Source organism: Xyrauchen texanus, chromosome 45, assembly GCF_025860055.1.
Source record: "Xyrauchen texanus isolate HMW12.3.18 chromosome 45, RBS_HiC_50CHRs, whole genome shotgun sequence".
Classification (NCBI taxonomy): Eukaryota; Metazoa; Chordata; class Actinopteri; order Cypriniformes; family Catostomidae; genus Xyrauchen; species Xyrauchen texanus.
Window position 1 is genome coordinate 155,541 of NC_068320.1, and position 144,179 is coordinate 299,719.

The 144,179-nt window shown below is 40.7% G+C and overlaps 2 protein-coding genes, 3 non-coding genes and 2 pseudogenes across 5 annotated transcripts in view; 3 read left to right on the forward strand and 4 right to left on the reverse strand.

Moving 5' to 3' along the window:
* The window catches only part of LOC127637870 (U2 spliceosomal RNA), a 191-nt gene extending 119 nt beyond the window's left edge, over positions 1–72 (reverse strand). The window contains exon 1 of the small nuclear RNA XR_007969807.1: positions 1–72. This exon is cut by the window's left edge and continues 119 nt beyond it. This is a non-coding gene — a small nuclear RNA (U2 spliceosomal RNA).
* A 5,496-nt stretch (positions 73–5,568) lies between these two features.
* LOC127637855 (U1 spliceosomal RNA) lies at positions 5,569–5,732 on the reverse strand. Its single transcript, XR_007969794.1, has one exon. It is a non-coding gene; the product is annotated as a U1 spliceosomal RNA (small nuclear RNA).
* A 52-nt stretch (positions 5,733–5,784) lies between these two features.
* LOC127637832 (uncharacterized) lies at positions 5,785–5,901 on the reverse strand (annotated as a pseudogene).
* A 3,718-nt stretch (positions 5,902–9,619) lies between these two features.
* LOC127637851 (U1 spliceosomal RNA) lies at positions 9,620–9,783 on the forward strand. Its single transcript, XR_007969790.1, has one exon. It is a non-coding gene; the product is annotated as a U1 spliceosomal RNA (small nuclear RNA).
* A 23,766-nt stretch (positions 9,784–33,549) lies between these two features.
* On the forward strand, positions 33,550–33,725 carry LOC127637835 (uncharacterized; annotated as a pseudogene).
* A 7,434-nt stretch (positions 33,726–41,159) lies between these two features.
* On the reverse strand, positions 41,160–111,111 carry ptprr (protein tyrosine phosphatase receptor type R). Its single transcript, XM_052118072.1, has 13 exons — positions 110,913–111,111; positions 109,853–110,130; positions 93,362–93,505; positions 85,935–86,045; positions 69,465–69,820; positions 66,771–66,960; positions 62,457–62,541; positions 56,360–56,439; positions 56,031–56,168; positions 55,841–55,951; positions 53,071–53,228; positions 46,296–46,409; positions 41,160–42,991 (listed from the first exon to the last, which is right to left on the reverse strand). Exons 1-13 carry the CDS (start codon positions 110,968–110,970, stop codon positions 42,898–42,900), a joined length of 1,917 nt encoding a protein of 638 aa, XP_051974032.1. The 5' UTR covers positions 110,971–111,111; the 3' UTR covers positions 41,160–42,897.
* Positions 111,112–134,721: 23,610 nt separating this feature from the next.
* Positions 134,722–144,179, forward strand: part of LOC127637177 (ras-related protein Rab-21-like) — a 16,611-nt gene continuing 7,153 nt past the window's right edge. The window contains exons 1-3 of the mRNA XM_052118107.1: positions 134,722–135,037; positions 136,622–136,681; positions 140,038–140,145. Of these exons, the coding sequence (XP_051974067.1) occupies positions 134,906–135,037; positions 136,622–136,681; positions 140,038–140,145 (300 nt within the window). The 5' untranslated portion in view covers positions 134,722–134,905. The remainder of the gene's footprint in view (positions 135,038–136,621; positions 136,682–140,037; positions 140,146–144,179) is intronic.

The following is a 144,179-nucleotide window of genomic DNA, read 5'->3' on the forward strand; positions in this document are numbered from 1 at the left end:
GGGACGTATCAGATATTAAACTGATAAGAACAGATACTACACTTGATCTTAGCCAAAAGGCCGAGAAGCGATGCCGTAATTACTCTGTGAGAGGACGGCCGGAAACGGAAAAGCGAGATGAGGTCACGGTGAGAGCGTCAAAGGTCACAAACTATCAAGCAGACATGGACGGTTTGACCAGTGTGGGACCAAACAAAATGGACCATGCCACTCCATGATGCAATATCAGCGTGCAACACTTTTCAGCGTAACAAGCAAAGCATTGTTCCCACCAAAAAACGATCAAATGATACTTTATTGATGTCTTTCTCTCAGCTCGAAGGCCGCTGGAGTGCCGTTGGCCGAAACCCCGTGTGGAGGCCAAACTGATCTTTCTACTCACATTTGAACATTTGGGATTTATGTTTTCTTCTGCTATGTTTTTGTGTGCCCTTCGCAATGTTATATTACACATTGGCTTTTCGTGTAAAAGGGAACAATGTGTATGCATTGTCAATGTGTGCCCAACCAACGCTGACACCACACCTAGCTTTGTTTCTATTGGCGCTTTTCCATTACCAGTACCAGCTCGCCTCGGCTTGCCTCAACTCGGCTCCCTTTTCGCTCTGTTTTCCATTGCAGACAGTACCGCCACAAATAGTACCCGGTCGTCATAGCGACGCCGCAGGAAACTGCCGTGACTTAATCTTATGCGCGACACACATATCCGCTACCCACACACACAGGACAATGGAGGAAATCGAGTGTATGCTGTTTTTGATCCTCGGGATGTGGCTGTTTCTCACAGCAAGAAGACAAACGTTGTTTCATGAGAGGCTGAGGGCAGTAAAACGAAACACTGCTGAAAAAAACAGGAGAGTTTGGGAATTACTACAGAGTTCAGACTACGAGACGAATCCGGTTGTTCAAAGCCGACGCAAGAGGGTAAGTTATGCTAACATGGCTAACGTTTGCATATGTGTAAATACTATACTATATGCAAAGTATTTAATCAACTTTATAGCTACCAGTATTACGTACTAAAATGTGCATGGTTTATGTGTTTCAGATCCGTTTAGCTTTGCAAAGTCGCCGCGGCAGACCGTCTTTTTGGGCTTTCAACCGAGCTACCGAGTGGTGGGATGTTATTGTTCCTGGTTTCACAAACGCGCAGTGGGTTCAGAACTTCAGAATGTCGGAAGAAACATTCATATATTTGTACAACAAACTGCGTCCAGTGATGGAGAGACAAGACACAAGCTTCCGCAAGTGTGTTCCTCTAAAGAAGAGAGTGGCCATCGCACTATGGAAGCTTGCAACCGGTTCAGAGTACAGAACTATCGGCCATCTTTTCGGAGTAAGCATAACAACTGTTTGCCGGTGTGTTCAAGAGTTCACTGCTGCTGCAGAAACGTTGTTGGTTCCCGAACAAATCCGTTACCCAGACCAGGAGAAGTTTGAAGAAATGGCTGCCTACATTGAGAACAGATGGGGGCTCCCGCAGTGTGTTGGTGCTATTGATGGATCACACATACCCATTTTGGCACCACAGGAGTACCACTGTGACTATTTCAACCGTAAAGGCTGGCACTCCATCGTCCTTCAAGGTGTTGTAGATGGAAAAGGACTGTTCTGGAACGTGTTTGCAGGACTGCCTGGCAGCTTGCATGATGCTCGTGTTTTAAGACTGTCCACATTGTGGGAGTTGGCCAGCCGTGGCAACCACTTTCCAACTTACACCAGGAATATTGGTGGGGTGAATGTTGGCTGCTACATCCTGGGAGATTCTGCCTATCCCCTGCAGAACTGGCTCCTAAAGCCATTCACTGACACTGGACGGCTGACAGTAGAACAGCAGATCTACAACAAGAAAATATGTCGAGCACGGGTAGTGGTTGAAAACACTTTTGGTAGACTGAAGGGAAGGTGGCGTTGCCTCATGAAAAGAAATGACTGTGATGTTACAATTGTGAAATCTATGATTCTTACTTGCTGTGCTTTGCATAACCTTTGTGAGAGTCACGGAGAGGACTATGACAATGACTGGGATGCACCTGCAGCAGCAGAGCCTGTGGTGCCAGTGGCACAGGGTGTTGAGGAGGAGGGCAGAGATGTACGAGAGGGTCTGATGCGTTATTTTAATTGCTAAATAAATACATTATCATTAAATATGTTGTCTCTGCTGTTTTTCATTAAAGGTTATCACAGTGTACAATCTGAAAATACTTGTTCAAACCCTTGTAAAAAGCAAACCATCCAAAAAAACACTGTTTGTAATAAGTTTCAAAAAGGTTTTATTTAAACACGCATACAAATAGAAAAAAATATAATATTAATATAAATTCACACATCCAACTATATACATATGTTACATGTAGTGCAAACATTAAATTAAAATAAACAAAGGGGTTTCAGTCCAGGGGCGGTGGAACAGCATCCCGCACGGTTCAGTGCCTGGACAAGCTGGCTCAGGGTTCCCAGAAAGGCCTGGTTGAAGGACGACATTGCAGCAATCTCCTCTCTCCTTAAAGCCGCTCGAGTTCTCGGGCATGTGCTGCATCATCGAGTGCCATCTGTAAATGGCGCTCCGCTGTGCCCGGTTCAACTCCAGCTGCTCGACATCCGATGTCTGCATCTCCCTCAGGACAGTCAGATGCTCCTGTTCCCTCTTTCGTTTCCTCCGTCCTGGCCAAAAAATAATTACAATGAATGAGTTATAAAGAAAAACGGACCAGTCACGTTTCATTCAAAGGTTGTGTGTGTTTTAAATTGTTCACATGTATTATCATTACAGCTGCTACACAAAAAAGACAAGCCCACAACTTACTATTACTTATATAGTATATGTAACGACTTAACATCTGAGCCCAACTATTTTAGTAAATGTCAACATTAAAATACTATGTGTACAGTATAGGTGTACACTGTGTACGTCTGGAAAGTTATAAAAATACTGAACAGGTATATTAATGAATCCTGTATTCCCATAACTGGGAATGCTTCCTGTTGTTATGCAAGTAAGTTTACGTTATTGAGTTATTGATACGATTAATGACATATTAATAAGTGTGTATGGATTCACAGACAACAGGCTAGAAGGGTTTACTTTTTCTCAATTATACTATCCGGTTGCCGGTGTCGACGCTGCTGCGGGTCTCGGTGTCGACGCTACTGATCTTGTTGGTGTCGATGGTGCTGCTGGTTCTGGTGCCAACGTGGCATCAGTGGGTGTCACTGAACCATTCTCCCTCGTCGAAAATGAATCTTAGATAGAAAGATCATACAAAAGTCAACACAATACGAAAATAGCAATGGCAGAGTTAGCAGCTAGCTAGAGGTAGCAGCAATTGTTATCTGCGACACAAGTTTACAGTCTTCGTTGTTATAAGTGAGCTTCAGCTTTTCAAAAGCCAGCCTACAGAAAACATAACTCTCGAGCTGAGTGCGCCTACAGAATTAATGTAATGTAAACTTAAAACACTTACCATCCTCCATCAGCGACTCCAACAAACTGGTGGCCGAGTCAAGTCCACCCTCCCCCGTTGCTCGCCGGTCTATGGCCGTAGATACCGTCCATCTGTTCATACCACTTCCAGCTTTTTCGGTTTGAACCACTGCGGCCGTTGTGGTCCTTTACAGCTCTGTAGTCACTTTTCAGTTTTTTTAACTTTTCCCTACATTGCTGGAAAGTCCTGTTGTAGCCATGTGTGGACAGCAGTTCGGAGATTTCTCGATAAACTTTTTCGTTCCTCGTTGCCCCATCAAGCTCTCGCTGGATCCTTTCTTCGGCAACCAAACAAAGAAAAGTCTGCACCTCCTCGTTTGACCATGGCGTATTCTTCCGAGTTGCCATAATAATAGTTGTGTAGGCTATATCTGTGTTTACTTTTTAAACTATTTAAAAATGGCGGGGTTATTCTGGCTACTCCGTCTGGCGCGCGCAATGATGACGCAGTGAATAGTGACGATTCTCTCTGACCAATCAGCAGTCGGCATTGTTTTTACGTCACATTTTAGTATCACCTCAGCCCGCTCAGAACCTCGCCGGAGGTGGTACGAAAAAAAGTACCCGAAAGCAGGTACAGGTACAACTTTTACACAGTGGAAAACCAAACAAAGTCGAGTTGAGTTGAGCCGAGGTGAACTGGTACTGTGTAGTGGAAAAGCGCCATAAGTCTCAGTGAAGGACGCTGAAGTCTCTTGTTTCAGAGTAGCTAATCAAACGCGGGGGGCCAGACAGACCTTTTTATTCTCTTATGAACGCAAATCGTGGCTTTTTTTCTTTTCTTTTCTTTTTCGGATCCATTGGGTCCAAAGTTTAACTTTGGCTCTGTACTTTTAATAATTCAGGCTAATCTCTCTTTTCTCTTACACTGAACAGTGAGCTTGAAGTGAAGACGAAATCCTTTGTGAGCAAGTAGGAAATCCTGCGTGTTTAGGTGATGGCGTCCACTTCAGTAGCAGATACGGTTCTTTATTTCTATCTCTGTCGGATCGCTGAACGCCAAATTTCCTTTGTCTTAGTTTGATACAGCGCTTCATTTCTATTTGTGAGCTCGGAGGATGCCGTGTGGTCTTTGTCTTAGTTTGATACAGCGCAAGAAAATTCAACTTGTGTAACAGAAATTCCAGTTTCAAAGTTCAGAAAAATAGGAGTCTGCGCTAAGAGATATTTAACATTTAATCTATACTGTTTTCACATTATTCATGAAAATATGTCATCGGTGGTAAACCATTTAGTTCCTGTTACATATATTTATTGAAATACTTAGTGGTATAGAGTTTGTGATGGAATTGACAGCAAATTAGAAAATTCTTCTTTTAAGAGAATTTGTCATTAATGTTGTCGACACTTGCATTATTCAGTTAAACAAAATTCAGTCATAAAATAATCAACCAAAGTCGAGTTGCCCTTTATGAATAATAATAATAATAATGACAATATGTTAAATAACTGTTTTACCCTCAGCTTTAATGGGAAAAGCTGAACTGATTATAAATGCTTTCTTTTTTATTTGTATTTTTATTTTGGAAATATCCCTTTCACATGTAAGCACATCCTGGCGTTTAGTTTTTTTTTAACCCAGTATTTATATGTCCATCTTCTGTTTCCTCCCTGTGCTTTCATATAATTGTTAATTGACTGAATTTTCCACTATTCTTAACATCAGTAAGATTGGAGGGAAAGCAGAATCCGTTGTCAGCATGTCTTTCTTCATCTTGTGGGGTTTTTAAAGATAGCATCATTGAACTTTAACGTGTATGTTTCTTACGTTGAAATGATCAGTGACAACGCAAGGCTTTCTTTTCAACGGAGGGACATGCATACGAATGCTACAATATTTAAACGTGTTTTTGAAGTGTTCACGTTTCTATAGATGGAGATGCAAATGAGAAATAAACAGGACCATTGCTTAGGATTCAAAATATTGTATAAAAGAAAGCGAGTCTTTCAACATTGTTTAATGCTGTCTTAAAATCTAAACAGTGCAAAATGAATGATCAGGTTGGCGTTTATGGGAAGCACCTCAATTGAGAGCACGTACGACAAACACAACAGAGATAGTTTTCTTTTTTTAAACGAATGACCAGGGGAGAGCGCGGACGCAGTCTCCCACTACCAGAAATTATGCAGTCGAGATTCCCACATTTGGGGAATTCGCAAGGGTCAGCACAACCGAAGTGCAATGGCCGAGCCTCACCCTGGGTGAACCACCTTCATGATCATAGTGTCTCCCCTACCAGGTAAGTATAAGTGCAAGGGTTTTGGGGCAGAGGGCCCATTCTCCTCTTTACCATTCATACCAACGTTGTCCTCATACACAAACAAATCATCCACAACTCCTAGTGCATGAATATCAGATATTAAACTGATAAGAACAGATACTACACTTGATCTTAGCCAAAAGGGCGAGAAGCGATGCCGTAATCACTCTGTGAGAGGACGGCCGGAAACGGAAAAGCGAGATGAGGTCACGGTGAGAGCGTCAAAGGTCACAAACTATCAAGCAGACATGGACGGTTTGACCAGTGCAGGACCAAACAAAATGGACCATGCCACTCCACGATGCAATATCAGCGTGCAACACTTTTCAGTGTAACAAGCTGTTAGAAATGAAAGTCTTCTAAACGATAGCAGTGCCTTTTCTCTCCGTCTTTTATTGAGTCGTGAATGAATCAATACAAAGTAATGAAACCAACATTGGGGAGCAAAGTATGCATCTCCCCTTCTCCTGGATAACATACAAATATATATAACAATACTGAAGGGAGTTCACATCTCTAAACCAATAGAAATAGACATTACCTCATAGATAACAATTCCATATGGTGAAGGCTCCAAGTTCCATGGTAGCCTCTCCATACACAATCGTACAAAGTACACGCAGACACAATGTATAGACACAGAGAAAGAGAGAGAGAGAGAGAGAGCTCCATGCTAACATAAAACAGATGTTTGATAATGTATTCAGAATGGAATGTCTCAACTCAGCATTTTCCTCTTGGACAGAGCTGAGATGTAGACCTATTTCTAACAGTGCCCCCTTTGATAATGACAGTTATAATATAACAATTATCACATTACATTATTCTCAGCATGTCCATTATTACAGAATAATACATGAAACATATTTCAATCAAACATTTCTTCCAAAGTCATTAGTACTTGATAGTTCTGTTTGCTAAGGAATATTTGAGAGAATACAAAAGTATTCATAGAACGATAAATCAACATCCTAATGAATGGAATAATACAGCAAACAATAAATGAAAGAATTAACAGTATAACTCCAATTGGTATTAAAGAAGATACAAGTAATTGTTTCCAACTTGTAATCCAATGTCCAAACCCACAATCTATCATTCATTTGTCTTCTCTGTAATTCATCAGCAATTTTTGTCATATTATTTATACCATCAGCTATGATATGACCATCTTCATCATTTTCTGGTATATATGTACAAACATAACAGTCACTCTTTTGCATTAGTAATTGTAACAAACATAGGCCAAATAATAACATAAGTAGAATGCATATAGCAATCGATATAATGGAAGACATCCAGGGTGCGAACCACCCAAACACATTGGAAAATGTCCCCATATTCCCTGACGTTATCAGCTAATTCCTTATTCAACTTATCTATTTCCTTTCATACCTTCATGAATTCACCATCATCATCATCAATGTGACCCAGGATGTATGTATAGCATTTATCACCAAATATTTTACATATTCCTACTCCATCTTTAGCCAAGAATGAATCCAAACATTTAATATTTTACATTTACATTTAAATGTAAATGTAAATGTAAATTTAATACCTCTTGGCTGTCCAACACTGTCTAGATATACTTCAGGGTCACTTGAGGCATCACATTCTATGTACCTTCGTTTCCGGGTGTTTACCCGTACCTTCATAACAAAAACATCTTCCTTTAACATCACCATAAAACATAAACCATCATACATTATTTCTAGGAATTAGAATTACACTTGTGACTCCTTGCTGTTGTGTTGATACTGAACAGGCATATGCAAGCATGAACACCTGCCATATGCAGAGTGTCAGTAGGAATGTTTTCATGTTGACTGTTCCGGGTCCCTCCTCAGGTCCTCCTAATTCAAAGATTCCGGTTGGGCACTGGCGCTGCGTGTTCAGCTCCTCCAGTGCTTTCACCGTTCACCTTGAATCAGTAAGGCCCTCCTCTGGAGCAAGCTTCAAGCAGCTTGCGTGGATCCACTGTGGTTCACCTAACTTCGTTGGTTTCAGATACTTCAACAGAACCTGCTGATTCGGAACAAATGGATGAGTAGGACTTTCTGCAGGCAGAGGGAGAGAGAGAAAAACATCACCATTTATGCCATTTAACCCTCTGGGGTCGGCAAACGCGCCGGCGCGTTTTGCTGGATATTTTCGTCATTACAGCAGAAACAACTTAAAATACTCCGTCATTTTTGGGTATACAGATAAGTGTAAGACATCATTAGAGACTATAAAGGGTCTACTTTTATTTGTGTACACTCACAATAACAACAAAATCATGTGTTTTTGTAAAATAAAGAAAATTAAAAGGTTGAGCTTTCAGCAGTCTCTTGTCTCCACGAGCATATTTCAGAAACACGTCACAAAAATAAACTGAAACTCTGCTAATTATTTTCACTCAAATATGAAACATATGTCTAAAGAAAGCTTAAAATGTCTACTTTTAAATAAAACTATTCCAATTTAAAACAAATATTCTCCTGCAATGCAATCTGTTTGAAACAAAGCAATGTACAGTTTTTACCGGTCCATCTCATTATCTGTAATGTGATCCCACCCACCAGCAGAGCGCGCCATTCATACGCTAATGTGCCGAGACTATCAATGCAAATGTACACGCCCCCTACTCTGAGGTAAACACTTTTCATTCATTTTTCTGCGCGTTTGCAATGACACGGCCAGAAAGCTCCAGGATATTATGGAAGATTTAACATTTTCCTCAGAAGAAGAGCAGGACCCGTAGAGCAGCAATGTTTGTATTTTGAAGAGAGACTTGATCCAGCTGAGGTTACGATTTCAGACGAGTAAGTCATTTAGTTTTCATTAGTTGACATGCTATATTATATATACATGTACATGTAAATTGTATGCTGTATGATATAAATATGATGTGTAATATGATATAAAAATAATATGAATGTTTAGATTAGTTTATTTATCTAGTGTTTAAAATGCCTCATTATCACCAACAAAGCTGCATGCAAATATGTGTTCAGGTTAAATTAGTAAAATACACTTTAAATATTCCCATATTAGAAAATCAGAATGATTATAAATCAGCTTTGATCACAAATTGCATTTTACAATATATTTAAATAGAAAACTGTTCTTTTAAATTGTAAAAAGAGTTCAGAATAGCAATATTGTTTCAGTATTTTGCATCAAATAAATCCAGTCTTGGTGAGCAGAAGAGATTTCTTTTAATGGTAGTGTAGGTCTAAAATTAAGTAAAGTTTTATGTAAAGAAAATATATAGTCAGATTACTTCTTTTAACTTAAAACTTGATTTTGATCATTAAGTCTCCTCACATTAATTCTCTCTCTGTCACATTCCTCATTGATGGGCCCAGAGGAGTGGTCTTTGTGTCACATCAATGTGAATCTCATCAATATTTATGATAGTTCACGCCTCCACGCATATTGCCATTCAACACTAAAATTGTCACACAAAAGTTAAATGACTATATTGTTTTGTATGAATGAGTGATCAGGATGATTTTCTCATCATTTTATAGCAAAAACTCTAGGCTACAAGATCCAGTTCTCAAAGTATTTGAGAAATGTTTAGTATGTGTTATATGGCCTTATTTCAGTGACTTAAAATTTTTGTTTTTTCAAAAACCACGCATAAACATTATTTTCTCAAAAATACAAACATGTACACACATGTTGCTCACATATTATTGTAGCCCAGTTTGTGCTGAATACAGTGTTATCAGACTTTAGCCATTAGTATGTTTTTAAGCAACTGAAAAAAGCACAAATGTCAAGGCATGTCAAAACTTCTCCAGGGCCCAAAATACCCTCAGACCAACGTTGGTATGAATGGTAAAGAGGAGAATGGGCCCTCTGCCCCAAAACCCTTGCACTTATACTTACCTGGTAGGGGAGACACTATGATCATGAAGGTGGTTCACCAAGGGTGAGGCTCGGCCATTGCACTTCGGTTGTGCTGACCCTTGCGAATTCCCCAAATGTGGGAATCTCGACTGCATAATTTCTGGTAGTGGGGGACTGCGTCCGCGCTCTCCCCTGGTCATTCGTTTAAAAAAAGAAAACTATCTCTGTTGTGTTTGTCGGGCGTGCTCTCAATTGAGGTGTTTCCCATAAACGCCAACCTGATCATTCGTTTTGCACTGTTTAGATTTTAAGACAGCATTAAACAATGTTGAAAGACTCGCTTTCTTTTATACAATATTTTGAATCCTAAGCAATGGTCCTGTTTATTTCTCATTTGCATCTCCATCTATAGAAACGTGAACACGTTCAAAAACACGTTTAAATATTGTAACATTCGTATGCATGTCCCTCCGTTGAAAAGAAAGCCTTGCGTTGTCACTGATCATTTCAACGTAAGAAACATACACGTTAAAGTTCAATGATGCTATCTTTAAAAACCCCACAAGATGAAGGAAGACATGCTGACAACGGATTCTGCTTTCCCTCCAATTTTACTGATGTTAAGTTTAGTGGAAAATTCAGTCAATTAACAATTATATGATAGCACAGGGAGGAAACAGAAGATGGACATATAAATACTGGGTTAAAAAAAAAAATCTAAACGCCAGGATGTGCTTACATGTGAAAGGGATATTTCCAAAAAAAAATACAAATAAAAAAATAAGCATTTATAATCAGTTCAGCTTTTCCCATTAAAGCTGAGGGTAAAACAGTTATTTAACATATTGTCATTATTATTATTATTATTCATAAAGGGCAACTCGACTTTGGTTGATTATTTTATGACTGATTTTTGTTTAACAAATAATGCAAGTGTCGACAACACTAATGACAAATTCTCTTAAAAGAAGAATTTTCTAATTTGCTGTCAATTCCATCACAAACTCTATACCACTAAGTATTTCAATAAATATATGTAACAGGAACTAAATGGTTTACCACCGATGACATATTTTCATGAATAATGTGAAAACAGTATAGATTAAATGTTAAATATCTCTTAGAGCAGACTCCTATTTTTCTGAACTTTGAAACTGGAATTTCTGTTACACAAGTTGAATTTTCTTGCGCTGTATCAAACTAAGACAAAGACCACACGGCATCCTCCGAGCTCACAAATAGAAATGAAGCGCTGTATCAAACTAAGACAAAGGAAATATGGCGTTCAGTGATCCGACAGAGATAGAAATAAAGAACCGTATCTGCTACTGAAGTGGACGCCATCACCTAAACACGCAGGATTTCCTACGTGCTCACAAAGGATTTCGTCTTCACTTCAAGCTCACTGTTCAGTGTAAGAGAAAAGTGAGATTAGCCTGAATTATTAAAAGTACAGAGCCAAAGTTAAACTTTGGACCCAATGGATCCGAAAAAGAAAAGAAAAGAAAAAGAGCCACGATTTGCGTTAATAAGAGAATAAAAAGGTCTGTCTGGCCCCCGCGTTTGATTAGCTACTCTGAAACAAGAGACTTTAGCGTCCTTCACTGAGACATAGAAACAAAGCTAGGTGTGGTGTCAGCGTTGGTTGGGCACACATTGACAATGCATACACATTGTTCCCTTTTACACGAAAAGCCAATGGGTAATATAACATTGCAAAGGGCACACAAAAACATAGCAGAAGATAACATAAATCCCAAATGTTCAAATGTGAGTAGAAAGATCAGTTTGGCCTCCACACGGGGTTTCGGCCAACGGCACTCCAGCGGCAACCCTCTGATTTTTGTATACCTGATCACTCTACTTGAACATTGTTATCGAATCAGATCCTCAGTCATCTCAGACATAGTTTAAAGCATCACTCTCGTCACTCTCATAATCATCACATTTGTGTGTCTCATCTATTGGATAAACAGTCAGTTTTACTGCTTTTATGGACATCCCAGCCCTGTCCAATCTCTGTACTGAGTTGGAAATACATCTCATAATGCATGGCAAGCAGAACAGAATCAGAATTCCTAACACTACATTTGGCAAAACAGTTTGAGTCTGAATGTGTACCACGGTCTCGAACGATCCAACTTGTCTAGTGATTGCAGCTCTTTGCAATGATCAATGTCTCTGGTTGTGGCTGCATAAATAGCTTTATTCTGTACACCGGCCTTATCACTCCTCCTGAGTGACCTTGCTCTTGCACCTGGTGTTTGGGCTCGATCTTGGAACTTGTTGAACTTGTTGTTGTTGTTGCTGAGGCTCCTCCTCCTGTTGCCCTTCCGATATGGGCGGAACTCTCCTGCAGTGGTTGGCGTGCACCCACGTAGCTCTCTCTCCGACCTTCACCGCCATGTGTGTTGTCAGCAAGACTTGGTACGGTCCTCGCCACCGTTTCGCCCTCCAGTTCTTCCTTCTCAGGTCACGAATTACCACGTAATCCCCCGGCCTGATCTTATGCAGGAACGTCTCAGCAACTCTTCCCTGGGCAGCTTTGACCTGCACAGAAATCTTGGATAACAGACACGACATTTCTTTGCAGTAATTCAACATCTCATTTTCACACACATCCGTTGATGGCAGCCTGCGTTTTCCCCCCTCTATTCCCATGAATGGTGGTCTACCAAAGAGAATTTCGAATGGGCTCAAATTTGTTTTTACTCTCTTTCTCATTCTCATGTACATTAACACAGTTGGGAGTGCTTTCACCCATCAGAGTCCGGTTTCCTCACAACACTTTGCCAATTTGTTCTTTACCATTTGGTTCTCACGCTCCACAGCACCTCCGCTGGCGGCTCGATAGGCACAATGTGTTCTCATATCAATTCCTAAGAACTGACCCACCTGCTTGATTGCCTCATTGACAAAATGTGTTCCATTGTCAGAACTGATTTTTCTTGGAATTTCCCATCTCGGAACAATCGCTGTCAGCAGAGCCTTGGCTACTGCTACCGCGTCTTGTTTAGGTTGGGAAAGCCTCGACCCATTTGGACCACATGTCGACCATTACCAGGCAATATTTCTGCTTCCCACAAGGGGTTAATTCAATGAAATCCATCATTAATTACTCGAACGGCCCTTCTGGGGCTGGCTGGGATACCAGCTGTGTTTTAACGCCTCGTGCCACATTGTGTGTATTACAAATAACACATCTTTTGCAAAAATTCTCAGCGAATATTGTGAAGCCCTTGGTAAACCACAATTCTTTCATTTGTGCAATCATTCCCCCTTTTGACACATGATCTAAACCATGCGTCAATTTAGCATAATGTTGAAAGAAATGTTTGGGTAAACAGGGCGTTCCATCAACTGATGTCCACACTCCATCTACAAGGCTGCAGCCTGACACCTTCCAAGTGTTTTTCTCAGCTTCTGTGGAAAAATACTGCATGCTCTGTAAACAAGGAGAAATGTCGAAGTTAATGTCAACTTGTGCGCAAGTGGCGCTTTTACTAGTATCTTTAGTCTGATCCGCTGCCGCTGCTTTTGCAGCCATATCAGCTCTGCCGTTTCCTGTTGAAATGAAACCTTTATCATTAGTATGCGCTGCGCACTTACAAATCGCAATTTTGTCTGGCAAAAGAATGGCCTCGAGGAGGTCCGATACTAGAGATGCGTTTAGTATCGGGCGCCCATCTGATTTCAAACATTTTCTGTGCTTCCACAAAGCACCAAAGTCATGCGTGACTCCAAAAGCATAATGCGAGTCTGTGTAAATCGTCACACATTTATCCGTCATCAGTTTACATGCTTCAGTCAGCGTGACTAGTTCAGCTGCCTGCGCAGAATAATGTGATGGTAATTTGCCAGACATCAGAAGTTTCAAATTCAGTCGTTACTGCATAACCAACTTTATTCTGTCCCGTTTGTTGATCTTTTGACGCAGACCCATCAACAAACAGGACATTGTCACAATTATCCAAAGGTATGTCTAAAAGGTCTGGACATGGTGTGCACACCTGTTCGAGCGCTGACAGACAACAATGATGTTCCTCGCCATCCTCCTGTGTGGGCAAAAGGGTGGCAGGATTCAAAGTTGTGCATCTTTTCACAGTTATGTTTGGCATGTCCAATAAAATTGTATGATACCTCCGCCATCGGGCTGTAGACAAATGTGACGTTCTCTGCTCTTGCAAAATCATGGAGACTGCATGTGGAACCATTAAAGTTAAATCAGAATATCCCACAAACTCTCTGGAGGCCATCACAGCCAGCTCAGCTGCTGCCACTGCCCTGAGGCAATGCGGAAGTCCTGCAGCTACAGCATCGAGTTTCGTTGAAAAATAGGCCACAGGTCGCAGTCTGTCACCATGAGTCTGCAAGAGATCAGAAGTCTTAAAATTATTCTTTTCATCGACCATCTGTACAAACGGGTGGTTTATGACAGGAAGGCCCAACGTTGGAGCCATAGCCAATTGCACTTTCATGTTATCAAATGCTTCCTCAGCCCCACTTGTCCAAACAAGTGTGTCACATGCCCTCAGCCCTTTCCCTGTCGTTAGGGCTCGCAAGGGCTGTTCAAAAATGGCATAATTAGGAATGAACATACGGCAGTAAGCGCACATCCCCAAAAATGACAGCATTTGTTTCTTAGTAACTGGTTTTGGCACCTCTTTTATGGCCCGCACCCGTTTCTCAGACAGTGCTTTGCTATTTGGTTTGATAACATGCCCCAGGAATGTCACTTCCTGTTTCACAAACTGCAGCTTTGAAAGACTGACTTTGTGCCCCTCCTGCTCCAAATGCTTCAGGAGAGTCACAGTGTCAGAAATGCAGGTAGTTTTATCTTTGGCACAAATTAATAAATCATCAACATATTGTAATAAAGCCGTTCCAGCCATCAAAGTCAGAGGCTCAATACTTCTCCGAAGGGCCTTGTTATAAATAGTTGGGGATTCACAGTATCCCTGACACAATCTTGTAAATGTATAGCCTCTATTATTGAAATCAAACACAAACCAAAACTGGCTTTTCTCTTCCACTGGGACGCTAAAGAATGCATTAGCCAAATCCACCACAGTGAAATACGTAGCATCTTGCAGAATTTGTGACAAAATAGTATAAGGGTTTGGCACTTGTGCTGCCCTGGCAATAACAGCTGAATATACAGCCTGTAAATCCTGCACAAATCGCCACTCTGTTGGCTGACCCTTATCTCTGATCTTTTTTACAGGGAAAATTGGTGTGCGTACTGGTGAATCATTGCATGGTATAATTATTCCCTCCTTCAACAGAGAATCAAATACTGGCATTATGCCCTGCAATGCCTCACGTTTGAGGGGATATTGCGCCTGACACGGTTTGTAATCAGATTTTGGGGTGATTACAACCAGCTCGCATCCCTTTATCGAGTTGTGTTTTGCCCACAATTTTGAAGGTATTTCTGCCAGAGAAATATCAATTTCTGACGCAGAAATATCCCCCACCCCCATCATTGTTCACGGTAGCAGTTACAGTTCTCAAAACCCGCACATTAAAATCACAGTTTGATTTAAATGCGCCAACACTTTTGCTCTGTGCTATGTCTGTATCAATTTTAACCCTGTGACTGTTTGCAGTCTGTAGCCTGCAAACTGTCATTCACAAAAAGCCCCAATTCTGCCCACTGCTTATTCGTGCTCTTGGACACAGATAAATGAGGAACACTATGTCCCGCCATGAAATAACACTGCAATTGTTTTTCATTCAAACACGCATACAACACACACACATTTTCTGTCCAGAATATCGTGTCAAATTTCACACTTTCATTCTTCACTCCACTAAACCAGGTTTCTTCATAGTGTGAATCACGCTCGTTTACGACATGTGACGTACAATGCATTCTATCAGGCGTCATAAACTCTGTGTTGACTGGTGTTATTCGATCTTTAGCCAATTTCAAAATCATCTCTGCCCAATCAACATCTTTTATCTGCCATTTGTAAGCCCACTGTGGCTCAAATTTAGAACATGTAATTTGTGGCGCTTCCTCAATGCCGATTCCGGAGAAATCGGCACAGAGGATAAAATTTAATTCACACATTAAATCTCTGGCCATTAGTGGCGTGGGACAATTGGCCGACCAGAGAAACTCGTGTTTCAGAGTTCGACCTCCCTCCGTCTCACACTCTAAGGGCTCGGTGAATTGTTCAGAGATCATATGGCCTGAAGCTGAAGTGCTTTCATACACCTTTCCTGTCATTTTCGGCACACATGGCAAGTCACATGGTCGTAAAGTGCTAATTGAAGCTCCCGAATCGACCAGAAAGTTAATTACTACTCCCTCGACTATCATTGGGTATTTTGGCATTTGAGAAAACCCTGTGCTTTTGTACATTTTCAAACATTCATCGGAAACACTGCTCAAGATTTCATCATTCGCAACATTGCTCAAAACACACAAAGATTAGCAGAATGTAAATTAGTGTATGTGTTTGTGTTGTGTTTGCAAGTTAGTAATAAATGGTCACTTCCCTGTCTTGTGGTCAGCCACTGATCGCCCCGAACCAGACCCTCTCCGTCCTGCTCTCCGTTCCTCTCGTTTCAATCCGACTTCAGATTCGGGCACGCAGTGCTCCAATGCCTCCCTTGCACACTCTGCATACGGTACAGTCTCTGACCATATGGTCGTTTGTAGCGCACACATAGCACTGCCATTTCCTTCCATCACCTCTTCCTCTCGCCTTTTGTTGAGTTTAAGGCTTGTTTGTTTTACGTTGCACAACTGCCATTGTGAGTGGTTTTCGGTCTTTATTTTCCTGCAGTTGATCTTCGGCGTGTATAGCGTGCATCAGGGCTGAAGTTAAGCGCCCGTTCTTCCACTCTACGTAACTTGCCTTCATTCCTCTTGAAATTTCTGGTCTCAGTCCTTTTAGAAAATAACTTAGCAGAAGTCTTTCCCATGTACTTGGTTGATTCCCTCTGTCCTCCTCCCTTTCTTCTTCGCTGCCTATGGCAGCGGGCGCTGAGGATTCTACCGCGGCCTGTTGTACTGGCGGTGATGGTACTCGTGGGAATTCTTGCGCTTGTATCGCTTGCGCTGCTGCTTCTGCCGCTGCTTCTGCCGCTGCTCGCGCTCTTCTCGCTTCTAGTTCTGCTCATGCTGCTAATCGTGCTGCTTCTTGTGCTGCCGCTTGTGTATCTCTTCGGATCGGAGAGCAGTCGAGATCGTGGTCCAGTTTCAGGGCTTTCAGCTCCGCCACGGGGTAGTGATGGTTATATGCCGGCGGTGCCGAGACAATCTCGTTTACATTTTGGAAAACACAAACACGTGGTTTATTAGTAGCATTATGCTCTGGTGGAGCTGTTTTTTCCACACATCCTCATTCATTCCTTTGCTTAATTCATTCATCATTTGCTTTCGTTCTCTTCTGTCGGCTTCCTCAATCCAACAATCTATAGTCTGCTCACATTCTTTACACACATGACGAAAACAACCGCAACAACTCTGTTTCTTTTCACTGCTTTTTTTTTTACTGACTTTTTTCACAACATTCAGTCTTATTTTGCTCCGTGTTCCTTCTTCAGGAAAATCATGATAGTTGATCAACTTTTCTATATCCAGCATACATTTATGTCCATAATTCTTTTTCATTTGACCGAAAACTGGTGTGTAAAAATTATCTAGTTTACTGTTAGATGACCCCATATTGGCTGATATCTATCTCTCCTGGATTTTCCTTCGACACACGTCTAATAATCTGTCAAATGTCTTCAACAGATCCGATTTTGTCACCTCAAATCGGCAAGGGTAGCAAATATGCTCTGTAATTACAGTTTACTCAAAAATCTTTCCGTGAGCTCTTTCCAGCGCTCGATTGATTCTGGTTCACCTAATTAAGCAGGTGTGGCTCTTCCGTCCACTTTTTACAAGCTAGTTTTTCGGCATAAAATTGACTTGACTTCCTCAGGTTACAATTTCCCCCTCGAAAAACCTTCTATGCCCGTACCAAAGAGATAGTTCCAGCCACTATGGTTCACTCACAGTCATATCAAATTACACCACCCAAAATAAAATAATTTTACTGTCTTACCGAGATGCTTTTACTGCCACCGGGTTCTTTCTGATCTCAGTCGAGTCACTCCTGGCCCTGAAAGCAGTTTGGCTCTTCTCTCTCAATTTTCGAGGTAAGACCAGAAGCCTGGTGCTGCTGGGATGATCAGTCGTCAAATCCGTTGTCTTCAGAAACAGAAGAAACTGCCGTGAGATCCCAACTTCATAATTAAACAAAGAGCATCACAGGATAAGAGACATCAGGATCCAAATTATATTTTAAAAGATAGATTATTCTTTTAAAATAGGTTTGTTCACAAAAATATTGCGACAGCTTCCTCACAACAGGAACAAAAACCTAACTCACACAGAAAACACATGGCCTACTTATACCCCCCTGTCTTCAAAGTCCCTTCTTCTGTAATTTTCCACTCATCCCAGTAAAACCAGATTTAGCTGGTTTTAGAAATACAAATGGTTCTTCTAAGCCCCCTGGGTTTTACTGTCCTTACATCTGTGAGGTCATCAAAAGGCTATATAAACGCTATCTTTTCCTGAAGACAGTGGCCCCCCTGGGCTTTACCGAGTTTTACACCTGTGAAACTCAACAAAAGGCTTTTTTCTGATCATCTGTTTCACTGTGTGTGTCTTTGTTCCTGCCAGGTGAATAGGAAAATACCAGAGGAGAGAAACACATGATTGAATCGAAAGAAAATCCACATAATGTCTTAAGAAAGTGAATAAGAAAGAAAGTAAAATATAACTTTTTCCACAACAGACCACATGTCAACCATCACCAGGCAGTATTTCGGTTTCCTACAAGGGGTTAACTCGATGAAATCCATCATCAGATACTCAAAAGGCGTGGTTGGTTGAGATACTATAGGTGTTTTTATCCCTCTTGCCATGTTATGTGTGTTACAAATGACACATCTTTTGCAAACATTTTCAGCAAATATCGTGAAACCCTTTGTAAACCACAATTTTTTCATTTGCACAACCATCCCCTCTTTTGATACATGGTCTAACCCATGTATCAACTTTCCATAATGAGGAAAGAAGTGTTTGGATAAACAAGGCATGCCATCACAGCTCATCCACACATTCTCCTTAAAGCTACAGCCAGCCGCCTTCCACTTGATTTTCTCCTAGCCTGTGGAAAAAGTTTGCATGCTCTAAACAAGAAATGTTGAGGTTATTGTCAGATATCAAAGCACACGTAGTCTCTTTTGTCTCCATCGCTGCCGCGGCCTTCGCTGCCGCGTCTGCTCGTGCGTTTCCTGTTGAGACTGAACTGTTATCTTTAGTGTGCGCTGCGCATTTGCAAATCGCGACCTTGTCTGGTAAAAGAATGGCCTCCAAAAGCTCAGACACAAGAGATGCATTTAATATTGGACGACCATCTGACTTCAAAAATTTTCTGTGCTTCCATAAAGCACCAAAATCGTGTGTTACCCCAAAGGCATAACACGAATCTGTGTAAATTGTCACACATTTGTCTGCCATAAGTTTACATGCTTCTGTTAAAGCAACCAGTTCAGCTGCCTGAGCTGAATAATTTGATGGCAGTTTGCCAGATGTCACGTCCTCAAATTCAGTGGTTATCACATAACCAACCTTATTCTTTCCTGTTTGTGGATCTTTGGAAGCCGACCCATCCACAAAGAGGATATTGTCACAATGGTCTAATGGCGTGTCTAATAGATCTGGACGCGGTGTGCACACCTGTTTAAGTGCTGACAGACAACAGTGATGTCCCTCACCATCCTCCTCTGTGGGGAGGAGTGTGGCAGGATTCAAAGTTGTGCATCTTTTAACAGTTATGTTTGGCATGTCCAATAGAATTGTGTGGTACCTCAGCCATCGGGCTGTAGATAAATGTTCTTGCAAAATCATGGAAACTGCGTGTGGAACCATCAAAGTTAAATCAGAATACCCCACAAATTCCCTGGATGCCAGTACTGTCAGTTCAGCAGCCACCACAGCCCTCAAACAGTGTGGTAGACCTGCTGCTACTGCATCGAGTTTGGTTGAAAAATATGCCACAGGTCACAGTCTGTCTCCATGCGTCTGCAAAAGAACAGAAGTCATAAACCCATTTTTCTCATCAACCATCTGAACAAACGGTTTGTTTACATCTGGCAGACACAAAGTGGGAGCCAGAGCCATTTGCACTTTCATGTTAGCAAATGCCTCTTCGGCTTCGCTCGTCCAAACAAGCTTGTCACATGACCTCAGCCCTTTCCTTGTCATCAGGGCTCGCAAAGGCTGTTCAAGAATGGCATAATTAGGAATAAATTTACGACAATAAGCACACATTCCTAAAAATGACAATAATTGTTTTTTCGGAATTGGTTTTGGCACATATTTTATGGCCTGTACACGTTTGTCACAGATGGATTTACTGTTTGGTCTGATAACATGTCCCAAAAACTTTATTTCCTGTTTCACAAACTGCAATTTTGAAAGACTGACTTTGTGTCCCTCCTGTTCCAGGTGCTTCAAAAGGGACACAGAGTCAGCCACACACGTAGCTTCATCGCATGCACAGATCAACAAATCATCCACATACTGTACTTCAATCTCAAAATCACATTTTGATATAAATGTTTCACTTCTGCACTAATCTGTTGCTTTTATGCATTCTCTCACAAAGGGGCCCAAATCTGCCCACAGCTGCTCTTTGGCCTTGGCCGCTGATTAGGGTGGCAGTGTTCCCTGCTATCAAATAGAACTGCATTTGTTTTTCTGTCAGGCAAGCTGAGAGCGCACACACATTTTCTGTCCAGAAAATCTCATCAAATTTCACAGTCTCATTTTCTACCCTGTTAAACCACCCCTCCTCATATTGTGGTTCTCGTTCAATTACGACATGTGACGTGCAATGCAATTGGTCAGGCGTCATATTTTCTGTGTTAAATGACATTGTTCGATCTTTTGCCAGTTTCAAGATCATTTTTGCCCAATCATAATTTTTCACACACCATTCAAATGCCCACTGCGGTTCAAATTTAGAACAACATATTTGTGGTTCTTCCTCGATGCTAATTCCAAAGGAAGTAAGGGTCAAACTCAATTCACACATTAAATCTCTGGCCATTAGAGGTACCGGACAAGCTGGTGAACACAAAAATCCATGTTTAAATGTCCTCCCCCTTCTCCGACTCACACTCTAAGGGCTCTGTGAATTTTTTTTTTTCAGAAACCAAATGGCCCTAGGCCAAAGTGCTCTTTATGCACTGAACCTGTCAATTTTGGGACACATGGCAAGTCACATGGTCGTATCGTAGAATGGCCAGCCCCAGAATCTACCAAAAAATGTACTAATGTCCCCTCAACTAACAGAGAACAGAACACCGTTTTAAAGGTAAGTTATACTTTTACTATTTATATCTGTGTTTTAAGTATTTATTTAGGAATTTATTGTGTGTTAGGGTTTTAAAGAAAGTTTTTTCTTTTGTAAGCTGTTGGTGCCTCCACCATGTCGGCTGCTCGTGCCGGCGTGCGGAAGCACCACAGTTTTTATTTAAAACCAAAGAGGATGGGTCCCTCATGGAAATGTCCAGACTGGACTTTTCCAGGAAACTCATCCAAAAAACACTTGGGTTTTCTGGTGCAGATATAAATTGCCTGCTGACTCTGCCTTTGAATCGTGGGTTTGATGTGAGCTTTAAGACTGCTGCTACTCTGACAATTTCAAAACGAGACCAGAAAACATTAAAAGCCATGTTCAAGGTGGAGAAACTGACTGACAATTCTATGAAAATAGTAGTTGTCAGGATGTTTAATGAAACTGTGAACAGAGAGGATATTTCTGTATGGTTGGCAAGATATTGCTCTGTGCGAGGACAGCCAGTCAAAGTATTAGACGAAGATGGCATCTGGAACTGCGCTTGGAGAGTGCCCATAAAACAGTGGGCTATTCCAAGCGGTTTCCAGGGCCTGAATCATATACCCTCCATGATTGTTCTGGGAGAAAACAGAGGTTACATTCACTATCAAGGAATGCCCAAATTGTGCGGCAAATGTGGCCAAAATGGACATCTCGCTGAGGCATGCCAGGAAACGGTATGCGGTAAGTGTAAAGAAATTGGACATAGTTTTGAAGAATGTACCAATGGCAGAAAGTGCAATCTCTGTGGTGAATTTACCCATCTTACAGAGATTGCCCCAAATCTTTTGCCAACAAGTTAAAAATGAGGAGGTGGAGGGAAATTCAAATCCCCGGATAGCCTCAGGGATTGGCCGAAAGGATATGGGCGGGGCGACCAAGGAGGCAGAGTCAGAGGTAACAGGTGAACGGGGAGAGGTGACCACACCAGTTGGAACCCCAGTTGGAAAAAATTTGTGGAGAGGAGGTTACGGAGAAAATTGAGGACAAAGAAGAGATGGAAGGAGGATCACAAGGAACGGCCACCTCTTCCCAAGAAACCATATCTGAACTGGAAATGGAGGAGAGTGAAGCAGATAATAGTGGAACAGACTCAATAGCTTCTCTCCCTAATGCTCAGTTGCAAAAGAGGCCTGCGGGATCCCCTCTGTTTGAAACAGAGTAAAAAAAGCTGAGGGCTTCACATCGACCTGGGAGTCTGAGTATGGATGAGCAGGATCATGTGTTGCCCTCTTGGTCCCCAAATGAGGTGTCCTTTTTGCAAATAAAGCTAAGATCATCATCGCCAAAAGAGCCGCGGGGACACCCCTCTGCGGCCCTGGAGGCCTTGGCCTCGTGCTCCTCTGGTCTCAACACATGTGAGATCAATGAGGATCACGTGACACAGGAAATTTTATGATTTTAATATGAATCTGTAGTCTTTTAAAAGTTTTGTCAAGTCTCATGCCTTTTCTTTTAACCATACTGCTTATGGCCCTCACAATCTCAACCATCAGTGTGAGAAGTGTGAGGTCACACATACGAGCACAGAGTGTTCTAACCATTTTAAAAACTTTTTTATTGCAAGAGTGTGCTGTACCTTTTTTACCCCAGTATAAGAAGTGGGAAGAGATGTGGACCCCTGGCCCCTCAATATGGAGTGGATCCAACTCAAACAAAAATGATGGAGTTGCAATTTTAATAAATAATCCTCACATCTTGGTGAAGGACATCACAGTGGTGAAAGACGGATGGGCCATTTTAGCAAAATTGACTTTTTTAGACAATGTTTTCAATGTATATGGTTTTACAGGGAAAAATGAAAGGTATGAGCTTTTAGAAGATCTGCAGCCCCACATGCTAGGTAGGGCTCCCCTAGTGGTAACAGGGGATTTTAATTGTGTTTTATCTGAAATGGACAGGAAAAAGGTAGGGGAAGATTTTAAAACAGATAAAACCTAAATTTTACTGCTAAGTTTAGTTAAAGATTTTAAATTAGTGGACTGTTTTAAGACTTTGCATCCTAGGGAGGAGGGCTTCACCTGGGTCAGTAGTGATGGTACCAGAGCCTCCCGCATTGACTATGTTTTTACATGTGACTGCCCGCCAATGGATGCTACATTGACTCCCCTGTACTTCTCAGATCACGTAATGCTATCGTGCACTCTTTCAATAACGTTGGGTGTGACGGTAAGAGGGGGGATCTGGAAGCTAAACTGCTCTCTGTTACAGGATGAGTAGATAGTTAAAGAATACAGGGAGCAGTTCAGCCAGTGGCAGACCCTCCAGGACTTTTTTGATTCACATGTACTGTGATGGGAGATAGTAAAAGATAGGACGAGAGGGTTTTTTAGACAGAAGGTAAAAGAGAAGAAAAATAGGGAAAGGAGGTGCATGAGGGGGCTGCAGAAAAGGCTGCAGAGGTATTTTAATCTTTTAAAGGATGGGTTCGATTTTAATGAAGAAATTAAAGAGGTCAAAAAGGAAATGTCATTTCTAGCTGAAGTTCAAAGCAACCCTTGCAAGGAGTAAAGAACAAGAAATTGAAGAAGGGGAAAAATGCACCTGGTACTTTTTTAAGAAAATAATGACATGGGGATGGGCAATCACAAATGTAAAAGTAAGAGGGAGGGAGAAAAAAAAACGAGGGGGATTTTAGAGGGTTTTTTTTATGATGAACTTTATAGAAAAAAAATCATATGTGATGACACTCTATATGACGTTTTAAGTTTTTTAGAAAAAAAGGTTGACAACAAAGGGCTGCTTTTATCACAAGATTTTGAAATTCCAGAGTTAGAGAAAGCGCTTAAAAGTTTTAAACTGGGGAAGTCCCCAGGAATGGATGGGCTGTCCCTAGAGTTTTATCTGACTTTCTGGGATGTTTTAGCTCCTGACTTACTGATGCTTTTTACAGAGTTTGAGACCTATGACAGACATCCTGACAGCTTTAGAATAGGGATAGTTTTGCTACTACACAAAAAAGGACGGACCTCAAAACTGGTGACCGATTACGCTTTAAAATTTTGACCGTAAGCTTTTTATCAAAATGTATCTATAAGTATGTCTACGATTTTAGAGGACGTAATTCACCTGGATCAAGCTTGCGCCATGCCCGGGAGGAATATCACAGACAGCCTAGTGCTGATTAGAGATGCCATCTGTTACGTGATAGACAGAAATATTCGGCTAGCAGTTCTAAATTTTAGACATCTCCATCTGTAGAAACGGAATCCTCCCGCAAATAGCTAATCGGGGAATACAGGTTAAAGTGCAATTGATACGGTTCCGATCTGGGGTGTGGATACAAGGCGCTGTTGTAACAACATTTGCATGTCCCTCCATTGAAAAGAAAACCTTGCATTGTCACTTATCATTTCAACGTGGGAAACGTACACGTTAAAGTTCAATGTTGCTATCTTTAACAACCCCACAAGATGAAGGAGGACATGCTGACAACAGATTCTGCTTTCCCTCCAATCTTACTGATGTTAAGTTTAGTGGAAAATTCAGTCAATTAACACTTATATGAAAGCACAGGGAGGAAACAGATGTTGGACATATGAATACTGGGTGAAAAAAAAAAAAAAAAAACGCCAGGATGTGTGCAGGGACATTCTCCAAAAAAAAAAAAAAAATGTTTTAATCATTTCAGTTTTTCCCATAAAAGCTGAGGGTAAAACAGTTATTTAACATCTTGTCATTATTATTATTATTCATAAAGGGCAACTCAACTTTGGTTGATTATTTTATAACTGAATTTTGTTTAACAAATAATGCGAGTGTCGACAACACTAATGACAAATTCTCTTAAAAGAAGAATTTTCTAATTTGCTGTCAATTCCATCACAAAATCTATACCACTAAATATTTCAATAAATATATGTAACAGGAACTAAATGGTTTACCACCAATGACATATTTTCATGAATAATGTGAAAACTGTATAGATTAAATGTTAAATATCTCTTAGAGCAGACTCCTATTTATCTGAACTTTGAAACTGGAATTTCTGTTACACAAGTTGAATTTTCTTGCGCTGTATCAAACTAAGACAAAGACCACACGGCATCCTCCGAGCTCACAAATAGAAATGAAGCGCTGTATCAAACTAAGACGAAGGAAATTTGGCGTTCAGCGATCCGACAGAGATAGAAATAAAGAACCGTATCTGCTACTGAAGTGGACGCCATCACCTAAACACGCAGGATTTCCTACGTGCTCACAAAGGATTTCGTCTTCCCTTCAAGCTCACTGTTCAGTATAAGAGAAAAGTGAGATTAGCCTCACTTATTAAAAGAACAGAGCCGAAGTTAAACTTTGGACGCAATGAATCCGAAAAATAAAATAAAAAAAGCCACGATTTGCGTTCATAAGGGAATAAAAAGGTCTGTTCGGCCCCCACATTTGATTAGCTACTCTGAAACAAGAGACCTCAGTGTCCTTCACTGAGAGATTGAAACAAAGCTAGGTGTGGTATCAGCGTTGGTTTGTTACACATTGACAATGCTTACACATTTTTCCCTTTTACATGGAAAGGCAACGGGTAATATAACATTGTGAAGGGCACACAAAAACATCGAAGAAGAAAACATAAATCCCAAATATTCAAACGTGAGTAGAAAAATAGTTTTGGCTTCAGAATGTGGTTTCAAGTAAAGGTACAATGACACGTCAGTGGCTGTTGAGCTAAGACACATAAAGGAGGCGCCTTATAGTCTCAGCGTTTCATATGGACACGATAACCTCAACATTCCGGAGTACATGTTGGCAATGGATTCAGTTTTCTCTCCAAGCCAACTGATGTGACATTTAAGAGAAATGAAAGTTAAGCCCCACTAATTAAAAAGTACAGAGCCGAAATAAATCAACAGGCCTAAATGGATCCGTGAAAGCCATGATTTGCATTCAAATGTGAATAAAATAGTTCAGCCTCCTCGTTTGATTACGTTGAAACAAAGAGACCTCTGTCCTTCATCGAGACATTGGGTGGGGGTGTGTACACGTTGACAATGTTTATACTTCTTACCCCTTTTATATGGAAAGTGAAGTGCAATATACGGCATGACAACACCAAGGACAAATAATGAATCCCATATGTTCAAAGGTGAGTAGAAAGATCAGTTTGGCCTCCACACGTGGTTTCGGCCAACGGCACTCCAGCGGCCTTCGAGCTGAGAGAAAGACAACAATAATGTATCATTTGAGCATTTGTTGGGGGGAACACTGCTTTGCTTGTTCCGCTGAAAAGTGTTGCACGCTGATATTGCATCGTGGAGTGGTATGGTCCATTTAGTTTGGTCCCGCACTGGTCAAACCGTCCATGTCTGCTTGATTGTTTGTGACCTTTAAAGGGCACCTATTATGGAATTTTGAAAATTACCTTTCATGTAGTGTGTAACATAGATTTATGTGAACAAAAACATCCTGCAAAGTTTTATATATGAAAGTTCACCGTAAAAAAAGTTATTGTCTCTCAAAAGTAGGAGTCGACTCTGAGTCAATGTAATGAATCGTTTTTCCAACGAGTCATTTTCCTTTTCGTTGTGACGTCAAGACGAAAAATTATCAAATTGGCCGCGCCCACTCATTGCGCGCAGACACCAGGGAAAACTTGAAAACATCATGTCGACAACAAGACGCTGTGTTCTGAAGTGCATATCAAAAGCGACCTTTTTTTCACTGCCCAGGGACGAGCATGTGAAGAATCAGTGGCTAGAGTTTATATACTATACCACACAAGTATAGCCCGAACCTTGTGCTGTGTTCGCGTCATTTTAATGACGATTGCTTTACGAACATGAATGCTTTCAAATGTGGATTCGCGAGCCGGTTGATACTGAAGGAAGGTTCAGAACCAAGTTTATTTGGATCAGCTTCCTCCTCCGAATCACAACCTGTAAGTATTATTAATAATTGTTGCTTTTATGTGTTTTTTAGCATGCTTAATAAGTATTTGAGTGTGTTGTGTAAGTTACGCTCAGCGCAGCTTCTAGGTCTCCAATGTCAATTTTTTTGAAATATGTGAAATGTTTGTCGATGTTATTGGAGTTGTCATAAAGAATAGAGCAATAACTTGTAGTAATGCAGTGCTTTACCAATATGTTTATGCGTTGGGCTAACGCAAACAATAACTGATTGGGTGTTTACCACCGAACTTTGAGCTATGATCGCTAACATAAATCAACTCAAATTCCTTCTCTGATTTTGATTTTTTTACTACAAAGCGGTGATGGGCATTCTGTTTCCGACAATCTCTGCACAGAGATGACCCAATCACAACTGACTGGGTCATCTGACCAATCACCGCAGATTAGCGTCACGCAAAGGAGGTACATTTGGTTTTGCTGGTTTTAAAGCTTAGGACTCGTTTTTCTTCAGGGAAAACATTTTTCTTCGTCGTTTTTTAAATTTATTTATTTGTTTATCTCTATTTATAGACCTTGTTTTAGAAGGCTGTGGGTGCCTTCACATGTCAGCTGCCCGTGCTGGCGTGTGGAGGCTCCATACCGTTTGTTTAAATTTTGTAGAAGTAAATGGGAAGCTCCTGGGGATGTCTCGTCTCGATTTCTCCAGGAAGCTGATCCAAAAAACTCTGGGTTTTAATGCAATGGATTTTAATTGTTTAATTACTCTGCCCCTGAACAAAGGTTTTGATTTAAGTTTTAAGAATGCTTCCTTGTTGAATGGTTTTTCTCAATAATTTGAGGTTTTTATGGCCCAGTTGTCCATGTTCACTGTAGAAAAGATTTCTGATAATTCACTTAAAACTGTGATTGTTAGAATGTTCAATGAAACAGTGAGTGGAGATGATATTTGTGTCTGGCTGGGCAGATTTTGCACGGTACGTGGCCATAGTGGTTGATGAAAATGGCATTTGGAACTTCTCTTGGCGTATTCCTATCAAACAATGGGAAGACGCTGAGGGCTTCCAGGGCCTGAAACATCTTCCCTCTATGATTGTGTTGGGAGAAAACCGAGGCTACATCCACTATCAGGGGATGCCTAAATTATGTAGGAAGTGTTGGAAATTTGGGCATCTGGCTGAAACCTGCCAAGAAATTGTTTGTGAAGTGTAGAGAAATTGGTCACATTTTTGAAGAATGTACCAGTGGCAGACGGTGTAATCTTTGTGGAGAGACCAATCTCCTCTACAGAGATTGCCCAAAGTTTTTGCCATCATACTGAAAAGTAGACCCCCCCCCCACAGATGTAGCAAACAGGAGAACAAAGGGAGGAGGCGGTTCCTGAGGTTTGGGCGGGAAATTCTAATTCCCAGCCAGCCTCAGGGATTTGGCAAATTGGAGGAAATGGAGTAGCAAAAGGGGCAGAGTTTTATTTTGTTTTAACAGAGGAAGTCACCTCCCAAAGAAAATGTAGAGGTAGAGGAGGGAGAGGTTGAAACGACTTTCTCTTTAGTCACCGTGCCTGAGGTGAGTTTTGAGTCCAGTAGGAGTGAAACGGATTACTCTCTCCCGAATGCTCAGGTGCAAAAAAGGCCGGCTGAAATCTCTGTCTAAAACATAGGAGAAAAAGCAGAGGGCAACTCATCGGCCAGATAGTTCCTTTATGGAAGAGCTGGACAGTATGTGGCCCCAAGAATCCCCAAATGATCTTGGTCCAAGATTGCGGCGCGGTAGCATGCAGCGGCCGCTCCGATTCCAAAATGGTGCTATTTTTGTTAAATAACACGACTTTTGCGGCATATGGACATCGGAGCAACCGGTGTTCGTGTTTACCATTGCCAGACACTGCTCAAATATAGGATTCATGCAACAACCAAGCTACATGATGACCTGCAGGAGGCACTACACAAACTCTGCTTGCTGCGGAGACCAGGCCTCCAGTCCTCGGCGTCGCCTGATACTGGTGGCTGGGGGAGAGGACGTTGTAAGTGGTGTGTGTGGAAGCGTGGTAAGAGGGTGGGGGTCCATGCTAGGCTAAAAATAAACCCTAGCCGGCCGGCTCTCCCGTCTATCATGCTCTCAAATGTTTGCTCCCTGGACAATAAACTGGAATACATCTGACTCCGGCAGGCTATGCAACGTGAGTTTAGAGACTGCTGCATCTTTTTTTTCATGGAGACGTGGCTCAGCGACAGAGTTCCGGACGCCGCGCGGGCTCGCCTTGTTTCGTGCTGACAGAAATGCAGCTCTGTGCGGTGACTCACGGTGGTGGCTTGTGTGTCTACATCAACACGGAATGGTGCAAAATCTCCTATGCTAGTCTCTAGCTACTGCTCATCGCTGGTGGAGCTTGTGGCCGTTGCATTTACCAAGGGAATTCACCACTGTTATCATAACCGAAGTTTACATTCACCCCAGCGCTAATGCTAAGGAAGTGCTCTGTGAACTGTATGGGGCTATGAGCGAACTGCAGAATGCTCACCCTGATGGACTGTTTATTGTCGCCAGAGAATTCAACCATGTGAATCTCAAGACAGTGCTCCCTAAATTCCATCAGTATGTGTACTTTGCAACGCACTTGATCTTGTTTACACAAACATCCCAGTCGCATACCGGACGGAGCCCCGCCCCCACCTCGGCTACTCGGACCACATCTCTGTTATGCTAATTCCAGCATACAGAATGCTCGTCAGATGCTCGAAACCGCTTCAGAAGCAGGTGAAAACCTGGCCAGCAGGAGCCATCTCTGCTCTTCAAGACTGTTTTGAGTGTACTGACTGGCAAATGTTCAGGGAGGCTGCAACATATGGCGACTCTACCAACTTGGAGGAATACACAGCATCAGTGACCAGCTACATCAGCAAGTGCATTGATGATGTCACTTTCTCCAAGACCATCACCACACGCTCCAACCAGAAGCTGTGGATGAATGCGGAGGTGCGCGCGCTGCTGAGGACCCAAGACTCCGCCTTCAGAGCAGGCGACAAGGCAGCCCTAAGAACAGCAAGGGCCAAACAGTCCAGGGCCATCAGAGTGGCAAAGCGCGCACACGCTCAGAGAATCCACAGTCACTTCCAGGACAGCATTGACACGTGGCACATGTGGCAGGGCATCCAGGCCATCTCCAACTACAGGACAACATCAGTTGCCTGTGACAAAGATGCCTCCCTTCCAGATGCGCTGAATGACTTCTACGCTCGGTTTGAAGTGCAGAACGATGTGGTGGCGAGGAAGACCACCCCTCCTCCCAATGACCAGGTGCCCTGTCTTACCACGGCTGATGTGAGGAAAACTCTACGTAGAGTCAACCCACGGAAGGCTGCTGGACCAGACAACATTCCTGGCAGAGTGCTCAGAGGATGTGCAGACCAGCTGGTAGATGTTCTTACAGACATCTTCAACATCTCTCTGAGCAGTGCCGTCGGTCCAACGTGCTTCAAGGCCACCACCATCGTCCCCATGCCAAAGAAGTCTTCAGTGTCCTGCCTCAATGACTACCGTCCCGTCGCACTCACACCCATCATCATGAAGTGCTTTGAGAGGCTCGTCATGAGGCACATTAAGACCCAGCTGCCCCTCTCATTAGACCCACTGCAGTTTGCGTATCGTCCAAACCGTTCAACAGACGATGCCATCACCACCACCCTCCATCTGGCCCTCACCCACCTAGATAAAAAGGACTCATACGAATACTGTTCATAGACTTCAGCTCAACATTCAACACAATCATTCCCCAGCACCTGATTAGAAAGCTGAACCTACTGGGCCTGGACACCTCCCTATGCAACTGGATCCTGGACTTCCTGACTGGGAGACCTCAGTCAATCTGGATTGGGAACAGCATCTCCACCACCACCACACTTAGCACTGGGGCCCCCCAGGGCTGTGTGCTCAGTCCACTTCTGTTCACTCTGCTGACTCACGACTGTGCAGCAATGCACAGCTCGAATCACATCATCAAGTTCGCCGATGACACGACCGTGGTGGGTCTCATCAGCAAGAACGACGAGTCAGCATACAGAGAGGAGGTGCAGCGGCTAACGGACTGGTGTAGAGCCAACAACCTGTCTCTGAATGTCGACAAAACAAAAGAGATGGTTGTTGACTTTAGGAGAGCACAGAGTGACCACTCTCCGCTGAACATCGACGGCTCCTCTGTGGAGATCGACAAGAGCACCAAATTCCTTGGTGTTCACCTGGCAGAGAACCTCACCTGGTCCCCCAACACCAGCTCTATTACCAAGAAAGACTAGCAGCATCTCTACTTTTTTGAAGGCTGTGGAAAGCAAATCTCCCACCCCCCATCCTCACTACATTCTATAGAGGGACTATTGAGGGCATCCTGAGCAGCTGCATCACTGCCTGGTTTGGGACTTGCACCGTTTCGGACCACAAAGCCCTGCAGAGGATAGTGAGGACAGCTGAGATGATCATCGGGGTCTCTCTTCCCTCCATCAAAGACATTTACAAAAAACACTGTATCCGCAAAGCAACCAGCATTGTGGACGACCCCACACACCCCTCACACAAACTCTTCAAACTCCTGCCATCTGGCAAGAGGTACCGAAGCATTCAGCACTCACGGCCAGACTGTATAACAGCTTCTTCCCCCAAGCCATCAGACTTTTGACCATGTCTCGCACCAGTACCTGCTTCAGGTACTGCAAAAAATGGGGTTTCCTGGGAGGTTTATAGCTTGGGTGGGACTGCTGTACAATAGTTTGGTCAGCAAAATTATTGTAAATGGGCATCTATCTAAGGCAGTGAATATCTGCAGTGGTGTCTGCAGTCCTCTCTTGTATGTGGCATGCATTGAGCTATTGGCACAGATCTTGAGATAGGACAAATGGCTTAAATGTCTGGACATTCTGGGGACAGGAGTACTGACAGCGACCTGCGTCTTATATATGGATGATGTGACCCTTTTAGCCACGGACGTTTTATCAGTAAATAGAGCAATGGACTTGACTGAATGGTACGGTCCGGCCTCGGGCGCTAAACTGAATAGGAGAAAGTCTGAGGCCCAGCTCTTCGGGCCGTGGAGGGGCGTAAACATAGGCACTAGACACTAGGCGGACTAGACACTTAAGATTTTAGGTGTTAAATTTGACAAAGAGGGAGGTGGATGTGACAATTGGACTGACTTGTTAGGTTATGTTAGAAAAAAACTGGGGTTTTGGGGACCAAGACAGTTGACAATAGAAGGCAAAGTTAAATTTTTTTAAAGCAGTTCTCTTAAACTTGCTTTTATTGGTTTGTTCTTTTTTTAGCCCTACAAGAAACTTTCTTTCAGACCTGGAGAGGGTGGTGTTTTACTTTGTTTGGGGATCCAAGTGGGAACGCTTGAAGAGGGAGGTCATGAAGAAAAGGCCAGAAAATGGAGGGAAAGGCCTCCCAGATCCCCACCTGTTTTTAGCCAGCCACTTCATCGCCCTTCACATCAGCTATGCGGTGACCCCATCCAGAGAGAACCAGACTGCAGCCATGACCAGATTCTGGATGGGGTCTTCAAATCTCTGAAAGTTTTTAAAAACAGATTTGAAAACTCCAGTGTCTTTTAACCTTCCTAAAGAGCACAGTTTTATAAAAAAGTAAAAAAAAACTTTTAGAACAACAAGATGTCACCATTTTAACTAACCACAAGTCTCTTGTCTCTTTTGTTCAGGACCGGGAACCTGTGAGTCCAGTTTTAGGCCTCACACTTGACGAAGCCAAACAAGTTTGGAAAAACGCTGCCCACCCCGCTCTCCAGAACTGGCACAAGGACCTGCCATGGATGGTAGCCCATGAGGTCCTCCCGGTCAGGGCGGTTATGCACTCCAGAGGCACGGCCAAGATCCCAGTCTGCCCTCGTCCTGGGTGCAGTGCCCCAGAGACCGTACTACATCTGCTCTGGGAGTGCGGCGCAGCACGGGACCTGTTGGCCACGACTGGCCCCTTGCATTTACCGTGCCTGCCAGTAGGTTAGGGTTCAGGTGGGTTACAAGCTCGCCATCCTTGGTGTAGCCCAGGGCTTGAAGGACAGCCCAGCACAAAAATTCACCTCACTCTGGCTCACTTTCAACGTAATCAAGGATGCCATCTGGACCACAAGAAACCTGCTGGTGGGGAAACACGTAACGGTCCCCCTCCAAGCGAGCGAGCAAATGGCAACATAAATGCTGAAGGGGTACCTGGAGCTGTTATTCGGACAGGGGGCCGGGGTCACACAGAAGAGGTCCCGGCCGCCACCGTACTTGGCCGCCCGTAGATGCACCCTCACCATCACCGGCTACGGAAACATTGGGCCAGCGGGCCGGAGGAGAGGGGATCTCCTCTGGGCCCCTGAAGCGGTGGCCCAAGTGCCTGATCTGGAGACTAGGGTGATGGCCCACATGTTAAGGACTCAATCCTGGTCTTGAACAAGAGATAGCATTTTATATTGGCACACTTTATTTTAATTATTTATAATTTTATTTTACTACATTAGTTTTAACACACAATTAGAAAATATGGACTTTTAAGCACAACATAAAATAATTTTAAAGTTTTAAGGTTTTCCTAAATGATTAGTCTTAATACATTTTTTTTTCTTATGTCAAAACTATAGGAAGTTGTGTTTCTTGTGCTTCTAAATAATTAAACAAATTGTGTGAAAAAATGTGGATGTCAAAAAGAACAATAAAACTTTTTGAAAGAAAGAAAAAATCTGTTCTTGTCAGTTTAATATCTGATACGTCCCCTATCCGGGGACCATATATTAAATAGATTTTTTGGGCCTGAGAGATGGAAGCGGGGCTTGCTCCGTCCACTCCACGTTATCGACTTGGTATTTGTTGCCGCTTTCGGGGATAAAAATTAGTTATGAAAGGCAGGGATCTTTGTTCATTAATTCAATAAGCGTCTGAGAGCAGGTGGGCAAATGATGAATCTTAACTTTAGCTCTTGTTCAGGTGTGTGATTGCGTGCCCGTGAACGGACCGCTGACTCGTGAGCCGAGACCGAATGGTATAGTGCTGTTATCGTTCACTCCTGAGCCCACAAACAGTCACAAGGCAGAGAACTAAAACACAGACTTGGTAGCCTTAAAATTTTGAATACAAAGTTGGTGTACACGCCTGTCTAATTGCAAAGCACAGTCACATACTATGAGTTGTGGATAATTTGTTTGTGTATGAGGACAACATTGGTATGAATGGTAAAGAGGAGAATGGTTCATTGGTGTTGGCAGATTAGTTGGGCTTAACTTACATTTCCCTTAAATGTTACATCAGTAGGCTTGGAGAGAAAACAGAATCGATTGCCAACACGTACTCTGACAATGTGTAAGCATTGTCAAAGCATGCCCAATGCTACACCTACCTTTGTTTCAATCTCTCAGTGAAGGACGCTGAGGTCACTTTTTTCAGAGTAATCAAACGCGGGTGCCAAACAGACCTTTTTATTCTCATATAAACGCAAATCGTGGCTTTTTTTTTTGGATCCATTGGGTCAAAGTTTAACTTTGAATCTGTACTTTTAATAAGTGATGCTAATCTCACTTTTCTCTTACACTGAACTGTGAGCATAGAGGGAAGACAAAATCCATTGCGAGCACGTAGGTAATCCAACGTGTTTAGGTGAAGGCGTCCACTTCAATAGCAGATATGGTTCTTTATTTCTATCTCTCTCGGATCGGTGAGCGCCAAAGTTTCTTTGTCTCAGTTTGATACAGAGCTTCATTTCTATTTCTGAGCTCGGAGAATGCCGTGTGGTCTTTGTCTTAGTTTGATACAGTGCAAGAAAATTCAACTTGTGTAACAGAACTATACACAATAATCTATAATTTTCTTTTACAGTATAATAACATCATATTGATTACATTCATTTGTGTACACATAATATTGATTAATTCTTTTTAGAAAATACACCATACAAGCAGGCTAATCTAGCACCCGCGCACTCTGCTTATTCGGCCATTATGTGGTTTGAAGTTGTCCTGCTGGAAAATGCAGGAATGTACCTGGAAAAGACGGTGCTGTATGGCAGTATATGCTGCTCCAAAATATGTACACATTTGTCTGCATTAATGGTGTGCTCACAAATGTGCAAGAGTACCTATGCCATGGGTACTGACACACCCCTGGCCCATGCAGACACTGACTTTTGGACCTGACTGAGAACACGACGGCTGTGTTTTTCAAAAACTATTTGAAATGTGGAATCATCGGACCAAAAAACAGCAGCACTTCTGGACAGTGTTGATGTATGGCTTCTGCTTTGCATAGTAAAGTCATAGCTTGCATCTGTGGATGCAGCAGCGAGTGGTGCTGGTAAACAAAGTTTTACTAAAGTAATCCCAAGCCCATGTTCATGATATCCATTACAGATGTATTATGTTTTTTAAGACATTGACGTCTGAGGGATCAGAGATTACGCGCATTCAGGAGTAGTTTTCATCTTGCACTTTACGTTATTTAAACTCGTGAAATTGTTATTAGTCTTAAATTGCCCGTCTCAACTTTTCTGGAGTTCAATCATCTGATTTGAAAATACTGTACATTTAAAAAAATCTATCTATCTATCATGTTTTAATTGTAATTTTAAATTGTTTGCTAACTGATTTTTTGACATTATTTATTGCAAAAAATATGTATATCTAAAGATTATATTGTAATGAAGTTATTTACCATTTTATTTATCCATAAACCGGCTTTTAAATTAACAAATGTAATTCATGGCATTAGGTGATAAGATAGTTTAAGTAGATTTTAATGTGAGCACAGTCAAAATAAATGAAGAACATTACATTTTGCATTCATTACACATCACAATTGTTTAAAAAGCCTCTAAATTAATGTAGGGCAAATGAGGACATAAATTAGTTTAAAATACTGCATGTTTCCCCATAATTATTCAAAGCATAAATTACCAACTGTTACCAACAAACAACAATTTGTCATGGTTCCAGAATTTGTGCCAGCTCATACTGTTGTTTGTTTTTCTCCCTCCCTCGTGTCTCACAGGTGGAGCTGGCACGCGATCAGCATTTCCATGGGAATGGTGATCAATCTCGGGAAGATGCTGATCACAGCAATGATTTACTCGCCCTTTACCATCTGCTTCACGCTGATTGCACTCCCTACTTATTCCTTGTGTGTCATCTCGTTATTTGCTTGTTTATTGTTCACTGTCATGTTAACTGTGCTCTCTTGTGTAGTTGGAGCATGCTCGTGTGTCTGTTGGTTGCCCATCTGTAGAGGTGTGGTTACCCTTCTGGTTGCCGTCACACTCGCCACTTCTGTGCCCAGTTCATGTGGAGGAGGATTCCTCAGTCTCTGCCCGCGTCTCAGGGACTATATCATCTGGGCTTTGCTTTGCAACACACCAGCTTCAACGGACTCTCTTTGGATTGATCCTGACTTCCACAAAGCACACACTTATCATAAGAACACACTCTTCACTAGCCCATTGTGGCTCGCTTGATCTCAGCCTTCTGCAGCCTGCTCCAGGTGCACCTTATCTTGACAGTGAGAACTTTGTTAATAAAACTATTGCATTGTCATCTCTGCTTTTGTGTCCTTTGTCCCCTCTGTGACACTATTGAACCATGACCTTGCCACAAGTTTGTCATGATGGACTGGCACCACTCCAAAGTTACGATGTGGCAACAAATACAGAAATGTAACTTTTCCAGTTGTCACAACATAATCAGTTACATTGCCACAACTAAAGTTTGGTCATCAAATGACGATGTATTTAAGAAATGGACACATAATTTGGCAAGCTGGAATTAAAAAATAGCTGAATGTGCTGCTGCTTTTCTCAAACTTTGCAATGCAATTGTAATATGCAATTGTATATGAAACAAGAATTAAAATACAAGCAATATAAATATGTCCACACAGTATCAATTAAAAGTAAGCATAAAATAAAAGAGAGCAGAGTAGTACAGTGGAATGTAGAGCCAGAGGTGGAGTGTGGAGAGTGTCAGGGTGGGCCTTGTTGATAAGGCAAGTCGCGGATGGGAAGAAACTGTTCTTGTGGTGTGAGGTTTTTGTCCTGATGGACCTCAGCCTTCTGCCAGAGGGGAGTGACTCAAAGAAATTGTGGCCAGGGTGGGAGAGATCAGCCACAATCTTTCCAGCACCCTTCAGGGTCCTGGAGGCGTACAGGTCCTGGAGCGGCGGCAGATTGCAGCCAATCACCTTCTCTGCAGACAGGATGACACGCTGCAGTCTACCCTTGTCCTTGGCAGTGGTAGCAGCGTACCAGATAGTGATGGAGGAAGTGAGGATGGACTCGATGATAGCTGTGTAGAAGTGCACCATCATTGACTTTGGCAGGTTTCATTTCTTCAGCTGCTGCAGGAAGTATATCCTCTGTTGTGCTTTCTTGATTAGGGCGCTGATGTTCAGCTCTCACTTGAGGTCCTGGGAGATGATAGTTCCCAGGAAGCGGAAAGACTCCACAGTGTCAAGGGTGATGGGGGCAGGTGCAGATGAGGCTGAGTTCTTCCTGAAGTTCACAACCATCTCCACTGTCTTTAGAGCGTTGAGCTCAAGGTTGTTTTGGTAGCACCAGGTCACCAGGTGGTCAACCTCCCACCTGTAGGCGGACTCGTCACCATCAGAGATGAGTCCGATGAGGGAGGTGTTGTCCGCAAACTTCAGAAGCTTGACGGACTGGTGACTGGAGGTGCAACTGTTAGTGTACAGGGAGAAGAGCAGAGGAGAAAGAACGCAGCCCTGGGGGGATAATAATATTTTTTTATTAAATGCAAAGAAATTGCATACATTTAAGTGAAAGCTGTGGGTATTGACCCCATCATTTTTGTATTGTAATTTTCTGCCTCAGAGAATGCAATGAAACTTATCTAAGTTTAAAATAGACATACAGTAAATCTGTAAGCTAAAAACACAAACGAGGATTCAATAATTAGGCCTGTTGCCATTATTTGAGCTGTCTGATATTTCAATCTGGTATATGGCATATACAGCCATGGCCCATGAATTTTAAGTCTAGGCCTTCAGTGCAGTTCATGCCATTAAGAAAACAGTTTAATAATGAATAAGACAGCTTATGCCCATCATATATTATGTGGCAGTCAACTAATAATACCAATTGACAATTTAAAAACACTTCCACGCACGAACGCCAGAACTAAGGAGGTCTAATACCTAGTAAAGTCTCTCTATTAATATTTGCAATTTAAATTTTGGTACTCCGTTTCTTTTCAAAACTTGATCTGACACTGAATGCTCAAGCAGCCTAATTTACACTTTAAAAACTCCTGATGTTGCTATAACAATACAAAAAGCACTTACCAATTTACTTGAAATGAAAATCAGTCCTCCTTTCCTGTTTAATTAATCAATCACACGATCATGCAGAACATCTCAGGTTTGTAAATCCATAAGGATCTCTTTCTCAATGGCAATAACAGCAGTGATGACAGCCGACTCAGCGAGATCTCGCACTCTTTGCTTTCAAATTACATTACATTCAAATTGCTTTAGAACACTACACCACTTGAAAAAAATTCAAGACAGGCTCAGGAAGGAACTGAGACACAATTTCTTTTTTCACCATTTTTTTTTTCTTCCACCTTTGTTCAGGGCTTCCATACAATGAGAATGAAAGGATGAAAAAATATGTATTTATTAGGCATGTTATGCCAGCAGAGAAGACATTGCTGGCCCTGAGAAATTGCCACTGGCCATATAAGAACAAATACAATTAGAGTTCATTTAGCATTTAAATCCACACGTGTTTAAAACATGCTACATACATGAACACTGTCATTTTTGCCATATTGTGTTTACTGTATATAATTGACATTTCTATATCAATAAGAACATTTATGAAAACTTTCAGCATGCCATTTTCAGAGTCGTAGCCTACTGTATTTGCACTTGCAATTGCACTTCAAATTCTAATCACATTTTATTACACAACTAATGGGGATTTTAAGTGAATGTTAGGGATTCTTTGTATAAATGTGGGTTTTGTATCTCATTCTCAGCACACAGGGTGACGATGTTCAGTAACAAATAAAAAAGAATAGGCAAGTGAGATCACACTGAGATCACACCTATTTATGTGTCCGTCTGCGCTGTTTTATAAATTATTTCCATGTAAACGTGTGCTAGATAGATGACTTTGACGGCTTGTTTGTGTTTTTAGCCGCCATATCAAGGTAAAAGAACTTAAAGTGTTAAACGTCTCGAGTTGAGACACATACGTTTTGATCCATTTTTGTGCAAAAACAAATGCATTCAAGCATGTAACATGATTTCTAACACTGCGCTGAAATTTCAAAGAAATATTTTTAATATTATCTAATATACAGGACTATCATACTTAGACATACATAACATGTGCGAGAAGTTGACAAAAGAGGGATCCCTTCTAGAGATCCTAAAGGAACTGAGAGTTGGGAATCGTTCAACAATAAAGCTTGGGTGCCCTCTGTTGGACATTTCTTGTAATTGCCACTCAGAACAGGGTTAGACATATAGCGTTGATTTTCTAATATTTTTACATTTCAGTTGAAATTATTTATATATTTTATTTATATAATAAATATATTATTTAATAATTTAATAAATCAGTGGTTAAGGCTCTGGGTTACAGACTGAAAGGTAGGTGGTTCAAGCCTCAGTACTGCCAAGATACCACTGTTGGGCCCTTGATCCTATCTGCTCCAGGGGCGCTGTTTCATGGCTGACACTGCGCTCTGACCCCAGCTTAGTTGGGATATGTTATTCCAATTTTTTACATTATTTTATCACGTCGCCATGGCAACACCGTTCATATATAAAAAATTATTTAGCAATTTAGCATCGTCAATGTCTTGGTCACCCACATAATGTCACCCACATTAGGTACCTGTTACAGGAAATCCCGGGGAGGAGTACTTCAAATTCCAGAGCATGCATTTTTTAAACAATCCAAAATGGCCAACTTCCTGTTGGGTAGAATTTATGACTGTCAGCACAACAGTTGTCCTGTTTGATGAGATCTATTTGTGTGCAAATCTTGGTGTTGGTCGCTCAAAAGGGATATGCTACAGAGCCCCCCGAACATGCAACATGCGGCCCGTGGCTCGTTTATTGTAAAAGCGTTTTTTTTCTCCATTGGATATTTTAGTTAACTTGCATTGGGGCGTAACGCGTCTCCACAAGCGTTAAACATGCTCAGGGTTGCGTTTAATTTAGCAGGTAAACTTTCTCAGTGATTTAATTAAATATAAAAGTAGATCTCAGCATCACTGACATGCGACCAAAAGCAAGCCAGAGACGAATATGTAAATGTATTTTATATTTGTGCAATTTAGAAATGTTGAAGTCCCTTCGCATCTGTATGTTAATCGAACACTTGCAGTAATCATTTATCATAGTCATGCAGTCTGTGTTATTTAGTTGTGTGCTGAAAGTCAAATCATGACCCTTTTAGCATGTAAACATGTAATGTTTTAGAAAAAAATAAGTAAACACGCCCGCGTTGGCCAAACATTAATAGTTCTGTACATTTTTATTTTTTTAATTAAAACAGACCCCTGATGTAGAGATTGTTAAATGTAATAATTAATTAACAGGGAAGTAGAGATGGCAAAATAAATGTATAAGCTCAACCTTTATTCAGTTTTTTAATGCCTGATAGAAAATATCTATCTTTGTAGAGCAATACAATACTTTAGGTAATTGCAGAATAGTCCCATAAGTCACAGATACAGTTCAGAAAATTGAGTACACAACTAGTTCTGGGCTTAAAAGATACAAAAACCAAATCAATGCGTAACATTGTATCTCAAAAGGAATACAATGTGCCCCCCCATGCACTACTTAAAGCCCGATGTGCTTGGGCCCTAATTTACTTGTACTGAACATGACTTCAGTATTCTACAGTACTTGTATTGAAAATAAAATATTATAATCTATTCTATATGCAGGTTTTGGTAAGAAACAACCTGAAATGTAAGTCATTTTTAAGACTCTTGTCTCTGTTTCTTGCATGTTTATGATCACTATGAGAATCTCGCAAGCCACTGTAAATGTTTAAAAGACTTGGAATATGTTGCATGAGACAACTGATTTAGAATCCTCCTATATTTATTAGCTTGACTGCACAGTAAATATGGTTGGTGCAAAACAAATGTTGCCCAACACCCAGGTAACCCCAACTCTCAAGCATGATGGTGGTGGTAGCAGCTTTATACTCTGTTGGTTTTCAGCTGGTGAAAATATTGTAAGCATTAAATGAAATAAACATGGTATTAAATATATGACAATGCAATTTTTTTTTACATCTTTATTTATTGGCAGTAATGAGCATTAGTCAAAATGATAGATTCTGTACTTTGCTGACTGAGCAACATTTACCTTATTTATTTGCAAAAACACTTCATCACATGACAGGTCTCAGAAACAGAATAAGCAGATTTGAAGAAACATGTAAACATGAGAGAATATGGCTTTAGGTCACAGTTTTACATTGGCTATAGGTCAGAAGTAAGATTATAAATGCAACTGGAAAGCACTGTCTGTGTAGCACTAACAAAGTATTATGGTTTATAGGGACAGAGTTATGCATCTACGTATACATCTCATTACACAAGTTTAACAACTGTAGTGTAATCACAGTATTATCAACAAAAAAAGTCCAGACCATCAATATAGGCTGCTTCCTGTATACTGCAACCCTTCCTGACTGAGGCATCTATACGAGCAGAATGCAGATTATAATATTATTATTGTGCACAGTTTATTTACAATATTCACATTAATAATCAATAAGCGTAAATATGAAAACATGTCACAGACTGCCTAACATTAAGCCCACATAGTGGAAGATATATAGCATAACAGTGCACACTGACAATAACCAACATTTATGAAAGTATTAAGTAATAAAAATCATAATAATAAATACAACAGAACAAAAATTTGAGAAATTCCCCCTTATATTTGATCCCCTAAAATAATAAACAGTTGTAGTTTTAGCAGCAAGACCCTTGTGGTGCAATATGAACCTCCACACTACAACTAGTATATGCATTCAGGGAACATACTGACATATTAGAATTATAAATTGTCTAGGACAATTGCAATTACACTTGTAGATGAAAAAGAAAACTCCAACATTTATGAATTTCTCCCAAATGTGTTGTTTTGGTGTTGATGTTATTAGAGACGGGAATCGGACGGAATTGAACAATTCTGGCTCCTAAAACGACTCCATTGAATGATTCCCAATAGTTTCTTAATGATTCAATTTGCACTTTAAGTTAATGAACGGTCTTCGTATAATTTTGTGGCACAAAGTCTCTCTAAGTCATCACATTTGATTAAGGCTGTGAACTCACAACTCTGCAAAGACATCATTTATTTTGCTGTGGCGCTGTAGAGTTAATATGTAAAGAATATTTTCCATTGATAGTGGCACAGGAAATCTGAGTCTTTAATTACTGTGTTTAAGAACCATTACCCTAACCAAACAGCATTCAAATCAGCCCTGCGTTATTATCCTACAGGTGAATACTATTAAAAATGATTAAATTGTCCAAAAATACTATTACTACCACACACAGAATATATATACCTGATTTATACATCAGTATTAAAACAACTCAATATATGCCCAGCAAATCGGATAAAAACGATTAGAACCAAAAGTATTATTAGAGTCATCTCTATGCTGTATCTACGATATTACGACACTTTGATAGTCTTTAACACTAATGGCAAAACCATTTGAAATGCATGAAACTCACAAACGTCACAAAGGCTTTTGAACGTTTTTGATAGGAATTACATTTGATTACAGTTACACTTGCTGCTGCCAACAGCGGCTTTCCGACAACACTGAAGGCGTCGATGTTGCAACCGTTGCTTCATATGCAAACAACACAAATCCATGAAGATCCATCTTCAGAAACATTATTTGCCTTCATCTCTATTGATTCAGAAATCTCATGGAAATAACAGATCTCTTGAGACGTGCTCTTGGTTAAACTGCTATAAGAACTGAAGCTCCTCTTGGCTTAAAGTTCATTGTCCTCGATCTGCAGGAAGGCGACTCTCAAACAGACTCAGCGCATGGTGCACAAATTCATACTGTTCCTCAGTCTGGATCATGCCACCCCTGTGAAACACACACACACAGACACATTAGACTTCTTTCATATCCATTAATTTATTTATTTGGCAAGTGGTCTTGGAACAAGCGGTACAATGACTAGTCAATGACTAGTTCTTATTTAAAAAATAAACAACTCTGACGCAAACCCTCTTATGCTATTCTGTCATTTTTTGACTGAAATACATTTAAAAATGGTTTCCTTTATCTGAGCAGTACAAGACTTTGTGACTTTTCCTCAATTTTCCATTTGAGTATAGGCTTGATTCGATAAGTCTAAGTGGTTGAAAAAAATAAAAAATCGACACCTTTGGTATTTGCGGTCAAAATGTTCGACCATTGCAAATGACTGGAAAAGACCAAAAAACAGAGCAATTACAAGGCATGATAACACACATACAATGCAGAACACAGACAGACAGACCGAGGGAGAGACAGGGCATCAGTAAGTGGAGCTCTACAGCCATCTTTTGGTCACTGTTGTCATTACAAGCCATCTGTTGTTTTCCAGCTGATGACAATAATCTTACACACACACACATCTAAAATACATTTTTATTATTATAAAGTTTCAATTGATAAGTTTACTTGAATTCTTCTGTTCTACACTCTAATAAAATGTTCTGAATTTTGCAGTTCATTACTGTTTCTTTCATGACATTATAATGTATTTAATTTGAGTTATTACATTTGCATTACATGTTCAACCATTATTCGGCCATTATTATATCCACTAGGAAAGGTCCCGGTTCTCCCTATGGCCAGTCCATCCTTGCTTCAAATAAATTATAAAATGCTAAACTTTGACAAATACAAGTTTGATAATGTTTAAATATATATCAAAATGCATATCTTGTGATAAAATGTAAAAATGAGGTACAACACAGAGACTACACAGTAGGTGGCGACAGTCATCTACTGGCGCTACTGACATGGCATAGTTTTCAAGTCATGTTATTTATATTTTGTTCACCAGTTGGCAGCAATCTGTCTCTAATTTATGACACATTCTCATATTTTCTTAATATTTGAACTTATAGAAATGTTTTTTTAATGAGTTCATTCGTAAATATGGTCAAATGTTTAAAGGGGTCATGAAATGGAGAATCCAAATTTCCTTGATATTTAGACATATAAGTGGCAACTGTACTATAAAAACATACTGTACATTTCAGATCTCAAAACTTCCTCCTCAGTCTAAAAAGAGCATTTATAGTAGCCACCCTGTTGAAATGTCTTCTTTTGAAATCTGTGTTTGTGATGTCACGAGACATTGCTCATTTGTATTAACACATTCCACAACATGTGTCATCGCACCCTTAGCCCCACCCACTGGGGTGCAGACCAGGCAGAGAAAGAGAGCAGGCTTGTGTGGCTAACTATTCCTAACATAACACCAAAGGGAACCCATCTGGCTATTTTGAATTATTTTTGTATATGAACATGAACTAAACAGACTCTTTGACCGCTACCATATATACGCTTTTAAAAGACACAGTGTCAAGTTACAACTCTGAAAGAGAGAAGCAAATCTCTCATTCAGCTGCTGCCTCTTGTTTATTTGAGCACAAACGCACCATGGACACGTTCTTTCGCCCAGCTGAGCTATTTTTAATTGTTGGTGTATTTAAACATAGAATGTCTTTGACGAAAGATGTCTTCAACCATTTCGGTGTGTTTGGCGTGTTTCCGTCTCAGTGCACCTAAATTATGTGCATCATTTCACCGTTCTTTGGATTATGTATGTGTGGTTATTTTCGGCTCATGTCAGCATGTGTTACTTGCGAACAGACAAAATGAGATTCAAGCTTTGCAAAGGAACTGTTATTGAAGAAAAGTCATGACCGTTTGATTGTTTATGGTGCTGAGTGATAACAGTTGTACTTGAGATGAACAGTTTGATATATTCAAATGCAATGTGTTGGATGTGTATTATGTGGAAACCCTGCAATTTTGTTTTATAATGTCGAGGTTCATTCTCATCCGATTGAGTTTGCTGAATTTGAGGGGCTGCAAGATGTTAGCCAGTTTACATTGAAGTTTTAAGGAGGTGCTTTGGCCAAAACAGAGCGTTTCAGACAGAGGGCCAAAAACAGGATGGAAAATGATCATATATAAATAAATTATGACTGTTTATAACATTATCGTTGGACCTCAGGGAAGATAGTAAAATTAATAAAATTTGTACATCATGACCCCTTTAAATTTACATCAAAATCGCATAAAATCCCAAAAGAAATGCATACATTTATTGTTTTTCTTCAGGGAAGAAGAAATGGTATCATTATCATCATCATCATAAAAAAAAAAGACTTTCCGGTCAAAAATGACAGTGGATGCCGAAGGAAGGTGCCGTATTTCAATACTGTAGGAGGTGAAATTCAGCTGTTCGGCAATTTCTTACATCTCACATAATAATATCATTTATACGAAATATGTTTCCATCAATATTTTATGTCAATTTGCTTATTTATTAGGCAAGCAGTCTTGCAATGAGCTGGACAATGAGCAGTGATATTGTCATTTTCACAATGTAACCACCAACAGAAATGTGACACAAATTAAGGTGGAATAATAAAACACGAAACAACATTGGATTGGCTTTTCAGATCTTAAAGGATTTAAAACCGACCCAGAGTTGGAGTTTATCTTGGTGGACAGGTAAGATATTTTATTGGACTGATAGTTAGTCAGGTAGCACTCTTAGCATGGTAGAAAGATAGCATTAGCCACTCTAATGGGGCATTTTATAATGGATTGTGGTACTGCAGTGGTTTCAAATTTATTTTCGAGGAAGGAAGGACAATGGAATTGTTTTTTACTTTTATGTTGGTAACAATGCCAATCTCTAAGCTAGTTTTTACCTTGTAGCAATTAATAATAGTTTCCGCCGTTTGATTTGATCTGATATGACTAGCAATCGTCATGTCTAATGTCATGGTTACACCGGCACTCTTCAAACCATAAGATTCATCCAGGCAGAAGAGCAGAGTTGAAGCACGTAATTACAAAACAATGTTCCTCTGCAAGTAACTTGCAGTTTTAGGCTTTAACCGCTAGAGTACCAAAAGTTACATAGTGTAGCTTTAAGGATTATGCAGTATATATGGTAAGTACATTTGTGGCATTACGTTAACTTCTTTGTACAGATGGTCAAATTTCTGTGTTCATTCGAAGCAAAAAAGATGCTCTTTGGAACTTTCCTAAATCATGTTGGAATAAAATGCATCATCAGGACCTTACATTCATGCCACACATCCCCGGTAGTACTCTGTATGTAAAACTAATTGTAAAACTTTACTTATTTTACCTGTCTGTTCTCAGTTGGCACACAATTCCCAGCACATCCACAACTCCCTCCAATTGCAGCTGACGACAGCCAATCGTTGTGGCAATGAAACACCCTGTCCGACCAATTCCAGCACTAAAAACACAAGTTCAGTGTGAAGTTTGACAGTACTTCAATCACTTTTTTAAGTGTTGTGACTGAATTGAGAGGTTGTTCACAATATCCGATCGGCAATGTTTCTCCTACATTTTCTTGGGAGGAATAAAAACAGACACAAATAAGTTAATTGTTGTCATCCAGTAAGAATATAGAGCTATACAATGAATGGACTGTATAGCTCAGATAATTTTTCAAAAACATTTGAGCTCTCTGACTTTTCATTGCTGACTTTGATATCTTGGCAAATCTAAGCATAGAGTGAGACATTGTTGAGACCTCTTCTAATACTCTAGAAGAGACATGTAACGTCTCGGTTACTAACGTAACCTCCGTTCCCTGATGGAGGGAACGAGACGTTGTGTCGCTGAGCTGACACTAGGGGTCGCTCCTGCGGAGCACGGCCATCTCTGATTTTGAGAAAAGGCCAATGAGATTTGGCTTGTGGAATTTGCATGCCACTCCCCCGGACATATGGGTATAAAAGGAGTGATGCTGCAAATACACATCAGGTATCACACTGAGGAGCCGAGCCAAAGACCCAGCGCTTTCAGCGGATGGTTCAGTATTGTGGCTAGCGGGAACACAACGTCTCGTTCCCTCCATCAGGGAACGGAGGTTACGTCAGTAACCGAGACGTTCCCCGTCTGTCACTCAGTCAACGTTGTGTCGCTGAGTTGACATTAGTGGTCCCATGGAAAACGCCACAGAGCTGAACCGAGTTACGCAGACAAGCGGTGCGAGACGGGCAAACCTCTGTGTGCCTCGTAGCCAGCGCAGCAAGCCGTCGCATAACTACCCCCAACACACTGGCAGGCATGAAGCGGTCCCCTGCACCTAGGGGGAACAGCTAACTGCTCAGAAGTATAAGGACTGGCTGGCCCAGCTGGGGCCTTCTCTCTATTTTTCTCCCCGTAAAAGGAACGCAATCGTTCGGCTGGGGGCCAAATATAAATGGTCCAAGCTGGGGGGTGTTCCTCCAAAGAGGAGGACACTGCGGAGACCACACCCGGCCCCAAGAGGGGGGGGGGGGTTTAGGTGGAATACACACACGGTCTTACCGGCTAGCAGCGGAAGCACATCGTGTGGAATGGCGCCGTGGTAGACCCTACCCAAAGGTGGGGAGGGGTTACTACAAACACGGCGACCCAGGGCAGAGGACCCTCTGTCCAAGGAAGACGCAGTTTGCCGGTAGGGAAACCATTTTGCGGGATATACATCACACGGGGTTGCCGAAGGGGGCAACCAGCACATGTGGAGCACTTACCTCAGTACGGGGGCCTAGTGACACCCGTACCGGGGCGGCAGTGAGCCTCTCTGAAGACTCAACGGCCGCTAGGCTAGGGAGGAAGAACGTCCAGGGTTCACACTTCCTGCGAACGCAACTGGGGAAAAGAGCGCACGTCTTCACCTCATGGGAGGGGAAAGGTGCTATGCACAAGCGATACACCCGGCCAGCTGAACCGAACTTACCTGTTTGTGTCACCTGATAACACATGGGACGAAACTGGCTCAACCCTGAGGTTATAGATCCTCGCAAAGGTGTTAGGTGTTGCCCAACCCGCGGCTCTGCATATGTCTGCTAGAGAGGCACCATGGGACAACGCCCATGAAGCCGCAACGCCCCTGGTAGAATGGGCTTGTAGGCCAGCAGGGGGCGGCACGTGCTGGGCGTGGTATGCCATCGTGATGGCATCGACGACCCAGTGGGCGATCCTCTGTTTGGAGGCAGCGCTTCCCTTCCGCTGTCCGCCAAAGCAAACAAAGAGCTGCTCGGAGCTTCTAAAGCTCTACGTGCAGTCCAAGTAGATGCGAAGAGCACGCACCGGACACAGCAACGTAAAGGTTGGGTCTGCCTCCTCCAGGGGCAGCGCTTGCAGGTTCACCACTTGATCCCTAAAGGGGGTCGTGGTAGCCTTGGGCACATAGCCCGGTCGGGGTCTCAGGATGACGTGAGAGTAAGCCGGACCGAAATCTAGGCACAGTTCGCTAACAGAGAACGCCTGCAGGTCCCCTACCCTCTTGATGGAGGTGAGCGGCCGTCAGGAGGGCGGTCTTCAGAGAGAGCGCCTTTAGCTCTGCTGACTCAAGGGGCTCAAAGGGAGCTCCCCGAAGGACCACGGAGAGGTCCCACGAGGGAACGAGGTGCGGCCTGGGGGGGTTTAACCTCCTCGCGCCCCTCAGGAACCTGATGATCAAATCGTGCTTCCCTAAATACTTACCTTCCACTGCATCGTGATGTGCCGATATAGCGGCTACATACACCTTCAAGGTGGAGGGGGACAGCCGTCCCTCCAACCTTTCCTGCAGAAAGGAATGCACTGATCCAACTGCGCATCTCTGGGGGTCTTCACCATGGGAAGAACACCACTGAGAAAACAGACGCCACTTCAGGCCGTAAAGACGCCTCGTTGAGGGGGCTCTCGCCTTAGTGATCGTGTCTACCACCGCGGGTGGTAGGCCACCTAAGTCTACCGTGTCCCGTCCAAGGGCCAGACATGGAGATTCCAGAGGTCTGGTCGCGGGTGCCAGATGGTGCCCTGACCCTGAGAAAGAAGGTCCTTCCTCGGGGAATTCGGCTGGGGGCTGTCGCGAGGAGCGTGAGGTCCGAGAACCAGATCCGGGAGGGCCAATAAGGGGCCACTAAGAGGACCTGCTCCCTGTCCTCCCTGACTTTGCACAACGTCTGTGCAAGTAGGCTCACTGGGGGAAATGCATACTTGCGAAGCCCCGGGGGCCAGCTGTGTGCCAAGGCATCTGTGCCGAGGGGGGCCTCGGCCAGAGAGTACCAGAGTGGGCAATGGGAGGATTCCGGGGAAGCGAACAGGTCTGCCTGCGCTTGGCTGAATTGACTCCAGATCAGCTGAACCACGTGGGGGTGGAGCCTCCACTCTCCCCTGGATGTAACCTGCCGCAACAGCGCGTCCGCTGTGCTGTTGAGGTAACCTGGGATGTGAGTGGCCCGCAGCGACTTGAGTCGGTGCTGACTCCAAAGGAGGAGACGGCGGGCAAGTTGTGACAAGCAGCGTGAGCGTAGACCGCCTTGGCGGTTGATATACACCACCGCGGCTGTGTTGTCCGTCCGGAGCAACACATGCTTGCCACGGATCAACGGCAAAAGCCTCCTCAGTGCAAGTAGTACTGCCAGCAACTCGAGGCAGTTCATGTGTCAATGCAGTTGCGGGCCCGTCCAAGGGCCGCGACTGAGTGCCCGCTGCACATGGCACCCCAGCCCCGTTGGGAGGCATCTGTCGTGACCACGACGTGCCTGGAGACCTGGCCTAGGGGAACTCCTGCCCGTAAGAACGCTAGATCTGACCAGGGGCTGAGAGAGCGGCAACACGTCTGCGTGACGAGGACGCGGTGTGTGCCGTGGCGCCATGCTCGTCTCTCGACTCGGGTCTGAAGCCAGTGCTGGAGTGGTCTCATATGCATCAGCCCAAGTGGTGTAACCGTGGCTGATGATGCCATATGCCCCAGGAGCCTCTGAAAGGATTTCAGTGGGACCAACGTGTTCCGTCTGAACGTACGCAGACAGGTCAGCACTGACTGTGTGCGCTCGCTGGTGAGGCGCGCCAACATTGAGACCGAGTCCAACTCCATACCGAGAAAAGAGATGCTCTGAACCGGGACAAGCTTGCTCTTTTCCCAGTTGACCCGAAGCCCCAAGCGGCTGAGGTGCCTGAGCACCAAGTCCCTGTGAGCACACAACATGTCTCGCGAGTGAGCTAAGATTAGCCAGTCCTCGAGATAGTTGAGGATGCGGACGCCCGCTTCCCTCAGTGGGGTAAGGGCTGCCTCTGCGACCTTCGTGAATGTGCGAGGGGACAGGGACAGGCTGAAGGCGAGGACTTTGTACTGATATGCCTGACCCTCGAAGGCAAACCGGAGAAAGGGTCTGTGCCGAAGAAGGATCGAGACATGAAAGTACGCGTCCTTCAGGTCTACCGCCGCGAACCAATCCAGATGCTGGACGCTCGCTAGAATGCGTCTCTGTGTAAGCATCTTGAACGGGAGTCTGTGCAGAGCCCGGTTCAGAACTCGCAGGTCGAGGATTGGCCACAACCTGCCGCCTTTTTTGGGTACGATGAAGTAGGGGCTGTAAAACCCCTTCTTCATCTCGGCTGGAGGGACAGGCTCTAGCACGCAAGGCAGCGGCGTTCTCGCCTCTCACCGTAGTGGGGCGGACGCCGTTGAACCTGGGCGGGAGCCTGGCAAACTGAATCGCATAGCCGAGTCGGACTGTCCTGATCAACCAACGCGACGGGTTGGGGAGCGTGAGCCACGCCCCCAAACTCCGAGCGAGAGGGACCAAGGGGACTATAGCGTCAGACGTACCGGCAGGTGGGGCCTCGCGACGGGGCGGAGCCCGGGGTGCTGAGTCTAGGGACATCGAAGCACTTACCTGGCTCCTTGTGACCGCTCCCGGAACAGCCTGGGACGGGGGAGGAAGAATTTCGTCCTCGTGGCCCGCGGAGACCGTCTGCTCGGGGGCGGGGTTGTGCCGCGGCTGGACGCGTGGAAGCGGAAGACCCGGTTCCAGGGCGCTGTACCTGCCAAAGAGAAACGGTGGCCGGCAGTCATGATAACGACGGCTGGGGAGACCGGAAGTGGAGCCCGGGGGCTGAGGAAACTGCTCTTTTTTTGAAAATGTGGGTACCGCAGCACGTTGGGCGTGCGGTGAAATTAATTTCAAAAGGAAATAAGGATTCTCCACCCGCCCCTCCGGCGGGGGAGGGAGTGGTCTGCTTACCAGCTCCCGAAGTGCAGTTCCCTGAGTCCCAGGGCTGCCCGTCTCAGGGGCGCTTCGAAGCCTTCTTAGGGTTCTTGGCGGCCGGCCGTGAGGCGGGGGGCGTCGCTGTCCTGCAGGTAGCTCCGCGCTGAGGCCGGCCCCGAGGGGCGGGCTGTGGTGGGGCTGGTGTTGGTACAGCAGGGGGACGCGCTGGGCAACGAGCAGACGGGTGCGGGGCCTGTAGCTCCGCCTGGGCAGGATGTGCTGTATAGCTTCCGTCTGCCTCCTTACCGTTGTGAACTGCTGGGCGAAGTCTCCAACGGTGTTGCCAAACAGCCCAACCTGGGAGATGGGGGCGTCAAGGAAACCTCTCGTGACTCGACCAGGTTGAGCCATAGGTGGCGCTCCTGGACCACCAAGGTGGACATCGCCTGCCCGAGAGCCCGCGCCGTGACCATCGTTGCCCGGAGGGCGAAGTCGGTCGCCGAATGCAGCTCCTGCATTAGACCCGGGTCAGGACTACCCTTGTGTAGTTCTCTAAGTGCCTTGGCTTGGTGCACCTGCAGGAGTGCCATGGCATGTAAGGCGGAGGTGGCGTGTCCAGCAGCGCTGTAGGCTTTAGCCGTCAGAGACGACGTCAGCCTACAGGCCCTGGACGGAAGCGTCGGGCGGTTCCGCCAGGTGGAGGCGTTTTGCGGGCATAAGTGCACCGCGACCGCTTGGTCCACCTGGGGAATCGCCGTGTAGCCCCTTGCCGCCCCGCCGTCGAGGGTAATGAGAGCGGAGGAGCTTACCGCTTGTGTGCGGGCAGTGAAAGGCGCGCGCCCCGAGCGCGTAAGCTCCTCATGCACCTCCGGGAAGAAAGGAACGGGGGCGGAGCGTGGCGGTACGCGGCGCTCCGGCCCCAGGAACCAATCGTCGAGCCGCGAGGGTTCGCGGCTGCCGCACCCGAGGGTGGGAGCTCAGTGGAGTCTTCAGCGTCAGACATGACAAACCCGCTCTCCGATGCCGCGATCGAAATCTCATCGTCGTCAGGCGAGTGCGAGGGGCGACCGCAGCGTAGCCATGGGCATGCTCTCGCAGTGAGAGCATGAACCATCCACGAACGCTGACTCTGCGTGAGTGGAACCCAGGCACAAGAGGCAGCGATCGTGGCCATCAGACGGGGAGAGAGAACGACCGCAACCAGGAAACACACACAAACGGAAAGACATCTTGAAAAAGACGCTTCACCGTTTGTGCCACTCTTTTAATGTTTTTTTTTTATTTTTTATATATATATATGTATACGAGAGTACAAATGTTTATATAAACGAAGTTATTCACTCCGTAACTCTTTTATCAGCTGCTGAAACGCCCAGGGGTGTATGCTCAGCACAACGTAGTATGCTGAGGGGAGGACCGCTGGAAAGCGCCGTAAAGCCAACAGCTTGCAGAGATGAATGGAACAGCAGAGGAATTCAGCTCTATGACTGCTCTCTCGGCTCCGAAAAAGATATCTGATGTGTATTTGCAGCGTCACTCCTTTTATACCCGCATGTCCGGGGGAGTGGCATGCAAATTCCACACGCCAATTCTCATTGGCCTTTTCTCAAAATCAGAGATGGCCGTGCTCCGCAGGAGCGACCCCTAGTGTCAACTCAGCGACACAACGTCGACTGAGTGACAGACGGGGAACTGCTTTTTCTCAGGAGAAACCTCCGAGACGCAGGAGACTTCAGCAAAATCGCTGTTTGCTCTCCATTTAATCTCATTGCTGTTTAGAAGAAACAAATGAGAAATTAATGAGATCTCATTTGTGTTTATTCTTTGTTATGGATGCATTGTTTGTTTATCACTGTGCCACTTAATTTCCCCTCTGGGATAATGTCTGTCTGAATATCCATTTATGCTGGTATGTTCTTGTACCTGCAGTGAACAATAACTGGTCCAGAGGATGTTGAAGTTTTCCTGTCCTCCTCAACATCATTCACTAACTGCAGCAGGGGTCCGGCACTCTCTGGGGTCTTATGATCTGGCCATGAGGTGTACCAGTAGTGCTGGACTTTACGACTCTGGCCTCCATGCTAAGGAAATAAAAACAACAGAATCATATGCAAAATGATTTGATAAAAGTATTTGAAACTCTGATGAAAAGACAAAGATACAAGACTTTAAGACTGTATACTTAACAACTTTAATGAGGGAAATAACTACAATTGTCACATAATTGGCATTATCGTCCCGTGTCTGTCTTGTGTTTCATTGTCTGTCTTTGTGTGAGCACATGGTTTTGGTTGTATTCCCTGCCGTGCGCTCTTCGGCCTGTCTTGTTTCATGTCAGGAGCATGGTGACTGGATCCTTACTTCCTGTCTGATTCTGTTTCGGTCTGTGTCGGGATCCAGATACTCCTGCCCCATGTCTGTCTTATACTGACGTGGGTACATCGCACATATGTCATCTTGGCAGCATCTTTTGCGAACACAGGTTCGCGCTCACGTTGCGCGCCCAGGTCACGAGCTGTCTTCATGTTGTTATGAGGTTCGGTCACTTCGGTCTAAGGTGTCGGGTGTGTGTGTGGCTGAACTTTTGCACAGGTGTCCTGTCCTGTTTTTGTCATCTCTTGCATGCATCGCGTGGCGTTTTCCTCGTGATGTACACTCAAGTTTTGTTTAGTGTGAGAATATGGGCATATATTGCCTCATTGACTTGGCGTTGTGTGCTCATGCCATTCGGGTGTATCGCCACGTGTCTCTCTTTCTTACGTATGCCCCGCCTCCTTGTTTGCGTATTATTAGTTAATTTGCCTCACATGTCCCATTAACCCATTTGATTTCTCTCCCTATTTTAGCCTCCTTGTATGTGCTGTTCAGTGCCAGTTCACCTTGTTTGCTCCCCTATGTCAGTCCTGTTGTGTCCCATCTCGGTCCAGTCAGTCCTGTGCCCCATTCTCCTCTGCCGCAACCTTGTCTGTTTCCCCTACAGGGTAGTTTATCTTTGTTTTTCCCCCTTGTGGGAGATTCTGTTGGATTTAGCCTTAGTTTTTGTTTAAATAAATCCCCTTATTTTAAACTCTGCTTTTGGGTCCTGCATCCACGGCCACGGAGGCCATTCCCCTGCTGCTGCCAGCGCCTATGTCTGCCACGGTCTATGAGCCAGTCTCCTTCATCCCAGAGCAAGCGCCTTAAGCCTCGTCCATCCCAGAGCCAGCGCCTGAAGCCTCGTCCATGCCAGAGCCGGAAGCCTCGACCACCCCAGAATCAGCACCTGAAGCCTCGGCCGCCACAGTGCCAGCGTCCTTGGTCATGACGGCCTCTCCCACAGCAGTGCTCCTGGCCGCCCGAAAGAGGAGGAGGAGGGGGGCTCTTGTTTCCCTGTCGCTGCCAGCACTCCCAGCCATGGAGGCCATTCCCCAGTCACTGCCAGCGCTCCCGGCTACGGGGGCTGTTCATGAGCTGCTGCCAGCGCTCCCGGCCACGGAGGCTGTTCCCCAGTCACTGCCAGTGCTCCGGTCCACTGAGGCCATTCCCAGTTGCTGCCTGTGGTCACAGCCACGGAGGGCATTTTCCTGTCACTGCCAGTGCCCACGACCATAGAGGTTGACTGCCTGTGCTCACAGCCACGAAGGCTGATCCCCTGTCACTGCTAGTGCCCCTGGCCACAGAGGCCATTCTCCTGTCACTCCTATGCTCAAAGCCACGAAGGCTGTTCCCCTGCCACTGCCAGTCCTCTGTTAGCTGTCCAGCAGCCTCCACCCAGTTCTCTGCCCCTTCTGCCCTGAGGCCTCCTCCCAGGCCGCCTGACCCTGCCTTTGCCATGAGGCCTCCTCTCATGCTGCCGGACCCCGCCCCTTTCCTTAAGTTCCCTCCCTGGTTTCCCTCACTATGATTCTGTTGTGTTTTCTGTTTTATGTTAGTGCTTGTTTTCTCTGTCTTGTGTATTGTATGATGTTTCCGTTTAGGGGAATTGTGTCATGTTTTGTCTTGTTTCATTTCAGGAGCGTGGTGTCTGGAACCTGACTTCCTTTTAACTCTGATTTTGGGTCCTGCTTCTTCATTCCGTGATAACAAGCCCATGAAGCATTGTGAATAACTTCATCAAATTAAATGTTAATTAAATGTTGGAAAAATATAATCAACAACTTTAAATAAATAGTTTTAAAAGTGTAGAAATATATATATACTGTATTGCAGTCAGCTGCAGCACTTGTTTGGGTTGGTTTGTTTACCGTGATTCTCTGATTGGTGGATCTTTTTCTTCAGGGTCATGGGTGGTGTAGTTTTCCACCAGGAATTCTGCTATTAAACATGATTTCTAAAAAAATTTAACTGGAATAATGTGGACGGATTAAACATGATTTCTAAAAAAATTAAACTGGAATAATGTGGACGGATTACTTCAATGGAAGCATATTGATTAATGACCTTGAAGCTTTTTACAAAGATTTTTACTTCTGGAAAAAGACTGTTGCGCTCTATTACCATTTTTTGTGATATGTACACCACACATCAATACCAAATTTAAAATATTCCTTTTAACTCATATTTTATGAGTTTTCATCATTTTGAAGTTGACAGCTCCAGTCTAGTGCCATATCCTTGAGCGAAACTTGCCACAAAAACAGATCACAGTATCATTATTATTTAGTCACTCTTCCAAATAAACTTTAGCTTACAAAGTAGTAAGCAATGCAAGTACCTTCAGTATCAGGCTGCGAATGATATAGTGGTCACATTCCTTCACATTGTTAATGAAGACCTCCACCTTCCCATAGATCCCTCTCTTCTCAGGCCAGTACAGAACACATTTCTGAAACAGTACAACAGTGTCATTACTTTGCACATGCACAGAAACATTATAAATTTTAGATATGTTTATTGAGAATTACTTCATTTTTCTCTTTGAGTTTGGTGATCATGACGATGACAGGACAGTCCTCTTGCCAGGCCATCTGCCAGAAGTCATTCACTGTGTTGATCATTGGACCCTGAGTGGCAATGAACACCCTCTCATCTCCAAGATAACCCTGGATAAGAAACACACTGTATTGGTACTTTTGCATGTCTTATGGGTTGACGGTAAGTCATGACAGAATTTTCCTTTTGGGGAGGTCATTGTCATTCTTCTTTCTGTGTTAATTTTCTTATACTGTAGATTGCTAGACATGAAGAGTCTTTGTTATGAGAAATGAGTGTATGTATTTGTCACTGAACTTACTCGTATGTAGTTGGCATTAATGTAACTGCTGAGCAGGTCGTTGGTATTCTTAGTCTTAAGAAGAACCCTGGAATGTGGATCTAAATTAAAACACCAAACAGCAAACACCAGTGTAAGCCTGGTCAAAACATTTTACAAATTACAATTCAAACACCCTATGTGCGAACATTTTCTTTAGAAGGTACTGAACCAGTTAATATTAAGTGTGTTAATACCACACACATCACATTGAACAGAAGTTGTCATGAATCACACCTCTGTTGTTCCTCCTACTCACCACCAGAGGTCTCCATCACACTGGTATTGTCTTTGGACTCCATTTCCCATAATCCCCGTACCTGTCACTAATTACCTGCTCACATGTTCCTTTTCTACACAGCTCTTTAAGACTCACTCTCACTAGCTATCTTTGTGAAGTCTTCTTTTGCCCTGCATACATTTCTGAGCATTATTCCCTGCTGTTATTAGCCACTGTTTGATTCTCTCCTACGTTTACTACTGTTTACCTGGACTACTACTCTGAATGTTTGCTGCCTGCCCTGACCTCTTGCCTGTTTGTGACCACCCCTTTGATTATCATTGGATCATGCTACTGCTGGTGATTGGCCTTTGCCTGTTTATCTGTTTACATTATTATTAATAAAGCTGCACATGGATCTCAACTCCGATGACTCATCATTACAGAAGACTTCGCCACAAAATGATCCAGTGGCTTTCCTGCAACTCGCCTCTTAGGTCTCAGCGCAAGCGAATGTGCTGGCCGCACACCACCAACAGCTTTATCAGCTGAACTCACTATCAGAGGGGCTTGTTAAAACTTTGCAAATCCTGTTTGCCAGCATTAAACCCATCAGCTTCCTCATCCAATCCAGTGGCTCACCCAGTTTCACCTAGCACATTCACCACAAACCAGTCAGAAAATTCAGCCTTTCCTGAGAAATTCGATGGGTCATCAGCCAAATGTGAATGTTTTCTACTCCAATGTTCCCTGTTTATTAATCACCAACCCACACTATACCCCACTGATGAGAGCCGCATTTCCTTTGTTTGTTCGCTGCTTACTGGTAAGGCATTGGACTGGATTGTAGCAGTATAGGATGGTGACAGCGCAACATTCCCAACGTTCAACTAATTCCTCTAACGATTTCGTGCTGCATTAAAACATACAATAGGAGACGAGGATGCCGGAAATCAATCATCTAATCTTCTTCAAGATAATGCTCCACGCCATTCCACAATCCAGTCTTCCACGACTCATTGCTAAAAGACCTTCAAAGCCCTTGTCTCTAAGTTGAACTATCTGCCAGTAATATCGGTGAGAAGGGCCAAAAGGACTCTGTCCCACAAACTGACAGTGCCCTTGCCTTCCATGACTTTATTCCACTTCATGGCCGCCGAGCCAGAGTTCCACATCATGGCCGACGAGCCAGAGTTCCACGTCATGGCCGCCAAGCCAGAGTTGCACGTCATGGCTGCCGAGTCAGAGTTCCACGTCATGGCTGCCGAGCCAGAGTTCCACGTCATGGCCAACGAGCCAGAGTCTGCTCCCTGCCATGTCACGGCCATGACCAACAAGCCAACGCCCATGCCTGCCACGGCCAACGAGCCAACGCACATACCTACCATGGCAAATTAACTGGAAGACTTGTCCGTCCCAGAGCCAGTGTTGCCAGCCTCGTCCTTCCCAAAGCCAGCGTTGCCAGCCTAGTCCGTGCCAGAGCCTGCACTGCCAACTTCAGCCTGCCGGAGGTCTCAGAGACTCTGCCCATGTTCAAGACCACAGTGGTCATCTCTGAGACTCTGCCCATGTTCACAACCACAGAGGTCATCTCCGAGACTCTGCCCATGTTCACGACCACAGAGGTCGTCTCCGGGTCTCTGCCAGTGTTCACGACCACAGAGGTGGTCCAGTCATCCTGGACTGTTGGCCTTGAGCCTGTCATGGCTCTGCCTTCTACAGCTTTGACCCTCGAGCCTCCCATGGCTTCTCCATCAACGGCTCCACCCTCTGAGTCTCCTAGAGCTCAAATTTCAGCCTTGTGGCCACCAACAAGGCCTTCTGATCCAGTCCCCAACCTGAGCTGGTCTTCTGGGACTCCTGGTCGTCCATCTGATCTGCTCTGGTCTTCTGGGACTCCTGGTTGTCCACCTGACCTGCTCTGGTATCCCTGGTCTCATGGCCATCCACCTGGCCTGCTATGGCTCCCTTGGTCTCCTGACCATACATCTGACCTGTTCTATTATCCCTGGTCTCATGGCCATCCGCTTGGCCTGCTCTTGCTCCCTTGGTCTCTTGGCCAACCACCTGACCTGCCCTAGTATCCCTGGTCTCATGGCCTTCTACCTGATCTGCTCTGATTCTTTGGTCCCCGCCAGGAGCCGCTCGCAGGGAGGGGGCTCTGTCATGAATCACACCTCTGTTGTTCCTCCTGCTCACCACCAGAGGTCTCCATCACACTGGTATTGTCTTTTACTCTTTGGACTCCATTTCCCATAATCCCCGTACTTGTCACTAATTACCTGCTCACCTGTTCCTCATCTACGCTGCTATTTAAAACTCGCTCTCACTCGCTATCTTTGCGAAGTCTTGTTTTGCACTGCATACATTTCTGAGCGTTATTCCTTGTATTTATTACCTGTCTATATTTGATACCTGCCTGATTTCCCCGTTTGATTCTCTGCTGCCAGCCTACGTTTACTACTGTTTACCTGGACTACTACTCTGATTGTTTGCTCTCTGCCCTGACCTCTTGCCTGTTTGTGACCCCCCCTTTGATTATCCTTGGATACTGCTACTGCTGGTGATTGACCTTTGCCTGTTTACCTGTTTACATTATTATTAATTATGCTGCACATGGATCTCAACTCCGATGACTCATCATTACAGAAGTAGTCCACATGCTAAATACATTAAAGCCCCTTTCTGTTTACTTTTCCTTCTGTACCCTTTATTTCATATAGTTTCACTCCACATCACATTTAATGTCTTGTATATGAATTATTTTCTTCTTTTTTTGACACATAACATCCAAGAATTTCAGTGTACAACACACATTTGTAAATTTGTATGTGTCTGTTATGTCATGATAGGGACTATATGATGTCATAATGGGGTTTCTATGATGTCATAATGGGCCTCTTCGTGATGTCATAATGGGGGCTTTATGATGCCATAATGAGGCCTCGAAGATCTCGTAATGTGGTCTCTAAGAATTTTATAATGAGACCACTATGATGTCCTAATTGGGTCTCTATGTCATAATAATACCTCAATTATGTCATAACTGGCATTCTTTGATGTCATAATATGCCTTCTATGATGTCACTATGGGCCTCTTTATCATGTCATAATGTGGGCTTTATGATGTCATAATGAGGCCTAAATGATGTCATAATTGCCATTCTATGATGTCATAATGAGGCTTCAATGATGTTACAAAGGAGCATTTATAATGCCATAATGAAGCCTCAATTATCAGCGTTCCCACTCTTTTCAAGGCACAATTTTCCAGGACATTTCCAGGACACTTTATGTGACCAACATAACATTATGTGTAATATTTAAGCAAAAACAAATTGAGCTTTTATTTTGCCGTTTCTGTTTTTTTTTTTTTTACAGTACTTTCTCACCTCCAGATAAGCAGTTTGCTCCATGGCCCAGTGTAAATATGAATCCCCGTAAATATCCAATTGAATAAATACATAGTCTGTATGTGCTGTCCACTTCAGAGTGTCCTCTGTTTCAATTGTCTCACACACGCAGGAGTGCACATGATGAGGTGTTTTCAGTGTATGAGTGGCTGTCTTTACACAATCATTTTGAAATGTGCATCACTTCCAGATTATTTATTCAAATAAATCAGATACTTTTTTTGTTTAATCCTTTCATACATACCATCACACATTTAAAAACAGGGGCCCACAGAGTAGTGTCATGCATATGTATTTCTGTAACAGCTAGTTACGTTACAAGCTGCGTTGTTCAAGCGTCTGTAATTTATATTCACGCAAACAGTTACTCATTCAGTGTTTTAAACCACAGAATAAGTTTATTTTATATACATCCCACTCGTCACCAAAGTACCACGATAAAAAGTTTCCAAGCTCTTAAAAGCACAGTCAATACATCAAAAGCGATCTTCCTCCGATGCGTGCGGCCATTAGTTTACATTAGCAGCGGTTGCCATTTGTCAAACAAACAGCTACTCAGAGTCTTTTCAATCACATAATAAAAAGTTTCTTTTATGTAATAAACAGCCAAATTGTCACTAAAGTACCATGATAACAGTTCCCTGCTTTAATGTCATCATATATAAACACAATCTTCCCGTGCAAATGCCACGTCTACTTAATATGTGCAGATGAGGTTTATTCACACAAACAGCAACTCAAACAGACTTTTAAGGCATATAATATGTTTGTTTTCTGAAAGAGACAACCAAACTATCACAAAAGCACCATGTTAACTGTTTAAAACCCATACAGTATATATTCACAGAAGCTGAATGAGCGTGATTATCCATGCATGCAAGTCTGTTTACAATAGTGCTTGACACACACAGTACAACAGACATAACCCATTTGTTCACATGTTTACTATATTATATACAGTATTTTTTTATGACAAGAACTCACAACTTAAAATAATCATGTGGTTCTGGGTTTGTCCTATGTTGTTTTATGTAGCACATGGTCCTGGAGGAACGTTGTCTCATTTCACTGTGTACTGTACTAACTGTATATGGTTGAAACGACAATAAAAACCACTTGACTTGACTTGATATTCGTATTTTGTGCGTATTTCACGTGAGTTGTTTTCGAGGTGTCAACGCTCCGCTCAACGACACGGTCAACGGTGCTCTGCCCTCCACATGACGAGCATTGCAGAAAGCGTCACAGAGGGGCAAATTTACGAGCTTGCCATGCAAGAAAGTGGGAGGTGTGCACAATAAACATTGAAAATGTATTTGGAAGAGACAAAATGGCAAATTCTTTGATTGCAGAAATTAAAAAGAGGACTCGTTATGTCTTAGCATTTTTTGTAGTTTTGGGGGGTAAATGTAATTACTGTAGTTCAATAATTGGGGTCTCTGGATACTCTGAAACGATAAGGTAATAATTAATTCAATATTTTTGAGACCTTCAATATCTCTTTGAAAAGTTTGAAAATATTTATTATAGCTTTGTACTTTCAAAGACATCATTTATGAGGCAATAACGTGTGAAAAACAATTTGGTGTGAGGTTGGAGTCGAGGTTGTACTGACGCGTCTCTTCATAGACTTCAATGTATTCTGCAGCAATGACGCGAGTCATGTGAAAGCCCCTCAACATGTATATACGTCAGTTACTTTTACACATTAATAGCTCTTCCGCCCTTTTCTCTCTATGATGAACAATGTAGACTCATATGCCGATGCTGAATTAAACGAACAACATGCCCCTCATGTACATGTACCAGGTCATTCCTTTTGTTTATGAATGAGAAGGTTCATGGGTGTCTCGTTTCTCACTGTGCACGTGGCAAGCACGCGATTGGCTGTAGCTGTAACCAATCAAGCGATCTGCATCGGTTGGACCACAATTGCCAAGCACACGATTGGTCACCGCTGTAATCAATCTTGAGGGTGTAAGTGCCCTTAACCTTTGACATTGGTTTACAATACACAGCCACCGGCAGTGACAAAATTATCCGCATTTGTGTATTTGAATCCTATTCCGAGTCCCGATCATTCCATGTTTTTGTACATAAAACTACAACATTGTTAGCAAAATCATCAAACACTTTTATTATTTTAAAATATTTTCCAGGACAAATAATTATATTACAGGGCATTTAGATATTTTTTACATTTTTCCATGACATTTCTATGACTGGAAAACTGCAATGCAAAATTCCAGGTTTTCCAGGACACTTGGGAACCCTGATTGTGTCATAATGGGGGCCCTATGATGTCATAATGGGATCTCTATTTCATAACTGTGGCACTGTGATGCCGAAGAGATTGCACATGCTTTCTCTCAGTGGCATTGCCATGGTAATAAATAATGTGAACAATAATGACATACAATGAAGTGTTAGGATATCTGATACTTACTTGGCAAAATGGTCCTGTATCTGTTTTTTGATCCATGATTTGGGATATCCAGTTCTTTTTGATCCACAAAGTTCATTGGAATTTCCTGTGAAAAAAGTATTGTGAAACACAAGCTCAACTTAGCAAAATGGTCAAAACATTTAAATGTCCAAAATCTTGATCTTAGATATCAGTGTATTGGACTAGGATATCCCACAAATCATCCATTAAATATATTGTCATTAAAATATAGGCGTTGACTAGTAGCTGGATGCCAAAAACAACCAAGAGGGTCCGGGATACGATCACTGATTAAAGTGAAGCATAATACTTGTAGCAAAGTTGAACGTTTTAACGACTGGTAAGAGGAGGATTCAGACTGAAATACCTAGAATAAAATAATTATTTAGATCACGTTAGTTTAAAATGCTTACTGCTACAGCAGTTTTCAGCAAACATGAAGAAAAGAGAGGGTAAATATATCACAAATCCAATGAAACACATATATTCTGGCACCACTGGAAATTAAAAGTGACTGATCAAACACAAAGCATAGAAATATATGGGTGTTTCTTCAACTTCAAGGACTTTCACATCCCAAATATTGCTTTTCGTTAAAATTAACAGATTTCACATTTTTTCTTTATGTAATATGAAGGTCAATAAAAACATTAAAAAAAACTGTTTACCAGGATGTCATCGTTTATTTTTGGTACTTTTCAAAAGCCTTTTTTATTTTACTGTTTTAGTCTTGTCCCAGGCCCAGACTTTCAATATTAAACTTAGAAAATCCATTATAAAAATAGAGATTATTAAAAGTTTATAGCTATGATCATCTAAACGAAGAGTGAAATTAAAATGTCCTGGTTACTTTCGTAACCTCCGTTCCCTGATGGAGGGAACAAGAGGTTGTGTCGATGTAGTGACACTAGGGGTCACCCTTGGGATACCCAAACACCTTGGGGGGTTCCCAAGGGGAAGACTCCACAGAGACAACAGTCCTCGCGAGTGGTATTCTTTGTGTGGAAAAAAGTCACATGGCCTTACCGAGTCTTGTCGGCAGTGTCGCATGTGGAGAAGTCCAAGTGGCAGGTCCTACCCAGAGGGGATGAGCTCTACAAACACGGCGACCGGTGGCAGAGGGGAAGATACATTTGTGACACTGGGTTACAAACAGCAACCAGCGCATGTGGAGCAACAACACCAGTACAGGGCCTAATAGCACACGTACTGGGCTGGCATCGAGTTTTTTCAGCAAACTCGTCTGCCACAGGGCTAAGGAGGAAGGACTTCCAGGGTCCACGACCTCGTGAACACGGCTAGGGGATAATAAGCACACATCTCACCCTCCAGGATGGGATATGTGCTGTACGCAAGCGGTACACCCGGCCAGTTGTCTCTTGATGGACGTGAGTGCATTCAGGAAGGGTAGTCTTCAAAGAGACCACTTTAGCTCAACTGACTCAGGGGCTCAAACGGGGCTCCCTGCAGGCCCCGTAGGACCATGGAAATAGGTCTGGTCACATGTGCCAGATGGTGCCCCTCCTCAGGGGAAGAGTGTGAGGTCCGAGAACCAAGTCTGGGTGGGCCATCGATGGTAGTGAGAGCGAGGAGCTCAGAGATCGGGCCCGGGTAGCAAAAGGTGCCCCCCACGACCTTGTGAGATCATCATGCACCTCCGGGAAGAAAGGGACGTGGCTGTGAGCAGCACTCCGAGCACAGGAACCAATCGTCAAGCTGCAAAGGTTCAGGGTGGGGTGGAGGGTTCCACTCCAGCACAACGCTCACAGCCATCTGGACAAGCATGGCGCCAACTCCGCGTTGGCCTGCGACTGGTTGACCACACCTGAAGGTGGGGGAGTGGCATGCAAATTCCACTCGCCAATTCCAATTGGCCTTTTCTCAAAGATCAGAGGTGTTTGGGGCTACCAAGGGCGACCCCTAATGTCACTACATCGACACAACGTCGAGTGAGTAACAGATAGGGAATACAACTTTTTAATATTTATTGTGTGAAAAGGATTTTTATACATTTTTCTAAAATTACGACTGTCCCACAGTTGTAGTGTCATTTCCACCCCACCAAACAATTTTCCAGTAATAAAGTTTTTTCAGAAGTTATTGAAATGAAGTGTCAGTTAAGAACATGCTTGAGATTGAATATGATTGAATACAAAGAAAAATCAAAGAACCGGTAAACATCAATTTTAGAGCAGAATATTTTCAAAGGGCAACATTTCCAATCATGCTGCAAAAATATTTTATTTAGTGTATTTAGGATACATCAAATGTTAGCAATGAAATTAGCCTTAGCAAGACAAAGGAGTCTTGCATTTAGGTCAGAGAATTCTATTAAACACAGTACAGATTTTCTGCTGAAAATGACACTGGTGGGAATTTTCATGGCTTACAGAAAAAAATTACATTAATCTCCTGTGATGCATGAACATTTATGTTGAATATTGTTACTAGACAAATTATATATATATATATTAATTAAACACAAATGATTATGTTTTAACAAGACTTCTCAGTCTAGAAGTCCACAGTGCTAAAGAAAAAAGTGCCAAAGCTGAAGAAACACCCAAATATTAGACCAAGGGTTAGATAACTGGGGTCAGGGGACCCTCAGGGGGCCGCAAATGTGTGCTAGGGGGTCCTTGGAAAATTTTGGAGAAACAACACTTTTTATAAAGTTAAAAAGTTAACATTTACTGAAATAGACCTAATTACAATTTCTTTCTGCTTTCTAAGGACTTCAGGTTTATGCATCTAACATTAGTGGTCAACCAATATATCGCAGAGGCCGAATAATATATAAATATTCCAGTTTGGCCGATTTTGTTCTTGAGGGTGTTGAGAATTGCCTGCTTGCTTGTGAAGCAACTGAGACATGTAAATGATCAGTCATGGTTCATTTTGTTGTTAAGTGCCATCATGTTACATCAATAATAGACCGGTGTGCAGAAAATCACTCTGTAGCAAACCAAGCAGGTGATCCAGGCCGTTTAAACTGTCAGGAGATTGTTGCTCATGCTGGATCTGCACAAGCGCGTGAGTGCAACTTCAAGGCTGTGTCCGAAACCAGGAAAATGCTGCCTCCGGAGGCTGTATACGGAGGCAGGATGAAAATAAGGTGCTTTTCAAACTGTTCGGAGGTCAGTTTCCTTAAGAGTTCCATACATTCAAAACAATTGTCAGTTAAGCCATTAACTGATTAGGCAGCAATGTAGCAAGTCCGCTGCCTACGTTTTTAGATGCAGCCCAAAGTAAAAGCGCTTCACGTGTGCTTTATAAGTAAATGTCTTATTCATTATGCACTGTATGTACAATTGCTTTGATTAAATATTTTTGGAGTAAATGTGATTGTTAATTGCACACATGACATCCATGGTTGCTGGACTACTGTACTGTTATTTCTTCCTAATATATTAACAATTTCTTCATGTGCAGATAAATTACTAAAATTTGATGACTGAACAGAAATCAGAAGAAACCGCTATCTACCATTTAAAATATAATGTTATTTTTTTGTTTTGTGTGAAATTGAGTATATATAGAGCTAAATAAGAGTTTATTAATTTTATTTTAGCATACATTTTATGTTTGTAATTTACTATAGTAAATTGTGTGATATATCGGCCACCCTGTCATCTGGATATCGGAATTGGCCATTAAAAAACCCATATCGGTCGACCACTCTCTAACATTACTCTAATATTGACAAGAAAAAGATGTGCTTGTTCAGATAATTTAATTATTTCTTTTGACCTTAGTACAGTGACATTATGAAAGCCAATTATTCAATTTCACAAACAACTTTTTTCATTTCCAGCTTGTTTGACTTGGTTTTTAAACATGAAAATATATAGCTGCCTGAATTTTAGGAATGGGGTCCCTTACAAGGAGTTCATAATATTTAGGGGTCCCTATTAGATTAAAAACAAACTGTCTGATAACAGAAAATTAGGTGTCCATGAACATCAAGATTGTAGATATAAAAGAAAGTGTATTTTAGGTTAAACTGATCACTATTTCTTTTTTAATAACTTTTTTGTCTTTACTATTTCAATTTAAATGGTCATGTGGAGTGAGAAATGAATTTATTAACAGTATAAATATTCCGTATATATACGCTTAATTAATATGAGCTGCAATATGAGCTAATATTATTAAAGCTGCTTGTATTATAATTATACATTTATAAAACTAGCAAAATGCTATTTTAAATAGCAATAGATGGAGTTTAGCATGTCAAGCCACAGGACATGTCAACTTCAAAGTATTTCCTTTCATCAACCACATATTTGTTAGTTGTGCAGAAGTGTCACTTACTACAAACTCTGCATGCAGCATCTGGGTGTTGCGTGTGACATCACGAAGCTGCTGCCGTAAAAGCCCCCGACTGGCCGACTGCAGGTATTCTTGAGTGGCACGTTCACGAGGGGTTATGACCCCACAACTTACAGGCTCCACAGAACCCAAAACACTCATATCCAGAACCAGCGAGACATTAGAACCCCGTCTGCAGAGACATAACAGGGATATGTGAGAGAAAAAGCAATGCATTTTTATTCAGCACCCTTTGTTGCTGAAAGCCACATTCTGAGCACAATGGAAAACATGTTGAAAATGCCCTATAATCCAATTTATCAACACAAACCTTTGCAATATAGGCTCTTATGGTGCAATGCAAATACAGTGCTTTGAAAAAGTATTTGCCCCATCCTGATTTCTCCTGTTTTTTTGTGTATCTCATACTAAATTGTTTCAAAAATTCAAACAAAATCTAACATAAAACAAAGGCAATCTGAGTAAACACAAAATACAGTTTATAAATGATAATGTTATTTATTAAAGCAAAAAACTTATCCAATGCCAACTGTGCATGTGTGAAAAAGTATTTGCCCCCTTAGTTACGAAATCCCCAAATCTATGAAACTGCATTCATAATGGGATTCAGCTGGACTAGACACACCCAGGCCTGATTACTGCCAGTCCTGTTCAATCGAATCAACACCTAAATATAATTTTTTAAGCAGCATGAATTTGGCTAAATGGTCTCACCCAGTAGCATACTATGCCAAGGTCAAGAGAAATTCCAGAAATGATGAGGAAAAAGGTGATTGAAATACATCAGTCTGGGAAGGGTTACAAAGTTATTTCAAAGGTTCTGGGACTCCAAAGAACCACAATGAGAGCCATTATCTCCAAATGAGAAAACTTGGCACAGTAGTGAACCTTCCCAGAAGTGGCCGACCTTCCAAAATTCCTCCATGAGCACAGCGATGTCTCATCTAGGAAGTCACAAAAAAGCCAAGGACAACATCCAAGGAACTGCAGGCCTCTCTTGCATCAATAAAGGTCACTGTTCATGACTCCACTATCAGAAAGACACTGGCCAAAAATGGCAACCATGGAAGAGTGGCGAGACAAAAACCACTGCTAACTCAGAAGAAAATAAAGGCTCATCTAAATTTGGCCAAAACACACCTTGATGAACCTCAAAACTTTTGGGATAATGTTCTGTGGACTGATGGGTCAAAAGTGGAACTGTTTGGAGGACAGGGGTCTTGTTACATCTGGCGTTAATCAAACACAGAATACCACAAAAAGAACATCATACCTAGGGTCAAGCATGGTGGCGGAAGTGTGGGGGTGCTTTGCTGCTTCAGGGCCAGACTGACTTGCAATAATTGAGGGAAACTTGAATTCTGCTCTCTACCAGAATATCGTAAAGGAGAACGTCCGGTCATCAGTCAGAGAGTTGAAGCTCAAGCGCAACTGGATTATGCAGCAAGACAATGAACCAAAGCATAGGAGTAAGTCCTGACTTGAACCTGTGACAGTTCAGCAAAAAAAAGAGTAGGCCGAAATTCCACCACAGCATTGTGAAAGACTGATCTCCAGCTATCGGAAGTGTTTATTTGCAGTTGTTGCTGCTAAAGCTGGCACAACCAGCTATTAAGTTTAAGGTGGCACATAGTTTTTCAAATGGGTGATATACTGTATGTGTTGGATAACTTTTTTGCTTCAATAAATAATATATATTTTTTTTAATCATTTGATAACTGTAACTGTGTTTACTCAGATTGCCTTTGTTTTAAATTACATATATATATATATATATATATATATATATATATATATATATATATATATATATATATATATATATATATATATATATTTTTTATTTTGGAAACAATTTAGTATGAGATATACATGAAAACAGAAGAAACTAGGATGGGGCAAATACGTTTTCACAGCACTGTATATTGGAGTGAACTACTGATCCGTTGATTGTTGAGCTTAACGCAAGTTTTACACAAACAGTGAAACCTCCGCCATAGCTCTCCTTTTGGTCTCATTTTACAGAAAACCCCCCAAATAAAAAACTAAAAAACTCAAAAATGTCATAAATAATATTGAATATGTTTACAATCTCATGATGAACATTAATTATACATTTTTCATCCTGTCTTTGAAAGTCTGTGATTCAGGCTCTGTTTGCTCTATGCCCCTGCTAAAAGTGTTAGTTCACAAGATACAGATCTGAAATGTAGGTGAACTCTAACAATGCTGGGCACTTGCTCATGTCCTTGTATTTCTAGGGATTTTAATTCGGACCAGTTCCTTACACAAAGCAATTATATGACTTCAAAACACAAGTGTCATATGGACTTCTTTAATGATACTTTAATGTTGGTTTTTAGCTCTTTTTGGAGCTTGACAGTCATCATATTTATTTGTATAGCACTTTTCACAACACACATCGTTTCAAAGCAGCTTTACAGAAAAACATGCATTAACAGAAATTGAAACTGTAATATCTATAAAGTCTTAGAGAGATCATTGTTTAGTTTAATTAAATATGATTGTAAATAGTGTATAAAAAGTCAGTCATGGTCACTATGAACTGTTCTTCTGATTCTTCATAAATTCTCCTTTCATGTTCCACAGAAAAAATTACTATTCCTTTGAATCAAATGCTTCTTTCAAGACTCTAATGAACAAATAACCTCTTACCTCTCCTGCAGTCCTGCAACAGGTTTCATCCTAAATGGTGAATGTGTGGAGGAGACGGTGGGTTTGAGTTCTGGTACAGAGTGTCCGGTGGAGCAATGAAGCTCTGAGCTCACGCTGAAATCAGTATGGAGGATGTTGACGTTACAGGAGGGGGTACTTGTGCTGATGGTTTTAGTAGAACTGGTAGCACAGGAGGTTTTGGAGGTCTGGTTGGCCTGAACCATGCTGTTCTTGAGAGTCAGGGGGTGCTGAGCACCATGAACAGGGATCGGCGCCAGCTGCACGTCCCGGGTGGATTGAGATGGATATTTGATCTGCTGGTCCAACAAATCCTTCTCCTTTTGACGGTAAAGCACCTGAGGAAAGTATGAATTGCATTATAAAAATAATTTATTTTCAGCTAGTTATTGGGTAAAAGGGTAAAATATATTTTCAGGTCACATTTCACCTAAAAAAAACAACAAAACAAAAAAAACATTTAAATAAAAAAAAGAAACAAAGTAAAGGAAGCCACTTTTAATGAATATTTTTATTGAGATTTTTGTTAATGAAATTCCAACAGACCAAACAAAGTAAACAAAACAAAACAGAAAAAGGCAGACCTTAAATGCACAATTCTCAAATCAATTCTTAATAAAATAATATCAAAGAAATAGATAGGTTACAGGGGAAGATACATAAACATTCACAGGAATAGGTTTCTTGTTTTTAGCCATCACAATAGTTTTCAATAAAAATGTGTGCAATGTCAATATCCAATGAAATTCGTCTGTAGAAGAATGTAATATACATGTCAAAAATTCCATTTTTTAATTGAAAGAGTTTTTTCATTTATCCAGTACATCAAAATGTTCTTTCTTTCAGAAAAAGTCTCTTATGATATTTATTAAAAATACTACCAGCAGGCAGAACTAGAATAAATGATAAACATCTATATTAATTCCCAGAATATTGCCAATGTGGTCTGCAATTTTCTTCCAAATAGTCTCGGTTACTGTCGTAACCTCTGTTTCCCTGAGGGGGGGAACAAGACTTGTGTCGTGTGTAGTGACACTAGGGGTCGCTCTTGGGAGCCCCAAATACCTCAGATCTTTGAGAAAAGAACAATGAGAATTGGCGAGTGGAATTTGCATGCCACTGTCAAGGATATATGGGCATAAAAGGAGCTGGCTCGCAACCACTCATACAGGTTTTGTGCTGAAGAGCTGAGACATTTCAACAGATAGTACAGCATTACAGAAAAGGGGACACAAGTCAACATTGTGTCGATGTAGTGACACTAGGAGTCCCTATACAAAACACCACAACAGAACCAGCAGCCTTTTATCTCTATGTTTTCTCTCCACAGAGTACTTTTTCGGCTGGGGCCTTTTAACTTTAATTATATGCGTCGGGGAAGATGTTCTTTTCCCCAACGCATATAAGACCCCACAGAGACCACATCCTGCCTGAAGGGGAGGTCAACATGTGGCAAATACGTCATATGGGCTCAAAGCGGCACATGGAACAGGTGCGGCGGTAGGTCCTGCCTCGAAGTGGAGGAGCTCTACAAACACAGGGACCGGGGCAGAGAGGGCTCTGCCCATGGGCGGCGTGGGTCTACCGATAGGGAGACCGTACTGCGTAAAATACATCACAGGGGGTTACCGGGTAACTGGCACCCGTGGAGCACCTACCCCAGTACAGGGCATGCTAGCACACGTACTAGGTCCGACTACTAATTCCTTCGATGAATTCGAGAGTCAGAGACCTAGGGAGGAAGGACATCCAGGGTCTTCGTCTTCACCTCATGGAGGGGAAAGGAGCTATATGCACGCGATACACCCGGCCAGCTGCCAGTATTCCCAAACTTACCTGTTTGTACCTGACAAAACACGGGACAAAACCGGCTCAACCCAGAGATTGTCAAATCTCACAAAGGTATTGTGTGTTACCCTGCAGATGTCTGCAAGAAAGGTGCCACTGGCCAGTGCCCATGAGGATGCCACACTCCTTGTTGAGCCTGGTATGTCAAAGTAATGACATCCACGATCCAGTGGACAAGCCTCTGTTTGGAGAAAGTGTTCCCTTTCCTCTGTCCACCAAAGCAGACAAAGAGCTGCTCAGAGTGCCTAAAGCTCTACGTGTGGTCCAAGTAGATGTGCAAAGCACGCACTGGACACAGCAATGACAAGGCTGGGTCTGCCTCCTCCAGGGGCAGCGCTTGCAGGCTCACCACCTGATTCCTGAAGTGGTTGGTGGGAACCTTTGGCATGTTCGGTGGTCTCAGGATTACGTGAGAGTCTTCCAGACCGAACTCCAGGCAAGTATCGCTGACAGAGAACGCCTGCAGGTCCCCGACCCTCTAGATGGAAGTGAGCGTGGTCAGAAGGGCGGTCTTCAACGAGACGGCCTTCAACTCGACTGACTCTAGGGGCTCGAACGGGGCTTTCAGAAGGCCCAGAAGGACCACGGAGAGGTCCCATGAGGGAAAAAGACATGGCCTTGGTGGGTTCAACCTACTGGCGCCTCTCAGGAACCTGATGATCAAGTTGTGCTTCCCTAAATGCTTACCGTCCACTGCATCGTAATGTTCCAATATAGCAGCTACATACACCTTCAAGGTGGAGGGGGACAGCCGCCCCTCCAACTTCTCCTGCAGGAAGGAAAGCACCGCCCGGCCATTGAAAGCAAACCATGAGACATGAAAGTACGCGTCCTTCAGGTCTACCGCCGTGAACCAATCTTGATTCCAAATGCAAGCCAAAATGCGCTGCTGCATCAGCGTCTTGAATGGCAGCCTGCGCAAGGCCCGGTTCAGAACTCGCAGGTCCAAGATTGGCTGCAACCCACCACCTTTCTTTGGCACAATGAAGTAAGGGCTGTAGAACCCTTTCTTTATCTCGCCTGGAGGGACAGGCTCTATTGCGCTCTTCTACAGAAGGACCGTGATTTCCCTACGCAGGACGGTGCCGTTCTCGCCCTTCACTGATGTGAAGTGGACGCCACTGTGGCAGCGGGGGCGTGGTCAAGCGCCCGTCCGGGAGAGAAAAGCGGTAAGGGCGCTCACACCTGAGCTAAATGATGACTAACACCTGTGTCTGATTGCAGTAACATGAGGAGAGCGGCATAAAAAGGGCAGGAGCGACGGAGCACGGAAAAAAAGAAGACTGTCTCTGCATACCTGTAGAAAAAAAAGATTAAAAAGACTTACCCTTTAAGTTGACGCTGGTTTCCTTGAACTGTTTTACATTGGTGCAGAAACCCGGGACCATTTTTTTTGTGATGGAACAAGGTCGCCCCGTAGAGTCCTCCCAGCTGGCGGAAATCCTCCAGTCCCTCGCTAATCTCCATCAAGGCCACCAACAATCCCTGCTTGAGCTCCGGCAGGATCAAGATCGGCGGTTCTTCGAGGTCATGCGGGCTCAGGCAGAGGACCGACTCGCTATCCGGAGCCTCCTCAGCCAGGAGGCTGCGTCAGCCCCAGCCGCGACCCCGGACACCCACGCTACGCTGCCCCCACCCATGTTACAAAAGATGGGGGTGGCAGATGATCCTGAGGCCTTCCTCGACCTGTTTGAGAGGACGGCTGAAATCTGGGGCTGGCCGCCCGAACAGTGGGCAGCCCGTCTAATTCCTCTCCTGTCCGGGGAAGCACAGCTCGCGGCACAACAACTGCCAGCGACGAACCTCCTGGCTTACTCTGACCTGAAGAGGGCCATTCTGCAGCGGGTTGGTCGGAGCCCGGAAGAGAATCGCCAGCTCTTCCGGAGCATGAAGCTGGAGAAGTCCGACCGCCCGTTTGCGTTTGTTCAACGGCTCCGGGACGCTTGTCAGCGATGGCTGCTCGCGGGGACCGCGACGTCGAGGAGTCATCGATCAGGTGGTACTGGAGCAATTTACGCAAAGACTGCCCAGGAGAACGGCGGAATGGGTCCAGTGCCACCGCCCGGCGTCGCTGGAGGCAGCTGTTCAGCTCAGCGGAGGACCACCTGGCGGCGATACCGAGGGCAGATGAGCCCTCCCCTCTCTCTCTCTCTCCCCTTCCCCTGTGTCTTCCCCTGCTTCCCCCTGTTCCCTCTCGCTCTGCTCTCTCCCCAGGGCCCGTTCCTGCCCCCGCGAGGCGTGGAGGATACATCAGGCCAACTTCCCGGCCGTGGGAGAACCCACCTAACCCTTCCCCGTCCTTCAGCCGCTCTCCTCCTCAGGTGGTGGCGCCCGCCAGCACGGGTGCGGCCGTGGCGCCTGGGCCGGTCTGTTGGAGGTGCGGAGACCGGACCACTTCCGGGATCAGTGTCCGCTGATGGAGGTGGGGACGGTGGTGCGGGTCTCCGATGTCCCGCAGGCTGCCCCGGTCGGGCTGGAGCGTGCGGGTCCCGTAAGGATCCAGGGGGTACATACCAAGCATTGATGGATACCGGCTGTAATCAGACCACCATCCACCAACGCTTGGTTCAACCCGGGCTTTGGGCACAGCTAAACGGGTGAGGGTGAGGTGTGTGCATGGGGATATTCACAAGTACCCCATGGTGACTTTAGCAATCAAATTCGGGGAGAAAAACATAGTGTGGAGGCAGCGGTTAGTTCCGCCTCACCCATCCGCTAATCTTGGGTACTGATTGGCCGAATTTTAGAAATGTATTAGAGGTAGTTTGTGCGGATGGGTCCTGCATGAAAGTGAAGAGGTGTGTGATGTGCGATGCTTTGGCGGGGAGGCGGGCGGGGCCGTCCTCGGCTGCTCCGAGTGACGAGGGAAGGGGCGAGGGGTCACCCCTCCTCTCAGGGAGTTCCCTGAGGGGACTTCCCTTGGAGCAGTCGCGGGATGAAACCCTTAAGCACGCCTTTGACCAAGTGAGAGTAATCGATGGTCAACAACTCCGGCCGGTGTCGCCATTTCATATCCGTATTTTTCACTTATTAAAGATCGGTTATATAGAGTGACGCAGAACGCTCAAACAAAGGAGGAGGTGACACAATTGTTGATTCCACGGAGCCGCCGGAAATGGTTTTCCAGGCGGCTCACTATAATCCTATGGCGGTCACCTAGGGGAGCGGAAAACACTTTTCCGTCTAATAGCCCGTTTCTATTGGCGGGCATTGGCGGCGACGTCCGCAGGTGGTGTCGCGGCATGCCGTGAATGTCAGCTGGTAAACCCACCGGCCACCCCAAAAGCGCCTTTGCGCCCCTTCCATTGATCGAGGTTCCTTCGAGAGAATTGGAATGGACCTCGTCGGGCCATTAGAACGGACGTCACGCGGACATCGCTTTGTGTTAGTCCTGGTGGATTACGCAACGCGATATCCGGAAGCAGTGCCTCTGAGCAACATCTCAGCACGCAGTGTTGCCGGGCACTCTTCAAGATAATCTCCGGGTGGGGGTTCGAAAGAAATCCTCACCGACCAAGGCACTACGTTTATGTCCACGAACACTTTGCGAACTTTACGAATTATTGGGCGTTAAGTCGATTCAGCACTAGCGTGTACCATCCTCAGACGGATGGGCTGGTGGAACGATTTAATAAAACACTCAAAAATATGATTCAGTAAATTCGTGCACGCAAGACGCTAGGAATTGGGATAAGTGGCTGGACCCCTGTTATTCGCGAGTACGAGAGGTTCCGCAAGCCTCCACGGGATTTTCCTCATTTGAGCTGCTGTACGGACGACGCCCACGCTGGGTCCTCGACGTCATCCGTGAAACTTGGGAGGAGGGACCTTCTAATGCCAAAAATGAAATTCAATACGTTCTTGATCTTCGAGCAAAACTCCACACACTGGGGCAATTAACACAGGAGAATTTGCTCCAGGCTCAAGAACGCCAACGCCGGCTGTATGACAGGGGTGCTCAGCTACGGAATTTGCACCGGAGATAAAGTGCTTGTATTACTCCCAACATCGAGCTCAAAATTACTCGCCAAGTGGCAAGGACCCTTTGAGGTCACACGACGAGTAGGGGACCTCGATTATGAAGTTAAGCGTACCGATAGAGGGGCGCGATCAAATATATCACCTCAACCTCCTGAAATTGTGGAGGGAAGAGGCGGCCTCTTTGACGTTGGCAACGGTAGTTCCGAGAGGGCGGAGCTCGGACCGGAGGTAAACAAAGCCTCGCGATCCTAACACCCCGGTTCCTTGTGGAGACCACCTCTCACCACGCCAACTCGCAGAGGTTTCCGAACTACAAAAGGAGTTTGCAGACGTGTTCTCTCCTCTACCGGGCCGTACAGACATCATACAACACCACATCGAGACCGAGCCGGGCGTAGTGGTACGTTGTCGCCCTTATCGCTTGCCCGAACATAAAAAGAAAATAGTTCGGGAAGAATTGGACGCGATGCTGGACATGGGAGTAATAGAAGAATCTCACAGCGATTGGTCCAGCCCGGTCGTCCTTGTTCCCAAGAGCGACGGGTCTGTACGCTTCTGTGTGGATTATAGAAAAGTCAATCGCGGTGTCTAAATTTGACGCGTACCCAATGCCCCGTGTTGATGAACTGCTCGATCGGTTAGGTTCTGCTCGGTTTTATTCGACCTTGGATCTAACGAAGGGTTATTGGCAGATCCCCTTGACACCAATATCCCGTGAAAAAGCGGCCTTCACCACGCCGTTCGGATTACACCAATTCGTGACGCTTCCTTTCGGTTTGTTCGGGCACCAGCCACGTTTCAGCGCCTCATGGATAGGATCCTAAGACCGCATACTGCTTACGCGCTGCTTATCTAGATGATATCTTCATTTATAGCAATGATTGGCAGCGGCACTTGCAACATCTGAGGGCCGTCCTGAGATCGCTGCGGCGGGCGGGCTCACGGCAAACCCGAAAAAGTCGCGCGGTTGGGCATGTGGAGGTACGGTATCTGGGGTTCCACTTGGGTCATGGCCAGGTGCGACCCCAAATTGACAAGACCATGGCGATTGCGACTTGCCCTAGACCCAAGACCAAAAAGGGGGTGAGGCAGTTCCTGGGGCTGGCTGGCTATTACAGACGGTTTGTACCTAATTATTCGGATGTCACCAGCCCGCTGACTGACCTTACTAAAAAGGGGCTCCAGATCCGGTCCAGTGGTCAGAGCAGTGCCAACAGGCGTTTACAGAGATTAAAGCTGCACTTTGTGGGGGCCGCTTTTGCATGCACCTGACTTCTCTCTCCTTTTGTTTTGCAGACGGACGCTTCAGACAGAGGGTTGGGCGCCGTGCTCTCGCAGTTGGTGGAGGAGAGGACGCCCGGTGCTGTACATTAGCCGGAAGCTCTCCTTGAGGGAGACTAAGTACAGCACCGTAGAGGAGTGTTTGGCCATCAAGTGGGCGGTCCTCACCCTCCGATACTACCTGCTGGGGCGAGCCTTCACCCTCTGCTCGGATCACGCCCCACTGCAGTGGCTCCACCGCATGAAAGATCATGAGCGCCCGGATCACCCGTTGGTATCTGGCCCTCCAGCCTTTTAAGTTCAAGGTGGTCCACAGACCGGGGTGCAGATGGCTGCCGCTGACTTCCTCTCCAGAAATGGGGGAGTGGTAGGCAGGCGGATGACGCCCGGCCTGAGTCGGGCGGTGGGGGTATGTGGCAGCGGGGCGTGGTCAAGCGCCCGTCCGGAGAGAAAGCGGTAAGGGCTCACACCTGAGCTAAATGATGACTAACACCTGTGTCTGATTGCAGTAACATGAGGAGAGCGGCATAAAAAGGGCAGGAGCGACGGAGCATGGAAAAAAAGAAGAAAAGACTGTCTCTGCATACCTGTAGAAAAAAAAGATTAAAAAGACTTACCCTTTAAGTTGACGCTGGTTTCCTTGAACTGTTTTACAGCCACGTAACCAGGGAGGACACCAGGCGAACTGAATCCCCTAACCGAGTCCGATAGACCTGGCCAACCAACGCGACAGGTTGGAAAGTTCTAGCCATGCGTCCAAGCACCGGGCGAGGGGCACTAAGGGGACAATTGCATCTGACATACCTGGGGGGAGAGAAAGCCACTGAAATGCACCATATATCCAACAGCAATTCACTTCTTCATTCACAGCTCGCTGAACACAACCGCTCGGCTCCGAAGAAAACATCTGAATGAGTGGTTGCAAGCCAGCTTCTTTTATACCTGTATGTCCAGGGAAGTGGCATACAAATTCCACTCACCAGTTCTCATTGGCCTTTTCTCAAAGATCTGATGTGTTTGGGGCTCCCAAGGGCAACCCCAAGTGTCACCACATCGACACAACGTCGAGTGAGTGACAGATAGGGAACAACTGAATTCTGTGACAAGACCAGATACAATGAATATTTTGCATTACCAACGGATGTTTTGCATTTTGAGCAGTAGGGGGAATGTTTTGGGTCCATATTATTTCTGATATAAGGGGTGATTTGTAGCGATATATTATTTTGAATTGAATAGCATGTGCTCTGTTACACACTGATACTCTCTTAGCATGATCCAAGACTGAATCCCAATCCTCGATGGAGATATTTACAGCAAAATCATTTTCCCACATATGTCAAAGATTTTCTGTGTCTCCAGGGAAGGTCAAATTCAATGTAAATTAAATATGAGATTTGTTATTTTATCTTGTGTCGTTTAGCAATATTTTCTCAATTTCAGTCATAGAATTAGCGGAATACAAAGAGGTATTTTTCAAAGAGGTATCTTTCAGCCTCATGATACCTAAAGAATTTAGTTACTTCTGAGTAAGCTTGGAAAGAGTGATGTTAATCCTTTTATTATTAAGTGGTTTTTCTCTTTCTTAACCAAACGTACTCAAATTGTAAAAGTAAATAATACACTCTCTGATCCAATACCTATTAGTATTGGTGTGCCTCAAGGTTGCGTATGCTCTCCTTTTCTGTTTACTTTATATACAAATGACTGTTTTAGTACAAATAAGAATAACTATATAATCAAATATTCTGACGACACAGTAATATTGAGTCTTTTGGCGAAAGATCATGATATATCAGTGTATCAGTCTGAAATTGAGAATTTTGTGCGGTGGTGTAATGTAAATCATCTCATCGTAAATGCATCAAAAACAAAAGAAATGATAATAGATCCAAAAAAATTAGGTGATTATAGCCCAGTCACCATCTATGATAATACCATCGAGCAGGTGGATACCTATAAGTATCTAGGTGTGGTTATTGATTGTTCATTTACTTGGAAAGCCCACATTGATTACGTTGCCTCCAAATTCCAACAACGCTTGCATTTTTTAAGAAAACTTCGGCTGTTTGGTGTAAATCTGAGAATTATGCAATTATTTTATTATGCAGTTTTAGGTAGCCTTTTAAATTATGGCATGCAAACTTGGTATGGCAATCTTTCGGTTCAATTAAAATCACAGCTTGCACGTCTTGTGAGAATTGCAATGAAGGTTATGGGTATAAGGGAATACTCATCACTTCAATCAATTTATGAATCGTTGGTTTTAAAAAAATGCACAGACAATAGTAGGTGATACCAGCCATGTTTCATTTCCAATGTATGAGTTGCTGCCATCAGGGAGACGGTATAGAGTCCCACAGTGTAAGAGTAACCGTTATAAAAAATCCTTTATTCCTCTATCAAATTATATGTTAAATAGCAAGATGCAGTAATGTAGGTCTATAGTTTGTGTGTGCATTTGTTATATGTATATATTATGCAGCCTTGAGTCCATTTGTTGTATGTATGTTGTATGTTGTGTATTAATGCAGCTTTGAGTCCAAGACAAATTTCCTGAAAAAGGACAATAAAGTATACAAACAAACAAATTCCAGAGGTCAAACGCGGAGTCATCAGTTCCAGGAGGAAAATCTGGGTTATTTTGAATTGGTGTAAGAGCAGATGTCAAATTAAACCTACCCTCTAACTTGCTGCACCCAGGCTTTAAGAGTATTCCATATGATCGGGCTATCATATATAACTTATAGCTTTTTAGGATTGCTAATAAACAAAAGATTCTGAAAAGGGCACAGAGATTGTGAGGCTTCAAGATCAAGCCAAATGGAACCTGGATCATACTTCAACCAGTCTGACACAAAATGAAGCTGATACCAGCTGATACCATCTGATATTGGGAACATCTAGACCACCCTTATGATTAGGGAGCTGTAGTTTGTTCATTTTCAATTTTGGTTTCCTTTTACTCCACATAAAACAAGAAAGCTAGCCATTAAGCTCCTTAATAACTTTGCTAGAATGTAAAATAGGCAGCATCATCAAAGGATACAATAAACTAGGTTAAATGTTCATTTTGATAATATTAATTCTTCCCAACCATGATACAAGAGCATTCCACCTCTTCAAATCGCTATGAATTTTCTCCAGAAGAGGAGTAAAGTTATTTTTAAATAAAAGTTGGAATGTAGGGGTTATATGAAGCCCTAGATAGACACTGAATATTTAAAAGGGAAAGAGGAGAGCATTTGTGTTTCTAAAGTGAGAATGTATCTTTTAACCAGAAAATTCCCCAAAGGAGTTTATAACATCAACCAGTCGTGGAACTGATGTATTATTGTAACCCCTCTAATCAATGAATCATATCTTATCGATTCTGCCATCGGTTCAACGGCAAGAGCAAACAACAATGGCGAAAGTAAGCAGCCCAGCCTGGTGCCCCTACCCAGAAGAAAACTTGTAGATCTGAGGCTATTAGTGGTGACGGCAGATGACGTTTTATTGTAGAGCAGCTGCACCCACCTCAAAAACCCGTCCCCAAATCCAAATTTCAGTAAAGTATCAAATAAATAGGTCAAGTGTCAAGTTTTTGCTTCTGTGAGATATTAATAACATTTAAAAGCCTTCTGACATTATAGCTAGAACTCCTTCCTTTAATGAAACCAGTCTGATCCTCACAGACTAAGATTGGCAATACTTGCTCAAATCTAAGTGCAAGTATTTTGGACAACAATTTCAAATCAGAATTGAGCAGTGCTATTGGCCTGTAAGATCCACAGTCTACTGGAACCTTCCCTTTTTTTAATCAATGAGATATCAGCCTCTCTAAGTGAATCAGGTAATAATCCTACTTCAAATGAGCATTATCCAGTTCAGTTTCAGGAAGTTTCTGTCTTGCCAGTCATTTGTCACTTGCTAGAGGAGTATGAAATAGTCAGCCCTGTAAATAAAAAAATAAATAAATTGATCAATTGTCACACATTATACATAAATTTCTGCATATACATGGTGAAATTATTTATTTTTCACATATCCCAGCTAAGCTGGGGTCAGACATGATACAGCACTTTGCAATTTCCCATACTAAAGATGGGCTGACTGAACCAGTAGAGTTAATTGAAAGAAATATTTGAAGTTCTGTATGAAAAAGGAGAGAAAAGCTGTATTCTTAAGTATTTAAGTGTTAAATCGCCACCTTTTTGTTAGTTGTGGGACTCCCTGAATATATCTAAAAATACAGCGGCATGACACTGATTGCAAAAACAGCTTATTAAGAAGAAAATAGAAGGTAAAGTCCCTTTGTGTGGGGTTTAAAGTTCACCAAGCATCCAAATAATCAAATTCTTCACGGATAGCTACTAATGCCTTTGACTGCATAGTATGTGTGCGATTTCTAACAGCCATTTGTCCATCAAAGAGTCCATCAGGCAGAAAAAAAACCCTCCAATTATAAGTGTTTCTCAGGGATAGACAGAACATTTAGCAAGGGTTGACATGAGAAATTCAATTTGATTAACAGCAGGTTCGGCAAAAGAGGTTCGGCAAAAGGTTCGGCAAAAGAGTTTAATGAACAGAAATAAACAAGTACAAAATAACGGGTAAACACAGGAACAAATAAAACATCCACAATGGGAAACAAAAACATAAACGGGAGAAAACATCCACGAAGGGGAAGGGCACGGGCAAACCACGGAAGGGCAAACCACGGAAGGTCAAAACACAGTCAGGTACAATAACTGACAAAGAACAACCATCCAACAGGGCATTATATACAAAAAGACTAATGAGTAAATGAAACACAGGTGAGGACAATAGAAGACAGCTGGCAGTGATGAGGGCAGGGAATTATGGGAACTGGGAAGTGTAGTCCATGGGGAACAGATGACAGAGGCAAAAAACAGGGCAGACAACAGTGAATCGTGACACAGTCTTTGTCACTCTTTAAAACATTAAAAGGGATGTTCTTATTAATAAGTATAGCAGCCCCTCTACTGTTAGTTGTGAATGATGAAAAAAGATTTGGCCAATCCAGTAATGTCTAACTTTAAATGTGCATCATCATTCCGATGTGTTTCCTGTAGTAGAGCAATATCTATCATTTCTTTAAAAAGAATAGACATAAACCTCCTTAATTTCAGTGCCCCCTGCAAGCCCCTAACATTCCAAGTACATATTCTTAGTTTACTACCCAACATTAATGTATAGAGCAAATACAGAGATATGGAACTGCTTCTCCCTTTAGATATATGAAGTAAAACCTGATGCAGTACTCAAATGAAAACAAAAACAACCTGCCCGAGCTTCAACAGTGAACATTATAGAAACTATCATACACAGATAAAACAGTGAACTCAATACATTTCAAAGGGGTATTTCCCCGATAACAAACAAAATAAAAAAAAACTGTTTCAGTTGAATCATGATTTAAAGATCCTCTTCCTTATCAAAGACGATTTACACCTTCATTATACCAATTTTTGTCATAATAATCGGAAGCACTGTATAATAACTATATGTAAATAATTGTATAACATTTATGTTATAGAATTCTTACCGAGCTGTTTGTCACATGGGGAAGTTGTCACAAGGGCTATCCAGTATTCCGGAAACTATAAGGTTTTGAAACAACAACTATTTCAATTTCAAACAACTAGTTCAAAACCTCTTAAACTAGAATCATTTTTGTCAATTTCTCATCGGAATGAAATATTCCAGAGCTGTATAGTAATGATTATAATGTCATCAGAATCAAAACTTTTACTTTACAATATATTTTTGGCTACTTGTTTTATACTAGCTGACTAATAGTCCCAGCATGCACTGCGAATTGAATCAATTAAACGGTTGCATTTTTTGTTTGTTTCTTTCACTATTCCATGGTTTATTTTGGTGTTGTTCTTTTTTATTGTCACTTCAATTATGTTTTGTAGATAGAATTTAGCTTATGTACTACATGTGATACAAAATGACCACATATTGTGCAAGTTCTGATCAGACTTCTTTATCTTAATTTATCCGTGTAACACACTGTAACCAAATGTGTTATTCTAATGCATTAAAAGTGAACATTAATCACCATAATTGATGATTTTAAACGAAATGTAATTATTTACACTGTCATCTTACAATGAGCTATCCCGCATCAACATGATATTATGAGTATTCGTGGATATTCATGGAATGAAAATTGCGGTTTTAGCAGACGTGCATTGGCTCACATTTGCATAATATTCGGACAGGATTTGTATTCTAAACAATGTTTGAGTTACAATTATTATCACCCGACGTCTATGATTTCCTGTACTGATTTGGACTACAGATCTCTGTGTTTTCTAGGTGTGGGTGTTACAGAATGTTGAACAAATTGTGATAGGTGATACAATTAACATATCTTTTTTAAGTAATTTAAAATTATTTATCATTTTAAAAATACATTTTAAATAATGAAGCATTTAACTTACTAATAATTAATTATTTATACATTATAAATAACTTATTTTAAAAACTCTATTAAAATAAACTCCACATGAGTTTATAGAAGTGGCTACTAATGATAAACTCACTAAAATAAACCTATCTGTGAATTGTATAATTATATCATTACGTAATATTGTTAAGGTTAAATTAAGTTGAGTAGCCAATCTTACCTGATGCTGATATTGCAGTGGTCGTAGCGTTTTCCACGATTTGGCTCTTTGTTGATTTTATTTTTGTATATTTTCGTCGGATGGCAAAAAATCCAATCCAAATTGAAAGCCATGCAGCAGGACAAAATCAACGATCTTAGACATTTGCATTCGGACAGGATTAGATTTCTCAGAGGACCCTTGAGTTAGCCGAAAAACAGTAGGTCATTTGCTCTGGAATTTTTACTGGAATATTTTGGGGATTAAAATCACAAATTACATCTGTGAAACATGAATTTCCCTAACCTCCTCAGTGAAAACTAGTCTCGTCCAAATAGGGCTATAGACACTGAAACATACATTATTGAGGTATTAACAATAGCGGCTGATATTAATAGTCGAGTAGTCCAGCCAATTATTCGAGTCAAATTCAACTGTCACAGTCCTGTCACTCTGGGTTTTTGTGTGACAGGTCCGTGACATCATCGTCTCATGTTTGTCTTGTCTTTTGTTGTCTGTCTTTGTGTGAGCACACAATTTGTTTAGTTTTTTTCCTGTTGTGCCTTCGGTCTGTCCTGTTTATGTCCGGAGCATGGCGTCTGGATCCTCACATCCCTGTCTGGTACAGTTTCGGTCTGTGTCGGGATCTGGACACTCATGCTCCACGTTCTGTCTGTCTTTGTGTGAATGTACAGCTTCAGTTTGGATTTCCCTGCCGTGCCGGAGCATGTTGTCTTGACTTCTCTGTCTGGTTCGGTTTTGTTTTTTTGTTTTTATTTATTTGTAATAAGCCCTTCACTTGCCTCTGCGTTTGGGTCCTAACTCTGATTCTCAACTAGTCATGGAGTCATCGACAGCATCCTGCATTTCGGAAATTTGCCACCTGTTGTATTCCCTACAGACGTATTTTGTAAATCATGTGAAAAGCAGCTAGTTGACTTCAGGCTGACAGTGTGGACTACATTAGTTATAGTTGACTAGTCTATACAGCCTCTAAAACGTTAATAATTTTATACTGTATATGAAAATCTTCAGTGAAATTCAATTGTATTATTTAATTTATTTATAATACACAATATGAATGAAATGTTCAATGCCATCACATTTATTAACGCAGTTGACACATTAGTTTAAAAGTATTCCATCAATTTAACCAAGACTAAACTTAAAATATAAAGTGAATACAAATTCATTTTCAATAATTTCATCATTACTTAATCAATTCATTTTTATTGAATTTACCGTGGGACAGAAAATGATCAACAAAACCATGTTACACAAAATGACTGAAAAAGACTTCATAAAGGAATCCATTTTATTTGTAGGGTTAGTTTTATGGGTATGGTGAGATTATTGGCTCAAAGATATTTATATAATAAAAATAGTATATTGTGACTATAATGATGTTTTGCCTGTTCATTTTCTAGACTGTTGTGCAGTGGTTAGGTTAGGGTTGGGTTAGGAGATCTAAAATATCTATAAAATAGTACAAATGTAACAAATATCTTTATATTATAAAGGACATGTAGATATGTTTAAACTTCTGAAGCTGTAAACACATCTGTTAGATGCTGTCTATATGTCCAAATGCATGTTTTAGAGTCTATCCAAATGTACAAATGTACCTCAAATTATGAGATCAGGCTGCCTGCATTGATTTCATGGTAAAATTTTGAATAGAGTATTTTATTAAATGACATTCTGTTCATTTTGTAAAATCCTTTGCTATATAACTCATTTTGTAATCTTGGTTCTCCTGAACAACACTTGTAAGACTGCATGTCATTGTGAGCGGCTCACAGCTTTACTGGGCAATAGTTCCTTAATCTCTATTTAGTCCATCAGGGTAAGAGAGCGGCAGTGCTCTGAGGACACGCTATGATGTCATCACCGGACTTAAGACAGACTTAAAACGTTAAGAGCAAAGATCGACCAATCAGAGGGCAAAGTCAGGTGTGACCAAGATATCAGTGTTGATCCCTTTAAAGTGCTCAACCACCAAAGGAAGCCATGTGACTTCCTCTGCCACATTACATCCGTTCTGCAATTTCTCTTTCAGTATCATATCCTGTATGACTGCATCTCTTCATGCCTTACATTTACTCACCGTAAAATGAAATACAGTCAGTTTGTTCTTGTTTTCAGTGTGTAAAGACTTTAATTAAAATCGTTTGAATTAAGTGTTAACTACCGCTGATATATACTCCCGAAGTGTTTCTGCTGCAACAAGCAAGTGTTTGTATAAAACAGGAAGTGTTCCACTCCTATGAGTGAATAGTCAATGTTTTAAGCAATTATCCAAACCTGTCTGAAGAATCAATCACAAATGAGATCTCTTTAATATCAGCAATGAGAACAAATGGAGATCAAATAGAGATCTTTACTGATGTAACCTGCTTCTCAGATGTTTCTCCTGGGAAAAAGTCCCCAATCATTTCACATGTCTCATCTAGAGGATCAGAGAAGATCTCAAAAATCAGTTTTCAGATTTGTCAAGATACCAAAGTCAAAAAAAAAAAAGAAATTCCAACATCTAAAATAGTGTTTCTATTCAACGAGAAACTAAGAAGACTTTCCCTGGGAAGTCCAACAACATATCATTGACACAAACTTAACCTTCTGCGTATACACACACACTTGTAGCCGGTCGTATCTGCCTATTAAACTTCATATCTCATTGAAATGAATCAGTATGTGGAAGACTGTAAGAAATACATACCATTAAACAGGTGAAAATTGTGATGAATATTATGAGGCAGATAACCAGCACATAGAATCCATCTTTGCCCCAGATGTTGTTCTTCTCATGGTGGTTTTTAAGAATACTCTTCTGCAGAGAAACAGATGAAGCAGAATGTCATTTTAAAGACTGTAATGTTTCAACTATGTCAAGCCTAGTCTGACCCGTTGTACTCGAGAGAGTCCTGTCGTGCCTTAACACACAAAATCAGCTTCTGCTGTGGTTCAGCATAAGTGATGAAAGGATCAACATGTGCGACCTTAAGGAACACATTGACATTGAGCCAGACAGACCTGACTCCACCTCTGAAACTGCACACACACACACACACACACACACACACACACACAGTGAACACTAGCTACTAGGGCTATTAGGACAAAAAAAATCCTATTGCAATTATTTTGAAATATATTGTGATTTGAAAGGTGATATGATTATTAATCTTTTAAAATACCTATTAAGTGTTTCTTCTGACCAAAATGAATTCATGGGCAAAGATGCTCTACAGCCAATAGAAATACTGTTCAAGAACACGAGTCGAAACAGACAGAGACAGATTCACATCATCACACTGTATCTGTTTTTGACCACTTTTTGATAGGGCCTTGGGCCATTTTTGATCATTGTTTTTGGGAACCCAATAAAATGTTATTATTAAGTAAGAATTGTTTTATGGAAATATAGTTTTGTATAATATTAACAACAATAATTATTATTATCATACTATATTTACATATTCATTTCTTAACTTGCATGCAGCATGCGTGTCGGATAACCCTTTATCGATTAAAATGTTTAATTGTGAATAATTGCATAATTTTTTGTAGTTGATGTATTACTTGCAGATTTTGAAAGTGCTGAAATTTGATACTATACATACTTATTTTCCTGTCAAAATGCATTTTTTTCATCTTGGGAAAGAAAACAAAATGTAACAATATAATGCTTTATAAATATTTTCCAATCAAAGCCTTCCACAGTATAAAGATGGCACTAACATATCACCAATTCAAGTCAAAATAAACTTTTCCCAAAGTCTAAGTGGGAGTTTGACTGATTGAAAGAACTAGTCTCCCCATAGGTTGCAGGATTTAAATCTCTTAAAATGTCATCCTCCACAATATTAATCTGCCGGTAGACTGTGGCCGTCTCCCTCTTACAGCAATCGCGAAGCTGCGTTCATGATTCACGTCAGGTCATCAATGCCAGCAGAGCTTTGAATTCCACATGAGGACAAAATGGCTTGTGTGGTAATTAAAATGTGTGATAAAGACAAATGAACATTTTAAATAATCTCATGCGTTAATTCTGACAGCTCTATGAATTATGTAAATGTGCAATTAGACAATCTAGAGCGCTGTAAATTGTACATGCTCAGCTCATTAGCCTCACGTGTGCTTTGAGTATAGAGCTGCACACATACAATGAGCAGCACATAAAGACTTTTTATTTCTTGTTTTATTTTAGTTATTATTTAATTGAATCGGAGCCCTATGTCATATCCCAATTTGGATTACAATAAAATGGCAACTGAATACTGACTCCGCAGTGAACAAGACCAGGAAATGACTGATGTAGAATCACAGTGATTATTTGTGTCTGCATTACAGTAACCTTGGTATAACTATACATTAATGTTCCTTTTGTTAAGAAAACGTATATAATAATGGACACATAATTCATTTACAAATGCATTATAAAGTGTTGGATTAGTTAGCAATTAGTTACTGTAATCTAATTACATTTAGTGGGGGGAAAGTAGTGCAACATAACATTTTAAATGTGTGTAATCAGATTAAAGTTATTGACTTTCAATTAAGTTAATAACTTTTAAGTACATTGGGTTACATATTTCCAAAATAACATTATTTATGTCAAATACATTTAAAATATGAATTATGTTCATATGCATTTCTGTTTGTTTTCTGTGACAGCTGAAGAGTCTCTAAAGAGATGGCAAATAGTGAGACATTTGACCTCACATGTTATAAATGCTTAATAACACTTATTCAACATTAGAAGCCTATATCTTAATCTCTATGTTATCATGTATCTTAATTTAAAGCAGAAATATGTGATGCATTTATTAACGAGAAGCCAACATTAGAACCCTTTACCCTTTCCGTCTGGTTTAACTGGTCATATGATAAATGCTGTTAATCAGTACGAAGAACTGAAAAGTGTTTTTTAGAGGAGGGACAGCACTCAGAGTACAACCAATCTTTGGATATCAATGTGACAAGGAAAGTGACAACACAAGTCAGTGAAGATATTACAGTAATTAACATAAACACAAAGCGAACTCTCACTAAAAGAATCCATTTTTACTACATTGTAATATAAATCATGGAAAATAGGGTATTTATGATTTTGATTAATATAAGTTTGAATAAGTGCATTTATTAAGCATTTATAACATGTAAGTAAAAATGCTGCCTATATGTTGCATGAAAGTGACCCTTTTTCTGCATGTTGGTATAACTGCATATCAGTGATTTCGAATGTATTTGTAAATGACCCCTTAACAATCATATACCTATAATTTGTTACCGTAACATCTTTATATTTATACTAACTCTTATAAGTATGATGATAACAGTACTAGTTTGGCACATGGGTTCCAAATTTGCACTGCGGCATGCATAGATGATGCTATTGCATTTTTATGGTAACACGTAAAGTTAAAGTACAAGGACTTTTAAAAACATGGTAACACTGTCTATGAACCCAGTTCTTATAATGATTATAAATCCATTTTTAATCCATAATAATTCATAATGCCTTATAAAACACTTTATGATAATTGTGTGTTCTTGTAAAATTTTGAAACAACAGTTTCATAATACATTGTAATAATGGGTGTCACAATCAAGTTCTTATTACACAGTGATTTACATAGTAATTAAGGCTGTTAATCTATTAAAATGTTTTATTGAATGAATCAATGTTTTTTGTTTTGGGCACAATTCTGAGTAAATTCTAGAGATTGTTGTGTGTGAAAATCCCAGAAATACTCAAACCAGCCCGTCTGACACCAACAATAGTCAGCCAATAGTGTGGCAGCAGTGTAATGCATAAAATCAGGCAGATACGGGTCAGGAGCTTCAGTTAATGTTCACATCAACCATCAGAATAGGGAAAATGTGATCTCAGTGATTTGGAGCGTGGCATGATTGTTGGTGCAAGATGGGCTGGTTTGAGTATTATTGAACATAAGCCAATCAGTCTCACTTTGGTTTCATCGCATCATAAACATAACATTTTTAGGTCGCTGTGTCAAGTTAAATGTAGTTTAGTACTTATAAAAGCACATCTTGAGATCCTTAAATCAGATTTGTGCTCCATCAAGCTGTGTTTTGAATGCAAGAACGTGTCCTCGTGTTGTGCTCTCTGCTGAAGTTTCGGTTTATTCTCTGTATAATCTGTGTATTGCCTAAACAGCTAAAGTTTCACTTCACGAGGAAACAGGTGGTACTTCAAGCTTGAATTGCACATTTTGTTAATGCATCATTTTTTATATAATTAATTGCACTGAATAAACACGTTAAATCGACAGCCCTAATGTTTATATTTGATATGCTTAAATCAAACTGACCATTTTGAGATACATCAATGAAAGCAATTTTTAAAGTTCAGATCAGGTGAAAATATAGTAGCTCCTTAAGATAACAACTGCCCATTTAATCTTTTACAGTATGGAGAGAACGCTACCACTATTGATTTCCACAACTGACAACAACCACAAGGAACATGCAGCATTAAAAATGATTTCCAGCATATGATTGTCACTCATTATAACACACACTAATGAAATGGTGGGGAGTGCATCAATGACACCTATGACTATAATACTTACTCTATTGTCATTACACTTTTAAAGAGTATAACGCATTACAACAAATGATCAACACAAAATTTCATGTGTAATTTTGTGTTTTAAAATATAAAATGTTTCAAAAGTTATAATGCATTGTGTTATCATGAATAGGTTTGTGACAAAGCAGGCGGAGAATGAGGATCTAGACGCAGCAGTTTATTCAAAAACATAAAGAAAAACTCAGAAACAAGCAAACAGGGGAGACCTGGCACAGAGCATCAAAAACATGCAAGAACTAACAAGGAAACAAGGAATCTAAAAGGGCTTATATACAAAAAGGAACAAACAAGGGAATAAGGAACACCTGGGGAAACAATCAGGGAAGGAGAACTAATCAGGGGAAAACCAATCATAAAATAAAACTACAAAAGGACTACAAAAACCAAACAGGAAACAGGAACTAAACTAAACTTCAAAATAAAAGCACAAAAACAAAAGACAACAGAGAACATGACAGAGCCCCCGCTTTAAGGAACAGATTCCAGACGCTCCAAAAAAGCAAAATGAAACAAGAAAAACAAATTGTCCAAGGGGGCAAACAGGCAGACCAAGGGGGCACAGGGGGCAAACAGGCAGTCCAAGGGGGCACAGGGGGAAAACAGGCAGTCCAAGAGGGCACAGGGGGCTGACAGAGCAGCCCAAGGGGGCACAGGGGGCTGACAGAGCAGTCCACAAGATGGGGACTGGGTCAGGGGGCCTGGAAGGAGGCCACATTACAGGGGCTGGGTCAGGGGGCCTGGGAGACGGAATCATGGAAGGCCCTGGAGGCGGAGCCGAGGGGGGCTCTGGAGGCGGAGCCGAGGGAGGCTCTGGAGGCGGAGCCGAGGGAGGCTCAGGAGGCGGAGCCGAGGGAGGCTCAGGAGGCGGAGCCCAGGGAGGCTCAGGAGACAGAGCCGTGGAAGGCGAAGCCGCGGAAGGCGGAGAGGCTGAGCCGTGGAAGGCTCGGGAGGTGGCGCCGTAGGAGGCTCTAGAGGCGGAGACGTGGAAGGCTCGAGAGGTGGAGCCGAGGGAGGTGGCGCCGTAGGAGGCACTAGAGGCGGATCCGTGGGAGGCTCAGGAGGTGGATCCGTGGGAGGCTCAGGAGGCGGAGCTAAGGGAGGTGGCGCCGTAAGAGGCTCTAGATGCGGAGTCCTGGAAAGCTCTGGAGGAGGAGCTGTAGGAGGCGGAGCCGTGGAAGGCTCGTGAGGCGGAGCCCTGGGTGGCTCGGGAGGCAGAGCCCTGGGTGGCTCGGGAGGCAGAGCCCTGGGTGGCTCGGGAGGCAGAGCCCTGGGTGGCTCGGGCGCTGGCTCTGGGACGGTCGAGGCTACAGGCGCTGGCTCTGGGACGGTCGAGGCTACAGGCGCTGACTCTGGGATGGTCGAGGCTACAGGCGCTGGCTCTGGGACGGTCGAGGCTACAGGCGCTGGCTCGCTGACCGTGGCAGGCGTAGGCTCTGGCTCGCTGACCGTGGCAGGCGTAGGCTCTGGCTCGCTGACCATGGCAGGCGGAGACTGGGGAGCAGAAGTTTTTCCTCTTCTCCTCCTCCTCCTCCTCCTCCGAGCGAATGGAGCTGGCAATGCTGGCTCGGTGGCCGTGGGCTCTGGCTCGCTGACCGTGGCAGGCGTGGGCGTTGGCTCGTTGGCCGTGGCAGGCATAGGGGGACGAGCCATGGAAGTCTGGGGGGTGACCTCAGTGGGAGGAGATGATAAACCCTCCTCCTCTACACCCACAGTGAACGGCGAGCCGCTCACTCGTAGAGTCTCCTCCACAAACTCAAGGAGCGTCCAGTGAGGTTCCGCCGAGGCAACAGCTCCTTTAGTGAACTACAGAGACCTGCTCTGAAGAAAACCACCAAGGAAAATTCTGGGTAGTCCACTAAATTTGCCAGATCTAAAAACTCACCTAACGTGAACCTCAACTGGACGGTCCTCTTGCCTGAGGAGGAGAATTCTGACAGCTGCTAGATCCATAATGGTTGGTTAGTTCTTCTGTGACGAAGCAGGTGGAGAATGAGGATCTAGACGCAGCAGTTTATTCAAAAACATAAAGAAAAACTCAGAAACAAGCAAACAGGGGAGACCTGGCACAGAGCATCAAAAACATGCAAGAACTAACAAGGAAACAAGGAAACTAAAAGGGCTTATATACAAAAAGGAACAAACAAGGGAATAAGGAACACCTGGGGAAACCTTTTATTTTGTGCTTCAAAATAAAAGCACAAAAACAAAAGACAACAGAGAACATGACAAGGTTAAGTGATACAATAGATTAAAATGATAATTATGAAAGTTTATGAGCAAACATTTATGCATAACATTAGTTAAAATTATTTCTGAAATTATGTATTGCATTTCAACGTGTATTATAAGACACGATTAATTTGATTATTTTATGAATATTATGCATTATAGACATTTATATGATTATTGATCAGATTGTCTCTCCAACTGAGAGCTGAACTTCCTGTGTATTGTAAGTCTACCTCTAAAACACGAGTAAAGAATTACACTAGAACTTAAAATAGAAGAACATTTTAAATAGAGAGCTACTCTTAAACCTTACTTTCAAGGCATTTTAATGCAACAATCAATGCTTTAATGTTATACTGTTTTCATTTCTAAAATATATATTTTCTAAAAAGCCTATCAAAAATGTGAATCTGCCATAAATTATCCTCTAACTACAGGTACAACAATGACAAATGTTGTAAAAAATTTTATCTTATTATTTTTTTTAAAGATTTTTTATCATTTGAATTTATATACCCCAGTATAACAATACATAGTAATAAACAGCAACATTTTACTACAATTATACTTGTACTAAAACGTTATACATGTAAAATGTCATGTGGGACACCCATGAGCATTTCTGAATGAGCATGCCAACGTATCATTATTATGTTGCCTGTAAAGGGAAAATATTGTGTATTTAGTGATGTTTATTGGCATTTTGTTCCTACATACAGTCCTCGTCTGTTACATACACACCAGTTCACTGTAGCAGACACTATTTAGCCTCAGAAGGAGCACTGGTATTAAAATGAATGGGAGAAATTGGAGCGCCCAATATGGCGGATGTAGAAAAGGAAGTCCCGCCTTACAAGTAAAAATGCTAATCACCTTTTAGTTATAGACATCGTCTGTCAGTCAACTCGAGAACGTGCATGCTCATTAGCTGGACCAGCCAGAAAAATAGCCTTTATAACCGTGATCTGAGCTAAAGAAGCACAATTTATGATACCGCTGTTGTCAGATTTTACTGCGGATTTGAAATATGTTCTTTGATCAAAATCTTGACCAAAAACTTTGGAGATTTTGGTCTTTCCCCATTTAAGTAGATCGGAACTGTATATCATGCCGCTAGTATCCATAGAAAACAGTTGACCAAGAGCATTCCACTGAGTGGAACTTTAAAAGGAACTTTGCTGTAACTTCATCTTAGGGCTGTTAAAACAGCTTACAAATCCACTTTCCACTGGTCCATAACACACACACACACACACACACACACACACACACACACACACACACACACACACACAAACCTCTGTGGATGCCTCTGTGGTGGCGAGCGGTCCAGAGCTGTGGTGCAGGGTGTTGATCTTGAGCAATCTGATCATTTCCTCATGGGCTACGGGTTCCGATGCCCCCACAGAAGACACATACAACTCAATGTCATCCTTTTCTTCCTAAAAACAGCAAAACATTGTGAAAGATATTGATGTATAATGAATTAAGAGTTTTTACGTCTTTGTGACCATGTCTTTTTGTACTCATAAATTGTCGATTTAAAAAAAAATCAAACAGTAAAATATTGATTCTGTCTAAAGGGAGAGAAGTTTAAGTTCTTGTCTTTACTCTTAAACTCTTTGGTTTAAAAATGTAAAAAATAACTTCAGAAACTGTTAAAATGACACATTCAAAATTCACCTTTATTGCTGAATCACAAAGATAAACTAAACAAACAAATTACTAAATTTTCATACAAATAGCTTAGTGCAAAATCAACACCACAATGATGTGAACCTAAAGGAGAAGAGACCATCATTTATGGCAAATATGAATATAGAATGAATTAATATATTGAACTGAGGTAGCGGGGTACCTCAAGGTTCAGTTCTTGGCCCTCTTTTCTTCTCAATATACACAACACCACTGGGACCTGTCATCCAGGAACATGGATTTTCCTGTTACTGCTACACCAAAGACACACATCACTTCTCGATTTATGAGTAAAATAAGGGCTGTAGTAGTGTTGTCACAATACCAACATTTCTGTCAAATTTCACAATTCTCGATTCCAATTTTATACCACAGTAAAAAAAAAAGGGAATTATGCAACTGAACACACTCCGTAAGCCTATTTAGCCAAAGGCTAAATATAATTGAAAATAATACATTGTATAGCATGTTTCTTTCAAGTGTTTCTCAGTTAAATAAACATTGCTTAAATTTTTCTTAAGCAATTATTACTTGTAAAAATTAAACGACTAAGTGTTAAGTAAACAAAGAACAGTAATACAAAAAACAAAATAAATAAATTAAGAGCACTGAGTGGTTTACTTTTCAATTTTGTTGTTTAATTAATAGTAACAACATAATAGACAGCCAGTGCAAGGTCACATGCTCAGTTCCTATATTTTGACACATATCTCTTTGTTTTTGTTCCAACTGTTTGCAATCACTCAAATGTGTTTGCATCTGATGGCCATTTTGTCTATGAAGCAAATTTGACAGTTCATTTGCACAGTCATGTGATGAGTGCGATTCGGAGGTTGCATTTTTCCTTCTAAATTTACATTTTTACTCCACTGATGGTGAGGTTTAGGTAGGCGTTTGGGTTGGGGGTTACAGTTTATAAAATATGCATTATTCTTCAATTCACAACTTGCTTTTGGCACCCCTCTGTGGACATTACACCTGCTCACACATGTCCATCGCCAACAACACCTAAAGCTTTGGCCACAGGGGGCAGTGTTTTGAATTTTGGTAAGAACAGACTGATATTAGCTAAAGAAAATAAACCAACTATTTCATTGTGAGATAAGTCTAAGGCGCGGGCGGGTCTCTTCATCTGATCTTTTGTCAGTTGTTCTAGTTGTGCACCGGCTTGGATATGAAAGAAGGAGCATTTTGATATAAAATAAATAAAGGCAGGTACTCTGTACTATCTTTACTGCAGAAATATTGGAATTGTTACATCTTTATTAAATATTTAGTGTTAACTTGGTATTGAAGTACTGGCACTTTTGACATATCTACAGACTTTAGATAACTTTACTAGAAGAGACTTTCACATTTTGTTCTACAACATAAATTAAATTTAAGCAGCTTGTATCTGGACTTTAAAGGATTCAGATCTCTTTTTTGTTCAGTTTAGTTGTAAGACATCAGCTCACTTTTCATTCACACATTTATTTTTTTGGAACCCATTCAACTTAAATATTATTATCATTTGTAAACAAATAATAATATATTATAATAGTAATATATAATCATATATTTTAATTGTGCACCTTTAACTTTTAAACCCACACGCTTTTATTCTGACATTCTGAATTCTCCAGGAAGTCCTGTATGTGTCTGTTTGTAGGCTAGTATACAGTAGTTTAATTCGCTTATTCTGGTAAAATGCTCCTCCAATGCCGTTCTAAATACATATTATAAGTGAACTGAACTATTGGGCATCTGAGATGTGGTTCGTTATTAGCACTAAAATATTGCACACCACGTGAAGGCTAAAAAACAGGCTTTATATATATATATATATAAAATATTCAGATAATTAAAATGCATTACATTCTTGTGGCAGTAGAGTTCATCATTGATAATACAATACAAAAGCGGCTTTAGAATACATTGTATTGTTTACTACCATATTATTGATCATAAGTCAATCATTGTCACACAGTTCACAGCAATCCATTTCACAAGTGAATTTGTCAATCAGTTGGAGATTTATAATGAGGGCTTGTTTAAGAGCCCGTCAATCTACACCTGTGTCAGACATGCTTGTGTCGCGTCTCGGGTGCGTTGCATCATAAACATAACATTTTTAGGTCACTGTTTCAAGTTAAATATAGTTTTAATACTCAATCTTTAAACACATCTTGAGATCCCTTAGTTCGGTTTTGCATGTTTGTGTGTTTCTGCCTACAAAGTGTTTCTTCACTGTATAAACTGTGCATTTTCATACAGCTGAAGTTTCACTTACTGCCCTCTGGAGTAAACAGGTGGTACTACAAGCTTGCATTTCTCAGGAATCTTCCTCATACGGGGGCATGCGATTAATTGCGTTAATTTTTAATGCATTATTTTTTATAAAATTAATCGCACTGAATTAATGCACTAAATCGACAGCCCTAATTTTTTATATTATATTCAACATTCTCAGATAAGTAAAAATTCTTCAGCTGTATAGTTCCTAAAGTAAATGTATATTGTTTTGTACTTGATCAGTGTATAATGGGGTGAAGACTACCCTCTCACTTTTTTGTTCATTTCAATCAATCTTTAACTCACAAAAAACAAACTCTCTCTTATTAATAAAGCTACATATAGCCAATTTTATTCACAAAAACAAATGCACAGTGACATATATTATGATTCAATAAGTTACGAGTCATCACGTTATAAACTAGCTGCATTAAGGGTGTGCTCTCGAGGAACGAGCATCCCACAACAGAGTGTGCATCAGCCAGGTGCAGTTTTAAGCTCTCCTCCTCAGATCAGGACATTCACACAACTCATAGATGAGGTGCTGACCATACAGAGAAATGCCAGTTTCTGAGTTTGTAGTTATTCACATGACCTGCTTCCATATTATTTGAACTTTAATAAAGCTATAATGTATTAAATATAACTGCATTTAAGATGTTAACACCGGGTGTTTCCTTTTAAAGATGCTCGACATACAAACTTAGCTTCAGCTGAGCAGCAGCTCTATTTTGTATTTTTGCATTATAACCCTCATACACCACATCACCTGTAGCGGTGAAAGTTTGGAGTGTATCTGGACTGTGAGCTGTGTAATTCTTCCTCTCCTGCAGTTTCTCCTACAATTTTTGTTGACAATATTGTTTTCTGGATGATATTGTCGATAACGACTAATAGTTTCAGCCCTATACAGCAGGGGCTAAGGAAAGGTCCAAGGTCTGAGCTGGCTTCTCTGTGCAAGCATGAACTAAGGGGAGGTTCAAGGACTAATATGCTTGCAGTTATATAGTGGTTTCTACAGGTATGTTTGCATTCTGTAGGCTTTCTGTAGGTGTCTACAAGAGTTTGTTCTAGGGCTGGGACAACGCAAAATATGCGCGTCGATTCGTCAGACCCAAAACAAAGATGGCGGCGCTGTCGAGTAGTAGCAACACGAGTGGCTCCTCAGACTATCAGAAGTGCAAGGCGGCATGCACTCGTTCCTCTAAAGCAGTGGTTCTCAACCGGTGGGGCTTTTGGCACAAAAAGCCAAAAGCCCCCCCGGACACTCTCCCGGGGGGCGCGAGTAGGCTACGATGGAAGGGAAAAAAAACTGGAAAAAAAAAAATTTTGGGGCACATTTTTTTTATCACTAAACTACTGTCATAAAAACGTATAGTTTTGTATATACATAACTCCTGAATAAAAATTAAAATGTGTTTGGACTGATTTAAAAAAAAAAGTTTTTAACAAATTTGATTGGTTTGTCGATAGTGAGCGCAAATGCAGGCGATAAGCATAAGCGGTTTCATTAAGCGAGTCATTGAGTCATTCATTCAAACGATTCGTTCAAACGGCCGATTCATCAAGAATGAGACAGATGTTTGTGAATGGGTCATTGAATCTTTGACTCAACCGATTCGTTCACAACACTGAATCATTCAAAACACGATTGAGTATTGCTGTGAGATGCGCTATGGTTATGCTGTGATCTTTGGTTGGATTCATCGGATCTATTTTCGCTGCTAAAATAGACCAAAACAGTCATTATTTCGTCTAAAATGTAAGTGACTTAATATTATTAACTTGTTTGTTGAACTGTCATATGAAATCAGTGTCACATTTTCAATCGTGAGGTGATGGTAAATTAAGTGATGGTCAATTGTCAGCTCTCTTGGTCATCAGGTCGTGTGATGTATGTTGCTGAACTGTATTCAAATGTTATAAATATAAAAACACCACATTTTTAAATTTAACTGCAGTATGTCAATTTAGTTTATTTGTGTGTGCTGCGCTCATAAACTTTAGAAAACGGCGCTCATTTGTTTGATTTCAACCTGTCTTTGCAAGGCCGCGAAACTCATATTTTGCTCCTTGCAGACAAAGTGCACGCCTTCACACAAAAACTAGACCTCTGGCATGGCCAGAGTCGAGGGAACTGCGACATGTTCCCCAGCCTTGCAGACTTTATCACTGATGCAGGCACGTCACACGATTTCTCCTCCCTATTTCAATCAGCGTCTGAGCACCTGTCAGCAATGAGAAAACAATTTGCGATGTACTTTAAAGAGGATTATCGCTCTTTTGCGTGGGTTCGAGACCCGTTTGTGTGCACAGCAAATGAGCTATCAATTGATATGCAGGAACAGCTTATTGAGCTGAAGAGTGACAGTAGACTGAAGGAACTCTTTAGCTCCTGCCATCTTTCGTCATTCTGGGCAGCATTGATGCAGGAATACCCTGAACTCTGTGACGTCGCCTTGAAGATTCTCCTTCCTTTCGCGTAGACATATTTGTGTGAGGCAGGATTCTCAAAAATGACTGCACTCAAAACGAAATACCGCAATCGTGCACAAATCGAGGATGATTTGAGGCTATGTTTATCAAACATTGAGCCAAGAATTGAGGATCTTTGCAAGGCAAAGCAGGCTCAGGTCTCACATTAACATCACCTACCAGCAAGCTTCTGTAAAAAATGCAGATGATGCCTAGTAATAATAACAATAATAAAGCATAAATTAATATCAGAGGTCTGGTGCCAATTCCCAATTATAGCAATAGCCTATTAATGATAATAGGCCTACTGATGATGATAATAATAATAATAATAATAATAATAAAAACAATAAAGCATGTAACCTCATATAATTATATAGCAATAGCCTAGTAATGATGATAGGCCTACTATTACTCATAATAATAATAATAATAATGCCTGCAAGCTCACATTAGAAGTCTGGTGCTACTGCCAAATATAATAATAATAATAATAATAATAACAACAACAATAAAGCATGGGGTGGGGCGGGGCGCACTGGGGCCCCAACTGCAATGAACCAGCTTTGGGGGGGCCCAGCTTGCAAAAGGTTGAGAACCCCTGCTCTAAAGTATGGGAATTCTTTAATTTAAAAGGAAACATTTCCGTGATATGTCGTCTTTGCAAAATGGAGATGGCCTTCCATTCTAGCACCACGGCAATGCACCAGCAGATGACAGAGCACCGTAAGTTTTTTTTCAACTCCCCACTTTGCACTCGATGTTGGAGTAGGCTATAATACGTTGTCGACACCTAAAGTTTTCACTTATAGCTATTAATAATGCGCTTATAGCTATGAATGTCGTGAAAAATACATAGAGGACACTGACAACGCGCTGACAGACAGGACCAAGCAGGTAACATTTAATAAAGTCTCAACTTTCAAATTTGGTCAGTCAAAGAAAATTAAACCATAAATAGGCCTACTATTTTGTGGCTCTTTAATGTGTCGTGACAGATTGCCTCAGTTAAAGCTGCTCGTGAACCGATCATCTTTTCCTTGGTTCATTTATAGCATCAAATATGCTAAACATGAATGTAGCCTACATCAGAAGGACTGTTGTTTTAACCACGGAAAGATGTCAGTACAGTAGGCTACAATCCATTATTCAAATTCAAATCCACCAACGTTAATCTTCTCTCTCCTGACTACTTTGTCGGACAAAAATGGCATATTATGATTGATTGATCAGATCGCCAGTCAAGCAAACTCCCGGCAAATGTTTTTTTTTTACATTTTATACACCCCCACCCCCGATGAAACCAGTATTACCGGTGTTGTCACAAGTTGATTAATCGAATCGAAATCGAATCGGACTGAAAAAATGAATCGTTAGATTAATCGATGCATCGAAAAAATAATCGCTAGATTAATCGTTTAAAGCTTAATCGTTTATCCCAGCCCTAGTTTGTTCCATTCTATATATCTAGAATTGTGTGCAGGTTTTGTCACAGCTCTCCCTCACATGTGTTTTTTGCTCCATCCCAAAGGTGTCTGCAGGTGCCATGTTTCACCCTCTCCAGGATTTCTGTATATACTAATCTCAAATCAAAGAAATTAGTTGGCATAAGCTTAATTTGAATATTTTACTAGATTTATCAAGTTACCATGACACAGTAAACCCTGAAGTTGTGCTTGCTCAGCTTTCCATCCCAGCGTTATAAGTGTAGAGGATTTCTCCATATTTGTAAACTAAGCCTCCGATTCTTCTATTTTGACCAAGTGGTCACTATGGTGGCCACACCATCCTTTTTGTCAGAGCCTAAGAAGTACTAAGTGTCTTTCTACCCGTGCAAGTGCAGCCCCCTTTCCAGCTGCCATGACCCACAGGATGCATTGGCTCATAATCCTCATGGTTTTTGACTGATTTGCCATTTCATTAACGTTCCACTGGTTTAAGGTACATATTAACATGCCTAATTTGCTTTCTTTAAAGCAACGTCTTTAGTTATCTTTCTGCTTCTCCCACAGGGGTATCAACAATATTACCTTCAGCAGGTGTCTATTAGAGTTACTTCCATTCTTTACACAGGATTGTATACAGATTTTTATACTGCTTCTCTATATGTGTCTTTCCAAGATGTTATTGTTTATTCTTTTAGCATTAGCAAAGAATCTCTACTCCAGCTACTTTTTTGCATTGTAGCCAAGGCAAAATACACTCAATGCCTTGTCCAAACTCCTCTCCTAATAGGTTAATCACAGTTTCTAGCATTCGTCAAATCTGTGAATGGTCAGATTAGCCAGATTTCTTTAAAAAAACACACTATCTGATTTATTCATTAGAAGGTCCTCACTATCACCCCCAGTGGGAGCTAAAAACGCAGCAACCCAGAATTGGCCACGAATGGGGACTGCATTGCAGACACACATGCACTCAGCACACACACATTAATTTTCACATTTGTTTGGGTCTTTCCTTCTGAAGGCTGTCTGCTCACCTGTTCAAACATAGTATAGCCCCCACATTTTTAGGCTTTAGGACGTGAGCACTACCGTATGAATGCTTAAAACAACAGAGCCATGGAAGCTACAATTTGCCTTCCACTATTAAATGTAATCTTGCTTTCTTTTTCCGATTAATTTTTTTTATTGATTCATACATATAACAAAGAAAAACAAAAACATATAAACACTGAATCAACATTTAACCCCCACTATAACCCCTCCCCAATCACCAACCCCACCTTGACCCTCAATAAACATCCCTGTGGTCACATACAGTATACACACTCACACACATACACACACACACACACATTCACACACACAATAATAATAATCATAGACATTTGATTCTACACTTCTCTCTCCACTGCCCCTCTCAGAGAGTCCCCCAAAAACTCAAAATAACTACCCCATTTATCATCTAACGAATCCCAGATCCCCAGCCTTCTACATGACACCTCCTTGGAAGCTGCCACCCACCCCATCTCCGCGCACCACTCCCAAAATGAGGGCGCTCCAGCCGACTTCATTCCCCTTCAAATCTCTATCATAACGCTGGTCAGGACCCAATTTGTTTATGTGTTTATGCCCTATATTTATGACCGCCTCCTTGCCTAAAGTACAGAGTCAGGGGCAAAATGAAATTTGAGTGCCCAATACGTCACACATAAAACTCTGAACCTTCTACCAAAATTCTTGGATCTTAACACACCACCAAAAAGCATGGCTTGAGTATTCATCTTTTGATTGGCATCGCCAGCAGGTGGGTGTGTCTTTAAGACCAAGCCTATACAATCTAGAGGGGGTCAAATAGAATCTATGTAAAATCTTAAATTGCATATGGCACACCCTTGCATCTCTAGATACAAACTTGACTTTTAGAATCTTAGCCCACACTCCCTCCTCCATTTCCAAGTTTAAATCTTTCTCCCATAATCTCTTGATAGAAGTTAGATCTCTGTCCCCCAGACTCTGAATTAGCAGGGAGTAATACACTGATGCCTTATGACCTTTTCCAAAAACAGTAATCACCACTCCCAGAGTATCTGCTGCTTTAGGTGTATGCTACTCCCAAAAATAGTACAGAACATGTGGCACAGCTGTAAATACCTATAGAACTGAGATCTGGGAATCCCAAAATGTTGTACAAACTTTTCAAAGGATCTCAACACTCCACTCTCATATAGGTCACCGAGTGTATTAACCTCCATCAAAATCCACTCTGACCAGCAGAAGGAGGACTTATTAATACATAATATTGGGTTCAGCCATATGCTCGATGCAACATTTAAATAAATGTCCGAATTAGAGAGAAAATGCAAGATAACAGGGTGTAACTTAACTTCTCTGATTAGTTTGATAGAAAGTCTTTGCAATGGTAAAATTGGGGCAAGAACTTCCTGTTCAATTCAACACCAGGGAGGGGCTCTCTCAGACCGAATGCATAATAATAAAACTAAATCTTGGGTAGCCCTAGCACTGTCAATCGGCCTATGTAACATATTGATATATAATATGGGATGCTTACCATTCCAAATGAAGGACTTCGCAATGCTATCAAATTGCATGAAATATGAGAGGAAGACATCTACACGGAGAGATTGTAGCAGGTAGTTGAATTTTGGAATACAATTCATTTTAATAACATTAACCTTCCCAATCATAGTTAAATGCTACCAAGCATCTATAAAGTAAATTAATCCAGCCAATAAAAGTATTCTCGAACACGTATATTTCCAAAATCTTAACTAATTATAATCCCATTCTACCAAATCAAACGCCATTTCAGCATCAAGTGAGATGGCAGCAACTGGCAGTCTGATCATACGCCAAATTTTTGACAATATTTTTACATTTAGCTGGATCAGGGTAATTGGACGTTAACTCTTACACTCACTTGGATCTTTGTCCTTTTTAAGAATCAGACTGATCTGGGCTTGTGTCATTGTTGGCAGAAGCTTTCCATTATTTAATGATTCCGTATCAACTTTTAACAAAAGTGGAGCCAGTTCTATAGCATAAGATGTAAATAATTCAGCAGCAAAGCCATCTGGACCCAGAGCTTTGCCTATGGGCAAGGCCTTAATTACCTCGCCAAGCTCCTCCAAGGTTATCTCAGAATCAAGTCGTCAGTGCTCAGTCATCAGTTTAGGGAGTTCTAATGGTACCACAAAGTTTCTAATATTTTTATCAGTAGATGAAGACATGGAACCATAGAAATAAAGATAGAGTTCTTTAAAAGCATTATTAATAACAATGGCCAAGGTAAATATTTTACCACCAGCATATTTCAATGAGGGAATGGTAGAAAAAGACTCTCTCTGCTTTATATATCTAGCCGAAAGCTTCCCTGCTTTGTCACCTGACTCAAACTCCAACAACTCCACCTGAATTAGGTATACTGTATGATCCGACCCCTAAGATCTGCCTTAAGTGCCTCCCAAGCCACGTCCACAGAGGATACTGAGGACCAGTTGGTCTCCATATAAACACTGATTTCAGCCAATAACATTTTGTTGGAATTCAGGATTTTGCAAAAGGTGTCCATTAAAGCACCAAATATATGATTTATTTTTCTCTCTATGTGGCAACACCTCAAACTCACCAGGGTGTGATCTGAGACTAAGCTGTTTCCAAATGAGCAATCACCATCCAGATATACATAAAAATCTATTCTAGAATAAATCTTATGGACTGATGAAAAAAATATCTAGTCCCTACCAGATGGGTTCAAAAGTCTCCAAATATCTGTAAAACAAGGATTTTTACACCTCCTGTGAAGTGTTGCTCTTGGGGGCTTACACACTTTTGCTTCACTATGATCAAGGACTTGAGTCCATCAATAGATTAATGGCTCCTTCCAATATTATATCATGAGGGGTGCCAGCGGCTTGCAACATCCCTTCAAGATCTATAAGAAAGCCCTGATCATCAGCGTTAGGTGTGTAAATATTAGCCTAAATCAACCTTTGCCAATGAATTTTTGCTAAAACAATAATGACTCTTTCTAATTTATCTTTAATCTGTTTGAGACATTTTAATTTGTAGATGCTTACTTATCAGTGTAATGATAAAACTTGTCCACCCCATATCTTCCCAAAATTTTCAACTCCCAGTGGTCAAATATACATTTTTGAAAAAACATTATATCATGGACTGGCGACCTGTCCAGGGTGTCCCCCGCCTTTCGCCCAATGTTAGCTGGGATAGGCTCCAGCCCCCCGCGACCCTGTACACAGGATAAGCGGTTGACGATGGATGGATGGATGGATGGACATTATATCATATTTTTTAAGTTTAAGAAGAGAAATAATGTTCCTTCTTTTAATGGGGTGCCCCAACCCATTCACAATCCACGTGTAGAGGGACAATTCACTCATACTAACATTTGACATTTTGACATATTAGAAAAATAGATTGTGTGTCAAAAATAAAATGATAACAACCACATTCCAACATTAGTGCAACAATCAAACCCCAGACTGCTACATGAGTGCAACAAATGACCAAGTCACTCCAATGTCCTGAGAGAAATACTCCACAAAACAAACTCCAACCAATAGGAGACATAAGCAGAAAAAACATGCAGATTCATCCACAGCACTGTCCCGAAGGAATGCTACTACACAAAACAACTCCAGCCACTAGGCGGAACCAGCACAAAAGAAAAAAAGGGTGCTCAGTTTCCTCGGGTGGTCAATTGAATGTTTAGTGAGTCGGTCCACTTGGCTGCAACGTGAGTACCACATAATAACTTACTCCATCCATTTGCTTTCTGGGGCCATCCTTAGCATCTATTTTCAATTTGGCCGGGAACATCAGTGCAAAAGCGACCTTCCATTGATGACCATGTATGTATTTGACCATGCTTCCACTGACACCATTTGTCTGTGCTGCCATCACCCTTCGGCACAGCTGTAATGAGCCCAGACTTTACAACTGCAAGTCCGCTTCTCCTTACCACTGCATTTGTACTACCTTGGTGCCACAAATGAGGAAATCTCTTCTCAGACACTATGTCCAAGCCTTGCAACACCACAACCATGGTAACATAAATTGACCAGCTTTTCGACTAACACAGACCTTACTTCATTAAAGCCACATAAGACAGGCTGTCTTTGAGTTAGTTTACACCTTTTTGGGGGGGATCACAGAGCTCAAGCCCCTCTGTCTGGACAGCACGCCAAATCCATTTACCCTAATGCATTCCATGACTACATTAAGCAGGGATTTCATGAAATGAAATGTAATCCAATTTTCCCAGCTACACTCTCCAAGCAGACCAAGCGCTGTGAAAGGTAACAGACACTAAGGTGGGTGGTGTTTCATGAAGGGTCAATGGATTGACAGAGATGACCCAATGATATTATGTGTTCAAGTAGTCTTGCAAACTAAAATAACTGCAAAAGACCAAGCTAAACAAAACCTGAACAGTTTGCATGAGAGCAGGAGCAAACTTTTTGCATCCTGTGCAATATTATGCTAGAGCACAAATGTAAATAATCCACTGATGGCTTAGATGTTATTAGCACTCTAGTGCAAATAGTGGCAGATACTCTTACACCCCTGTTTAAATACTAACATACAGTATAGTGGCATAATTGCAGCACTTTTATTGTGTTTATTTGGAGTCCCACAGACACCCTACACCAACCCCTAACCCTACCTAACAAAAAATGAACCATGGTTTTACTACAGTAACCATAGTCTCGCCATGGTACTTTTCTAGTAAAATCATAGTAACAACAAATTTAAATTCTTTAATTCGTGAAATTAAATTAGAACCTTACAGCACTGTTATATTATTGCAAAGAACATTCTTGTCTGTTAAATAGAGCATTTCATTTTAAACTAATGTGCATAAAATAAATAAATAAAAAGTTTTAGTCAGACCAAATTTTCAAATGTTAATTCAAAAATAAAATGGGGGGGGGAGGGTTCCCACAGTATGATGCGACTGATGCCACAGTACACAACTACTATACTATACTAATAATAGCAAAATACCACATTATGTTTTATTCAGTACAGTTGTATTTAGAGTAGCAATATTCCCAGATAGCAGTGGTATTCTGCTGAACTCTGTGGTGAAGCGGCTCAGACTATGAGCCCAGGCCAGGGGCTGTTCAATCAGACAAAACACAACAGATTGGAACCAAACGCGAGGATCTCGAGACACTCATATCCAAATTGAACATCTTTCCTGACAAAGCGTATAAAAAACGAATTGTTTAATCTGAGAAACATTTATAAGAGAGCAAGACGCAATGGTCAAAGACCTTCACCTACTGCAAGGGGCTGTTCACACCGAACGCTTTTGCAACCATCCATTTGTTTATTCTATATAAACGAACGCTAGACGAACGTATTTGTTTTGTTTAATTTTTTTGTATGCAGCGTCTCGTGCAGGAGAGCTGTTTATTAGATGCTATGCTTAATTAAAAAGAACTTTAAAAAGCATCTTCAGACACCTGCTTTCTGATAGACTGTATTTGTTGTGCAGTGTCTAGCCTCATTTAGTTCAAGAATACGATCAATCTGAAGTCACCATCAGTACTTGGCACACATCCAAAATTCGAATACACAGTTTTAGCATTCGAATGTGCATTTCTGTCTTAAATTCGACGACTGTTCAAATTTCATATTTTAATTTGATAGCCCTACCTGAATGTACCATATATTTTGTGCAATAGATTTGTGAAAAATGAGTCTCATCTGAAAAGCGGTCAACATCCCACTCTTGAAAAGTGATCATCCTGTCTTGTCAATGGGTTGTCAATGGAGGTGTCATACCTGGTGCTCACCAGCTCCAGGAGAATTACTTGGGAAATGTCTATGCTAGGTAAAAGTAATCAATAAAGACACGTCTTGTAGGAAAGCCTGTTGCTGTCATTTTTGATGAGACTCCAAATATAGAGCGGCAGATGCATGCTGAAAATTCTTTTGCCACCGCTGGAGAAGCATAAGTCTCAGAACACTTTGGATTGCACAACAACTTTCTTGAAATGGAAATGCAGTATTACTAGCTGATTCATCAGGACAGCTTCTTCCTCCAAGCAATCAGACTTTTGAACTCTTGATCACTCATGACACACAAATCAGCACTGCACTTTATTAGCCTCAGACTGGACTCACATTTTATACTTAATTAAACACTGACAACTGACTATCAACCGACAGCTGAATGTCCACACAACAATGCATATGTATTTACACTGATTACATTTATTGTATTTTAATTCAATATAACCCCATTGTGTTTTAATGTTTATGTTCAAGATATAACCACATATTCTGTCCACGGCTTTCACAAGTAGAACTGCACCATGAAATGCATCAGAATGCAGAGCTTGCTTAGTCCTTGCAAATCTAAATAAATATTGTGGCAGACAACTGCAAGGTAATTCTCCAGCTTCTAGACATCTTCCAAAATAGGCACCCAGTGACCACAAAGGTTTTCAACTACCTGGAGGATTTCCAAATAACTTTGCTGCAAACAAAGTGCTAGCAAATGATGTTTGTTCCAATTACTTTGAAAAGTCTGACCTGACCTTTACAATAAAAACACAAATACTCCACACAGTTGAAGAGGCATATAGCAACACAGAGGACAAACTCATAAAGTACAGAACATATCAGATGGCCAGCCTGCTTTAAATTTCTTGTAAGAGGTCAGGTTGCTTGATCTTCGTCACTTTGCCCTGATGGATAAAAGTGTTTCCAATTGCAGTACACAGCTGTCCTAGACATCAGTGCTGTTCCCATAGATGAGCTCGATGCTTACTTCACCTCCATTGGTCCAGCAGCTCTCAGAGTTTCAGAGAGTGGAGTAGATGATTTAGATGTGTTTTGGGATGGCATCCAGGAGGGGCTTCCTGTTTTGAGCCACTTGGCCAAGCGATACAAAGGTCTCAAACTCTGCTGATGAAGAAAGAACCGATAGCATCTACAAGAGGGTGCAGTCCAGAAAAAGAAGGTCGATGACATTCAGGTCCTTGTCTTATTGTATTAAACCCAACTGTTTTGCAGTGAGTTTTAGCTCTGATATTTTTATATCTTTTGTTAACATGAGGAAGCATGTTATTGTTCATAAGACTTATGCATAACCTTTGAGAGTGAGTCTGTTTGTAAGAGACCAACAGTGGATGAGAGATGCACCTTTTCACCGCGAGGGATAGAATGTCTATTTGAGGCGCGAGACTGATCTGCTCTGACAGCGCCAGAGAAAATGAAAGTTTACAGAGCATATTAATCTACAATGTATAATGCTGAATATTATGTATAATAATGCTATTGGGGAATATAATCCTAATGTCAAATGTCATGTCTGATTTGATTTCATCAGTAAATTGTACTTTAACTGGATAAGCATGTACTGCCATTAAATATGTATTTTTATAATAATATTTAGAGGCAATACTATTTTAGAAAAATAACATTTTAATTTTAAATATTTACAATGTTTGTAATGTGTGACAGTGTGTAAGCAGCATATGTATATAAAATAATTCTGTATTTTCAGTAAGCACAATTATTAGCTATTATTTCCATTTGGTGTTTCCCTGTTCTGTGCTGATCTGAAGTCCTAGTACATCTCTGATGGATCATTTAGCACATTTAAGGACAGTGCTTTTATCTAAATGTTTAAAGAAACTGTTTTACATAAGTCTATAAAGTAATAATAATAATAAAAAACTGTCAATATGAACTTTTCTTGATTCAGGCTTAGTTTAAAGAATCGTGAATTCAGTATCATGAACCGAACTGAGATGAGTGAGATGAGTGAACCGTTACACCTCTAGGAACCGACCCAAATATAGTGTAATAAAATGATCGTTTTTGTGAACATAATTTTTTTTTTGACTGTGTTGATTTCAGAATACATTTTTGAGAAAAGCCCACAATAATCTGAAAAATCCTGGTGGGACTGATTAATAATTACAAGGAGTCACTCAACAGTCTGAAAACAGTATGCCCTCTAGTGGTAGGAAGTGGAACTGCAGGCTCATCCTGAAAGAGGAGAAACCTCTCACATCATAAATTCAATCATTCTTGCTAAATCTCACACAGAGAAGTGAGAGAGGCACAAAAAGGTGCAAAACAACCCTGTGCGCTTAAAAATTCCAAGTAGTGTTAAACTAGATAAATAAATATACAGTATATATATAGATAAATATGTGAATAAATTATATGTAAACAACACGATGAAAATACGTCTAATTATTGTGAAGTCAGTGAAGTTAATGTCAGTCACAGAAAACACTTCTGATGTGAATAAACACATATGCTAATGCACTTCTCAAACCTGCTTTAATTGCAATGACCTTTGTGCACAAAACATCCCTATTAAGCTTCACTGACATTAAAGTAAATACATCTCACAGGCAGCGTGCTGACATGTAAGAGATGTGATTGATTTTTTTGGACACCTCGTGAGTGTGAGGAAGTCTCCAGCGGTCTGCGTCAGGTGCATTAGTGTAATTGACTCTGAGTGTAAGCGAGTTCATTCGACTCCACCATAAAACACATTCACATACTTCATCTCATTTGATGTGTACAGACAGTTGACAAATGTTCAACTTGCTAAAACCTTTAACTAACCCCTCAGTTTGTGCTACAGACATGAACGATAACCTAAAATAATGGGTCTTGTTGAGGAGAGGTGGAGAGGTGTGCTGTTACTTTTCCTCATGGCCGATATAACTTCCCATGAACTTACATTGAGCAAGGGACTGGAGTCATATCTAAAGACCCGAATATACTGTAGATACTTGAGAGCAGAACACCTTGAACCACCTGGAACACCCTAGCACTTTCATAGCAATTCCCTGTTACAGGTGTACAATAGACACTCACCATCGTGACTGTATGATGGGCAGATTTGGGCTTGTTCTCCACATGGTCAGTTCTGGGTAGGAAGTGAACGTCTGACTTTCTCCGCTGAGCTCTTTGGAAGTGGGACTCTAGAAAAGCTGCAGGCATCAGCTTGGCGATTCGTGCCCGGGACTGTCCATGAATCACTTCCCCATTCAATTTTACAGCCTTCTCCTGGACACGGACCCCAGCGCCGGTCAGTCCATTAGACATGCGCCTGTGCGGTATCTGATAAACTTCATTATCTGCAGAGATACCGCCTGAAAGAGAGACAAACACAGTTCAGTGTTCTGTTTTATAACGCACGTGTACACTGTACTGAGTGGCAAACTGCAAATGTTACCTTAAGGAGCAATTTGACCAGATCTCACCCTCAAAATGTTTTAATGGTGTAGCATGTATCCAGCCTGATTCAGAGATGTCAAATAATACTTTTGACGTGAATAAAACCCAGTTAATTTAGACGTAATCACATCGAGCACATTTTTTAGGTTTCTTTATTAACAAAAAAATGGCAAAAGGGTGTTGTTATGTGTACAATATGGTGCCTTATTGCTTATTTAAACCGCTGAAACAGTTACTACATAGTTATACACCCATTTATTAACCCTATTCATGAAGTGTATTGACTAATTAGCATCCAGGATGGCACTAATATATTGTTTTTGAAAACTGCGCAAGCTTTTCATCGCTTGTTATGTAAAAACTGTATTAACATGGAAACATGCTCATTACAGTACAAGACATGTTCAATCACCCTTTCCTACAGAATGAATGTTTCTCTCCTTTCCATGACAGCATCAAGGCAACACTGTTTCATTTCATTTATACTCTTAAAGTCAAACGATTGCCCATATGTCATTACTAAACATGCATCATTTGCCATAAAAACGCACACATTGCAAGAACAAAACAAGGAGATATGCAGTTATTATCAGTTTATACATTTAAGCATGTGGGATATATATGAAACGTTCACAATGCTGGTCATATAGCAGGTATGACAAACAAACATCCACCATATTATGTTTGTCAGTCTCACCTGAGATGTGTAATCCAAGCAACGAAGAAATAAAGACAAAAGCCGTTCTCCCAAACATGATGAAACGATTCGACTCGTTATATTAAAAACGACATAGCTTTATAAAGATTTGTCAAGGGTCTAATGTGGTCGAGGCACTGAAATGACGGCTGTTTTAATTCAATAAGTCTGCATCTGAGGAGGATCACACACCCTGATGTCTCGCACTAGCGCTGAGGAGATTCAATGTTAAGGAATCGATTCGTTTGCACGTGTCATTTCAATGAACCGATTGCAAAAAAAAAAAACAAAGAAACACGGTTCACACGTGATGTTTTGCTGTGTTGAAGGTCCAATGGTCCAAACCATGAGTAGTAGCCCATGTTGTAAAAGTGTTGAACACTACTCGCAAAATAAGAACAGCGCATGTCTGTTATTAGGCCTACATTTAGCTTCTTATTTTTTAGCTGTTCCATATGTTTCCAGTTAGGCTGAGTAAAACAGATTATTTTCAGTTCTACAAACTTTGACCGATATTGCGTTGTCTATGATTTAAACTAACTCACAAACAGTTCTTAGACAGTCTAGTGATTCACAAACGCTCTGCGAACCGGTTCGCGTGAATCGGAAGAACCGGTTCAAAATGACGATTGGTTCGCGAATCACTAATTCTCAGAAGAATGATTGAGTGGGAGGAGAAAAACATAAGATGAAAAATTGATAAGCATTTTCTTAATTTTTTTTTTTGTCATCTTGAGCATAAATAAAGTTTAGGCAACAGTGCAATATACAAAACACTGTATACTGTAGACTTTTAACATAATCATTCCTTTTAAATCTTAATATTATTGTCTAACAATAATAAAAATAACTTATTAATATTATTATACTTGAGTTGATTGCTTTCTGTCACTAATATTGCTGCATAATAGCTGATAAACAATTATTATTATAGTTGAGTGAGTTGTGTGTGATGCATTACATGTGTTTTTATTCTGAATATGTTTGCTAAGACAAACAGATTTGTTTGATTTATAATCTTCTGTTTTTCGAACTGATCTTATAAATATATTTTGACACATTAATTTTTATTGTACAATTTTGTATTATAATTTTTTTTAAACATTATTATATATATTTCTTCTGACTAATCGACCTTTTTCACAGACTGTGATGATGCGTTCAGCCTTATTTAGCAGAATACATCTCTCAGTTGTTTTATATAATACATTTTTTTAACATTGAGAGTAAGTTTCTAACATTATTCTTTGTGTTCTATTACCCTGGAATTAGTTTTAAAACTGAATGATCGCAGCTGTGAGGGGGTCTCTATTACAGCTGCAGAGAGAGTGACTGTACATTTGGCATCTTCTCCCACTGTGCTGTCTTAATCCACCGCTATATATGTTTCTCCTCTTCTGGAAAGTCATTCAAATGTAATAGTGGATTATTTGGTCTTGGAACAAATGGGCAAGTGAAAATAATATTCGCTGTGATCTCCCGAAGTTTACCCTGCAAACATTTACTTCCATGTTCCAAAACCCGGTGTGAAAACGGTCTATTACAAACAATTGGTTGAATGTTCAGAGTCTATCTAGCAGCACCCTACACTGAAAACCCAAATAAGTTGACTTTACTCAATTGAACTGCATCTCAAACACTCAACTGAACTTCATATAGAATTACCTTAACTATTTCAATTAAGGTACTTAACTCAGATTTGCTAATTAAATGTTGTTGTTTCAAGTTAAGGATTTTGATTGAATTTACTCCAGTGGCTCAAATAAAGATTATAATAGATTGTAGGTCAGTCATTAAATAAACATATTTCCCACAGAAATAGAGGCACCAGTCCTTCAATTGCACATTTACATTTACGCATTTGGCAGACGCTTTTATCCAAAGCAATACAGTGCAATTATTACAGGGACAATCCCCCCAGAGCAATCTGGAGTTAAGTGCCTTACTCAAGGGCACAATGGTGGTGGCTGTGGGGTTCGAACCAATGACCTTCTGATTAACAGCCCTGTGCTTTAGCCACTACGCCACCACCACTCCTGCAGATTCTCAAGGAGAACTGAGATAACTGGTTAATGTGTGAATCATGTCTGTCATCCCTTCATTATTGACTACCAGAATAATGTCATTAATAAATGAAATAAGAATGATTATGAATCAAGTGGAATTAAATACAAACCTTTATTGTTTTGCGGTGGTGATGACCCACCATTACACACACTACAACAGTCAATAACTATGAAGATATCCTTTATTTAAATCCTCAGACAATTCTCCCGAGCCACAGCATGAAAACTATGAAAACCAGCATTAAAAAGCCTATTTTAAAAACAAAAACCCATTTACAGATGAATAGAATTACAATATGAGAAACATGATAATCAAATTAAACTGTGCCCTAGTAGTGTCACAAATCATTGATGAATCACTCATGTTTATCTAGTTAAAGGGGTCATGACATGGTTTTTTTTATTGTATTATTATGTTCCCTTAGGTGCAATTATAGTATTAATATATTTTTTTTTAAGAAAAACTTTTAAAATCTAGTGATTTATGACCTTTTCCCACCCTGTTTCTCATCCTCTGATTCAAACAGTCTGTTTTGGGGGCGTTTTCCATTTAAGACTTCAGTGTTAACGCCCACTGTTATGATTGGCTAACGTCAGTGCCTATGTATCAATTATTGACGCCCCAGCCAGAACAATATGCAAGTAAACTAAGTAAAAACACTGTGATTATTCATAATGAATGAAATTGCGCTTTAAAAAGTAGTTTAAAGTTTAAAATAGATTACTTACAGTTTGCGTCGTCGTTGTTCCCAGAATAGTCGGCACGGACTTATCTTTCAGCAACAGTTTTCTGGCAAAGCCAGCATCATATTGAGATTTGTTCTCAAAACAGTCATCCTTAAAATGTACAGAACAAACGGCTTAAGTTAACACTGCCGTGACTGGAACGTCCGCAAAAAATAAACTGCATCCATTTTTCCCTGACGTCTGGATCTTTCGGCAGCTTATTCAGAGGTTTTGTTTGACCACAGCCAGGAACAGCACATCTGTGTGGCATCATAATTTTCCTGTGCACAAGTAGTCTCTGTCAGAGCTCGCTGTCCATCGACTGAACACTTGTGAGGCGCACGGCGATACGAAATGAGCGTAGTTGTTTTGCGCTTAAAGCGTAGTTATCTTGCGCTGGAGGCGGTCATATGCAAACGCTGTTACGTCACTTCTAACCGACACGTCACTTCTAACCATGAATCCAGAACGAGCTGTATTTTGAGCTTGATTAAATAAATGATTCGTTTAGAATGGGGAGGACGTCTTAAAATATTAAACTTGCAGGACGTTTTAATGATACAAAGACCTCTTATATACCAAAAGATCAAGGCAAATTTGGTTTCTCATGTCATGACCCCTTTAATATAGAATGATTATTAGCCACTCCTCAGGCACTAATGACTCTCCTAATAAAAACACTGTTTAAGCATGTTCAAATGCTCGACAATAGCGGCTTTACAAAGTATGGTTACAATGGTTGATAGGATGAATTTAAAATTATAATTTAAAATACATTTTATATCATTTTCTAAGCAAAAGTTTTCAAAATGGGGTCTCAGCTTGGTCGGTTGCTTGGGGCCCGCCCCTACATGCAAGACCATGTCATGTGATTTTTATGTTTTGTTTAATAAGTCTACAAAAGGAATGAAATGTACTCAAATACTCTCAAGTGCCATATGCAGTGAATGCCATTCACACACCTGCCCAAAGTAAGATATGCCTCTCTTATCATCATTCTTTTGTCTGTATTTTGTTCATTATTACTCTTTTATACACCCATCTTTGCAGTAGTATCATTGTCATCATAAATGACAGTAACAGATTGTAATCTGCACATATTATGGCCATATTTAGCACATTAGCATCATGAATTCAGAATGTAAACAAGACAAATTCAACATTTTCTACTGCATATATGACTTTAAATCATCATCAAGTGGTTTATTTTACTGATCAAATGTGAATTCTACTCATAAAATGTAGCAAAAATTCATTGATAACACATTATAATGTCACATTAGTTCAGTTTTAACGTGACATCCTCATATTTAAATGCTCCTCTAAAGGCCTCCCACAGCGGTGTGGCGGGTGTCTGCATGTTCCTGAACAGTATACTGTTGTAGGGTTTCTTGGTTCAGGTTTGGGGAATGTACAATTAATATTAATGATTGTAATCAATGATTAATCATACGGTTTGAACTAGATACCAATACATTCTAAATTGCCCCAAAACAGGGGTTATATAGCCCAAAAGTCTGCTTCAGATGTATATAGATAATTAAACACAACGAATTATAATTAATTAGGAATATACATCATATGCAGACAGGCTATATTAATTTTCAGAACACCTTAAGGGAATTGACCCGTATCGCAACTAACCAATTCGTCCAGCGAACCGCTTTGCTAAATACTCGTGATCAATTCTCCAGAAGGTTTATTCTTAGTATAAGCTTACTTAATCAAAGCACGTTAACTTACTTTGATAATATCAGCTCGTAGCTTTAGATCGCACATGAAGAGGCTTTGTTTTATGACCAACAAACACAGACAATCAAGCGTATAATTGGGTTTAATACAAGGAACTAGGATATATCACAAACTTAACAAACAAACATTTAACATATAACATGAAACAAACAAAGCAAAACAGTGAGGAAAATAAAGAGATTATGATATAGCAAACTTGTTACAATTCGTTAAACCTTCACAGCCATCAAGGAGTTACACACTTTAACGCATTGGAATTTAGATGAAATAATACTTGCACAATGGACCTTTGTGTCGCTGAACAAGACTGCGTGTTTATCGTGTCCTCGTGGCGTCCGTGAGATGGAGGATTTCTGTTGGTGCTCCCCGAGCGTGGATCACTCGCGGGGAGTTCAAAGCATCTTAGGAGTAATGGTTGAAACTGAGAGAGAGTCCTTTCACCCGGAGGATATCGGACTGCTCCAAAAACGTAGAGTGTTGAGCTTTGTCCGAAGACAAGAAACAGACTGACATAAACGCCAAATAAAACAAAAGACATGTCTGACGAGAGTTTGAAGAGAAGTTGAAGAAAACTTGAAGAGGTTCAGAAGAGAAAGCAAGAAAGCAAGAGGACAAGAGAGCAAGAGAGGACAAAGAGAGAGTGATTCCACACCAGATCCTGACTTTTAAGGTAGGAAGGTCACGCCTCCTTTGGGAGGAATGACCCAATTAGGTTCCTCAGTTTTGGCGCGAGAAGGTTCCTTTTGTCTTTTCAAGGCTGGTCATTTGCCTAATTTACAACAGGGTCCTGGATGTGGTTTGAATCACTCAAAAGATGGTAAAACATAGCAGAATACATTTTAATGTAACCTTATATATATATTCAGCTAGGGCGAGTCGTAAGGTTTAATTTGATACCAAGAAACTTGTATTTGGTACACTTAAAAGTGAATATATACACTTAGACTCTTTATATAAGCCCTCAGAGTTTAACTACACAACTAAACAATCTTAACTAGTTTGATATAACAGCAGAAATACCCAAGCATACGGGAATAAAACATATTTCCTTAAAAATAAGCCATAATTAAGTTTTAAATGATAGGAACGTATGTGTCTAAGAAAATCTCACATTCCTTCTCATCTAAGGAGGGGGGTGTGGGGAGAGTAACAGTGTGTGGGGGTTTTAGGACCCTTGCAAGAATGTGTGCATTGCATTCAGCATTAATGAGTTCATGATTTTCCGTTCATACTCTACACTGTTGCTCGGCTGTTTAGAACTTCTTTTTACCCCAGAACGAATAGCAATGAAGAACTTCTCCAGAAGTATATCGGTGCCGTAACACTGTCCTAGCAACCAAACAAAACACCATAACAACATAGAAATGCCCTAGCAATCAGCCACATCATCTTTGCAACTGCTAAGCACTTAGAACGCCGTGACATGTTACATTAAATGCTCTTAAAACTTCAAATCTCCCTTTAAACCTCTCAAGTATTCAAACTATAAGAGGCCTCTAAACCATTAAACAATGACAGTTTGTCTAGACCCCCCATACCCCCTAAATATGACATCATTATTACAATGTTTATGTATAATATATGTAGTATTTTTTATTTTTATGAGTTAAATTTAGTTTATTCACAGACGATGAATGTATTCATATTGGAGGGCAGGGTCGGTACTAGGATGTGATCTTTGGTGGGGTACTTATATGTTTAGGGGGACGACATTGATCGCTTCACCGTCAGTCCTGAATCAATCAATCATTCATCCAGTAATTCTGCCTTCAGTCAGGACGGGGGCATCAGAAGCTTCTGGGGGAGCTTAGAAATAACCCTTAGACCGACCATGGTGAAAGGTGAATGATGTTTGCTGAATCAAATGATATGATTTACAGAATGTAAAAGCAAAGTAGAAATAAAGCAGTATAAAGAGGAGATATGAATGTTGTTTTATTCAAATCTGCTAAGTCAGTCTGCTGTGTCGTCTTGTAGCAACCGTGCAGCTCTCTGCTGTTGCCATGGCAATCAGATGTCTGACATTTGGCATGCAGCAAAAAGAATCCTGCCTAAATGTGTCGCCCAAATAGATCATATCTATTCTACAGTATGTGACTAGTCGGAGGGTATCTGCCGTCGAATCCATCAAGGTTCTGCAATATTTCGGCCTGAAAGTGTTATGACTGCTTTTTATTTCTGAACAATGACCATAAGAGGCAGTTCATCTTTAATGATATGGTGTATAAGCTATTAATAACACAATGTATTTGTTTGTAAATATGCTACATATTTTATATATATATATATATTATCACATTGAATCTAATGGATGAAAAGACTAGCATCTTAATTTCTCACACATTAAATAATAAAGTCAAGCTATTTAATAAATTAAAAAGTTATATAAATGAACAAATGCATGCTTAAATAAGTAAATAATTTAATAAATAAATAAATGCTTGAATACATAAATGAAATTGTTGATTTTTAAGTAAGCTTGCTCCTTTGCCAAGATCACATCATAAATAAAAGTTTGAATAAATATTGTAAAAATATATTTTTTGACATATTTTTTACCATCCACAATAAAAATGAAGTTGTTTTAAATTGTTATCTAATTATTATTCCTTTTTATTTTTTCTGACCAAATATGTTCTACTGTTGTGATTAGTATTTCATACAAAACAACAATGCGAACGTCCACATAATTATTTCATCTGGAATAATAAGAAAGAATATAAGATATAAAAACAAATCTCTTTTTATTCTTATCTGTTTTGATTAGAATATATTATTTAAGTCAATGTTTAGATGACATCTTATGAACACTTTATGAAAGAATTCTCCTTTCCAGTCCCCCCAAGAGACCATGTGATATTCCTGACTGTGTCCAATTATTATTCAAGACTGACCCCAAAGGCCCTTTGTGTTCCCCTCGCAATTTTGACAACTCTAACTTATGAACTGATCAATGTCTTTTTGTGTGTAGTAGCTTTTCAAATAAAAAAAATCAGATCAGTTCTTAATAGAACCTTTATTAATTTTTGGAATAATAAATTCAATGACATGGAATGAAAGAATTCTGGCTTTTTCAGAAAGAAGGTCTTCTACCCAACAAAGTTGTTGAAATCTTATAAGATTATTTATCATTTTTACCCTGTAAATTATAAACTAGCAAAGTTTAATAACAGTTTTTCACCCATTTGTTCCTTTTGTCATCACTTTCAAGAAACAATTGACCACTTGTTAGATTCCTCCGTAAGGAGGGAATCTATTGTATTTGACGGTTTTATTAGATTCCTCCGTAGGAGGGAATCTATTGTATTTGACGGTTTTATTATTAGATTCCTCCGTAAGGAGGGAATCTATTGTATTTGATGGTTTTATTATTATTATTATTATTAGATTCCTCCGTAAGGAGGGAATCTATTGTATTTGACGGTTTTATTATTATTATTATTATTATTATTATTCTCCTTGAGCCCAAATAGCTCAAAAAGTCACTGGTCAAACATTTTCTAAATTGGCACATTGATACTCCATGCCAACGGGTACCCCCAAACCAAGAATGGTCAACATTCGCCCATAGGTGGCGCTACAGGCCACGCCCCAAAAAAATATTTTCAAAGTGATACCATTTCCACGCCATTTGTCCAATTCTTCTGAAACTTGGTGTACATGCCTCGTTTCTCATTGGGAACAAAAACGCCTCAAGGATCCATAAGGTCCGGTATGGATTTTCCTGTACATTGAAGATGTTTCGTTTAGGATTCAGACAAAGACATGTTTTTTTGAATTCCTTAATTGGGAGGGTTTATCCCCAACCATCTACTGATCAATTTTAAATGATTTGCCATTTTGAGGAGGAATCCGCATTGCTGCTTGCAGCTATATTTATTATTATTCTTCTCCTTGAGCCCAAATAGCTCAAAAAGTCACTGGTAAAAAATTTCTAAATTGGCACATTGATACTCCATGCCAACGGGTACCCCCAAACCAAGAATGGTCAACATTCGCCCATAGGTGGCGCTACAGGCCACGGCCAAAAAAAATATTTTCAAAGTGATACCATTTCTACGCCATTTGTCCAAATCTTCTGAAACTTGGTAAACATGCCTCATTTCTCTTGGGGAACAAAAAAGCCTCAAGGACCCATACTTCTGCCATTATGGATTTTCCTGTACAGTGAAAATTTTGGAAAACCTAAAAAACTCTTCTTCTCCTGAATCTTAGCTCCAATTGACTTGGAATTTGGCACACGTGTGTAGTATGTATATCTTTCCAAAAGTTACTTAGCAAAAATGAATACAATACAAAATGGCTGAAATGGACGTGTTTATGTAAATGTACACACAAAAGATGATAAAAAATTTAAAAAATCCCATTGATTTACAATGGCTGAGCAAAAGTGCCCCCTCTACTGGATAAATACGGTCCACATGTAAAATCCCATTCACTTACATTGGCTGAGCAAAGAGGCTCCCTCTACTGGAGTAACTCTGTCTACCACATGTAGCTCTTCTGTAGCAATCTCTCTAATGAAGCATTTCGGTGGAGCTCCAGACTTAGAAGCCAAATGACATTTTACTTGTGTCTTCACGAAGGTAAGTCAATTGTGTGTTTTAATGCTTTCCAGTTTGAACATTCAAGCGATTTTCCACTATTCAACTCAACAAAGGCAAAACAACTCAAATAAATGTTTGCGTGCAGTTTGTGTGACACAGTGAGCGAGCCGCGTCACGTCGCGTCTAACGCTCGCACGCCGATGAGAGTTCTCTTTCGCCTCGTGTTTGAACGGACAATTTCATACACCAAAATACATGATATATTGGGGTGTCTGCTATGTCTCAAGTGAACAAACAGTTGATAAAGAAATCGGGTATCAATATATTGAATTATGAATTATTGAAGGGGTCTAGTGATGCCGCTGTGATGTCCTGTTAGATTTTTCTCTATCGAGACAGCGTTAACAGCTTAAACAAAATACTGCGTTATTAACAAAATACTGCGTTATTCACAAAATACTGCGTTATTCACAAAATACTGCGTTATTTTTGCCCATACTATACATTTAATACATCGTCACAAACTATGAAAGTTGTACTTTTACAATAACAACAAAACCTTGTGCTTTTGTAAAATAAAGAAAATAAACCGGGTGTGCCGTCTCCGTCTTAGTTTTTATGACGTGTTTCAGAAAAATAATCGCTAACAGAAACGTACATGAAACATATGTCTTCACGAAGGTTTGTCGGTTGTATACAATGTTTGCCTGTTTGAACATTCAAGCGATTTTACACTATTCAACTCAACAAATGTGAAAACAACTCAAATGTTTGCGAGCTGTTTGTGTGACACAGTGAGCCGCGTCGCGTAACGCACGCCGATGAGACTTCGCTTTCGCTGCTTGCGTCTGAACGGACAATTTCATACAACGAAGTGTAAAAATACATGATATATTGAGGAGCCTGTTATGTCAAATGAACAAACAGTTGAGAAAGAAATCTTGTATAATTATATTGAATTCTGGCATTATTCCAGGTGATATCCTGTTAGATGTTTCTCTCGAAACAGCGGAAACAACTTAAATAAAATACTGCGTCATTTTTGCCCATACAGAAACATGCGAGACATCATTACGAACTATGAAATGTGTCCTTTTATTTGTGTACAATTACAATAACAACAAAACCTTGTGCTTTTGTAAAATAAAGAAAATAAACTGGGTGCTCAGTCTGTCTTCGCGATAATCTTTCTGAAACACGTCACAAAATTCAAGTGAACCATCAACCATTCACGCAGTCTGTATTTTATCACCTCACACCCATAATCTCTGAAATGAATACAGATGCAAAAAGCATTGCACAGAACGAAAATAATGATACTTCACAGTTCTCAAAAGATTAAACTGAACTGTGCCTTGAATATTGTATCATGCGATAAAAGTCTCTTAAAGAGACAGTAACAGTTTAGACTTCGCCCAGTGCATTGACATCCGAAGTAATTGAAAAGTACAAATGGTATTATTTTAAGTTTTTTTTATTTCTCTCTTACGTGGTAGAATGCCACTTTTTTGAATGGCATGTAAAATGTAAAAACAATCACTCAATCTCCATTTTTTTTCACTGGATCTGTTGCTATTTTAATGATTTAAAAATCAAAGCACTGACCATTTAAAGTGTGAGCTTTTACATTTTGAAATAGTTATAAACAGTCACAGCTATGCAGTGTTATTATGTGCCTAGATAGTCTTTCAAATAAAATTAGTTTACCCCAAATAGATATTTCTCTCATCATTTACTCACCCTCTTTCTATCCCAGATGTGTATTTCTTTCTTTCTCAGGCCTGTTGGTGCTTTCAATGCACTTGAATGGTGATCAGAACTCACATCAACAAAAATCACATAAATGCAACATAAAAAGTAACCCATAACACTCCAGTGGTTTAATCCATACTTTCAGAAGGGATATTATAGGTGTAGGTTTGAAAAAGATCAATATATGTAGTATATAGAGTATTTTAATTTTTTTTACTATAAATTGTCCACCCTGCTCAGGAGGGGTGATATGCTTAAAAAAAAAACAGAAAAAGAACTCTTAAGAGAGAAGAGCGCTTGTGAAAGTGAAAGTAGAGATTTATAGTAAAAAATGACTTAATTATTGATCTGTTTCTCACCACTTCTCATTTACTTACATTGAAAGGACCAACAGAGCTGAGATATTCTTCTAAACATCTTCATTCAATTTCTGCAGAAGAAAGTCGTACACATCTGGGACTGCATGAGGGTGAGGAAATGATCGAATATCCCTTTAACATTCACTTATTTTTACAATGCATAAAATGAATGCTAATTTGGTACATTGATACTACAGGCCAACAGGAACCCACAAACCAAGAATGGCCAACATTCGCCCCTAGGGGGCGCTACAGGCCACGTCAAAATTCCCATTTTCTGGTCAAAAATTTTCTAATTTGGTACATTGATAGTACAGGCCAACAGGAACACACAAACCAAGAATGGAACACATTCAGCCAATAGGGGGCGCTACAGGAAATGCAAAAATTCTCATTTTCCGGTCAAAAATTTTCTAATTTGGTACAATGATACTACAGGCCAACAGGAACCCACAAACCAAGAATGGCCCACATTCGCCCTTTAGGGGGCGCTACAGACCATGCCCAAATGTCTCATTTTCTGTTCAAAAATGTTCTAAATTGCTACTTTGATACTACAGGCCAACAGGAACCCACAAATCAAGATGGCCCACATTCGCCCTTAGGGGGCGCTACAGACCACACCCAAATGTCCAATTTTCAAACTGATGGCATTTTCACCCAATTTGTCAAATTCTTCTGAAACTTAATGTACATTCCTCATTTCTCATTGGAAACAAAAAAGCCTCAAGGATCCATAATGTCCGGTATGATGAATTTTCCTGTACACTGAAAATGTTTAGTTTAGGATTCAGACAGAAATACGTGTTTTTTGGATTCATCCATTGAGAGGGTTTAACCCCAACCCTCTACTGATCAGTTTTAAATGATTTGCCATTTTGAGGAGGAATCCGCATTGCTGCTTGCAGCTATATTTATTATTATTATTATTATTATTATTATTATTATTATTATTAGATTCCTCCGTAGGAGGGAATCTATTGTAATTGATGGTTTTATTATTATTATTATTATTAGATTCCTCCGTAGGAGGGAATCTATTGTAATTGATGGTTTTATTATTATTATTATTAGATTCCTCCGTAGGAGGGAATCTATTGTAATTGATGGTTTTATTATTATTATTATTATTATTATTATTATTATTATTATTATTATTATTATTATTCTTCTTCTCCTTGAGCCCCAATAGCTCAAAAAGTCACTGGTCAAAAATTTTCTAAATTGGCACATTGATACTCCATGCCAACGGGTACCCCCAAACCAAGAATGGCCCACATTCGCCCATAGGTGGCGCTACAGGCCACGCCCAAAAAAACAAAATTCAAAGTGATACAATTTCCACGCCATTTGTCCAAATCTTCTGAAATTTGGTGTACATGCCTCATTCCTCATGGGGAACAAAAAGCCTCAAGAACCCATAACTTCCGCCATGATGGATTTTCCCGTACGTTGAAAATTTGCGAAAACCTACAAAACTCTTCTTCTCCTGAACCGTAGCTCCAATTGACTTGAAATTTGGTACACATGTGTAGAATGGACATCCTTGAAAACGTTACTTAGGAAAAATGAATACGATACAAAATGGCTGAAAGGGGCGTGTTTATGTAAATGTCCAAATTTTAACAATATATACGTGTCAATAAATCAAATGTAATTTTGACTGATGGTTTTTCAAACCTAACATGCTTAAAGATGACATCACTCTGAAGTACTGTGCAAAGAATGGCCATGCCAAAATTCCCATTTTCTGGTCAAAAATGTTCTAATTTGGTAAATTAATAGTACAGGCCAACAGGAATCCACAAACCAAGAATGACCGACATACGCCACTAGGGGGCACTACAGGACAAGCCAAAATTCCCATTTTCTGGTCAAAAATGTTCTAATTCGGTACAAGAATAGTACAGGCCAACAGGAATCCACAAACCAAGAATGACCGACATTCGCCACTAGGGGGCACTACAGGACAAGCCAAAATTCCCATTTTCTGGTCAAAAATTTTCTAATTTGGTACTTTGATACTACAGGCCAACAGGAACCCACATACCAAGTGTGGCCCACATTCAGCCCTTAGGGGCGCTACAGGCTACTCCAAAATTTCGTTTTCTGGTCAAAAACGTTCTAATTTGGTACATTGATACTGCAGGTCAACAGGAACCCTCAAACCAAGAATGGCCAACATTCAGCCCCTAGGGGGCACTACAGGCCATGCCGAAATTCCCATTTTCTGGTCAAAAATGTTCTAATTTGGTACATTAATAGTACAGGCCAAAAGGAATCCACAAACCAAGAATGACCGACATTCACCACTAGGTGGCGCTAGAGGCCAAGCCGAAATTCCCATTTTCTGGTCAAAAAAGTTATAATTTGGTACATTGATACTACAGGCCAACAGGAACCCACAAACCAAGTATGGCCCACATTCGCCATTAGGGGCGCTACAGGCCACTCCCAAAATTTCGTTTTCTGGTCAAAAATTTTCTAATATGGTACATTGATACTACTGGCCAACAGGAACCCACAAACAAAGAATGGCCAACATTCAGCCCCTAGGGGGCACTAGAGGCCACGCTGAAATTCCCATTTTATGGTCAAAAATGTTCTAATTTGGTACATTGATACTACAGGTCAACAGGAACCCTCAAACCAAGAATGGCCAACATTCACCCCTAGGGGCGCTACAGGTAATTCCCAAAAGTCCCATTTTCTGGTCAAATATTTTCTAATTATGTACATTGATACTACAGGCCAACAGGAACCCACAAACCAAGAATGACCCACATTTGCCCATAGGAGGCGCTACAGGCCACGCCCCAAAAAATATTTTCAAAGTGATACCATTTCCACGCCATTTAACCAATTCTTTTGAATCTTGGTGTACATGCCTCATTTCTCATTGGGAACAAAAACGCCTCAAGGATCCATAAGGTATGATGGATTTTCCTGTAGACTGAAAATGTTTCGTTTAGGATTCAGACAGAAATACATGTTTTTGGATTCATCCATTGAGAGGGTTTAACCCCAACCCTCTACTGATCAATTTGAAATGATTTGCCATTTTGAGGAGGAATCCGCATTGCTGCTTGCAGCTATATTTATTATTATTATTATTATTATTATTATTATTATTATTATTATTATTACTTCTCCTTGAGCCCCAATAGCTCAAAAAGTCACTGGTCAAAAATTTTCTAAATTGGCACATTGATACTCCATGCCAACGGGTACCCCCAAACCAAGAATGGCCCACATTCGCCCATAGGTGGCGCTACAGGCCACGCCCAAAAAACAAAATTCAAAGTGATACAATTTCCACGCCATTTGTCCAAATCTTCTGAAATTTGGTGTACATGCCTCATTCCTCATGGGGAACAAAAAGCCTCAAGAACCCATAACTTCCGCCATGATGGATTTTCCCGTACGTTGAAAATTTGCGAAAACCTACAAAACTCTTCTTCTCCTGAACCGTAGCTCCAATTGACTTGAAATTTGGTACACATGTGTAGAATGGACATCCTTGAAAACGTTACTTAGGAAAAATGAATACGATACAAAATGGCTGAAAGGGGCGTGTTTATGTAAATGTCCAAATTTTAACAATATATACGTGTCAATAAATCAAATGTAATTTTGACTGATGGTTTTTCAAACCTAACATGCTTAAAGATGACATCACTCTGAAGTACTGTGCAAAGAATGGCCATGCCAAAATTCCCATTTTCTGGTCAAAAATGTTCTAATTTGGTAAATTAATAGTACAGGCCAACAGGAATCCACAAACCAAGAATGACCAACATACGCCACTAGGGGGCACTACAGGACAAGCCAAAATTCCCATTTTCTGGTCAAAAATGTTCTAATTCGGTACAAGAATAGTACAGGCCAACAGGAATCCACAAACCAAGAATGACCGACATTCGCCACTAGGGGGCACTACAGGACAAGCCAAAATTCCCATTTTCTGGTCAAAAATTTTCTAATTTGGTACTTTGATACTACAGGCCAACAGGAACCCACATACCAAGTGTGGCCCACATTCGCCCTTAGGGGCGCTACAGGCTACTCCAAAATTTCGTTTTCTGGTCAAAAACGTTCTAATTTGGTACATTGATACTGCAGGTCAACAGGAACCCTCAAACCAAGAATGGCCAACATTCACCCCTAGGGAGCACTACAGGCCATGCCGAAATTCCCATTTTCTGGTCAAAAATGTTCTAATTTGGTACATTAATAGTACAGGCCAAAAGGAATCCACAAACCAAGAATGACCGACATTCACCACTAGGTGGCGCTAGAGGCCAAGCCGAAATTCCCATTTTCTGGTCAAAAAGTTATAATTTGGTACATTGATACTACAGGCCAACAGGAACCCACAAACCAAGTATGGCCCACATTCGCCATTAGGGGCGCTACAGGCCACTCCCAAAATTTCGTTTTCTGGTCAAAAATTTTCTAATATGGTACATTGATACTACTGGCCAACAGGAACCCACAAACAAAGAATGGCCAACATTCAGCCCCTAGGGGGCACTAGAGGCCACGCCGAAATTCCCATTTTATGGTCAAAAATGTTCTAATTTGGTACATTGATACTACAGGTCAACAGGAACCCTCAAACCAAGAATGGCCAACATTCACCCCTAGGGGCGCTACAGGTAATTCCCAAAAGTCCCATTTTCTGGTCAAATATTTTCTAATTATGTACATTGATACTACAGGCCAACAGGAACCCACAAACCAAGAATGACCCACATTTGCCCATAGGAGGCGCTACAGGCCACGCCCCCAAAAATATTTTCAAAGTGATACCATTTCCACGCCATTTAACCAATTCTTTTGAATCTTGGTGTACATGCCTCATTTCTCATTGGGAACAAAAACGCCTCAAGGATCCATAAGGTATGATGGATTTTCCTGTAGACTGAAAATGTTTCGTTTAGGATTCAGACAGAAATACATGTTTTTGGATTCATCCATTGAGAGGGTTTAACCCCAACCCTCTACTGATCAATTTGAAATGATTTGCCATTTTGAGGAGGAATCCGCATTGCTGCTTGCAGCTATATTTATTATTATTATTATTATTATTATTATTATTATTATTCTTCTCCTTGAGCCCCAATAGCTCAAAAAGTCACTGGTCAAAAATTTTCTAAATTGGCACATTGATACTCCATGCCAACGGGTACCCCCAAACCAAGAATGGCCCACATTCGCCCATAGGTGGCGCTACAGGCCACGCCCAAAAAAACAAAATTCAAAGTGATACAATTTCCACGCCATTTGTCCAAATCTTCTGAAATTTGGTGTACATGCCTCATTCCTCATGGGGAACAAAAAAGCCTCAAGAACCCATAACTTCCGCCATGATGGATTTTCCCGTACGTTGAAAATTTGCGAAAACCTACAAAACTCTTCTTCTCCTGAACCGTAGCTCCAATTGACTTGAAATTTGGTACACATGTGTAGAATGGACATCCTTGAAAACGTTACTTAGGAAAAATGAATACGATACAAAATGGCTGAAAGGGGCGTGTTTATGTAAATGTCCAAATTTTAACAATATATACGTGTCAATAAATCAAATGTAATTTTGACTGATGGTTTTTCAAACCTAACATGCTTAAAGATGACATCACTCTGAAGTACTGTGCAAAGAATGGCCATGCCAAAATTCCCATTTTCTGGTCAAAAATGTTCTAATTTGGTAAATTAATAGTACAGGCCAACAGGAATCCACAAACCAAGAATGACCGACATACGCCACTAGGGGGCACTACAGGACAAGCCAAAATTCCCATTTTCTGGTCAAAAATGTTCTAATTCGGTACAAGAATAGTACAGGCCAACAGGAATCCACAAACCAAGAATGACCGACATTCGCCACTAGGGGGCACTACAGGACAAGCCAAAATTCCCATTTTCTGGTCAAAAATTTTCTAATTTGGTACTTTGATACTACAGGCCAACAGGAACCCACATACCAAGTGTGGCCCACATTCGCCCTTAGGGGGCGCTACAGGCTACTCCAAAATTTCGTTTTCTGGTCAAAAACGTTCTAATTTGGTACATTGATACTGCAGGTCAACAGGAACCCTCAAACCAAGAATGGCCAACATTCGCCCCTAGGGGGCACTACAGGCCATGCCGAAATTCCCATTTTCTGGTCAAAAATGTTCTAATTTGGTACATTAATAGTACAGGCCAAAAGGAATCCACAAACCAAGAATGACCGACATTCACCACTAGGTGGCGCTAGAGGCCAAGCCGAAATTCCCATTTTCTAGTCAAAAACGTTATAATTTGGTACATTGATACTACAGGCCAACAGGAACCCACAAACCAAGTATGGCCCACATTCGCCATTAGGGGGCGCTACACGCCACTCCCAAAATTTTGTTTTCTGGTCAAAAATTTTCTAATATGGTACATTGATACTACTGGCCAACAGGAACCCACAAACAAAGAATGGCCAACATTCGCCCCTAGGGGGCACTAGAGGCCACGCCAAAATTCCCATTTTATGGTCAAAAATGTTCTAATTTGGTACATTGATACTACAGGTCAACAGGAACCCTCAAACCAAGAATGGCCAACATTCACCCCTAGGGGGCGCTACAGGTAATTCCCAAAAGTCCCATTTTCTGGTCAAATATTTTCTAATTATGTACATTGATACTACAGGCCAACAGGAACCCACAAACCAAGAATGACCCACATTTGCCCATAGGAGGTGCTACAGGCCACGCCCCCAAAAAATATTTTCAAAGTGATACCATTTCCACGCCATCTAACCAATTCTTTTGAATCTTGGTGTACATGCCTCATTTCTCATTGGGAACAAAAACGCCTCAAGGATCCATAAGGTATGATGGATTTTCCTGTAGACTGAAAATGTTTCGTTTAGGATTCAGACAGAAATACATGTTTTTTGGATTCATCCATTGAGAGGGTTTAACCCCAACCCTCTACTGATCAATTTGAAATGATTTGCCATTTTGAGGAGGAATCCGCATTGCTGCTTGCAGCTATATTTATTATTATTATTCTCCTTGAGCCCAAATAGCTCAAAAAGTCACTGGTCAAAATTTTTCTAAATTGGCACATTGATACTCCATGCCAACGGGTACCCCAAACCAAGAATGGTCAACATTCGCCCATAGGTGGCGCTACAGGCCACGCCCAAAAAAAATATTTTCAAAGTGATACCATTTCCACGCCATTTGTCCAAATCTTCTGAAACTTGGTGTACATGCCTCATTTCTCATTAGGAACAAAAAAGCCTCAAGGACCCATAACTTCCGTCATGATGGATTTTCCCGTACAGTGAAAATTTGCGAAAACCTACAAAACTCTTCTTCTCCTGAACCGTAGCTCCAATTGACTTGAAATTTGGTACACATGTGTAGAATTGAAGTCTTTGAAAACGTTACATAGGAAAAATGAATACGATACAAAATGGCTGAAAGGGGCGTGTTTATGTAAATGTCCAAATTTTAACAATATATACGTGTCAGTAAATCAAATGTAATTTTGACTAATGGTTTTTCAAACCTAACATGCTTCAAGATGACATCACTCTGAAGTACTGCGCAAAGAATGGCCAACATTCGCCCCTAGGGGGCGCTACAGGCCGTGCCGAAATTCCCATTTTCTGGTCTAAAATGTTCTAATTTGGTACAATGGTACTACAGGCCAACAGGAACCCACAAACTAAGAATGGCCGACATTCGCCACTAGGGGGCGCTAAAGGCCACGCCAAAATTCCCGTTTTCTGGTCAAAAATTTTCTAATTTGGTACATTGATACTACAGGCCAACAGGAACCCACAAACCAAGAATGGCCAACATTCATCCCTAGGGGGTGCTACAGGCCATGCCGAAATTCCCATTTTCTGGTCAAAAATGTTCTAATTTGGTACATTGATACTACATGCCAACAGGAACCCACAAACCAAGAATGGCCAACATTCAGCCATTAGGGGCGCTACAGGTAATTCCCAAAAGTTCAATTTTCTGGTCAAATTTTTTTTATTTGGTACATTGATTCAACAGGCCGACAGGAACCCACAAACCAAGAATGGCCCTCATTCGCCTCTAGGGAGCGCTACAGGCCACTCCAAAATTCCCATTTTCTGGTCAAATATTTTCTAATTTTGTAAATTGATACTACAGGCCAACAGGAACCCACAAACCAAGAATGGCCCACATTCGACCATAGTGATTCCATTTCCACGCCATTTTTCCAATTCTTCTGAAACTTGGTGTACATGCCTCATTTCTCATTGGGAACAAAAAAGCCTCAAGGATCCATAAGGTCCGGTATGGATTTTCCTGTACATTGAAAATGTTTCGTATAGGATTCAGACAAAGACATGTTTTTTTGAATTCCTTAATTGGGAGGGTTTATCCCCAACCATCTACTGATCAATTTTAAATGATTTGCCATTTTGAGGAGGAATCCGCATTGCTGCTTGCAGCTATATTTTTGGAATTGTGTTTATTGCCAATTTTGGATTGGCTTTTCAAATTAAGGAATTTATCCCCAAACTTCTTGATTTGCCAGATTGTTTTTGGTGATTCCTTGAAATTAGTAAAAAGGGGGGTGAATGTGATTCATCTCCAAATACACCATCCAAAGCACCCCCTCCGAGGAAACACGCACGAGATGATAAAATGGATGACTTAACATTAAATCAGGTACAACAAAGTATCACCAAATTATCAGACAGTCATCTGATGAAAGACGAAATGGAAGTGGTGCATTCTGAAATATTCGAAGCACAACGAAGTTCTAAAACACAAAAACGAAGTGAAGCGGGTTTCTGAAATGGAGGACAGAATAAACGATGAAGATCGGTACTGTCGTAGATGGAATCTTTGTTTGGAGGGGCTGAACGAGTTCACCGAGGACAACGTTAAGACTGGGGTGATGGACATCTGCAAATCCGTGGTTGCCGAGGAAGAACGTAACTTTGTAGCAAGCAATGTAGATATTGCACATCGCATTGGAAGACCCAGCACAGACAACAGCAAGGGAAAGAAACCAAGGCCAGTGATAATAAGATTTGCCTCCAGAACAGCGCAGGACCTCTCATGGAAAGGAGCCATGGGAAACGCCTTCCTCAAGAAAAACAAGATACTTCAAAGAAGATGTCCCGACGAAAGATAGAGCTATATGGGGTATGCTATGGCCTGTGATTGAAATGGAAGGAAAGAGAGCCTTCTTTGTTGGAATCAAGGCAATCATAGATGGTAAAGAAATGAAAATTTAAACCACTGCTCCATTTGACAAGGGTTCTGAGTTTTGGCTCAAATTAGAATAGTATGGATACGTAAAGTCTGTTTGCTGTTGGCTAATTACCATAAATTAGCTACAGAAACTGTTACATTTGTTCTTTTGTTGTCGCCACTGATAGTAAGACCTTATTATGTGAGGTCACATAATTGCTTTTATAAAGCACTTTGTTACTTAATTTCAGGATAACTGGGGTCTCAGGACCAGTGATGTATTTGTGATTGATCTCTGAGAATTTTGGAGTAAGATTACACTTTATACACTGTGAACAATGAAAGAAAAGGTTGTATTAAGTTCATGTCAATCAAAATATTTCTGTCCATGCCAGGGGTATACGAGATATGTTAAAAAGAAACTTCATTCCTGTTTTGCAAAGGAAAAGAAGCATTTCTGTGTGTTTTTCTGGAAGAGTCAGTGGGGTTGTGACATCTGGTTTTCTTTTGGAACTTCAAATAGATCAGCAGGGGTAGCTATTTTAAGGGGTAAGTTTTCTGAACAGATATTAAGTCACAAAACAGATGATCAAGGTCAGTGGATTATTCTTCTGATTGATATAAAACAGATTCAATTCATCCTTATAGTAAACATATATGCCACCAACAATAAAAGAACCAATGGGTTCATTTTTTCAGACTATATTAACCAACTACATTCAGATTTTCCCTCTGCAGAAGTAATTTGGTGTGGGGACTTCAACACAGTGTTTGATGAAAAATGGGATAAATGGCCCCCTAAATTGAATTGTAGTGGAAATGAACTAATTTATGTTTAAGGTTGAACATGTTAGACATTTGGAGATATACGAATCTGCAACTATTGGCGTATACATGGAGTAATCTTGACAACTTCTTGCATCATGTATTGATTTCTGGGTTATTTCAGACGAAAGATAAAGTTGAATTTGTTACCATAGAACCATCAATTTTAACTGATCACAAAGGCAAGATTTATATTTCAAGTAGTCAATCAAGTAGAGTTTATGAAGAGAAATCTAGAGGTGCCTTTGTTAGATCAAGATAAAAATGGATGGAAGCAGGTGAAAAAAAAAACTTTTTGTTTAGAAAAAGAAATCGTCACAAAGCCTCTGTAACAAATTGTGTTCCTAATGAGAATACTAAAGATTTATCTAAATTTGTAACTCTTTTAGCAACTTGTATAGCTGTGCTAGCCAATCCCCAAATAAAGATAACTTTCTAAAGAATTTATTAGACAATATTAATCAAATTAACATTGATTTCAGAAATTCATGTGATAAAGTTTAAGCATTCAAGATGTCATTGATTGTATAAACCATCTTAAATACAATAAGTCTCCCGGACATGATGGGTGGACAGGGGAGATTTATAAAACCTTATAAAATCTTATAAAGAATCGATTGATTTGGGAGAACTTCCTGCCTCACTGAAACAAAGAAGTAATGTTAAAGAAGTCACTTATACTGACACTAACAAAGATAAGTTATACTTAGAAATTGGAGACCAATCAGTTTGTTAAACAATGACACCAAAATGTATTCTCAATATGAATTTTTCATTAAACACATTTCACTCTTTTGTGAAAACGTCTGGAAAGAAATAAAACTCGGTTCCCTGAGATGAAGGACGCGAGACATTGTGTATAATTCATATGGGGAGTGTCCTTTTACACAACCTAGTTGAAACCTCTCTACAATAACGTCAATATTCTAATATTGGCTATGATGTTTGAGCCCTGGGCTTTTAGGTTCGAAGCTGTCCAAATTAAAAGCATGCTTGGCAGCCTATGAGCACAACTTCTTACCACAACAGTATTTTGTATGGAAATAAGGATATCAATCAGACAGGGTCACATGGTCAAACACTGTAAGTCAGTTGCTTAATGAACAAGGCCTGCTTTTAACATATTCAGAATTCCTCAAAAGTTTAGGATTCCTGTAAAACCAGAAGAGTATGCCGTTATCTTTGATGCAATCCCAAGTAAAGTTGTTGCATTATTACAAAATTCAGGATATTCTACTGTTGATGTAGAGCAACTTGCCATTACATGTAATAAAATCTTTATTGGTGATATTAATGTTGTAAAAGACAAACTAAGTAATAAATATATTAGAAGACCAAAACATTGAAGTTTGGCACATAATTTCTCTTCAATACGTTTCTAAGTATGAAAACATTAATTGAAAGAAAAAAAACCTGGGGAATACACAATAAGTTTTTTTTTTATAACTAATACAATTAGAGAGATTTCCTTTCAAATATTACACATAATTTGCCCAGTTAAGCAGTTGTCTGAGCGTTTTAATTTGAATATCGAAAACTCATGTATTTTTTGTAATGTTGCAAAAGAATCTGTAACAATCTCTTTTTTCAGTGTGTATACTCAAGCATATTTTGGACTGACGTCTCTAACTTTGATTCTAGAATATTTTGAACTGATACAAATTGAACTGATTGAACTGAAGATACCATTTATTCTAAAAGTACAATTTATTTTCTTATACAGCTTATTATCTTACTTAGCAAGACAAATTAGCAAGACAAATTTTTAACAATTTATATATTTAAGCAATATGGTACTGCTTTGGATAGTATTAAAAATGTAAAAAACCTGAGGCACTTCTCTAACTTATGTTAATTTGAATTTTGTAATTTTACCCTTGGCATATATATATATATATATATATATATATATATATATATATATATATATATATATATATATATATATATATATATATATATATATATATATATATCTATATATTGTTATTATTGTATTCACACTTGTTGTAAGTTGTATAGCTATGTCTGCACGAATTTTGTATAATTATGTATAAACTATTAATAATAAAATAAAACATTAAAAATGTATTATTAAAACTAAATTTAAATAAATATAACCGACATGCATTGCTTCAATTCCAGTTCGAACACGCCTAATAATTATCCTGTTTTACCAGTTTGTGTATTTTCAATTTAATGTCAGTTACGTTTCTCTGTCTCGTTTTGAGTACTACAGACGAAACAACACACAGACGACGCTATCACATGAAACCTGTTACTTTTCTCAGCGCTGCTTAGTATAGCCCAATCACTGTCATTTCAGATTACTGGATTTTTATTTCAAACCGTAATTTTTACTGATTTAACTAATCCGTTCGATTTTTAATCATTCATTGAATTATGTAATTTAAAAAAATGTCTGAAATCACATATAAAAATGTCCTGATTCGGCTCTCTGGGCCAACGAGCGGCCCCTGCAGGACGATCCCACCTCAGTCATCGAGTTCCAGCAGCGTTTGCCTGTGAATCACATGATTTATCGTTGACGTCACGGAGCGAAGGGCCTGATCTCAGAGAGTCTTCCGGAGTGAATCAGTTTTTAACAGAGGAATTAAAGCTCAGAGCAGTGATTGTAACGGTGCATTGTGTTCATAAGCGAATCTCTATGGCTGATGTGATCGGCTAGAGGCTCGGATCAGGCTTTGTGTTTGTGTCAGAGAGAGTTTGAGCATGGCGGCTGCTGGAGGGAAGACGTACTCGTTCAAGGTGGTGTTGCTGGGGGAGGGATGCGTCGGCAAAACATCGCTGGTGCTGCGATACTGCGAGAACAAATTCAACGACAAGCACATCACTACTCTACAGGTCAGACAGACACATCGAGTGTTTACATGTGTCACTTATTATACTGCCCTATCTATATAATGTGTAAATAAATGGGTTTAAGAACTTTGTGCCTTTAGCTAAGGATATTAACGATGTGTTATGTTTAGCTCTTATTTTATAAATTCATTATGTACTATTCACCATTGCAATAGATTATGGGCATATTTATTTACAATGATATATAGTGCAAATATATACAGTAATCAGAGTGTATATAGGCATATTGTGCATGTAATATAGAGACTGGGGCTAGTTGTCACACTTTTTAGTGTATATTTGTCTTGGTGGGGTTATTTTTGAAAGTTAATTACTGCATAGAAACACGCCTGAAGTCTTAACTACAAAAAATATTGAACACTTCCTACTTCTTTTGCCCAGGACGAAAGAAACAGTTCATTAAACACATGCCACTCTTTTGTGAAAACATCGGGAAAGAAATGAAACTCTGTTTCCTGAGACGAAGGACACAAGACATTGCGTTTAATTCATATGGGGAGTGTCCTACATAACCTAGTTGAAATCTCTCTACAATATCGTCAATATTCTACTATTGGCTATCCACAATAAAAGCAGGCACGCGAACACCATTTCTCAGAATTTTCCAAAGAGCGCATCACTCGCACCTCAAAGAACTCTAAAGGTTTGTAGTGCTGCTAGCATTCGCAATGTGTCGTTCCCTTTGTCTCAGGGCACCGAAGTTACGAACGTCATCGATACATTCCCTTACAACTCCGTACACTTGACGTTGTGTTCTGCTAACACATATGGGAGACAGAATCCCATCATGCCGCACTACACGACATAACCTACCCAGAGAGGAAACAAGGCGCTGCAGTCTCACGGGACGACGGCCGCAAGTGAATGACCCTCATGGACAGCCAGGAGGGGAACACTCAGGATATATATATGAACCCAGTCAGGAAGGAAGTTTTTTATAATGAAAGTGCTTGTGACGTTGTTAAATTACAATGGCCTGAATGCAGGTGGTTGTGTAAAATGATGGGGAGCCCATATTTAAAGGGAGGAGCATAGGTATATGTTTTGCAAGTGAAATAGTAAGCGCTCTAAACAGAGAAGACTTGTAAAGATAGAGACGTTATGTCTATGTTGTAAAACCTTGCGAATGTGTTTTGAGAAGTCCATCCTGCTGCAACACATATGTCTTGTTAAACCATTTGTCCATGCCCAAGAGGTGGTCAAGCATCTAGTTGAACGTGCTTTAACACCAATTGGGCAAATCTTAACCTGTGACTCGTAAACCAGAGCAGTCAACAATCCAGTGAGAAAGTCTTGGCTTGGATCAAGTCCCTTTATTGTCACTCAACCATATAAACTAGTGCAACATGATACTATCAAAGGATTATGGGTAATTTAACAGCTATGTAACAATAGGTTTGCTTCTAATTCTCATTAATTGTGACATTAATGATTATGATTTTTGGTTCTCTTGATGTGTTTTTAATTTGATTCATTTTTTCATTTTAAGAGTTGTGCTGTTGTGCTTGTGAAATTATACCAATTTATAATTTTTCTATCATAATATTCATGTGTTTTTCCTTGTAGGCATCATTCCTTACAAAGAAGCTCAATATCACAGGGAAGAGAGTAAATTTGGCTATATGGGTGAGTCACACATTGTTGTCTCTTTGTTGTAATGTTTGAAAAGGTAATTCTTCAATTAAAGATACATAAAAGTCTGTATTTTGGAAAGCAGACACGATGAACAGCTTGGCAAGTTTTCTTTTAGTTCATGTAGTGCTGGTGAGATGGTCGAGAGTTCACAACCTAAACACAATAACCCAAACTGAACATTTATTTTCTTCATTTAGCTTCTGAAAATAATATTTCTAATAGTTTTATTGTTTTTAAACATTGTTTAAAATCTATTGGCACATCGGATGTTTTGATGAAATGATGGATCCTATGATTGAGAAAAAACTTAAATCACACTTTGAGCCATTTCTGAGCAAATACATAAATATTGAGAAATGTCAAAAGGCTTAAAAATATTAAGAGATTTTTTTTATAAAGCCTGATGCATTATTGTACTTCACTTTTCAGATACTGTTACAGTTATACCTAGGGCTGCAACTAGCATTTTTTGTTAATCAATAAATCTAACAATTATTAGAATGATTATTGCAACGATTAATCATTAGCTCTTAACCGATTATTCTGCTTGTGCCCGACTTAAAAGGTTGGATTAAATATGCTTACTAACAATAAAGAGGACAAAATCATCTTTTAAAAATACCTCTACATGACATTCACTGAATTAAGGGAAAAAATACTTGTATTAAGTTTAATTTATTATTATATTAACTAGGGCTGTCAATCGATTACTATTTTTAATCGAATTAATTACATGGTGTTCCGATTAATTAATTGCATTTACAAATATTTGCTGAGAAAGCCCCTCATATAACAATAACTCAATATATAATGATTATACATATTTATATCAATATATAATTATACAAAGTTATTTTTAAATATTTAACAATTATATATATATATATATATATATATATTCACAAGTGAATTTGTCAATCAGTTGGAGATTTATTATGTGGGCTTGTTTAATGTACACCTGCATAAGACATTTCTTTTATTTATTTTGTATTAATGCTTACAAAACTTTTACATCTAGAGTCAAGAGGTATATTAAAACAAACAACAACAAAAAGGAAAATAAATGAATAAACAGTTTAATAAAAATATCAAATCGTTTACATATTTCAATACACTTTACAGCTTTCTTGTTACTCAAATTGGAAATTGTTCTTGGGTCTTGCTGAACATCTGAATAAAAAATGAAAACTAATGGTTTATAACCACCGTACTTACAGTTATGAATACTAAACTTTGCCAACAAAAGCTGAACATTAATCAAATAATATTCCTTATGAAGAGACATGTCATAGCTAAAAAAAAACATTTTCAAAACAAAGTTGAAAGCAGGGAATGATATGATCTCTAACAATCTTGCAGAAATCAGACCAAAAACAAGTCGAGCAGGGACAACTCCAGAATAAATAAAAAATGTTTCCTCCTGCAGACCACAAAATGTCCAGAATATATCTACATCACAATTACATCTCTCTACAAGAAAATAATTATTGTGGTAGTAAAGTTTGAAGGAAATTTCTTTGATTTTATTTGTGATTAAATATTTATGGGGTAATTTCCAAATTTCAGACATGCTTGTGTAGTGCCTCGGGTGCGTTGCATCATAAACATAACATATTTAGGTCACTGTTTCAAGTTAAATATAGTTTAATACTCAATCTTTAAACACATCTTGAGATCCCTTAGTTCGGTTTTGCGCTCCATCAAGTGTTTTGAACGCAAGAACTTAACGCATGTTTGTGTGTTTCTGCCTACAAAGTGTTTCTTCACTGTATAAACTGTGCATTTTCATACAGCATAATTTCACTTACTGCCCTCTGGAGTAAACAGGTGGTACTACAAGCTTGCATTTCTCGTATTTTATTATGGTCCAGGGGGGCATTGCGATTGCGTTATTTTTTGTAAAATTAATCGCACTGAATTAACGTATTAAATCGACAGCCCTAATATTAACACAAATTTTTGTCTTGTTTTCCATTTAAAATGGTAAAAAAACCTTTAATTTACTTGAGAAGCAACATATTTAGACTTGCTTTACGAGGATGTATCTTAAATATAAGTGTTACATTTCTTACTCTCTTACACTTCTGTTCACTTCAATCCATCTTTAACTCACAAAAATTATTTCTCTCTTATTAATAATGCTGCGTACTGACAATGTTCTTCATGATAATAAACACACAGTGACTCATATATTATGATTCAATAAGTCACGAGTCATCACGTTATAATCGAGCTGCATTAAGCGTGTGCGCTCGAGGGATGAGCATCCCGTGACAGAGTGTGCATCAGCCGGTGCAGTTACAATCTCTCCCCCTTAGATCAAGACATTCACACAACTCATAAAGAGGCACTGACCGCACAGAAAAATGAACATTTCAGAGTTTGTTGTTAATTACATGATCTGCGTCCGTATTATTTGAACTTTAATAAAGATGTAACGCATTAAATTTAACCGCATTAAAGATGGAACGTATTAAATATAACCGCATTAAAGATGAAACCTTTTTTTTTTTTTTTTACATATATTTATGTCATTCTACCCCAGATTTGTTTGCAAAGATTTAAAGTAGTCAATTTTGTAGTATATAAAAAAAAAACTAGTAATCAATTAATTGTTAATTAGAATGGCATTTAAATGTGACATGTAAGTGAAATTGCTGTCTTTTTCTCTCGTCCAACACCTTGAAGACACATTTCCACAGCACTCCAGTGGACTCAATTGTAACTGCAATATTTGATGAGAGATTCAGAGGAAAAGTGGTGGCTCAGCGGTTAAGGCTCTGGTTACTGACCGTAAGGTTGGGGTTCAAGCCCCAGTACTGCCAAGATACCACTGTTGGGCCCTTGAGCAAGGCCCTTGACCCCATCTTCTCCAGGGGCGCTGTTTCATGGCTGACCCTGTGCTCTGGCCCCAGCTTAGTTGGGATATGTGAAAACAACTGCATTTCATTGGCTCTGAACCTGTACTCTGCACAATGACAATAAAGTTGAATAAAGTGTTTTTTCTTTTTCTTTTTACTCTTGACTAGCTAGTGCAGAACAAGTACTCGATTAGTCGATTAATTGTGCACATCCCTACTTTAAATGGAATCATATTTTATTATTCCAAATTCAATATGAATAAATTACTTAAAGTGTAGGTGTATTTAGCTTGCTTATTAAAAGTGATATGAACGAAACGGACAATTAAATTGTTAATCGGAAACCTTTTTTGACAGTTAATTGTTACTGTTACATACATTCACATATTCAATCATTTCATAATCACTGTGAAATTCAAATTGTTGTACAGTCAGCATGCTTGCATTTACATCCATTTATATTCACACGCTTTCTGTTTGTGACAGGACACAGCTGGTCAGGAGCGTTTCCATGCTCTTGGGCCCATCTACTACAGAGACTCAAACGGAGCCATTTTGGTGTATGACGTCACAGATGAGGACTCATTTCAGAAGGTGAACTTTATCACTTATATATACCATAAAAGACTGCAGTCAAATAATAAAATCTATGATAGCCATGCAAGAGCTTGTAGATGAGCCATCAAGTCTTCTTGAAATCACAAATAGTCAGACGCAATGAGTTTAAATTTAACAATGAAATAATCAAGTTTTATACTGTGTAAAAACAACATTAATTCTTGGATTGTAGATTAAGAAGGTAAATGTAAGTTTTAATTGGAGAGTTGATGATTAATGTGTCCATTTTTTTTTATTCTCTATTCAAAACAAAGATTTTTGGCTAAAATTGACATTACTGGATAAGGGAAAGTGAAAATTGTTAGTCCTTCTAAACTATTTTTAATAATCTTTTTTCCTGTATGTTTGTCTAAAACAAGCCCACACACAATGTAATCAAATGCATAGATCATTAGATATATCTGGCGTTGTCCAGAGTCATAGGAACGCTAAACATATCGCATTAGGATTCAGATCGCTGCAAACCGAGGTGGAAGTCATCAAAATATGGGTAGAGAGCATCTTTCACTCAAATTACATAAGGCCACCAGGAGATTATGCCAAGTACAGTTGAAGTTAGAAGTTTGCATACACTTAGGTTGAAGTCATTAAAACTAGCCAACTATAGTTTTGGCAAGTCGTTTAGGACATCTACTTTATGCATGGCACGAGTAATTTTTCCAAGAGTTGTTTACAGACAGATTGTTTCACTTTTAATTGACTATATCACAATTCCAGTGGGTCAGAAGTTTACATACACTAAATTAACTGTGCCTTTAAGCAGCTTGGAAAATTCCAGAAAATTATGTCAAGCGTTAGGCAATTAGCCAATTAGCTTCTGATAGGAAGTGTAATGAATTGGAGGTGTACCTGTGGATTTATTTTAAGGCCTACCTTCAAACTTAGTGCTTCTTTGCTTGACATCATAGGAAAACCAAAAGAAATCGGCCAAGACCTCAGAAAAAAAATTTGGACCTCCACAAATCTGGTTCATACTTGGGAGCAATTTTCAAATGCCTGAAGGGACCACGTTCATCTGTACAAACAATAGTACAGAGTATAATCACCATGGGACCATGCAGCCACTTTACATCTCAGGGAGGAGACAAATTCTGTCTTCTAGAGATGAACGGAGTTTGGTGCAAAAAGTGCAAATCAATCCCAGAACAACAGCAAAGGACCTTGTGAAGATGCTGGAGGAAACAGGTAGACGTGTATCTATATCCACAGTAAAACGAGTCCTATATCGGCATAACCTGAAAGGCTGCTCAGCAAGGAAGAAGCCACTGCTCCAAAAACACCATAAAAAAGACTACAGTTTGCAAGTGCACATGGGGACAAAGAGCTTACTTTTTGGAGAAATGTCCTCTGGTCTGATGAAACAAAATGGCCATAATGATCATAGTTATGTTTGGAGGAAAAAGGGGGAGGCTTACAAGCTGAAGAACACCATCCCAACCATGAAGCATGGGGGTGCAGCATCATGTTGTGGGGGGTGCTTTGCTGCAGGAGGGACTGGTGCACTTCACAAAGTAGATGGCGTCATTAGGAAGGAACATTATGTGGCTATATTGAAGCAACATCTCAAGACATCATCCAGGAAGTTAAAGCTCTGTCACAAATGGGTCTTCCAAATGGCCAAAAGCATACCTCCAAAGTTGTGTTAAAATGGTTTAAGGACAACAAAGTCAAGGTATTGGAGTTTCCATCACAAAGTCCTGACCTCAATCTGATGGAACATTTGTGGGCAGAACTGAAGAAGGGTGTGCAAACAAGAAGGCCTACAAACCGGACTCAGTTACACCAGTTCTGTCTGGAGGAATGGGGCAAAATTCCAGCAACTTATTATGAGAAGCTTGTGGAAGGCCCAAAACATTTGACCAAAGTTAAACAATTTAAAGGCAATGCTACCAAATACTAACAAAGTGAATGTAAACTTCTGACCCACTGGGAATGTGATGAAAGAAATAATAATAATAATTTTCTCTACTATTATTCTGACATTTCACATTCTTAAAATAAAGTAGTGATCCTAACTGACCTAAAACAGGGAATGATTTCTACCATTAAACATCAGGAATTGTGAATATTGTATTTGGATGTATTTGGCTAAGGTGTATGTAAACCTCTGACTTCAACTGTACATGACAGCCTCAGTGATGACTCAAATGACAAAGAATGGAACTGAACTCATGTCTGTATACTTTGTAGAGAGAAGATACCTTTTAGTTATTATGTTATTACTTATCTTTTACCAATATTATGTTTTATTTGTTTGGAGAGCCTTTGGGACACATTGAGATGTTTTTGGACACTAGTGTAATTTAGATTTGTAATGCTTTAACATTTGATTGCTTTGTCATAGCAACACAAAATTTTACTCAGTTGTAGATGACATTGGGAACAAACCAATAGCAGTTTTTGTAAAAACCTTATTTATACCCCGAGATACAATGTATTCAGACACTTTGATATTTTTCTTCACATTTTGTTATGTTGCAGCTTTATGCTAAAATGCTTTAAATTCTTTTTTTTTTTTTACATCAATCAACACTCCATATCCCATAATGTCAAAGCAAAAAACAGATTTTTGATAACTTAAAAAATTTATTAAAAAGAAAATCCTGAAATATCACATTGACCTATGTATTCAGATCCTCAGTACTTAGTTGGCAGTGATTACAACCTAAAGTTTTTTTGGGTATGATGCGACAAGCTTTGCACACCTGGATTTGGGGATTTTCTGCCATTCTTCTCTGCAGGTCCTCTCAAGCTCTGTCAGGTTGGATGGAGACCGTCGGTGGACAGACATTTTCTGGTCTCTCCAGAGATGTTTGATTGGGTTCAAGTCCGGCTCTGGCTGGGCCACTCAAGGACATTCACAGAGTTGTCCCTGAGCCACTTGTGTTGTCTTGGCTGTGTACTTGGGGTCATTGTCCTATTGGAAGGTGAACCTTCAGCCCAGTCTGAGGTCCTGAGTGCTCTGGACCAGGTTTTCATTAAGGATATCTCTGTATTTTGCTGCATTCAGCTTTCCTTCAAACCTGACCAGTCCCCAAGTCCTTGCCGCTGAAAAACACCCCCACAGCATGATGCTGCCCCCACCATGCTTTACCGTTGGGATAGGAGTGCAAAGGTGATGAGCGGTGCCTGGTTTACTCCAGACATGACACTTGGAAATGAGGCCAAACAGTTCAATCTATGTTTCATCAGACCAAATAATCTTGTTTCTCACAGTCTGAGAGTCCTTTAGGTTAATTTTTATGTGTCTTGCACTGAGGAGGGGATTCTGTCTGGCCACTCTGCCATAAAACCCTGATCGGTAGGGTGTTTTAGTAATGACTGTTTTCTGCAAGTTACTCCCATCTCCACACATGATCAGTTTCTTGGTCACCTCTCTAACCAAGGCCCTTCTCCCCAAATTTGCTGCTCAATGTGGCCAGCTCTAGGAAGAGTCCTGGTTGTTCCAAACTTCTTTCATTTAAGGATTATGGAGATCACTGTGCTATTGGGAAATTCAGTGCAGCTAAAACCATATTTGTAGCCTTCCCCAGATCTTTTCCTCGACACAATCCTGTCTCTGAGCTCTGCAGGCAGTTCATTTGACCCCATGGGTTGGTTTTTGCTCTGATATGCAATTTCAGCTGTGAGACTGTAAGCCAGGAAAAAAGGCAAAAGGCACACTCATAGAATAGAATAAATTGCCCTTCGAAGGTCTCTGCATTGTTCTGTTTCTTTACAAATTCATTCCGTTATTAATTTTATCTGACTAATTTAGATTTAAGCTCTAATTACTTTCTGAACATTCTTTTAATATAATCTTTTTAAGTTATTGATTACTCTGAATCATCCTAATTTTCATTATCCTTTCATTCGGGTCCCGATTGTCACTTGGAGTCATAGCCGGCCGATTAATTACATAGATCTCACGAACACAAACTCGCCAGTGTGTTAATGGTCAGCGGTTGCAGGGTTTACTAATATCATCTGATTCAGCCGCTTACTGCTTGCTCATAACCAGATGATTTTAT

What these genes read in the sequence shown, in the direction of transcription:
- ptprr (XM_052118072.1), bottom strand. Translation starts at nt 110,970, where the DNA reads ATGTTTGGGAGAACGGCTTTTGTCTTTATTTCTTCGTTGCTTGGATTA. An exon ending in TGCTGCATGCAGAGTTTGTA is followed by an intron (nt 62,542 to 66,770) that starts GTAAGTGACACT and finishes CTTTTTTCACAG; the next exon opens with GAAATTCCAATGAACTTTGT. An exon ending in TGCCAACTGAGAACAGACAG is followed by an intron (nt 42,992 to 46,295) that starts GTAAAATAAGTA and finishes TGTGTTTCACAG; the next exon opens with GGGTGGCATGATCCAGACTG.